Here is a 144,179-nt window from a genome sequence, read left to right as displayed (position 1 = left end):
CCTCGCCCTAGTTAGGTTTAGTCTCAGGGAAGCCCACTCGTTCTATAAAAACACAATTTTTTTTGGCTGGTTTAGGTAGCAGCCTATTGCTCCTAGTTAGGGAAGTAATCAAACATGTCCAAACAGACATTTAGTGCCGAAGAGGCATATTCATTTCTTGCCTCCGACACAGAGTCGTCGGATGGTGAGACTCTGTTTTATTTATCCACCTCCTAATCCAGTGATGAAGAAGAGGAACCCCCTAGGAGACGCTCCAGGACCACCACTACAGTTGAAGCCCCCGAGCGAGATTACCCCGCCGCAGTTAAAGCCCCCGAGCGAAGTGAGCCCATTTGGACCCCCACACCAGACATTTATGAGCCCCAAATCCCAGAGTACATGGGCAGCTCAGGGATGAAATTTAATACGGCTGGGCTCAGTGAAATGGACTTTTTCAAGTTCTTCTTCACTGATGACTTTATAGATCTTATGGTCTCCCAGACAAATTTATATGCCCAACAGTATATTACTAAGAACCCCACATCATTTTATGCCCAATCCCACAGGTGGACCCCTGTAGATGCAGCAGAGTTGGGCAAGTTCTGGGGACTTCACTTGAACATGGGGCTTCTGAAAAAGCCATCCATTAGGACCTACTGGAGCACGGACATCTTATACCACACCCCGATGTACCGTATGGCCATGTCCAGGATGCATTATGAGGCAATACTTCGCTTCTTACATTATACGGATAATGAGCAGTGCCTACCCCGAGATGACTCCAGTTTTGACCATTTGTACAAACTGAGACCTCTATTAGACCATTTCAGTGCCCGGTTTGCCCAAGCATACACCCCTGAGAAGTGTATTTCTATTGATGAGTCCCTGGTACATTTTAAAGGGAGGCTACAATTCCGCCAGTACCTGCCGAGTAAGAGGGCAAGGTATGGCGTGAAACTGCATAAGCTGTGCGAGAGTGCATCAGGGTATACCTACAAATTTAGGATATATGAAGGGAAGGACAGCAGTATTCAGCCCCCAGAATGCCCCCCCCCCCTTACTGGGAATTAATGCAAAAATTGTGTGGGATTTGGTGCACCCACTGCTGGACCAGGGCTACAACCACATGTAGGGTATTGCCGTACCCGGGAGAACCCACATTACAGCTTATGGGGTGTATATCTCCGGTGGCACATGCTGGGCACAATATATCGGACACTGACCTGGCATATATATATATATATATATATATATATATATATATATATATATATATATATATATATATATAGAATATTGCAAATCTCACTCTGCACCATCTGCTGTGCATTATATTTTACACAGTACCTGTGGGGTCAAAATGCTCACTACACCTCTAAATGAATGTCTTAAGGGGTGTAGTTTATAAAATGGGGTCACTTCTCTGGGGTTTCAACTGTACTGGTACCTCAGGGGCTTCTGCATACATGACTTAGCACCAGAAAAGCTTCAGTAGGCCAAATGGTGGTCCATTCCTTCTGAGTCCTGCCATGGGCCGAAACGGCAGTTTATCACCACAAATGGGGTATTGCCGCACTAAGGACAAATTGGGCAACAAAATGGGGTATTTTGTTCCCAGTGAAAATAAGAAGTTTTGATCAAAATTGGCATCTTATTGGAAAAAATGAAATGTTTTTAATTTCACAGCCCAATTCAAATAGGTGCTATGAAAAAACTGTGGGGTCAAAATGATAACAATAACCATAAATGATTTCCGTGAGGGGTGTAGTTTCCAAAATAGGGTCACTTCTGGTGGGTTTCCATTGCTTTGATACCTCTGGGGCTCTGCAAATGCAACATGGCACCCGAAAACCAATTCAGCAAAATCTGGACTTCAACAAACCCTACGTGCTCCTTTCCTTCTGAGCCCTCCGATGGGCCCAAACGGCAGTTTATCACCACAAATGGGGTATTGCTGCACTAAGGACAAATTGGGCAACAAAATGGGGTATTTTGTTCACTGTGAAAATAAGAAATTTTGATCAAAAATGACATCTTATTGGAAAAAATTTCATTTTTTTTATTTCACAGCCCAATTCAAATAGGTGCTGTGAAAAAACTGTTCCATGAGGGTTGTAGTTTCCAAAATGGCGTCACTATTGGGGGATTCCTACTGTTTTGGCACCACAACACCTCTTCAAACCTGGCATGCTGCCTAAAATATATTCTAATAAAAAAGAGGCCTCAAAATGCACTAGGTGCTTCTTTGCTTCTAGTGCTTGTGTTTTAGTCCACGAGAACACTAGAGCCACATGTGGGACGTTTCTAAAAACTGCAGAATCTGGACAATACATATTTAGTAGTATTTCTTTGGTAAAACTTTCTGTGTTACAGAAAAAAATTTAATAAAATTGAAATTCAGCAAGAAAAATTACATTTGCAAATTTCACTTCCACATTGCTTTAATTCCTGTGAAATGCCTGAAGGGTTAAAAAACTTTCTAAATGCTGTTTTGAATACTTTGAGGGGTCTAGTTTTTAAAATGGGGTGTTTTTTCAGGGTTTCTAATACATAGGCCCCTCAAAGCCACTTCAGAACTGAACAAGTACCTTAAAAAAAAGGCTTTTGACATTTTCTTAAAAATATGAGAAATTGCTGTTTATGTTCTAAGCCTTGTAACGTCCAAGAAAAATAAAAGAATGTTCGAAAAACTATACCAATCTAAAGTAGACATATAGGAAATGTGAACTAGTAACTATTTTTGGTGGTATAACCGTATGTTTTAAAAGCAGATGCATTTAAATTCTGAAAAATGCTATTTTTCCAAATTTTCTCAATTTTGCAATTTTTCACCAATATTGGTCACCAATCAGTGACCAATCAGCGTCAAACACTTCTCCCCATTCATTTACACAGCACATAGTAATCTTACTAGATCACTATGTGCAGCCACATACACACATATTAACGTTACTCAAGTGTCCTGAAAAATGAATAGGCATCACCTCAAGCCAGGACGTGTCTATTCAGAATCCTGACACTTCGCTAACGTTTGTGTGTGATTTACAGCACAGCACATCGAGATCACGCTGGGCTGTCATTTACAGCGTAATCTCCCGAGATTATGCTTGCTGTGCTGTAAATGACACACAAACGTTAGCGAAGTGTCAGGATTCTGAATAGACATCACGTCCTTGTTGGTAATGATGTCTATTAACTCTCAGGACACTTGAGTAACGTTAATGTGCGTGTATGTGGCTGCACATAGTGATCTAGTAAGATCACTATATGCCGTGTAAATGAATGGAGAGAAGTGTATGACGCTGATTGGTCACTAATTGGTCAGCGTCATACACTTCTCTTTACAATGCCCACTTGGTCAAAAAGCAAATCACGCCCAGTTGGGCATTAAGAAACTCATTAGCATAAAGCTAAAATAGGTATTAACTCCGTCAAAAATGATTGTTTTTCTAAATAAAAAAAACACTGCTGTTATCTACATTACAGTGCCAATCACATTATGTGGAAGATAGGGCATTTATAATGTGGTGACAGAGCCTCTTTAAGAGAAAGTCCTATAGCAAGAGGGGAACAGGGCTAGTTCTTGTCGCCATGCCGTCCCCATAACTGGACAGATTATTTATACCCCAATCCATCTCATGAAAAACAAAAGTGACATTTAGCACTTGGGCTACTTTCACTTTCCCTTGTTTGCTAATGTAGAAGTCCTAAGGCCCCATGCATATGACTGCGGAATTACGGACCCATTCACTTCTATTTTCCACGGACACCTTCCTGTTTATTTACGGGAAGGTGTCGGGGCCATAGAAAGCCGCTGAAAAAGTTAGGACATGTCCTATCTTTTGCTTTACATGGCCCGTGCTTCCATACTTTATATTGGAGCACAACCCGCAAATGCGGGTGGCTGTCCGCGGCCGGCCGTGATTAAGGGCACGACCGTGTGCATGGGGCCTTATAGAGAGGGAGCCTTGTGTCAATTTGCAGAATCCATGGTGAAAAAGTATGGGGCAACCTAATTTAGGCCTTCTTCATTCATTGGCACTATTAGGGTATGTTCACACGGCAGCGTCCGTTACGGCTGAAATTACGGTGCTGTTTTCAGGAGAAAACAGCACCGTAATTTCAGCCGTAATGGCATGTGCAGGCGTCTTTAGCTGCGTCCATTACGGACGTAATTGGAGCTGTTTTCCATGGAGTCCATGGAAAACTGCTCCATTTACGTCTGAAGAAGTGACAAGCACTTCTTTGATGCGGGCGTCTTTTTTATGCGCCGCCTTTTGACAGCGGCGCGTAAAAAAAATGACCGTCGGAACAGAACATCATAAGACCCATTCAAATGAATGGGCAGATTTTTGCCAACGCTTTTGAGCCGCATTTTCGGACGTAATTCGGGGCTAAAACGCCCAAATTACGTCCGTAAATAGTGTGTGTGAACCCAGCCTAACTCTAATCCCCACTGTTTAACCCCTCAGGTCAATATAAATCGCAGCATCTGAGCAGCTAGACTGAGGGAGGATGCTTCCTCTGTCCCCCGATAGCCTCCAGCATCTAAATTGCAGCATGCCAATCAGTTGCCATATCAGTCAGAGGCCTATTGAAGACCTCCAGGTCTGCCATCAGTGCCCTACAATGAAACCTTGCCAGAGCACAGATAAAGGCAATGTACTGCAATATATTAGTATTTCAATATAATTCATGAGCTATCTAATTATCGAATAGTAAATTTTTAAAAAATATATATTAAAATAATAACTAAGGGCTTGTTTACACGAACGTGTATTACGTCCGTGCAACGCGCGTGATTTTCACGCGTGTTGTACGGACCTATGTTAGTCTATGGGGCAGTGCAGACAGTCCGTGAGTTTTGCGCAGCGTGAGTCCGCTGCGAAAAACTCACGACATGTCCTACATTTGTGCGTTGTTCGCGCATCACGCACCCATTGAAGTCAATGGGTGCGTGAAAACCACGCATGTCACACGGAAGCAGCACTGAAAAGGATGAATGAAAACAGAAAAGCACCACGCGCTTTTCTGTTTACAAACATCCAAACGGAGTGTCATAATGATGGCGGCTGCGCGAAAATCACGCAGCCGCGCATCATATGGTGATGACACACGGAGCTGTTAAGTGCCTTTTGCGCGCGCTCGTGTAAGCCAGGCCTTAAAGTAATAAAAAACCCTTGTCTAATCTTTCCCCAAAAATATATAAGCAATAAAAAAATAAACATCATTGGTATCACCGCATCTGTAAAAGTCTAAGAGTATGTGCACACGATAGCTGCCTTTTACGTCTGAAATTACAGACTGTTTTCAGGAGAAAACAGCTCCGTCGTTTCAGACGTAATTTCTCCTCCTCGCATTATGCGAGGCGTCATTGACGCCCATAATCTTGAGCTGTTCTTCATTGAATTCAATGAAAAACGGCTCAAATTACGTCCAAAGAAGTGTCCTGCAATTCTTTGACGAGGCAGTCATTTTACGCGTCGTCGTTTGACAGCTGTCAAACGACGACGCGTAAATTACAGGTCGTCGGCACAGTACGTCGGCAAACCCATTCAAATGAATGGGCAGATGTTTGCCGACGTATTGGAGCCGTATTTTCAGGTGTAAATCGAGGCATAATACGCCTCGTTTACGCCTGAAAATAGGTTGTGTGAACCCAGCCTTAGACTAGTATAATACCACATTATTTAAACCCCCAGTTAAACTCCTGCTGGGCTAGTTCACACAGAGTATTTTGGCGCTGTCTTTGATGAGGAAATCGCGTCAGATACAGCATAAAAAAACGCCCAATATCGCCTCCCATTGATTTCTGCCTGCGGTGCTCAAGAGAAAAAGCATTCACAATGTAAGCATTGCTGTTATTTGGTCACCTAGCTTCCCAAATTAAGGAATAAAAAATGATAACAAAAAGTCATATGTACCCCAAAATGGTGCCAATAAAGAGCTTGTAATACAAAAAAAAGCCCTCACACCGCTCTATTGACCCAAAAAATGAAACAGTTAGGGTATGTTCACACGCCTCGAATTACGCCAAAAAAAAGGCCCCTAATACGCCTACAAACATCTGCCCATTGCTTGCAATGGGTTTTACGGTGTTCTGTTCCCACAAGGTGTAATTTTACGCGTCGCTGTCAAAGTACGGCGCATAAAAAGACGCCCGCGAAAAAGAAGTGCATGTCACTTCTTGGGACGTTTTTGGAGCCGTTTTTCATTGACTCCATTGAAAAACAGCTCCAATAACGTCCGTAAAATACGCTGTGAAAAACGCGAGTTGCTACAAAAAAGTCTGAAAATTAGGAGCTGTTTTCTCCTGAAAACAGCTCTGTATTTTCAGACGTATTTTGTTAAGCCGTGTGAACATACCCTTATGGTTCTCAGAAGATGGCGACAAAAAAACTATTTTTTTCCCAGCAAATTGTTTTTTCTTTGTAATAGTAGAACATCATTAAAAAAAACGATATAAATTTGGTATCACCGTAATTATATTGACGTGCCACTAACATGTCTTTTTTTACCACATAGTGAGCGCCACAAAAGAACGAAACTCAAAGAACAATGGAGGAATCGCTGTTTTTGTCTTATTCCACCCCACAAAGATTTTCAATTTCCCAGTACATTATATGGTACAAAAAATTATACCAGTGAAATTACAATTCACAATTAAATTACTAATCCTGCAAAAAACAAGCCCTAATACAGCTGTCGACGGAAAAAGTAAAGAGTTATGGCTCTTGAAATGTGACAATGAAAAAACGAAAATGAAAAAAGAAGAAAATTCGCTGTATCTCTAAGAGGTTAAAGTGTCTGATAGGAAATGCTATTAATGTCTTATAGGTGGGGGTAACATCCCTTAGATCCCATATGCCGTGAGAATGGGGGCCCTCTGTTTGGCACTCCAGGGAGGAGGGTGGTATGAAATCTTTGCGTGTTTCTGCAACACCCGGGGTCTCAAATGGGAAATCCCCTTTAACCCCCTAAAGACACAGCCTGTTTTCGCCTAATGGACCAGGCAATTTTTTTCAAATCTGACATGTGTCACTTTATATGATAATAACTTGCTTTTAATGCTTTTATTTTATCAAGCGATTCTGAGATTGTTTTCTCGTGACATATTGTACTTTAAGTTAGTGGTCAAATTTGGTCGATACATTCAGTGTTTATTTGTGGAAAATTAGCATTTTTCTAAATTTAAATGTATTTACTTGTAAAACAGATAGTAATGCCACACAAAATAGTTACTAGTTAACATTTCCCATATTTCTACTTTATGTTCCTTAACCCTTTTGGTGTTTCACGGGAATTAAAGCAAATTGGAGGTGACATTTACAAATAAAAATTTTGGGGGTTTCATAAACTGCTGTTTGGACACACGGCAGGGCGCAGAAAGGCAGGAGAGCTATTTTGCATGCAGATTTTGTTGGCTTTGTTTTTGGGCACCATGTTGGATTTGCAAAACCCTGAGGTACCAGAGTATAGTAGAAGCCCCCAAGAAGTGACCTCATTTTGGAAACTTCACACCTCAAGGCATTTATCATTTGCGTGGACATATGACAGGGCTCAGAAGTGAAGCGCACCTAGCGCATTTGAGGTCTATTTTGGTGATTTTCATGGCATTGGCCCACAATTGCAGAGGCTCTGAGGTCAAATATTAAACAAACCCCCAAGTAGTGACCCCTATTTTGGAAAATACACCCCTTAAGGCATTTTAAGGGGTGTAGTGAGCATTTTGACCCCACAGGTGTTTTTTCATTAGAACTTAACGTACAGCGGATGGTGCAAAGTGAAAATTGCCATTTTACACTGATATGCCAATTTAGTTCACAATATATTGTGCCCAGTTTGTGCCACCGAAGACAAATACCTCATTAAATGTTAAGCAGGTTCTCCCGTGTATGCCGATGCCATATATGTGGACGTAAACTGATCTTTGTGCACGCTGTAGGGCTCAGAAGGAAGAGCGCGCCATTTGGCATTTGGAGCGCAGATTTTGCTTGGTAGTTGTTCTGTTTGGGGTCTTGCTGATATTTCAGTTTATAATGTGGGGGCATATGTAAGCTGTGCAGAGTACATCAGGGTATATGTAAGCTGTGTGGAGTACATCAGGGCATAATAAGAGGGTATAATAATGCGGTAAATAAATATTAATCCGCAGATGTGAGGCCAGTGTCGCACTGATAAATGGTGCCAGATTTTATCCGCTTTTGGAACGATCTGCACATTTTGTGTTGGCTGTCATATTCTGAGAGCCAGAACATTTTTACTTTTTTTTCAACGGAACTGTGTGAGGGCTTATTTTTTGAGCCACAATCTGTAGTTTTCAGTGGTACCATTTTGGGGTACACACAATTTTTTGATCACTTTTTATTCTATTTTTTGGCAAGCAAGGTGACCAAAAACCATCAGTTCTGACAAAGATTTTTATTATTTTTGTTTTATTTATTTTTACAAAAATGTTTTTATTTCCTTTTTTGCCACCATATTCTGAAAGTCATAACTTTTAAAATTTTCTGTCAAAAAAGCTGTGTAAGGGCTTGTTTTTTGTGGGACCAGTTGTAGTTTTTATTTGTACTGTTTTGGGTAAGTGCAAGTTTTTGATCACTTTTTTCCATGGTTTGGGATAGGTGGTGATAAAAAAAATAGTGATTCTGGCATTGATTTATGTTATCTTTTTGCGGTGTTCCCCGTGCGGGAAAAATAATATTATCGTTTTATAGTTTGGGTCGTTACGGATGCGGCAAAACCAAATATGTTTACTTTTTTGAAAGGTTTCATTTAATAAAAGACTTATTATAGGAAAAAAGACATTGCTTGTTTTTATTAATTTGAAACTTTTATTTTTACACGTTTATTCAACTTTTTTATTAACTTTTTCCACTTTTTTTTGTCCCACTAGGGGACTTGAGGGCCTGCACCTCTGATCATTACTCTAATGCATTGCACTACCCACGTAGTGCAATGCATTAGAGCTGTCAGTCATTCACTGACAGCAAGCCTATTGGGTCCCGTCTCTGGACAGGGCCTAATAGGCCATTGTATGTGGCAGACCAGGAGGCTATTGTTAGGCCTCCTGTTGCCATAGTGACGATTGGTATCCTCACGATCACATCGTGTCGATGCCAATCGCTATAAACTACTAAGATGAGGCGATCGCTTTTGATCGGGGTATCTAAGGGGTTAATGGCAAGGATCCTGCAGTTACAGCACGGTGTCAGCTGTAACATACAGCTGACACCAGCGGCTGTTGTCACAGGCTCAACTCCTGAGCCTGTACCATCTTTCATTTGCGGCAGGAAGCCTTTTAGGCCCCGCCTTAGGGCGGGAATAACCAGGCTTCCGTACTTGGCTGGCAGGAGGCCATTGTTTGGCCTCCGGTCTGCCAGAACAGCCATCAGAACCCCGCGATTGGCATTGCAAGGTTTCCGATCTGCTAGGAAATACCATAGAGCGCTGCATTACAGGGTATGTTCACACAGCCTATTTTCGGCCGTTTTTCGGGCCGTGAACGCCCGAAAAATGGCAGAAAAATCGGAAGCAGAACGCCTCCAAACATCTGCCCATTGATTTCAATGGGGAAATGGCGTTCTCTTCCGACGGAGCATTTTTCGCTGCGTTTATTTACGCATAAAAAACGGCTGAGAAGAAGTGCAGGACACTTCTTGGGACGTTTTTGGAGCTGTTTTCCATAGACTCTAGTGAAAAAAGCTCCAAAAACGGCCGTGAAAAACGCAGAGAAAATCGCGAGTGGCACAAAAAACGTCTGAAAATCAGGAGCTATTTTCTCTTGAAAACAGCTCCGTACTTTGAGACGTTTTTGACTCTGCGTGTGAACATACCCTAAGGGGTTAATCGGCTGGATCGGAGACTAGCTCTGGTCCTGGCCTTGCCTCAGGGTGTCAGATGTAATATACACCTGACACCCGCTGGCGATGGTGCGGGCCCGGTTTCTGAGTCCGCTTCAGCAACACAAGGTATCAGTACGTTGTGTTGCGATAAGTTCTTAATGACAACAAAATTCTAGTACGTTGGATGTCGTTAAGGGGTTAAGTATTATTGCGGCACTTGGGAGTAGTGAGTTCTGACTATGTAGTTCTCATTCTGTCCATTGAAATGAAGCTCTTTGCAGCTACTATCTACGTTAACTGATGCCTGGAGACTGGATTGGGCTGAGTGGGCATACACACAGAAATACGCACATATTCATCTGTGAGATTTAGCAAGTAGATACAAAATGGTTCCTGAGGTTGCCCGCACCTATCAGACATTTATGGCATAATCTGTGGAAATGCTAAAATCGATGAAGTTGAGAATAACCTTCTACCTGGGTTGGAAGTACATATGTTATATTGCTAAATATCCTATCACTTAGATCTGCTCATAACTCATCTATTATATTGTTACAAACCCTTTTCTACTGCAAGAAAACAAGTAAGGATTTGTTCACATATCCGTTCGGGCTCTATTCCATTCCGTTGGAGGTTTCCGTCAGAATAGAGCCCTGACTGACATCAAATCGACGGAACCCTTGCACAACTGAGACAAACGGAAACCATGGGCACCGGATCCGTCACCATTAAAATCAATGGTGATGGAAACGGAAGCCTATGGTTTCCGCTTCCGTCAGTCAGGGCTCTATTCTGCCGGAAACCTCCGACGGAACGTCAGAATAGAGCCCGAACGGATATGTGAACGAATTCTAAGTGATATACTACTGTACGCTGCCCTCAGATAGGGCAGCATAAACCTGGAGACAGATTCCTTTAAGTCCTGTAGAAAATGTGGATGACAGTCTGCGTTGACACAGTAATTGTGGACATATTTGGTTGCTGTTAGAAGGATGCTAGTATGCATTTCTATTCACTTAGAATCGGCCTTGACATAAGTTTTTCTTTACTCCTAAAACTGACCCAATACATATTAGAAAGAGTAGAAAAATAATATGTTGTCTACTACATTACCAGAAAAACATATCCCAATAATTTTTACATTTTGTTATTACTTGAGGATTATACATGGACAAGACAGTAAAGCTTGCCTACATATAAAATATTTCCCTATGCTACAAAAATACATTTTGAAATATTGCTTATATAAGAACACCGGCTTCTCTCACTAAGGCAGGCAATCTGTCCTAAGACTGTGCGATTAATCCCCAGGTCTTATGCCTTGAAGGCAGTTTTGTAGATCCTTCCTTATCTCTATATAAAGGTTAATCTCACAGACTGAATCCATTTTCTTCCGGAGATAGCAGGTGCAATGGAGGAAGCGATAGGTTTGAACATTGAGGGTGTGAAGAAGAAAATTTATCATGGGGGTACTGGAGACCTGCCTAAATTTATCACTGGATCGAAGGTTTGTTTGGCTGTTCTGTAAATTTGCTAAGTACAGGAGTCATTGTAAAGCCAATAGAGTTATTGTTGTATGTGCTGTAAGTGGACAGTGAAAGATTACCATAGAATACAATTCACTAACCCTTTCTGTTCACCAAAAACTTGTAGCTGTACGGCTGTTTGATTTTTAAACATGTTACACGTGCAAAATAGTATATTGAAAAGCAATTGTGGCAACTGGCAAATATAAAATTATTCATCAGATAGATGGATAGATAATATAGCAAAATTGAAGAGATAGATAAATATAGAATGATTGTATAAACAGATTAAATGGATTAGATAGATAGATAGATAGATAGATAGATAGATAGATAGATAGATAGATAGATAGATAGATAGATAGATAGATAGATAGATAGATATTAGATAGATAGATAGATAGATAGATAGATAGATAGATAGATAGATATCTTGAAAAATGAAGGTAGCTTTCCACCTTTAGTATATTGGTACAGAAAAATATTTGTAGCAAAAATAAAGCCATTTAACAGATCAATAGCTAGATAGATAGATACACAAGAAAATTGCGACAGCACTCTGCGAACACCAATGCCACCTAAAACCCTATATATAAATAAATATGCATTGCTGCTGAATCTACTTACAATAGTGAGGGTCTTCGCGCACATTTTGATCAAATTGTGTGAGCCCACCTTTAGAATATACTTGGGGAAGGTAGGAACCAGCTTTAAACTAATTAAAATCACACTAGGGCAGAATGGGAGGAGTGCAAGATCAAAACTGGAGGCAAAAATGAAGGCTCATACCCAAAATAGGGTGTATGTTCAGTGTGGGGACCCACCATATAAGTGAGGTCGCCTAGTTGTGGCAGGTGGGCTCACACAATTTGATAAAAATGTCCGCGAAGATCCTCACTATTGTAAATATATTCAGCAGCAATGCATATTTATGTATAGTGTTTTAGGTGTCATTGGTGTTCACAGTGCTGTCGCCATTTTCTTGTGTATTGTTTAGCAGTCACAGGCGTACTTGCACTTGTTCACGTTTTTTTTTTTTCACTTTGCTGGAATGTGCTGATCAAACTTTCTTGTGTTAGATAGATAGATAGATAGATAGATAGATAGATAGATAGATAGATAGATAGATAGATAGATAGATAGATAGATAGATAGATAGATAGATAGATAGATAGATAGATGATAAATAGATACTGTACCAAGACAGACAAATATAGAAAAGATAGGTGCGATTCAGCCAGAGGCGTAACTTACATCTCCTGGGCCCATTGCAACATCTATAACAGGGCCCCCACCTACCATATATAATTTATAATACTGGTGTCTTCTTATGCGACTGAGGGGCTTTTGGGCCCCCTCAGGCCCCATGGCCCGAGTGCGACTGCTACCTATACACCCCCTATAGCTATGCCCCCTGGATCCAGCACTCCTCATGCCCAGAGTACAATATGTTTAAAAATAAGGATAACACTTTCTTCTTTTTTACATAAAGTGTGATCACTTTATGGGTGAATTAAATGATTGTACTTTTTCACAAAAAGTGTGGAGTGTTACCTTAATTTTTATAATAGATGAATAGACATAGGCAGAAATATAGTTGAAATGGATGGATATGAAATGTATGATTGTAATATATGGTCATAGTAATACATGATTAACAAAGTAAGTACTGCACCACACTGATTGATCTTTTGCTGCTGAGTATGTGTAACCTGGGATTTCACTGGCTTTATCACTTAGAACTGTAAGATTACATAACAGCAGATGGTGACACATTTAATGACAACTGTAATTAATACTTTTATTGATTGAATTTAAGTTGTAGGAGAATTCTAGTAATGAAGTATTGAAGTAGCAAAGAAACACAAAAACAATGCAAAATGAAAGGTTCTTAGCACAGAGAACGCTGCGCGGACAACACTAAATATGTTTATGTAGATCCGGGCTACTTGTGAGTCTGTGGTGCTGCAGAATGATTGGAAGGAAGGTCAGAAAGTACATAGTGTTATTAGTCAACGTATCCATGGCATATGAATGCCTCTAAATAAATATTCCATTTAAGCACATTCATTTTGGTAAGCAGTTCATTGTTTTTCACTGCTGTAACTGAAAAAACAGAAAGGGATTGGAAGAAAATGCTTCACAATTATCTAAGTGGTTATGTTACCTTTTACTTTCACAAAATTAAATTTGAGCTTGCTTTAGGTGTATTGCATTAAGTATTATAAAATATATGAATGTCTATTTTAGGCCTGGTCAGACAAATCTCTTAAAATCAAAACCATTTAGGCCCTGTTCACACTGAGGTTTTTTTTCCGCAGAAACTGCTGCAAAAACCGCGGCACAAAACGGCTGAAATTGCCTCCCATTGGTTTCAATGGGAGATGGAGGCGTTTTTTTTTCCGCGAGCGGAAAAAAAAACGCTAGTGGGGAAAAAGAAGCGACATGCCCTATCTTGAGGCGTTTTCGGCCTCAAAAACCACTATTGAAATCAATGGGAGACAAAAAAAAAATGCCGCTAACGGCCGCAGCGTTTTTTGACGCCTAGTATGTCAATAGAAATAAACAAACCAAAATGTATGCACTAGTTTGGCTGACAACTACTATGGTGGCCAGTATCCAGTGGCGTAACTACCGCCGTAGCAGCAGTAGCGGCTTCTACGGGGCCCGCGGCATGAGGGGGCCCGTGTCGCCCGCCGGCACGGGCCCCCACCATGGCCGGAGGCTCCGCTAGCAGCCGCTATGGCTGCTACAGCGCGACGCCACTTAACACTACGGCAGACCAGGGAGGTATCTCCCCGCTCTGCCATTAAACAAAAGACATGTATCCCCTATCCACAGGATAGGGGATACATGTGTGATCGCTGGCAGCGATAAGGAGAACGGGGGACTGAAAGTCCCCTGAAGTTCTCCATCACAAACCTCGGACTTCCGGGGTCTGTGTCGGCAGCTCCGGAGAAATGAATGGAGCGCCGGTCCCGCTTGTGCGCATGCGTGACCAGCGCTCCTTTCATTTTTAGTGAGCTGCGCAGACGCCGGAAGTCAGAGGTTAGTCATGGAGAACTTCAGAGGGACTTTCAGTCCCCCGTTCTCCCTATCGCTGCCAGCGATCACACATGTATTCCCTATCCTGTGGAGAGGGGATACATGTCTTTTATTAGGACGCCACTGTAGGTCGCATTTTTTGGGGAGGGGGGACGCTGTATGGCATTCCCTACAGGGGGGGCTGTATGGCGTTCCCTACAGGGGGGGGGCTGTATGGCGTTATCTACAGGGGGGGGCTGCTGTATGGCTTTCCCTACAGGGGGGACGCTGTATGGCATTCCCTACAGGAGGGGGACGCTGTATGGCGTTCCCTACAGGAGGGGGGCGCTGTATGGCGTTCCCTACAGGGGGGGACGCTGTATGGCGTTCCCTACAGGGGGGGCTGTATGCCGTTCCCTACGGGGGGGCTGTATGGTGTTCCCTACAGGGGGGGCTGTATGGCGTTCCCTACAGGGGGACGCTGTATGGCGTTCCCTACAGGGGACGCTGTATGGCGTTCCCAACAGGGGGACGCTGTATGGCGTTCCCTACAGGGGGACGCTGTATGCTGTTCCCTACAGGGGGGGCTGTATGGCGTTCCCTACAGGGGGGGCTGTATGGTGTTCCCCACAGGGGGGGCTGTATGGTGTTCCCTACGGCGGGGGGGGCTGTATGGCGTTCCCTACAGGGGGGGCTGTATGGCGTTCCCTACAGGGGGGGCTGTATGGCGTTCCATACAGGGGGGGGCTGTATGGCGTTCCCTACAGACCCCCCCTGTAGGGAACACCATACAGACTCCCTGTAGGTAACGCCCTACAGTCCCCCCTGTAGGGAACGCCATACACCCCCCCCCCTTTAGGGAACGCCATACAGTCCCCCCGTAGATAGCGCCATACAGCCCCCTCTGTACATAGCGCCATACAGCCCCCTCTGTAGATAGTTCCATACAGCCCCCTCTGTAGATATCTACAAAGGGGGCTGTATGGCGTTATCTACAGGGGGGCTGTATGGCATTATCAAAAGGGGGGGTTTGTAAAAAAGGCACTATCTACAAGGGGGGGGGTTGTGTGACACCCGGGGGAGGGGGGGGCCCCAGTCAAAAGTTTGCTATGGGGCCCAGTCTTTCCTAGTTACGCCCCTGCCAGTATCTCACTCTGGTTATCCAGTTGTTTACAGGAAGGTGATGTCTCGCTTTATCACTAGGGCTAGGTAATATGTGCTGACCAAAATAGGTAGCGTGAAAACCAGCTTAGATAGGGCCACACTCAGTTTCCCTCTTGTAAATGGTGCTCCACACTGCTCCCTGTAGATATTGCCACACTCTGCTCCCGGTAGATATTGCCACGCACTGCTTCCTGTAGATAATGCCACATGGCCCCACTGTACATAGTGCCATATGACCCCCCTTTAGATAGTGCCTCAGTGCCCTCTGTAAATAGTGCCACAGTGCCCTCTGTAGATGGTTCCAGATTGCCCCCCTGTAGCTCATGCCACACAACCCCCCTGTAGCTGGTGCCACACTGCCTCCTTTGCAGTTGGTGCCACACAGCCTCCTTTGCAGCTGGTGCCACACAGCCTCCTCTGTAGCTGGTGCCACACAGCCCCCTCAATAGCTGGTGTCGCACAGACCCCTCTGTAGCTGGTGCCACACAGCATGTCAATTGTATTTGCATAATCGCTGCTTTTTTGTTACAGGTTTTCCCCATTGAATTCAATGGGGAGTTAAAACCCACAACAAATAGCAGATGTTGCAATATTTGCATCAGAAAAGCTGCGATTCCACAGCGAAAATCAGGGGGAAAAAAAATCTTCCACTTACCCAGAATTCTGTGCTTCTTCGTCCAGGCTGGCCTACTGGGATGACGTTTCATCCCATGTGACCGCTGTACCCAATCACATGGGATGAAACGTCATCACAGGAGGCCAGGCTGTAGCACGGGTAAGTTTGCACATTTTCTTTTTTTCATTTTTACAATATACTTTCTGTGTCAATACCTCACATTTGTCAAGATCTCTGCTTGCCGTCATTTAATGGGAACCTTCCAGAGGATAAAATCTGTTCTTGTCATGCGATGTTCATAGTTACAGAATACTTATTAGAGCTCTGTATTGTAAAAAGCTATTTTTCCCATTAAATATGACTAAATCTGCGATGGAAGGTCTGTATAGGGCCTCTGACACAGATGTAAACATAGTTTACTCAGGTTGTAAACAGCCATATGTCCATCGTCTTCAACTGTTCCCAAATCAATTCTACATAAGTCATTGCGTAACCCCTTAGGGCATGCCCAGACGTGCCGGATTTCTTCCGCAACTGTCCGCATCAATGCCGCACAGAATCTGTGTTGCAGATTCTGTTGCGGATCTGCCCAAAATGGGCATTAAATTGATGCGGGCTAGCCGCTGCGTATTGAGGTGAAAGTACTTCACTTTTCTCTATCAGTGCAGGATAGGGAGAAGGGACAGCACTTTCCCTAGTGAAAGTAAAAAAATGTCATACTTACCGGCCGTTGTCTTGGTGACGCGTCCCTCTTTCGGCATCCAGCCTGACCTCCCTGGATGACGCGGCAGTCCATGTGACCGCTGCAGCCTGTGATTGGCTGCAGCCGTCACTTAGACTGAAACGTCATCCTGGGAAGCCGGACTGGAGGAAGAAGCAGGGAGTTCTCGGTAGGTATGAACTTCTATTTTTTTTACAGGTTGATGTATATTGTGATCGGTAGTCACTGTCCAGGGTGCAGAAACAGTTACTGCCGATTGCTTAACTCTTTCAGCACCCTGGACAGTGACTATTTACTGACGTCGCCTAGCAACGCTCCCGTAATTACGGGTGCACACACGTAGTCACCCGTAATTATGGGTGCACACACGTAGTCACCCGTAATTCCGGGAGCCCCATTGACTTCCTCAGTCTGGCTGTAGACCTAGAAATACATAGGTCCAGCCAGAATGAAGAAATGTCATGTTAAAAAACCAATATGCTCCGCAGCACACATAACATCTACATTACATCTGTGGACTTCATTGCGGAATTTTGAATCTCCATTGAAGTCAATGGAGAAATTCCGCAATGAGTCCGCAACCAGTCCACCACACGTCAACAACAACCATTGTATGCTGCCGACACCAAATTCCGCACTGCAGCCTATGCTCCGCAGCGGAATTGTCCGCAACGTGCACACGAACCCGCAGCGGAATTCCTGAGCAAATCCGCTACGTCTGGCCATGCCCTTACAGTGTAAGCGTTTTTTGTTTTTTTTTTGTTTTATAATCCCTACCTTCCATGAGCAATAACTGTTTTATTTTTCCATCAATGAAGTTGTGTGAAGGATTGTTTTTTGCTGGAACAGTTGGAGTTTCTACTGGAACCATTTAAAGGACCATATAATGTTCTGGGAAACTGAAAAAAAAAAATAGATGTCCGGTGGAATTGGATAAAACTGTGATTCCGCCATTCTCTTTTTGGTTTCGTTTTTACGTCTTTCACCGTGCAGTAAAACGACAAATGTACTTTATTCTGCTGGCCAATACGATTACAGCGATACCAAATTTATATTGTTTTTTTTTTATATTTTACACCTTTTACAATGAAAAACTATGTTACCATTTATTTTTTTCCATATTCTGAAAGCCATAACTTTTTATTTTTTCGTCGATTGAGCGGTGTGGGGGCTTAGGGGCTTATTTTTTCGTGGCATGAGCTGTGGTTTTTTATTGGTACAATTTTTTGCTTTTCGACACTTTTTGTTACATTTTTTTTCACCGCTAAGTTAACAAAAAAAACAGCGATTCTGGCGTTATATATTTTACTTTTTACGGTGTTCACCGTGCGCCATAAATAGTGCTAAATTGTAATAGCTGGGACTGCCACAGGCAGGGCTTAACAGAGGCAGAGTGAAGGCAGTCCTGGGGGGCCTTCATTAGGCTACTGGGCTGCCATGACAACCATTGGCATCCCACGATCACATTGTGGGGGCGCCGATAAAGTGTGTGAGCGCGTTCCATACTTCTCCCCCTGCACCATGACGTGCAATTACGTCATGGTGCGTGAAGGGGTTAATAAATTATAACCCTCAATTCCATTCATCATTAGATAAGCATCACGTCCTTTTTTGAATGCTGATATAGCATCTTCAATTACTACTACGTGGGGTAGGGCATTCCATAGTTTGACTACTCTAACTGTAAAGAACCCTTTGCTATATTGATGTCTGAATTTACTGAGTTTTTCCTCATGTAAAGAATATCCCCTGGTACTTTGTACAATTTTTGGAATTAATAAATCATGTGTCATTTGTATTGACCACACATACACTACCGTTCAAAAGTTTGGGGTCACCCAGACAATTTGGTGTTTTTCATGAAAACTCACACTTATATTTATCAAATGAGTTGCAAAATGACTAGAAAATATAGTCAAAACATTCACAAGGTTAGAAATAATGATTTTTATTTGAAATAATAATTTTCTCCTTTTCGTCAAAGAATGCTCTATTTGCAGCAATTACAGCATTGCAGAACTTTGGCATTCTAGCTGTTAATTTTCTGAGGTAATCGGGAGAAATTTCACCCCATGCTTCCAGAAGGCCCTCCCACAAGTTGTATTGGCTTGATGGGCACTTCTTGCGTACCATACGGTCAAGCTCCTTCCACAACAGCTCTATGGGGTTGAGATCTGGTGACTGCGCTGGCCACTCCATTACAGATAGAATGCCAGCTGCCTGCTTCTTCCCTAAATAGTTCTTGCATAATTCGGAGGTGTGCTTTGGGTCATTGTCCTTTTGTAGGATGAAATTGGCTCCAATCAAGCACTGTCCACAGGGTATGGCATGGCGTTGCAAAATGGAGTGATAGCCTTCCTTATTCAAAATCCCTTTTACCTTGTACAAATCTCCCACTTTACCAGCACCAAAGCAACCCCAGACCATCACATTACTTCCACCATGCTTGACAGATGGCGTCAGGCACTCTTCCAGCATCTTTTCAGCTGTTCTGCATCTCACAAATGTTCTTCTGTGTGATCCAAACACCTCAAACTTCGATTCGTCTGTCCATAACACTTTTTTCCAATCTTCCTCTGTCCAATGTCTGTGTGCTTTTGCCCATATTAATATTTTCCTTTTATTAACCAGTCTCAGATATGTCTTTTTCTTTGCCACTCTGCCCTGAAGGCCAGCATCCAGTAGTCACCTCTTCACTGTAGACGTTGACACTGGCGTTTTGTGGGTACTATTTAATGAAGCTGCCAGTTGAGGACCTGTGAGGCGTCTATTTCTCAAACTAGAGACTCTAATGTACTTGTCTTGTTGCTCAGTTGTGCAGCGCGGCCTCCCACTTCTCTTTCTACTCTGGTTAGAGCCTGTTGGTGATGTCCTCCGAAGGGAGTAGTACACACCGTCGTAGGAAATCTTCAGTTTCTTGGCAATTTCTCGCATGGAATAGCCTTAATTTCTAAGAACAAGAATAGACTGTCGAGTTTCACATGAAAGCTCTCTTTTTCTTGCCATTTTGAGAGTTTAATCGAACCCACAAATGTAATGCTCCAGATTCTCAACTAGCTCAAAGGAAGGTCAGTTTTATAGCTCCTCTAAACAGCAAAACTATTTACAGCGGTGCTAACATAATTGAACAAGGGTTTTCAAGTGTTTTCTAATCATCCATTAGCCTTCTAAGGGTATGTTCACACGAGGGCGTCCGTTACGGCTGAAATTACGGGGATGTTTCAGCCTGAAAACATCCCCGTAATTTCAGCCGTACCGGCATGTGCAGGCGCTTGAACGCCGCGTCAATTACGGCCGTAATTAGCGCTGCTTTTCATTGGAGTCAATGAATAGCGGCTCCAATTACGGCCAAAGAAGTGACAGGTCACTTCTTTGACGCGGGCGTCTATTTACGCGCTGTCATTTGACAGCGGCGCGTAAATATACGCCTCGTGTGAACAGACAAACGTCTGCCCATTGCTTTCAATGGGCAGATGTTTGTCAGCGCTATTGAGGCGCTATTTTCGGGCGTAATTCGGGGCAAAAACGCCCGATTTACGGCCGTAAATAGGCCGTGTGAACATACCCTAACACAGTTAGCAAACACAATGTACCATTAGAACACTGGAGTGATGGTTGCTGGAAATGGGCCTCTATACACCTATGTAGATATTGCTTTAAAAAACAGATGTTTGCAGCTAAAATAGTCATTTAGCACATTAACAATGTATAGAGTGTATTTCTGATTAATTTAATGTTATCTTGATTTAAAAAAACTGTGCTTTTCTTTCAAAAATAAGGAAATTTCTAAGTGACCCTAAACTTTTGAACGGTAGTGTATATTTTGACATGTCAATGATATCACCTCTAAGACTTCGTTCACATCTGCGTCAGGGCTCCGTTCAGGTGTTCCGTCTGAGCTTTCCATCAGGGGAACCCATGAACGGAACCCCGACTGAAACATACGGAAACCATAGGTTTCCATAGTCGACTACGGTATTACTTTCATCAAAACAACGGAACCTTTGCACAACGGAGACAAAAGGAAACCATTTGCACTGGATCCGTCACCATTTAAATCAATGGTGATGCAAACAGAAACCTATGTTTTCCGTTTGTTTAAGTCAGGGTTCCATTCATGGGTTCCCCTGACAGTAAGCTCAGACAGAACCCCTGAACGGAGCCCTGATCCAGATGTGAACGAAGCCTAAGGTGTCTTTATTCCATTATATGTCAGATCTCCCATCCCATTTAGGCCTTATGCACACGACCATAGCCATGTGCACGGCCGTGATTTCCGGGTCGGCCAGCCACGTATCGCGGGCTGTGCACATGGCCGCGGCCATTATTTTCAATGAGCCCGGACCGCAGAACATGGCCATAATAAGACTTGGCCGTTCTTTCTGCGGCCTGGGCTCCGGGGCCATGCATGGACTATGAAAACAACGCTAGTGTGCATGGCCCCATAGGAATGAATGGGGCCGCAATTCTCCCGTGAATTTTCGGGGGAATTTCGGCCGCAAAAGCACGATTGTGTGCATGGGGCCTTATTAATGTAGTTGCCCACATTTGAATCCTTTCCAGCTCTCCTTTATCCTTCTTACAATGTGAAGCCCAAAACTTAATCCCATATTTAAGATGTGGTTTTACAAAGGATTTGTAGAGCAGCAACGTTTACATGGGTATCACTAGTATTTATCTCTCTTTTTATACACCCTAAAATCTTATTTGCTCTTGTAGATCCTGCTTGACATTGAGTGCTGCTGCTTAGCTTACTTGTAACCAGAATACTCAAGTATTTTCTTGTTCTGTTATCCCCAAGTTTTATTCCATTTCATGTATATGAATTTATACTATTACTGCAGCTCAGGTATGTTACTTTACATTTAGAACAATAGATTTCATCTGCCACCTTCTTGCCCAGGCTGCCAGCTTATCTATGTCTTTCTGTAATACCTTACAGTCAAACTGAGTTTTAAGTATTTTACAAAGTTTGTTATCATCAGCCAAAACTGATGATTTACATTACTTTACTTTCTATCCCATCCAGAAGGTGATTATTAGGGTATGTTCACACTTCTTATTTTCAGCCGTTTTTCGGGCCATAAACGCCCCGAAAAATGGCTAAAAATATGGAGGCTAAACGCCTCCAAACATCTGCCCATTGATTTCAATGGGAAAAACGGCAGTTCGTTCCCACGGGGTGGGGCGTGTTTTTACGTGGCCGTTTTAAAAAACGTTTCATAAAAAAAGCCTTGTAAAAAGAAGTGCATGTCACCTCTTGAGCTGTTTTTGGGGCCGTTTTCTCATTAGGTCAATAGAAAAACAGCTCCAAAAATGTACATAAAAAACGCAGCAAAAAATGCCTGATGCATAAAAAACTGCTGAAAATCAGAGGCTGTTTCCCTTGAAAACAGCTCCGTATTTTACAGTCGTTTTTTGTTTGCCGTGTGAACATACCCTTAAGATTTCAAAGAAATGGGCCTAAGGGTATGTGCACACGGTAGCAGGCTTTTACGTCTGAAATGACACTGTTTTCATGAGAAAACAGCTGCCTCGTTTCAGACGTAAATGCCCCTCCTTGCATTTTGCGAGGCTTCTCTGACATCCGTAAATTTTGAGCTGCTCTTCATTGACTTCAATGAAGAACGGCTCAAATTACGTCTGAAAGAAGTGTCCTGCACTTCTTTTGACGAGGCTGTATTTTTATGCGTCGTCGTTTGACAGCTGTCAAACGACGACGCGTAAATGACAGGTTGTCTGCACAGTACGTCGGCAAACCCATTCAAATGAATGGGCAGATGTTTGCCGACGTATTGTAGCCCTATTTTCAGACGTAAAACGAGGCATAATACGCCTTGTTTACGTCTGAAAATAGGTCGTGTGAACCCAGCCTAAGACAGATCCTTGTGGTGCCCCACTGCTGACTTTGTGTGTACCATTTACAACTACCCTTTGTTTTTTCTACCGGAACCAATTCTTTACTGATGTACATAATTTCAGATTGTCACTCAGTCCCTTGATCTGTAGCTTCAGTACAATGCTGTTGTGAGGTGACTGCAAGCTGAGATATTGAAAACTGTGAGCAATTGATACAGAAAGTATTTTGAAGAGTTGTGTTATTTTTTTTTCTACAAAAAATAACATTGTTTGCTAAAACTGCAATACCTCTTTAACCCCTTCCCGACATTTGCCGTATGGGTACGCCATGGAAAGCCATGACTTCCCGCAAAGGGCCGTATCCATACGCCAAATGTTTGGCACTAGCTCAGAAGCTGAGCCGGTGCCATCATCGCCGGATATCAGCGGTATCTTACAGCTGACATCCGGCTGTAATGGCGGGGACCGAAATTAGCTTCGATCCCCGCCATTAACCCCTTAAGTGCAGCGCTCAAATGCGATCGATGCACTTAAGGTGTTTGCAGATCATCCGGTGACTGCGATGGCAACCGGAGGCCTAATATTGGCCTCCCGGTCTGCCTAGCACGGAAGCCGGTCAGACCCGCCCAGCGGCGGAGCCTGATCGGCTTCCGTAGCCGCCGGCAAGATGGAGCCGGCTCAGGAGCTGTTCCGGCGTCATCAGCGGTGGAAGTCAGCTGTATGTTACAGGTGACATCCACCTGTAACGGCAGGAACCGGAGCTAGCTCCGATCCCTGCCATCAACCCCTTTGATGCAGCAATCGAAAGCGATTGCTGCATCTTAGCGGTTGCTAGCAGATCGCCAGCCCTGACAGGCAATCAGGACTGGCGACTGCTGCTATGCCTAATCGGCTTGCTGTCAGTGAATAACTGCAGATCTAATACATTGTACTACGTAGGTAGTGCAATGTATTAGAAAAAAAACATCAGACAGTTGGACCTTCAAGTCCCCTAGTGGGACTTGAAAAAAAGTGTAAAAAAAAGTATAAAAAAGTGTAAGAAAAAGTGAAAAAAATAAAAGTTTGAAAACAATAAAAGTTTCAAGTAATAAAATAAAACACAATCCCCCTTTTTCTCTTATCAAGTTCTTTATTATTGAAAATAATAATAAACCATACGTATTTGGTATCGCCGCGACCGTAACGACCATTGATATCAAAATATTATATTATTTATTGCACGCGGTGAACAGCGTAAAAAAAAACGTAAAAAACGTTACCAGAGTTTCTGTTTTTTGGTCACTTTGCCCTACAAATATTAGAATAAAAAGTGATCAAAAAGTTGCACGTATCCAAAAATGGTACCTATAAAAACTATAGCTTGTCCCGCAAAAAACAAGCCCTCATACACCTCCGTCGACAAAAAAGTTAAAAAGTTATGGTTCTCACAACTTGGCGACAGAAAAAATACATTATTTTTACAAAAGCAATTTTATTGTGCAAAAAGTTGTAAAACATAAAAAAGTGCTATAAATTAGGTATCGCCGGAATCGTATGGACCCGCAGAATAAAGTTAACTTGCAATTTATAATGCGTGGTGAACGCTGTATAGAAAAAACTAAAAAAACTATGCCAGAATTGCATTTTTTTTGTTTACCTGGCCTCCCAAAAAATAGGACAAAAGGTGATCAAAAAGTCGCATGTACCCCAAAATGGTACCAATAATAACTACAGCTCGCCCCGCAAAAAAACAGCCCTTATGCCACTACGTCTATGAAAAAATGTAATTAATTATGGCTCCAATTCAGGAAATGAAAAATATGCAGTTGTGCCGGCCCGAGGGGAACATTTCTTCTGTTTCAAGAGGCGATTTATCAAGGACCTAAAATTAGGAAACCAGGAAGGGGAGGGCCCAAACATATCCGCTGGAAGCGACGGTGCCCGTATTATACCAGGACAACACTTTCCCAGCAAAATTCCCCAAACTGCAAAGGTGCGGAGTGTGGACCAAAAGGGGCATAAGAAAGGACGCCATATATCAGTGTGACACCGGCCTGTGCAGAAAGGATTGCTTCACAGCGTAACACACATCTATGGATCATTTTATTGTTTTTTTACCCCATTATTATACCACCTGACTATGCCCCTGATGTACTCTGCCCAGCTTACATGTACCCCCACATTATAAATGGAAACACCAGCAATATTCAAAAACAAATCTACTACCAAGAAAAATCTGCTCTCCAAAAGCAAAATGGTGCTCCCTCCGCTCTGAACCCTACAGTGTTCCCAAACAGCAGTTTCTTTCCACATATATGGCATTGTCATACCCTGGAGAACCCTTTTAACAATTTTTGGGGGTTGTCTCTCCAGTGGCATAAGCTGGGCATGACATATTTGCCACTGAACTGGCATATCTAGGGAAAAATATAAATGTTTAATTTGCACCATCCGCAGCACATTCATTTATGGAAAAGACCTGTGGGGTGAAAATTCTCACTACACCCCTTAATAAATGCCTTGAGGGGTGTAGTTTCCAAATGGGGTCACTTTCTTTTTATTATTTCACATCTGAGCCTCTGCAATTGTGAACCAATACTTTGTAAATCGCCAAATTAGGCCTCAATTTTACATGGTACGCTTTCAATCCTGAGCCTGGTCGAATGTCCAGGCAAAAGATTAGGGCCACATGTAGGGTGTTTCTAAAACTGGGAAACACTGCATAATAATTAGAGAGCTGTCTTGTTAAGGTGGCACAAGCTAGGCACCACATATTGGCATATCTATGGAAAAAAATCCCATTTTCACTCTGCAACATAGAGTGCACACTAATTTCTACAAAACACCTGCAGGGTTAACATGCTTACTACACCACTAGATAAATGCATTGAGGGGTGTAGTTTCCAAAATGGGGTCACTTCTGGGGGGTTTCCACTGTTTTGGTCCCACAAACCAATCCAGCAAAATCTGCACTCCAAATGGCTCTCCTTCCCTTCTGAGCCCTGCAGTGTGCCCAAACAGAAGTTTATGACCACATATTGCCGTACTTGAGAGAAGTTGCTTTACAAATGTTGGGTTCTTTTTTTCCTTTATTTGTTGAGAAAATGAAAAATTTTGCGCTAAAGCTACGTCTCATTGAAGAAAAAGGATTGTTTTTATTTTCACTGCCCAATTCTAATAAATTCTAATAAATTCTATGAAACATCTGAGGGGTCAAAATGCTTACTTCACCCCTAGATGAATTTCTCAAGGGGTGTAGTTTCCTAAATGGAGTAACTTTTTGGGCGTTTTCATTGTTTTGTCCCCTCAGGGGCTTTTTCAAATGTGACATGGCCTCCGCAAATTATTCCTGCTAAATGTGATCTCCAAAAGCCAAATAGCGCTTTTTCCCTTCTAAGCCCTGACGTGTGTCCAAACAGCCGTTTATTACCACATGTGGGGTATTGTTTTACTCAGGAGAAATTGCTTTACAAATTTGGTTGTGCTTTTTCTCCTTTAGTCCTTGTGGAAAAGAGAAAAAAATCGCTAAACCTACATTTTCTTTGAAAAAAATGTAGATTTTTATTTTCAGGGCCTACTTCCAATAATTTCTGCAAACAACCTGTGGGGTCTAAATGCTCACTATACCCCAAGATAATTTCCTCAATGGGTGTAATTTCCAAAATGGGGTCACTTGTGGGGAGTTTCCACTGTTTTGTCCCCTCAGGGGTTTTGTAAATGTGACATGGCCTCCGCAAACCATTCCTGCTAAATCTGAATTCCAAAAGCCAAATGGTGCTCCATCCCTTCTAAGCCCTGCCGTGTGTCCACATGTGGGGTATTGTTTTACTCGGGAGAAATTGCTTTACAAATTTGGTTGTGCTTTTTCTCCTTTAGTCCTTGTGGAAATGAGAAAAAAATCGCTAAACCTACATTTTCTTTGAAAAAATGTTGATTTTGATTTTCACGGCCTAATTCCAATAATTTATGTCAAAAACCTGTGCGGTCAAAATGCTCACTATACCCCTAGATAATTTCCTTGAGGTGTGTAGTTTCCCAAATGGGGTCACTTTTGGGAGATTTCCACTGTTTTGGCACCGCAAGAGCCCTTCAAACCTGACATGGTGCCTAAAATATATTGTAATAAAAATAAGGCCCCAAAATCCACTAGGTGCTCTTTTGCTTCTGAGGCCGGTACTTCAGTCCAGTAGCACGCTACGGCCACATGTGGGATATTTCCTAAAACTGCAGAACCTGGGCAATAAATATTGAGTTGCATTTCTGCGGTAAAACTTTCTGTGTTATAAAGAAAATTGAATTAAAAATTTATTTCTGCAAAAAAATATGAAATTTGTAAATTTCACCTTTACATGGCTTTAATTCCTGTGAAAAGTCTAAAGGGTTAAGAAATTTTCGAAATGCTGTTTTGAATACTAGGGGTGAAGTTTTTAAAATGGGATGACTTTTTGGGGGTTTCTAATATATAAGGCCCTCAAAGCCACTTCACAACTGAACTGGCCCTTGTAAAAATAGCCTTTTGAAATTTTCTTGAAAATGTGAGAAATTGCTGCTAAAGTTCAAAGCCTTGTAACCAGTGGCGTAACTACCACAGTAGCAGCCGTAGCAGCTGCTACGGGGCCCGCGGCATGGGGGGGGCCCGTGTCGCCCTGACAGGCACATTACATTATGTGCCAGGCCTGGAGGCACGGGCCCCCTCATGCCTAGTAGCAGCATCACTAACGTGACACTAGGCATCCAGGGGGGGGGGGTCCGGGAGCCCGGTGATAGCCGCTGCATGGCACACTGTGCAGTTGAATAGGACGGCGATATGTGGTAGGAGGAGAGGACAGGGGGCGGAGCTAAAGGGAACGAACGACTTCGGGCTAGTCTATGTCTTCTATGAGGGACGGACCAGAGCTCCCTCAGCCATTACACAACGCTGACACTAAGCTCCTCCCATCAGCCTCTGTGTCACACGGATCCAGGAAGTGTTCGGACTGACTGTGTCTTCAGCTACAGTGGTGGAGGGGGAGCCAGCTGCTCCGTGAGGGCGGTAAAGTACCAACACAACCAGCTCTGTGCCAGTGCATGCCGCCATGTTATATGTGCGCTTACAGTAAGCCCAGCGTAATGTAGGCGCAGCCGTAATGAAGGAAGCGCATGACTAGGTGTTTGGGATTTTTAGGCTGCTATGTTTTGGCTACTAAGTTTTAGACTATGTTATAGGGATTGGAGGGCTAAGGAAAAGGGGCATGGGGCAAAATGTATCTTTATGTGGTGGGTGGAGAGTAAAGTATATAAGTCCATGCGGGGAAGAGGCAGCCCTCTTTCCCGCTGGACAACAGGAGAAAAATTTGTCCTGTTATTACATTTAAAAAAATATATATATATATATCATATTTTTCACTTACCTGATGGACGCGGCGATGGAGACCACGATGCAGCACGGCGTGGGATGGCTGGATGCAGCACGGCGTGGGATGGCTGGATGCGCTGTTTGCCGGGGCTCTTCCTCCAGTTCCAGCGGCTGGAGAGGAGAGTGAGGGACGCAGCAGCAGGCGTTCCAGGCCTCAGGAGAGGCCTTCATCAGCAGAAACACCTCGGTCTGGTCGGCGCCGAGGGAGCCCCTCCAGGGACCCTCCTCCTCCTGCTGGTCCGGAGCTGCACCCTGGCGACGGGCCGCGGAGGTCTGGGAGGAATCCCATCAGGCGGGCAAGACCGGAGGTGACAGGAGGGGGGGGGCCGCGGCGGCCATCTTCCTCCCTCCTGTCTGCAACGACAAGACCGGAAGTGGAGGCGGGACCGGAAGTGCACGCTGAACCGGAAGTGCACTCTGAACCGGAAGTGCACTCTGAACCGGAAGTGCACTCTGAACCGGAAGTGACGGCTTTCTCCGGCGCCGATGTTCCTGGTGCCGGAGGAGCTCTTCAGAAGGACGTCCGGACATCAGACCCGATCCGGAGGAAGAGGCGGGCGGCCTCCAGATGGGGAGCGAGATCGCCTCCTGCTGGAGCAGGGAGGCGTGTGGCGGCGGCAGCGACCGGAAGGACCCGGGCAGCTTCGGTGAGCGACGCCGGGCCCCATCCGGACAAGGGGGGGCAGCGGTCTGCGAGACAAGTGACGAGCAGAAGATTTATTTTTGACAGCCCTGCAGAAGGACTGGATCGGCAGGGCTGTCAGTCTGAATATGTCGCGCCACCAGCGGGTGGCAGGATCGTGGACAAATATGTCGCGCCACCAGCGGGTGGCAGGACCGTGGACGGGCCGCGTTCCGCTGGGCCTAGAGCTTCACCGACCAGAAGTGCGCGGAGTTACGGGGAGCGTGGGGTGCAGGAGCACCACTCCCTAGGATCGTCACGACCGACGCCGGGCTCATCAGGAGTGGAGGACGCGTCCGCTGGGAGGTCACCTCAGGGACGGCCGGGTGAGTCTACCACGGATGTGGTGCCGGGGATGTGTGGGGGGGATGTGGGGGGGATGTTGTCAATGTCTCAAATGCATTTGATGTTTAGAGGGATGCAGGAAGATTTTATGAGAATTGTGCCAGGCGTAGAGCAGTCGCCAGCGAGGGTATGGGGCGCTGCTAGTGAGGCGTCTGCTAGTGCGGCGGGGAGTGCGGTTGCTAATGAGGCGATTTCTGGTGCAGCTGCGGCAGTGATTGCGGGTGTTAGTGAAGTGGCGCCGGTTGTGGGTGCCGTAGTGGCGGTGGAAAAAGCGGTTGACGCGGCGGCGAGTGCGGCTAAGAAAGTGGTGGAGGATGTGCGTTTGGCTGACGCGGCTAAAGGTGAGGTTTATGTGTGTTTTGAGGGCCCGCTGGGGGCACATTTGAAGGTGGAGATTAGGGAAAAGATCTGGAAAGATGAATATGTTGAGATTTTTTCTTTGCTGCCGTTAGAGAAGTTTAATTTGGACCGGTGGAAACCGGATGAAAGTAAGAAGGAGGAGGAGGAGCGGCGGCGGTATCGCTTGATTCCTCGGACTTTTGCGAATTGGCTGCAGGCCTTCGCTATCTTGGCTAGTGTGGTGGGTGAGAAGGCGCCGGAGAACTGTTCGGCGCTATTCTGTTATATGGATTCGGTAGGGGAGGCGTATCGTGTATACGGTGGTAATGCGTGGTTGCGGTATGACGAACAGTTTCGTCAGCGGAAGTCGGTGCGCCCGTCGTTGCGATGGAACCACAAAGATATCAGTTTGTGGATGCGTTTGATGTCTGCGCCAAAACAGGGGCAGCAGCCCTTTCGGGATGCGGCCGGCGGTCAGGGGTCAGCAGCGGGTCGGTCAGGATCCTCAGGAAAGGGGTGTTGCTGGCAGTATAATGAGGGGCATTGCAAGTTCGGCCCAGACTGCAGGTACAAGCACGAGTGCTCCGGTTGCGGAGGCGCCCATGGTTTGTCCAGATGCTTCAAGAAGCATAAGGGCAGGCAGGGAGATGCTGAGCAGAAGAGGGGCGACGCCGGTGAGGGTGGAAAGGATGCTCCCGTTTTTAGGGGGCTATCCAAATAGGAAAGTGGCGGAGTTGTTATGGTTAGGATTTTCAGAAGGTTTTCGGATTCCTTGTACGTCGGTTGGACGTGATGGGGTAGTCCGTAATTTGTCGTCTGCTTTGGCGCGGCCTGATCTGGTTACGGATAAGCTGCTGAAGGAGGTGGCTTTGGGCCGCATGGCGGGGCCGTTTTCCTCCCCGCCTGTTCAGAGTTTGCGAGTTTCCCCGTTAGGTTTGGTTCCAAAAAAGGAGGTGAATAAATTCCGCCTTATTCATCACTTGTCTTATCCGGAAGGCGAGTCGGTGAATGACGGCATTGATCCGGCCCTGTGCGCGGTCAGTTACACTAACTTTGATGCGGCGGTTGTTTGGGTTCGGAAATACGGGAAGGGCTCTCTGTTAGCGAAAACTGACATTGAGGCCGCTTTTCGTTTATTGCCGGTGCATCCGGATAGTTTTTGTTTGCTGGGATGTTATTGGCAGGAGGAATATTTTGTAGATTGTTGCCTCCCGATGGGCTGCTCCATTTCATGCGCTTATTTTGAGATGTTTAGCACGTTTTTGGAGTGGGTGGTCCGTCGGGAGGCGCAGGTGCCATCTGCGCTGCATTATCTGGATGATTTCCTGTTTATCGGGCCGCCGGGTAACTATGTGTGTGCAGGATTGCTACACACTATGGAGAGAGTGGCAAAGGATTTTGGGGTACCTCTGGCGCCTGAAAAAACTGAGGGACCCACGACGGTCATTAAGTTTTTGGGAATCATGATTGATTCAGATAACATGGAGTGTCGCTTGCCTGATGATAAGTTGCTGGAGATGAGAGAGTTGGTGGCGAGTGCGCTGCGCAGGAAGAAGATCCAGTTGCGGGACTTGCAATCCTTGTTGGGGCATTTGAATTTTGCTTGTAGGATTATGCCCATGGGGCGGGTGTTTTGCAGGCGATTGGCAAGTGCTACCGCAGGGGTGCATTCCCCTCATCATTTTATTAGGTTGTCGGCAGAGTTGAAAGCTGATTTGTTGGTGTGGAGGGAGTTTTTGCAGAGCTATAATGGGCGGTCGGTGCTCATGTATCAGCCGGTGTCTAGTGTGGACTTGGAGCTGTATACTGATGCATCAGGTGCTTGCGGATTTGGGGCTTATTTCCAGGGGCAGCGGTGTGCAGGAGTTTGGCCAAAGGCATGGCATGAATGTGGTTTTGTCCGTAACTTAGCTCTGCTGGAACTGTTCCCGATTGTGGTGGCTGCGGAGTTGTGGGGGGATTGTCTGCGGGACCGGAGAGTGCGTTTCGTATGTGACAATCTGGGTGTCGTTCAGGCTGTTAATGCGCAGACAGCTAATTCTCCGCCAGTCGTGCGACTATTGCGACATTTAGTTTTGAGAGGTCTGATGTTGAATGCGCATTTTATCGCAGTGCATATTCCTGGGGTGCTGAATTCTGTGGCTGATTCCCTTTCTCGTCAACAGTGGGACAGGTTTCGTCTGCTGGCGCCGGGGGCGGAGTCTCATGGCCTGCCTTGTCCAGAGCATCTGTGGAAGGTGGTGTAGCAATGGCGATGTCGCTCGTGGAAAGGTCGGTTAGTGCGGTTACGTGGCAGAGGTACAGTGCGGTATGGCAGGTATGGGAGGCTTTGTTAGAAAATGCGCAGGCAGGTATTGCAGATCGGCCGGCGTGTTTGCTGTATTTTATAGGAAAGGCGTACAGTGAAGGGGCGTCTGCAGCAACGGTCGCTCGGAGTTTGTCGGCCTTGGCTTTTTGGTTTAAGAAGAAAGGTGAGGAGGACGTGACTAAGTCCTTTCTGGTCAGGCAGGCAATGAAGGGTTTCAGGAGGGGTTCCGCAGTTAGGGACCGCAGGAAGCCGGTGTCATTTGAGCTGTTGGTAGCGATTTGTAATTTGTTGAGGGGTGTTTGTGTCTCGGGGTTTGAAGAGCGGCTATTTACACTGGCCTTTTCTTTGGCGTTCTTTGGGGCGTTCCGGATATCGGAGTTGGTGTCGGCCAGTAAGAGTGTGGCAGGGGGCTTATTGTTCGCGGATGTGGATTTGGATGGCTCCTGCCTTTCTTGTTTGCTTCGTAGATCTAAGACAGATCAGGAGGGAAGAGGTTTTGTGGTGCGTTTGTATGAGTTACCAGGGTCGCAGGTGTGCCCGGTCCACTGTTTTCGGGAGTTTGTTGCAGTGAGGCCTGAGGGGCCGGAGTCCTTGTTGGTTCATGCAGATGGGTTGTCCTTGTCAAAATTCCAGTTTTCACAGGTGTTCAAAAAATGTATCCTGTTGTCTGGCAGAGGGGGAGCAGGTTTTAGCTCTCACTCTTTTAGAATTGGCGCAGCTACGGAAGCAGCTCGGTGGGGTTTATCCCCGGCGATGGTTAAGAAGATCGGTAGGTGGGAGTCAGACCGATATAGGTTGTATGTGCGGCCTCACTTGCTTTGAGGTGGTGGTGATAAGATGTGCTGGAGGTGGATATGGAGTTGTTATATTGCTGATTTTGTGTTGTTTTAGGTGCAGGTCCCTGCTTGATTTGGATTGTTGGGCACTCCTACGTGCACTGGGGAGGTGTGCGTGCAGATGTTCGTCCGGCCGGACGGCAGTTGGGCCTGGATCACGCAGAGGTTCAGGTCAAATGGTTGGGTCTGCGGGGCATGCTGTGGTGTAGGTTGCTACCAGAGGTTCATTTTTATGCAGGTTTGGACAGGGCGCCGGATATTTTAGTGGTGCACCTTGGCGGCAATGATTTGGGCATTCGGTCGTCCAGGGATTTGGTGAGAGATGTCAAGATCGATCCTTTGCGGTTATGGTCGTCTTTTCCAGGAGTGGTGATCGTCTGGTCAGATATTGTGGCTCGCAAGGTGTGGCGGCAGGCACGTTCCATCCATAGTTTGAATAAAGCGCGAGCAAAGGTGAACAATGTGGTTGGCAGGTTTGTGGCTCGCAATGGCGGTGTTGTGGTGCGGCATAAGGAGTTGGAGGGCAGAGAGGTAGGTTTCCTCAGGGCGGATGGTGTTCATCTAAACGAGGTGGGTCTGGATATGTGGACCCTGGACATCAAGGAGGGCATGGAAAAAGCCCTGCAGTTGTGGAGGGACAATCATGTGTAAGGGGTCACACATGATTGTCGTGGCGGTAGGAGGAGGGGTCTTTGGAGGCACGTAATGGTAAGAAGGAGAAGCAACAATGGAGATTGTTGCAAGAGAACTCGGGGCGTTTAACCCTGGATAGTATTGGAGGGCTGGGGAGTGGTTACCCAGCTCATATATATTCCTGATGGGCAGGGTCCCCAGGAAGGGAGAGAGAGGTCTTGGACATGGTTGGTGCCCTCGGGTCAGGTGCAGAACGGCTGTAGGGTAAGAGGTCCAGACCTAATAAGGAAACGATGGAGTTTAATGATTGAAGTGCCTTCAAGGATCCTTTATCTGGAGTTGGGAAATAGAGCAGGATGTTATCATGGAGTTATGATGTGTTTTATGGTTATGCTCTTTTATCAGGAAAAGGTGTGTGTTTAATAAATGGCTGCTGTGGCCTTTACACCAAAATTCATGTGTGGTCTCTTATTGGGGTTTGGGGGGTGTAAGGTCGTAGACAGCGAAAGTCATCAAACATACCTTAAGTCATGCTGTGTGTAATAAATGCACTAGTTGCCTGTGTAACGCTTACAGGGGGTGTTTGTATTTAGCTTGGCATAGAGGACGATATTATACAGGGCAGACCAGAAGTTGGTGCAGGCTTTGCAGTGCCTGATGTTTCTATCCAGGCCAGGACCTGCGTTATGTGGATATTCTCTCTTATCCAAAGTGTGTATGGTGATGTCCCTGTGTCTGGGTTATAGAGGGTTAATAATCACCTGCTGCATGAAGTCCAGTGCGAATGTTCCTTTGCTGGACCTGTTACTGGAATGATTCCAGGGGTCATGCATGACTATGTAACTAAGGGCTGATTCAGACGACCGTGGCGTTTTTGCGCACGCAAAACACGCGGCGTTTTGCCTGCGCAAAAGCCACTTACCTGCTCCGTGAGGCAGCGTCATATGATGCGCGGCTGCGGGATTTTCGCGCAGCCGCCATCATTATGACACGCCATTTGGATGTTTGTAGCACGTGGTGCTTTTCTGTTTACATTCATGCTTTTGACAGCTGTTGCGCAAAAGAGGCAGTTCGCACGGAAGTGCTTCCGTGCAGCATGCGTGGTTTTCAAGCACCCATTGACTTCAATGGGTGCGTGATGCGCGAAATACGCAGAGATATTGAACGTACCGCGCTTTTTAAGCAGCGGACAAACGCTGCGCAAAAAGCACGGACTGTCTGTACTGCCCCATAAACTTCTATTTATTCACGGCCGTCTGAATCAGCCCTAACAGTCAGCGCCAGAATAATCGGGAATTCGTAAAAATGGAGTAGACGTCGAGCAGCAAATGTGTGTTTTTGATGCTTTTTGCGCCAACGTTGACAGTACGCAAAAGTGTAATGTGAGAGGGGTGTGGCTGAGTTGTCAAAATGCGCCAAATGTATTATAGACATGTACGTGAACCCCAGCCATGAGGTGGTGTAAGAATGACAAATCTGTCTAGCAAGTTGGGGAATATATCTAATTCTATGTTTGCTACTTTGGTCATGCCCCATGCACACGACTGTAAAAAAACTCCGTAATTGTGGACCGCAATACAGTCCGCAATTACGAACCCTCCCGGTTCTAGCGCTCCGAAAATGTGTCAGTGCCGTATAACCGTGCTGGGAATTGTGGAGTATGTCCTACTTTTCTAATTTTGCGGGCCGTGCTCCCGAAAAAGTGGCCCGCGGGTGTCGGCAGCCGGCCGTGTGCATGAGGCCTAAATTTGTGCACCCTACAGAACTATTTTCAAATCTCCCTTATTTGTCTCCTAATGTACATGATAAACTATATTAATATTTCCAGGGGGTAGCTAAAGGCTCATGGTGGTCAGAGCTGTAGCACTTGATGAGCATGTTAAGCCTGCTCCGCCGGCCCACCAGCTGCTGTTTGACACGTTTTTCCCTATTAAGTCGTTCTCCCATGGGTCGAATAAGTTGCGTAAAAATCATGCAGCGTATCTGACCTGGAACCCGCAGTACATTCCGTTCGAAAAATCACACTTTTTTTCTCTTTTTTCCGAACGTAATTTGCGCTGTGAAAAATAACGCTAATACTTACCCCCTCCGTCTTCTCTGCGCGTAGTCCGGCCTCCTGCGATGATGTTACAGGCTATGTGACAGGCTGCAGTGGTCATATGGGACGAAACGTCATCCCAGGAGGCCGGACTGCAGGAAGGAGAGCATTCTGGGTAAGTATGATTTATTTTTTGGACACACGATAGGGGATACATGTGTGATCGCTGGCATTGATAGGGAGAACGGGGGACTGAAAGTCCCCTGAAGTTCTCCATCACAAACCTCTGACTTCCTGGGTCTGTGTCGGCAGCTCCGTAGAAATGAATGGAGCGCCGGTCGTGCTTGTGCGCATGCGTGACCAGCGCTCCTTTCATTTTTATTGAGCTGCGCAGACGCCGGAAGTCAGAGGTTAGTCATGGAGAACTTCAGGGGACTTTCAGTCCCCCGTTCTCCCTATCAATGCCAGTGATCACACGTGTGGATAGGGGATACATGTCTTTTGTAGGACACTATAGGTAAGATTTTTTTGGGGGGTTGGGGCTGCATGGCGTTACCTACAGGGGGGGCTGTATGGCGTTACCTACAGGGGGGGGCTGTATGGCGTTACCTACAGGGGGGGCTGTATGGCGTTACCTACAGGGGGGGGGCTGTATGGCGTTACCTACAGGGGGGGGCTGTATGGCGTTACCTACAGGGGGGGCTGTATGGCGTTACCTACAGGGGGGGCTGTATGGCGTTACCTACAGGGGGGGGCTGTATGGCGTTACCTACAGGGGGGGGCTGTATGGCGTTACCTACAGGGGGGGCTGTATGGCGTTACCTACAGGGTTGGGCTGTATGGCGTTACCTACAGGGGGGCTGTATGGCGTTACCTACAGGGGGGGCTGTATGGCATTACCTACAGGGGGGGCTGTATGGCGTTACCTACAGGGGGGCTGTATGGCGTTACCTACAGGCGGGGGGCTGTATGGCGTTACCTACAGGGGGGCTGTATGGCGTTACCTACAGCGGGGGGGCTGTATGACGTTACCTACAGGGGGGGCTGTATGGCGTTACCTACAGGGGGGGGGGCTGTATGGGGTTACCTACAGGGGGGGGCTGTATGGCGTTACCTACAGGGGGGGCTGTATGGCGTTACCTACAGGGGGGGCTGTATGGCGTTACCTACAGGGGGGGGCTGTATGGCGTTACCTACAGGGGGGGCTGTATGGCGTTACCTACAGGGGGGGCTGTATGGCGTTACCTACAGGGGGGGGGGCTGTATGGCGTTACCTACAGGGGGGGCTGTATGGCGTTACCTACAGGGGGGGCTGTATGGCGTTACCTACAGGCGGGGGGCTGTATGGCGTTACCTACAGGGGGGGGCTGTATGGCGTTACCTACAGCGGGGGGGCTGTATGGCGTTACCTACAGGGGGGCTGTATGGCGTTACCTACAAGGGGGGGCTGTATGGCGTTACCTACAGGGGGGGCTGTATGGCGTTACCTACAGGGGGGGCTGTATGGCGTTACCTACAGGGGGGGGCTGTATGGCGTTACCTACAGGGGGGGCTGTATGGCGTTACCTACAGGGGGGGGCTGTATGGCGTTACCTACAGGCGGGGGGCTGTATGGCGTTACCTACAGGGGGGGGGCTGTATGGCGTTACCTACAGCGGGGGGGCTTTATGGCGTTACCTACAGGGGGGGCTGTATGGCGTTACCTACAGGGGGGGGGGCTGTATGGCGTTACCTACAGGTGGGGGCTGTATGGCGTTACCTACAGGGGGGGGCTGTATGGCGTTACCTACAGGGGGGCTGTATGGCGTTACCTACAGGGGGGGGGCTGTGTGGCGTTACCTACAGGGGGGGGCTGTATGGCGTTACCTACAGGGGGGCTGTATGGCATTACCTACAGGGGGGCTGTATCGCGTTATCTACAGGCGGGCTCTATGGCGTTAACTACAGAGGGGGGCTGTAAAAAAGGCACTATCTACAAGGGGGGGTTGTGTGACACCCAGGGGAGGGGGGCCCCAGTCAAAAGTTTGCTATGGGGCCCAGTCTTTCCTAGTTACGCCCCTGCTTGTAACGTCCTAGAAAAATAAAAGGATGTTCAAAAAAACTATGCCAATCTAAAGTAGACATATGGGGGATGTTAGTTAGAAACAATTTTGTGTGTTATAACTGCCTGTCTTACAAGCAGATACATTTAAGTTGATAAAAATGCTAATTTTTGCAATTTTTCGCTAAATTTTTGTGTTTTTCACAATTAAATACTGAACATATCAAGCAAATTTTGCCAGTAACATAAAGTCCAATGTGTCACAAGAAAACAATCTCAGAATCGCTTGGATAGGTAAAAGCATTCCGACGTTATTACCACATAAAGTGAAACATGTCAGATTTGAAAAATGAGGCTCTGTCAGGAGGGTCAAAAGTGGCCAAAGAGGAAAGGGGTCAAGGAACATTTGCAAACCTGTACCATCTACTGTGGTACTGCTCCATATGCATTTTTTTGTGAGACATTTAGGTTGAATTAGGGTGAATTGAGGGTTTGCGCATGGAATCCAATATATCTGTTTCGAAAAATAAGGGAATATAAATGATAACAAACTAATTTATTAGAAAGTTAATGGGGGTAGGGACTGTAATAAAATACCCAAGTTGCAGTAAATGAGAAAGAAATATCATTGTCATTCAGGTTGCGACAAAATTGTTTTATGCAAACACCCTCTGAGGATTTATCCTCAAATATGTTTTTCTTGATCTAAATAATTTCTAGAAGAACCAAGTCAGCGTATTTCCTCAGTTAATTAGGCTTCAACAGAAATTAAATAAGTCCCCTGATCCCTTCCATTTTTAATTGTATTTTATTGCCAGTGTTATATAGGCCCTGGGTGGCAGTACATTGCTACATGGTGTAATTAATCTTGCTGTGTTTATGAAAATGTATCACTTGTATTCAAATTTTTAAAGGGGAATTTGGTGAGACCTGGATTTATATTCTTTCCCCTCCTAGACCACTATTTCAGTCGCTACCCATGTGCTTACATTTCCTAGCTTCCAAAACTGTGCACACTCACAACGATGTATATTATATAAAAAGTTGGTCCAAATACAGGTCTAGTTGGACCGTTTTCCTGCCACAGCTACATGAGGCCAGGAACACTTGTTTTTGACCAGTAACATGTATTTTAAGGAGTTGTCAGGTTTAGAAAACTAATTTTAAAATAACCTGTTAGGCCATTCTGAGTTGCTAGAGAAGAGTCCCCATTCAGGACTTACATCAATAAGCCGAAGCAGAGGGTGGCTACAAAGTCTTTCTCTTTCTGAAGGACCTGGCCTGTCTGTGCATTACAAGCCCATTGATTTAACTGGTCGCCTGTAATGCTTAATTTACCCTGTGGGGGCTCTGCAGGGGAATAAAACAATTGCTGTCAGGTTCCTCTGCAGATTACAGCTGAATGAAGATGGTCTTCTCAGCAGAATTTACAGTGCTTATCTTATTTTTGGGGAACCCCTCTAATAAAAGGGTATAGCCCAAAGCGGATAACCCCTTTAATGTTCTCTAATGCACTCTTGTGAAAATCTGAATTGCAGATTTTTTCAGGTATTTTGATCACTACAAAATAACAATGGGGTGTCAACATAGCAGCATCGACATGACCTAACAGTTCCATGACAGAAACACTTAGAGATATCATTACTAAGACTTACTGTATTCATGAGAGGAAATGGATATAGTCAGAAGTGCCCCAATGATAGATTTTGATGTCTCTGATAGCAGTAAATCTGACGCTTGCCCTTTAATATACCCTCATGTGCTTTTATCCTTTTTACTTTTACTTTTCAATGTCTGTTGTAGACAAAATAAAAAAATTGCATTAAAGGTCAAACATTTTTGGGAATTTCAAGATAATCTTTTCCCAGGCATTGGCCATAAATTTATATGGCATTGAAGAAAAATCTTGATGAGTTTACTAATAATATTTAAGACCTTCTAAAATAATAGCCTTAGATTATCACAAAAGAACATCTGAAATAATAATCAGGGAGAATGTTCTTTACAAAACAGTGATAAGAACTATGAAATGATTCTTCGTTAGTTTAAGAGTAATAGCTTAGTGCAGTGTATACACGATACTGAGATTACAGTTTTGACATTGTGTAATAGCACCGATAGCACATGCACTTATGAGCTCAATAAATCACTGCAGGATCTAAATTAGTATCATACAGCAAATGTTGAGGGCCCACTAACAGCCCTTCATATCACAATACTTAAAATAGTCACGCAACTGCATTGCTTCTGTGCAATAACATTTATTTAGCAACTTTTTGTTATTTTGGAGTATAAAACAGCGCCCTTTTTTTTGGCAAAACTTTGTGTCAAGCACTCTTTGGGGCACATTGTGGTTAGCAGTATTTGAAGGAACTATGGTTATAGTAGTATTTGCTGTGGTCCATTGTCCCTCGCACTGTTGGAGACAGTGTAGCAGACACTATTTAGGATGATTTGTACATTGTGGCTAGCACTTTTTAGGGGGCATTATGGTTGGCGCTGCAAGGTGAGCATAGGGACTGGCACTGTATGAGGGTACTGTGGCTCACACCATTCTGAGGCTCCAATCGTTGTTGATGACAGTACTCACGTCCGATATGATATAGAAAAATATTTATTGATACAATCTAAATATTTTTCTATATCATATCGGACGTGAGTGCTTTCGCCAACAATTATTGCAGAATTTTAGGACCAGCAAGGATTTGTACGGAGGGGATGATGTGTGATTAGCCCACATACGTGGCATTAGTCCTGCTCCACCAGCATCCTTTTCCTACTATTCTAAGGCTGTTACTGTTTGGCGGGGGGCACATTGACTGGCACTGTTTAAAGCCATTGTTTTGGGATCAATGTAGCAGGCATTATTAAAGGGGATATTGTGGCTGGCATTGTATATGGGGCATTTGGGCTTGCTCTTTAATAGGACATTGTTACATAGTTACATAGTTAGTACAGTTGAAAAAAGACACATGTACATCAAGTTCAACCAGAGGATGGGAAAAGGGAAGAGAAACATTTCTACATCTTGAGATAGGAGCTAATATTTTTTCGTTCTAGGAAATTATCTAAGCCTTTTTTAAAGCCGTCCACTGTCCCAGCTGTGACCAGCTCCTGCGGTAGGCTATTCCATAGATTTACAGTTCTCAAAGTAAAGAAGGTTTGTCGCCTCTGCAGATTGAACCTTTTTTTCTCCAGTGCCCCCTTGCTTTTTGAGGGGGTTTTACATGGGACAGAGGATTTCACTATATTTTTTTGTATGTGCCATTCATATATTTATATAAGTTAATCATGTCCCCCCTTAGTCGTCTTTTTTTAAGGCTAAATAGGTTTAATTATTTTAATCTTTCCTCATAACTTAGATTCTCCATGCCCGTTATTAGCTTCGTTGCTCTTCTTTCTATTTTTTCCAACTCCAGGGCATCCTTTCTATGAACTGGAGCCCAGAACTGAACTGCATATTATAGAGAAGGCTGCACTAATGCTTAGTAAAGTGGTTATATTATATCCCTGTCCCGCGAGTCCATGCCTCTTTTAATACACGACAATATCTTGTTGGCCTTTGAAGCAGCTGATTGACATTGCATGCTGTTATTTAGTTTATGATCTACAAGTACACCCAGATCCTTCTCAAGAAGTGACTCCCCAAGTATAGCTCCCTATATGATGCATGCAGATTGTTGGTACCCAAATGCATAACTTTACATTTATCTACATTAAACCTCATTTGCCAAGTGGATGCCCAAACACCCAGTGTTTTCAAATCAGCTTGCAATTTCTGAACATCTTCCATAGACTGAACAATACTACATAGCTTGGTGTCAGCTGCAAAAATAGAAAAAGTGTTATTAATTCCATCCTGTATATCATTAATAAATAAGTTGAATAATAGTGGTCCCAGCATGGAACCCTGGGACCATTGTGGCTGGCAGTGGCGGATTAAGTAGACCATGGGCCCTGGGCTGTTACCCATAGTTGGGCCCCCCTTCTCCACCGCCGCCCTGTAACTATTGTTAACACTTCCTTTTTGTCCAGATATTAACAAATGGGTGTTACTACTCCCCTTGTCAAAAGGCTGTGTCCCCACATACTGACAGTCTCCAACCATCGCTGACAGTATCGCACCGTGTAGGGACACATTCTCCTGACAAGGGGAATAGTAACACTTATTTGTCTATCAGTCCTGGACTGCACAAAGACTTTGTGAAATACAAGGATTTCATATAATAAACATGTCAGTAGAGGTGACAGATTGTCTATAAATCTAGTGACTCACAGGTGACGACGTACTTTTTTTCCTCTTCTCCATCCAGTCCAGACTTCATGACGACTTTTCCCGGCCATGACCCATTTCTGCAGAATTTGCCACTCAGATGTCTTTGGCTCCTCACTTTTCCAACATTTCCACACCTATAAACAAAGATAATATTATCATGGTGCCACACACTGTGCCCCTAAATATAATAGCACCAAACATTGCGCCCCTGAATAAAATAGTACAAACACTGTGCCCCTAAATATTATAGCACCATAGACTGCACCCCTGAATATAATTGTGTCAAACACTGTAGATAGCACCACACACAGCCCCCTGTAAATAGCGCTACACAGTCCTCCCCCTCTGTAAATAGCATCACATAGCCCTCCCCCTCTTGTATATAGTGCTACACAGCAATCCCCCTTATATATAGTGATACACAGCGCTCCCTTCTATATAGTGCTATACAACAATCCCCCCTTGTATATAGTGCTACACAGCGTCTCCCCCCTTGGACCTGCAGCTCTTGTAATTGCTCAGTATAATGTCCCCCGTAGCTGCCCCCACAGTATAATGCCCTTCATAGCTGCCTCTACACAGTATAATGCCCTTCATAACTGCCTCTACACAGTATAATGCCCCCATAGCTGCGACACAGTATAATGCCCCCATAGCTGCGACACAGTATAATGCCCCCATAGCTGCGACACAGTATAATGCCTCCATAGCTGTGACACAGTATAATGCCTCCATAGCTGCGACACAGTATAATGCCTCCATAGCTGCGACACAGTATAATGCCTCCATAGCTGCGACACAGTATAATGCCTCCATAGCTGCGACACAGTATAATGCCTCCATAGCTGCGACACAGTATAATGCCTCCATAGCTGCGACACAGTATAATGCCTCCATAGCTGCGACACAGTATAATGCCTCCATAGCTGCGACACAGTATAATGCTCCCATAGCTGTGACACAGTAAAATGCCTCCATAGCTGTGACACAGTATAATGCCTCCATAGCTGCGACACAGTATAATGCCTCCATAGCTGCGACACAGTATAATGCCTCCATAGCTGCTACACAGTATAATGCCTCCATAGCTGTGACACAGTATAATGCCTCCATAGCTGCGACACAGTATAATGCCTCCATAGCTGCGACACAGTATAATGCCTCCATAGCTGCGACACAGTATAATGCTCCCATAGCTGTGACACAGTATAATGCCTCCATAGCTGTGACACAGTATAATGCCTCCATAGCTGTGACACAGTATAATGCCTCCATAGCTGCGACACAGTATAATGCCTACATAGCCGCAACACAGTATAATGCCCCCATAGCTGCAACACAGTATAATGCCTCCATAGCTGTGACACAGTATAATGTCTCCATAGCTGTGACACAGTATAATGCCCCATAGCTGCAACACAGTATAATGCCCCCATAGCTGCAACACAGTATAATGCCCCCATAGCTGCAACACAGTATAATGCTCCATAGATGTGACACAGTATAATGCCCCATAGCTGCTACACAGTATAATACCCCCATAGATGTGACACAGTATAATGCCCCATAGCTGCTACACAGTATAATGCCTCCATAGCTGCTACACAGTATAATACCCCCATAGATGTGACACAGTATAATGCCCCATAGATGTGACACAGTATAATGCCCCATAGATGTGACACAGTATAATGCCCCATAGATGTGAGTGACACAGTATAATGCCCCATAGATGTGAGTGACACAGTATAATGCCCCATAGATGTGAGTGACACAGTATAATGCCCCTGTAACGACGGGGGTAGGGAAACGAACAAGTGAGTCCTAATATACCCACCACTCTGTCCCTGCCTACTTGCAACGACCCGCCCTAGGCGACGGGGTACAACTGGGCAGCGGTCCCTACGCTCAGTAAGTGCACGAGACAAACATACAAGGGAATACACAGCAAAGGGAAAGGGACAGTTGCCCACGGCAACACCGTGAGCAACCAGAGTGGTGAACGAGCCAAGTCAAACCAGGAGAGCACGAGGTACCAAACGCAGAGAAGAAGAGTAGTCAGTAAGCTAGGGTCAGTATGGAGCAGGATCAAATGGTAGGAGCTGTAGCTGGGCCAGGAAACCACACGGAAAGAATCACAAGCAAGGAGGAACAGGAAAGGCAGGTATAAATAGACAGAGGGCGGGAGCTAGCTGAGTCTGGCCAGGCTGCGATAGGCTCTCCCACTCCTAAGCCTGCCAACCTGAGTGGTGGAAGCTGGAGTCAGTCTCAGAGACATAGACTCAGTTGAAGACTGATTATCTATGGGCGTTAACCCCGAAGTTGTGCCTGGCCGATCCTTTACAGCCCCAAAGATGTGAGTGACACAGTATAATGCCCCATAGATGTGAGTGACACAGTATAATGCCCCATAGATGTGAGTGACACAGTATAATGCCCCATAGATGTGAGTGACACAGTATAATGCCCCATAGATGAGAGTGACACAGTATAATGCCCTATCGATGTGAGTGACACAGTATAATGCCCCATAGATGTGAGTGACACAGTATAATGCCCCATAGATGTGAGTGACACAGTATAATGCCCCATAGATGTGAGTGACACAGTATAATGCCCCATAGATGTGAGTGACACAGTATAATGCCCCATATGTACGTACCTAATAAATAAAAAAAAACATAATTACTTACCTATCCCAGTTCCCACGACGGTGGGGGATGCTTCTCCTCCTCTGCACTGTCCCGTGAGTGACTCCGTGCAGACAGGTGCGATGACGTCACTACATCGCGCCTGCCTGCACCGAGCCGCTCACGGCAGAGTGAATGCTGGAGCGAGGCTCCAGCATTCAACCCAACTGAATCTGCGTCCTGCGGACACAGATTCAGTTGGAAGCGGGCAGCGCTGCATAGTTTTTTAAGATAGTGTGCGGTTCGGACTGCGATGGGCCCCCTGGCAGCCTCGGGCCCCGGTCGGCCGCCCGAAACGCTCATATTATAATCCGCCATTGGTGGCTGGCCGTTTTTTGAGAGCACTGTTTCTATGTCTTTTTGGGGAGTTGTGGGTCTTGTTGACCCCTGTGTCATCCTTCGGCAAAAAGAACATCATATTATATAAAACAGCATGCTGCAGAACCTCATTTTAAAAAGTCCTGTTAAACTACTTTCTCTTCAAATCAAGGTTCTCACCACAGCAGCTGTGGTAAGTATTGTAAGAAATAATGTGCCTCCTGTTATATTAACAAGAATAATAGAAATCACCTCAGAGTTTTGTTATGTGTATAAAGGATATTTGATCACATAACTCATTGGTAACTACTAATATTCTTAGAATTTTTTAATAGGAGGGTCCATTATCTCATATATATTTTATTTATTCTATTTATGGCTTACAGGCCATCATGGTATTTTACGTGTCATAACTGCCAAAAATGGACAGATGGAGAATTGTACCCTACTAGCTTTTAGTAAGGATTTTGGACAAATCATAATACTAAGTTGTTGACTACTGATAGATGAATGCACAATACTATATTTATATTCTTGTTTTTTCACATCTCATTTTTATTAAAATTTTCACGTTTTATAACACAAATAATGAGATGCCAAGTATAGCAACAGGCCATCCATAGCATAATTTATGATAAAGTCTATACAAATAAAATAGGTAGGGGAAAAGGTACTAGGAGTTGTCAAGAGAGTCCCAATCATAGTTGATTGACTCCAATAGGCAAGACTTAGTCCCGTGGCTGCTAGGGAACAGAAATTGGTATACAATATAGTATTGTCATAAAGTTATTAAGACGTTGTCATAGTATATTACTGAAAACCTATGGAATATAATAGATCAAAGAGACATAATCGTGGTAATAGCAATAATATATCAACTATATGTCATAGCATATGAGGACTGGGCTTGGACGGGGAAGAGGTGTTTCTTGACATATAAACTGTCCAGCTGGTCCATTGAGTTATAAACTTGGAGCCTTGAGTGCCTCTTGAGGCCAGCATTCATTTGATATAGTAGTCTAATTGGACTTGGTTACTGTATTTACATTCTGTGTAACTCCAGTTCTCTTGTACAGCTGTGCCCTGGTTCACTATTAAACTGCTATTTCTTTATTTTTATCTTTTTTAAACTGAATGTCTTACCATGTTAATATTGTTGTTTTTTTGTCAGGCTGTGCACTCTATTAAATAATTTAAATTAATGGAAAGCAAAAAATATATAAAATCGGCATTCATATCTCAGTATAAGAGTGTGTTCTACTTGTGTACTAGTCTAAAGAGGCACAAAAGTAGGTATATGAGTGAGACTATGAAAGTGACAAACACAGCATGGAGAGAAGAGAGGAGAGCAGGTAGGTGATTGTGTAAACAGACTGTGACTGCGTGACCAGAATACTAAGCTCCAATACCTCCAAAATGTCTGCCAATAACTGCAACTTCTTCACTTACTGTAGGAAGAGTGGTTCTGGAGCTCAAGTAGTCAATGACAAGTGAAATTCTGTGCGGTAAGGCCTTATTCACACGACAGGGTCCCGATAGGGTCCGAGTGTCGGCCGATAAAATCTGCAGTTTTTCCCCGGCCGGTTTGCATCCATTTTGCATCCGTTCCGATTCCGCTCCAGCCTGGGCATATCTGGACAGTGACATCAGGGGCAACTCCTGAAGTGGAATCCCCATGTGGCCGGTGATTCCACTTCAGGAAAAGCCCCTGTCGTCTGTGTCCATTTATGGACACTGAACGTTTTACTGGCTTCTCCTGGTGTGGAATCCCTAGTCACAAAGTGGTTGAGGATTCCGCTTCAGGAGTTGCCCCTGATGTCAATGGCCATATATAGACAGAGACATCAAGCACTCTGTCCAGGAGCGGAATGCCCGAACACACGGGGATTCTGCTCCTTCATGGAGCTAAAGTGGCGCTAGCACATAGCAGAGCAGGGAGATACCTCCCTGCTCTGCTATAGTGGCATCGCTACAACAGTAGCAGCCGCAGCAGCTGCTAGCGGCGAAATCGGCCATGGGAGGTGTCGCCGCTAGCAGCCACTATGGCTTCTATAGCAGTAGCGATGCCTGAAGAAGCGCCCGGACGGAAAAATGGCTGCTGATTCACCGGACCAGGGCGATTTAAAACAAGCAGGGCAAGGCAGCCAGCGCAGCGCCCCCTTCCACCTGCTGTACACCCCGGCCCTGCCACAAGAAACTTACCTGAAGCATTCAGCGCTTCGTCCGAATGAATGGCATAAAATCCTCCTCCTCACATGCACTCTGCGCTGTGAGGAGGAGAGAGCGAGTGACGGTAGACACGGCCGTCACTCGGGACATATTCCAGTGATGGTCGTGTATTACCCGGCCCCATAGACTTCTATGGGAGCCGGGCGGCCGGGTGAAAGGCCGAAAATAGGGCATGTCCCACTTTTTGACGGCCAGGTTTATCGGCCCGTCAAAAAATCGGTCATGTGAATAGCCCCATTAGGGGTCTCTTGTTCTTACTGTTTCCATGTGACGGCCGTTTTATGAACGGCTTTCCCCCGGCTGGGAAAACCTGTCGTGTGAATAAGGGCTAAGAGAACAGGAACATTCATGACCATATGGAGTACATGTAAATATTATTATTTGGCGGAGGGCAATAAGGGCTTGTTTCTTGCGGGATGAGTTGTATTTTTCAATTGCACCATTTTTGGATGCATATAATAGATCGATTAACTTTAATTAACTTTATTTTAAGAGATAATTGAAAATAAACAGCTATCGCAGCATTGATTTTCACGTTATAAGTTTACGCCGTTTAATATGCAGTGTAAATAACATGTTACCTTTATTCTATGGGTCGGCACGATTACGGGGATACCAATAATATAAAAGTTTTATATGTTTTCCTACGTTTGCACAATAAAAACCCTTTTAGAAAAAATTTACTTATTTTTGCATCGCCGCAGTCCAAGAGCCGTAACTTTTTTTTATTTTTCCGTCAATGTAGCTGTATGTGTTAGTTTTAGTTAGTACTATTTTTGGGTACATGGGACTTATTGATTAACTTTTATTTTATTTTTTATGGGAGGAATGTGAGGAAAAAAAAGAAGTTTGCCATTGTGTTTTAGCGTTTTTTTTGGATGCCGTTCATCCGGCAGTTTAATTAATTTGTTAATTTTATTGTTCGAGTTGTTATGATCGCGGCGATACCTTGTACCTTATATGGGTATGTGTTATTTGTTTTGACACTTTTACTAAATGAAACACTTTTTGGGGGAAAAAAAGTGGTTTGGATCGCAGATATAATGCTTTGGTATACTTAGTATACCAAAGTATACCAAAGCAACAATTGCCTGTCAGTGTAAATCTAACAGGCAATATATTAGGCCATACCTCTGGCATGGCCTAATAGGCAATTGCTAAAGGCAGACCTAGGGGCGTTTGTTAGGCCCCCGACTGCCATGGAAAGCTCCCTCCCTCTGTCAAGCACATTAGATGCCGCTGTCGCTTTTGACAGTGGAATGTAATGGGTTAAACTGCCGGAATCGGAGAGCACATCGATTCCGGCAGTTGGGACAGGGGCCAGGCTGTGTATAACAGCTGGGCTCCTGCTGCTGATTGCGTGGATACACTGGCAGTACCCACGCGATCAGAGGACGGATATATCCGTCGCTGTGCAGGAACTAGAACCTGCATAGGAAGGATATACACGTCCTTCATCGTAAAGGGGTTAAATGACTATTAATCCACTTATTCAACCCATATTACAAATTACTTATTTGTCAAGAGGCTGACAATACTGCTTTACACTAAACAGATGCAGAATGGAGTAGACATGTAAGGCTTTGTCTTTTACTACTACTCTACTGTGTATAGAATCAGTCTATATTAACAAAGTTGTCCTCTTGTTTTATTAGGTGACTTTTCATTTTCGGACATTAAAATGTGATAGTGATAGAACGGTTATTGATGACAGCAAGAAAGTTGGAGTTCCAATGGAAATCATTATTGGTAACATGTTCAAGCTGGAGGTTTGGGAGATGCTGCTCACTTCAATGAGGATTGGAGAGGTGGCTGAATTCTGGTGTGACGTCACAGTGAGTATATTAAATCCCTGTTCCTTCACCTTTGTTACTTACAAAATAAGAAATAGTTGAATTCTGATTTTATTAATGCTCTGTTTACATCGACATCCTGTTTCCTTTTATAACGGATACCACTGCCACCGGACCAGCCTATTGACTTACAGTGAAGGAAATAAGTATTTGATCCCTAGCTGATTTTGTAAGTTTTCCCACTGTCAAAGTCATGAACAAACTAGAATTTTTAGGCTAGGTTAATTTTACCAGTGAGAGATAGATTATATTTAAAAAAAAGCAGAAAATCACATAGTCAAAATTATATATATTTATTTGCATTGTGCACAGAGAAATAAGTATTTGATCCCTTTGGCAAACAAGACTTAATACTTGGTGGCAAAACCCTTGTTGGCAAGCACAGCAGTCAGACGTCTTTTGTAGTTGATGATGAGGTTTGCACGCATGTTAGATGGAATTTTGGCCCACTCCTCTTTGCAGATCATCTGTAAAATCATTAAGATTTTGAGGCTGTCGCTTGGCAGCTCGGATCTTCAGCTCCCTCCATAAGTTTTCAATGGGATTAAGGTCTGGAGATTGGCTAGGGTCTGTCGTGTTGTCCGTCGTTTTTATAATAAAAATAGTACAGCTCTAAGTTCTCTATTTCTTGTCACGTTTGAAAGAATCTGTGATTTTTTTTAAAATGTATTTATTGTTAATACAGACTAGCATAAGCTATGTAATGTACATGTCTGAAACCAACATAACAGAAAGTTTGGCCTCACAGAAACACTGTAGATTCCAATTTAATGTTACATTTTTGAATGCTGCCTAAGGACATAGCTGGAAGATCTAGTTTATTGAGACTCTCCAGACCTTTTTACTCCACCTCATTTACCCATTTACCTGAAAACTGTATTTTATTTATGATGATGATGATTGATTATTATTTTCTTATAAAAATATACACTTACAATAGCTGTAGCCTGTAGCCCATGTGAGCAAGCAAGGTGACATCTAGTTCTGTGCTTAAGTTTTAATAGTGGTCACCTTGCTAAAGGAAGCAGTATATCCTTTTGCCTATTAAATGATTAGCCCCTTGGCTACATGTGACACAACTGTACGTCCCTGCCGCCAAGGGGAGTATGAAGCAGGCTCAGGGGCTGTTACAGTCAACATATCACTGCAACGGCCTTGATCTAATATAACTCTGATCCTGGGCCATTTAAGCACTTAGCTGCCATCGTCAATAGCGACTAAGGCATCTAAGCCATTAGAAAGAGGGGGGTCCCCATATGTCAGCCCATCGGTTCCCGTGTGAAGACCCCCACTTCTGCCGTTTTTCTGCTCCAATTAAAGCCTGGAGGAGGCAGGGCTTAATAGGGACCGGTAAGTAGCACAATATAATTCTAAACGTAGGTATTACAGTGTATTGTACCAGCGATCAAATGACTAAAGAAAACTGTAAAAAACAGTTAAATAAAGGATTTTTTTTAATACACAAAAAATATATTAAAGTAAAAAATACTCATCCTATTTTTTCCCCAAAGTAATGTAAAAAAATAAAAATAACAACATAATAATTGATATCACCCTGTTCATAAATGTCCAAACTATTCTAATATAATGTTATTTAACCTTCATGGTGAACGGCGTAAAAGAAAAAAAAAGACAAAATTGTTTTTTGGTAAATTTAGCTTAAAAAAAATGTAATAAAAAATTATCAAATTGTCGCATGTATGTATAATAGTACCTATAAAAACTATAGCTTGCTTTGCAAAAAACAATCCCTCACATTGCTCAATTGATGGAAAAATAAAGTTATGGCTCTTAGAATATGGCAACTCAAAACTATTTTTTTTTTACTAATAGTTTTTTCTTTGTAAAAGTGGCAAAACATAAAAAGAACTGTGTAAATGTGTTATCACCATAATCGTATCGACCGACAGAATAAGTTAACATGTTGTTTTTACCGCACGGTGAACAACGTTAAAAATAAAACCCTAAAAACAATGTAGGAATCTAAGGTTTTTTCCCATTCTACCCCACAAAGATTTTTTTTCATTTTGCCAGTACATTATATGGTACATTAAATAGTGGCATCAAAAACTACAACTCATCCTGAAAAAACAAGCTCTCACACGGCTATGTCGACAGAAAAATAAAAAAGATAATAAAGACAATTTGAAAAATGTAAAATGCCTGCGGCGCCAAGAGGTTAAAGGCTCATTGACTTTTCGGTATACATAGAATGCATATTAATTCCATTTTTTTATGTCATTGAAAAAAACAGTGCCAATAAATTGCCATGGTTTTCTCACATTTCCATTTTTTTTTATAAGCGTGTTTTTTTATGCGCATGCCATTTCTTTCAATTGGCAACATGTTCCAATGGATTCGTATTGATACAGTTTTTAGCGCCTAGAATTCAATAGGTTGAATTTAAAACTGCACGTTCTGTTTTTGCATAATTCACATGTGCATATTTTTTACATCCGTATTTTTAGCAACATTACAAAATAATTTAATAAAATACAGAACAAATACGGATGTAAAATAGACAACTCATAGCAAGATTCCAAAGAAAAGCTAAAACATTTATGGGCGAGCAGTATTTTTTTTAAATTCAGCATGCTCTAGGTATGGCATGTTTTTAATGCACTATTCCAATATGCTTCTCTATAGTAACATGTAACATAGTAACAAAGTTTGTAAGGCCGAAAAAATACATTAGTCCGTCTAGTTCAGCCTAATATTCTGCAATGTTAATCCAGTGGAAGGCAACACTCCCATAAGGAAAAAGAAGATTTTCCTCATTTTAGGTAATAATCCTTCCCGACTCAATACGGCAATCAGAATAAATCCCTGGATCAATGACCCATCTCCAGTAATTTAGTAACCATAACATTGTTACACTCAAGAAATGCATCCAGGCATCTTTTGAACTTTTTTAGTTAATTGACAATGACAACTTCCTTTAGCAGAGAGTTCCATAGTCTCACTACTCTTACAGTAAAGAATCCCCTCTATGTTTTTATAGCCGTAGAGGATGCCCCCTTTGTAATAGTCATTTTCCCTATATGATTCTGAAATATTAGAAATAATTGTATGTCTATTGCTGGACTTATTTCCTTTGGAACACGGGGGGTTTAAGTCATCAGGATCCGGTGATTTGTCTATTTTAATCTTCTTACGGATGCTATGCACTTCTTTTTGGCTTAGACAGGTGACATTTAATGGAGAATTTTCCTTATTCCTTTGCATTTCCCCTGACATTTTATTTTCCTCTGTGAACACAGTAGAGACATTTTTTTTTTACAAGCAAATAAGAAACTCTGAGAAAAGTTGTGTTGTCTGTTTTCAGACAAACCCTTTAAGTAATCATAGCGAAGAATAGGCAGAGTTAGGACTTCAATCAGTGCACAGTAAACTTATACGAAAACATAAAAAACATCAGAAGCAATTATCTATTTACACGGTGCCACCAAATCGCCCTAATCCCCAATATGACTACTCTGTGTGAATATACTCTGAGAGAACAAAACTTGATGATCAGGCTCCATCTTATTAGCAGAATAGACATCACATGGTGTGCCTTATTAAGGACAGGTAACAGCAAGTGCCTGTTTTCGGTGATCTTGACTAAACTTCGTTGCATAACAGAAACAGAGCACCTTAAAGGTGTTGTCCACTACTGGACAACTGATAACCTATCCACCGGATAGGTCATCAGTACATGACCTGTGGGGGTCTGACACCCGGACCCCACACCGTTAAGCCGCTCCGGCTGCCTCCAGGCACCGGACGTACATGCCAGAAGCAGTAGGCTCCGGCCACTGAATAGCGTCCCAGCTGCCTTACTGCAGCTTTGCTCCTATTCAAGTGAAGAGGAGCAGAGCTGCAGTTCGGCAGCACGGCTGTTAGGGTATGTTCACACGGCAGCGTCCGTAACGGCTGAAATTGCGGGGCTGTTTTCAGGAGGAAACAGCTCCGTAATTTCAGCCGTAATGGCATGTTGAGGCGCTATTTCGCTGCGTCCATTACGGACGTAATTGGAGCTGCTTTTCCATCGAGTCAATGGAAAACGGCTCCAATTACGTCTGAAGAAGTGACAGGCACTTCTTTGACGCGGGCATCTTTTTTACGCGCTGCCTTTTGACAGAGGCGCGTTAAAAAAATGACCGTGTGCACAGAACATCGTAAGACCCATTCTAATGAATGGGCAGATGTTTGCCAACGCTATCGAGCCGTATTTTCGGACGTAAATCGAGGTGTAAAATGCCCGAATTACGTCCGTAAATAAGCCGTGTGAACATACCCTCATACTATGTACGGAGTCAACTTCTTCCTGCTCCATACATAACATTATGTGCCGTAACATCTGGTGCCCGGAGATAGCTGGAGCGGCGTAGCGGTGCGGGGTCCGGGTGTCGGATCCGCACCAATGATATACAGTAGTGGACAACACCTTTAAGGCCAGGATCACACACTTTTGGTGTCGTTTTTGTGCCAGTATTTGCCTCTGTTTTTTGAGCCAAATACAGAAGTGGATCCCAAAAGGAAGGAAAGTTATAAAGTAAAGACTGATGAATCTCCTTTCTTTTGTGTTCACTTCTGTGTTTGACTCAAAAAAAACAGCCAAAAACTGCATAAAAACTGTGTGTGTGACTCTGGCTTAAGTGGGATCTTTTTTTTCAACACTATCTACAAAAAATATCTGTATGCTCAAGATTATGAGACTTGATTTAGAATGATTTGAATGTGGAATATGTGCCATTAATATTAGACTTTGATGTGGTTAGAATATTTGTCCAAAACTAGTGGTCTCCCACCTGTGACTCTCTAGCTGAGAGTCGTAGGTGGCATATCTCTGTTCTAAACAAGTGTAAAATCAAGGTGGTTATATCTTAAACCTGTTTCTTGGTGCACTTGGTAAAGGGAAATAATTATTGGTTAGCTAACTTACATTATCTGATAAACCATCTGAATTCAGATGTGACACGTTTGCTGCCGTTTTTCCAAGCTGTTCCAAAGTAATTTTTGAAGTGTTTCCTTTTTTATGATCTTTTAAAAAAATAATATAAAATGAATTCTAAAAAAAAATGTCAAACTAACATATGTTTTAAAAAATAAAATTTGATTATTCTCAGTAAGTGTTGTGGATACATTCTATGGGGGACTTCTGGAATACCTCCTAATAGCCATCATTATATTAATTATGTCACCTCTATGAGTAGTGTGTGAAGTATTTCTGAGCTTAGTTGTTAATTTCCTGTCGTTTGAATTGCTACAAATACATCTAAATAGTTATTTTTAACATTGCTTTACCCCTATTGTTATTTCTACTCTATTGTTATTTCTAAGTGCATGAAAGTTCAGCACCAGCCAGCAATACATATAAGTGCAAATCCTATTATGTGAAATGGACAGTTTTTAAAGGTCGCCAATCAAAAAATGTTTCTAGCCATTTTTTGTCTGTCATACTGTACGTAAATATAAAGAAGATTACTTTCTTTTAGACAAAATGCCAGAAGTGCACAGTAAGTGGTATCATAAAGAGTTGGAAAGCTTTTTACTGGAGCTGTTTCCCCCTTTAAGTAAAATACAAACATAATATAAAAATACAGGATAAATGTACACAAAAAGCTTCTTCAAACAAGACATAATAAAATGCTGATATCACTGAAGATGAAAAATGCTTTGAAATAAGATACGTCTCTTTGAAAGGATGTACTTCCAGAAAAAGTTTTTCGCTATTTATATGAGCAATTGTATTTTTGTAGGCAGCATTATAACTTAGAGGTAAGCTTGTCGAAGTCACTTTTGGGTAAAACAAAAGTCAGCAAAATTATTTTAAAAGTATAATACGATGAAGATCACATTTATCCTCTATGTATACTGTCATTTTGTAAAAATAACATAATTAGGATCAATATTTGTTACATTATGAAGCTTTTATCTTTTGGGTCAAGCTTAAGATTAGTAATAAAGTGGCAATAACAATCTATACCGACTGTACCTACATCAAGGCAGGCCATTTAGAGCATTCCTTCAGCCTAATATAAAAACGACTGTGTTCCTGAAGCATTCAGTGCAGGGCCTATGTGCAGGGACTCTGTGCAGGCTTTCTTTTGTAAGCTCAGCTGTTTCTGCTCTGGACTTTACCTACCTCACTTTCTGCCACATAAAGATATTTCCTGTCAGCCATATTAGCTCTCCCTGGATTAATGTATTGGCCTCCAAGTCACAGAAAGCCTGCAAGTCTGTTTCTGTATGTAAGGTTTCTTCTCCTCCCTTCCTTTGTCAGCTCCCTGGCAACCAATGACAAGCCTTCCCCTTCCATTCCTCTCACTCTACAGAGACGTTACTGACTGTCAGATTGTCTCCTGACTGCATGAACGTAATTTCAGAACTCAGAGCTGTTTGATGAATGCCAGGAGCTCCTCTAGGACAGGGGTCAGCAACCCGTGGTAATGATGCCACAGCCGGCACATGGGGCATGGTTTGCTGGCACATTTCCTTCTCCAGGTGTCTAGTGCCGTTGTATGCTTGGCGGTGGTGAAAACAGAGAGAGAGAGTGAGCGGAACTTTATTATGCACTTGGCGGCGCTGGTCACCAGAGAGAGAGAGAAGTGCCTCATTGTGTTTGTCGCTGGTGAACACATAAGCACACAATGCAGCACCGCTCTCTCTTTCCTGGTGTTCAGTAGCCGCGGTCTCTCCTATGTGCACACCCCATGCTGGTCTTCAGTAGTTGCTCTGTGTGCAGCGCCCCCAAGCTAGCCACAGTGTCACCTATGTGCACCCCCCAGCTGGTGTTCAGTAGCCATGGTCACTAATATGTGCACCCCCCAAAGCTGGTATTCAGTAGCCGAGGTCCTTTTTTTTTTTTAATGTAAATTTTATTGAGAACGTGAGAATAATGACCGAGGTACTACAAAAAAGAAAAGTATAGTGGATGCATAAATATATATTTTCGGTGTACAACATAAAACAAACATAAACATGTAACAAACAGCTTTCCATTGGTTTACAGAAGAAAAATAATATTGCTTAGCGAAATGCAATGTACAAAAGGTGGCTAGTGGAGGAGAAGGCAAATCACAGGAGACTTCTCATAAATGCTAATACAATTAGCAAGTATGAAGATTAGCTATCCAGGGCTGCCAGATTTTCATACATTTATCCGGGCATCCACGGGCTTCAGAAGAAGGAGATTAGATTTAATTAGTGCAATCCACGCTTGCAATGTAGGGACTTTAGGGTGCTTCCAGTTCAGAATGATAACTTTTTTTTGCATAGAACAATTAGAGCATCATAAGGGATCTGGTAGCTACAAGCTACATTATTAATAAGATTAACAACAAAAATGTCTCTCAGGTATAGTAGTTGGTTAGGTGTCGCCAAAACAGTTGTATTACAACACCTCCAGAATGATTTTACAAAACAGCAAACTCCATTTAATCATGAAAAAACACTTGAGAACAGGGAGTCTTTACGCCATAGTCATAGAAAAATATCTTTATTCTTTATTACATACAATAATATACAATATATAAAAAAACTCAACAAGATTCTAAAAAATTAAGGTCTATTTGTGGATCAGTCACAAACAACCATAACAAAAAATGGGTAAGGTAACACTCTTTATCAGTACAATTTTCACTGTTATTCAACCCAGGATAGTTTTGACAACCACAGTATATGTAAGATAGTAATGAGTAACAAACCATCATATACTGAAACCATCAAACCTTATGATGTTAAGTACATATTCAATCTTTTTTAGTCCTCTGCATAATCACGGACATAGATCAAGAGAAAAGGCAGTAACCTGAGGTAATAAAAAATTATGTCCACCTGGTAACACCAAGGTAACCAGTAAAGTCAGTCTTACCCATGAAGTTTGGGAATGAGAGTGGTCCACACGGTAGTATAGGCACCTAAACTACCGTGTGGACCACTCTCATTCCCAAACTTCATGGGTAAGACTGACTTTACTGGTTACCTTGGTGTTACCAGGTGGACATAATTTTTTATTACCTCAGGTTACTGCCTTTTCTCTTGATCTATGTCCGTGATTATGCAGAGGACTAAAAAAGATTGAATATGTACTTAACATCATGAGGCTTGATGGTTTCAGTATATGATGGTTTGTTACTCATTACTATCTTACATATACTGTGGTTGTCAAAACTATCCTGGGTTGAATAACAGTGAAAATTGTACTGATAAAGAGTGTTACCTTACACATTTTTTGTTATGGTTGTTTGTGACTGATCCACAAATAGACCTTAATTTTTTAGAATCTTGTTGAGTTTTTTTATATATTGTATATTATTGTATGTAATAAAGAATAAAGATGGATATTTTTCTATGACTATGGCGTAAAGACTCCCTGTTCTCAAGTGTTTTTTCATTATTAATAAGATCTTCAGTAAGCCGTCCTTGGGATCCAATATACGGGGAAGTCAGATTTGAGACTCAATAAATTCCAACACTTATGACCAAAAATCAAAGATAATTGGGCACTCCCAAAACAAGTAGTCGAGTTCTATACTTTGTGCAGTGTCCCCTAGCTGGTATTCGGTAGCTACTGTCTCTCCTATGTGCACCACCCGGCTGGTGTTCAATAACCTCGCGTGCACCACAGATGGATCATCTTTGCAAAGAAAGTCAGGGACAAGGCTCACACTGAAATGTAAATTTAATTACCTGGTATACGTGGTAACAGTTTGTCTTCTATGACTTTCATTTTTGCATGTCACACTGAGCACTTAATCGTTGATTTTTTTTTTTATTGGCACAACATACAGAAAACGTTGCCTATCCCTGATTTAGGATCTCATGTCCATCCCCCTCATTCAATGTTGAAATAAAGGATTTTCACTTTGCCTCCTCTATCAGATTTGTGGTAGCAGTATTAGATTTTAAAAAATGGATATAGAGGACAATATAAGACCCCTAGCTCCTTGGGATTACCTATCTTGTGGGGTGCATTATTCTATATGAATGGAGTGACTTAGTGCTTATTCACATATAAGGTGAATACGTCCATGTAACGACCGTTAAAACAACGGCCGTTACATGGTTGCATGTATTTAAGTGCGGTCGTTCACATAGCCGTTTAAACGGACCGTGTGAAGGGTCCGTTGAAAAATAGAACATGTCCTATTTTCTTACGTTTTCACGGATCCCTCGATAGACTGAAGTCTAGGGGATCCGTGAAAACGGGACCCGCACGGGTGTAACTCCGATGTCAAATACGTCTGTTTATCATTTCCAAGTTTCTCCACATTTGTGTGAATAAGCCCTTAATGTTTAATTCCCCAATCTATTAGCGTTTTTACTTTAATATTTTCATAAAGGTTATTATATATATCATATTTAGTCATTTGCTTCCCTATTTCCCAGAGTCTAAACTACTGCCGGCCCACAAATTGTTTCCTAACTCTTTTAGAGTTCGAGAGCATGTTGTTTATTAGAAGATTTTGACAAAGGTTTATTTTGGGGCCATTTTCAAAATCCTTTTAACTGCAAGCTCATCTTTTCTTAAGAAGATTACAGCAGTCCTTGAGTGATTGTGGAGATCAGATGCATAACATATGGCGATGATTCCTCTCCCCTCTGATGGCAAGCTGCAGGCGGCACTGTGTACGGGTGCAGTAAGCTCAGTGGAGCCTTCGAGCATACAGAGCTACCAAGAGCTGCAATACCTACAGCCTTACAAGCTGCCATGAATAATGTATTGGTATTCACATATAATGAGTTTATGTTTCCCCTGAGCTTTTCAAATAGTCATGCCTTTGATGGTATTTTATCCCTGACATGTTCATATCACGCATTACAACCTTATTTTACCTCTTCTAATGTATCAGCTACAACATGATTACAAATGAGACTGGCCCTCATAGACATGATGCATGGTAAGAAACAAAGCCATGCCCAGAATTGTACAGCACAGTCTATTTAAAACTACAAATAGGTTATTTGTATCTAGTTTGTTGAAAAGCTATGACTATTTCACTCATCTCTTTCTTATTCAACAATACAATACTGAACTGTGATAGAGATGACAAAATGTAACGGTGCACAAAAGATGTGAATAGATCCATTTTACTAGATTATCATGATCTTATTTCATATCAAATCCAACATTTTTCTTCACACACATTTTACCATGTCTTCACTATACTTAGGCCTTATTGACATATTTCTCGTTAAGAGTCCTGTCCGTTATAATGGATAGCACTCTAACTCATTCAGTTCAATAGGGGCTATTTACACATCCATTTCTTTTCACGGAGCGTGTGTCCATTGCAAGAAACTCATAGCATGCCCTATTCTGGTTCGTTTTTGCAGACCAGATTGGCCCATTAAAGTCTATGGTTTTGTAAAAAAAAAAATGGACAGCGCACGGACAATATCCGGGTGTTGATAATTTTTCACGGATCAGTTGCTAAAGAGATGCAAAACCAGGAAGTTATTGAAGAGGAGAAAAGCGGACCACACACGGAAATCACACAGACGCATAAAAGACATTTATATGAATGAAAAACATTCCTTTTTTTGCTGACCCAAATCGGGCTCGTGTAAATAATTCTTTAAAAGGACACTAACTTTTCAAACAACTTATGCTAATCTAATTAATTTACTTACTGTTAAAATTTGTAGTTGTATCCATGCAAATTATGTGTGAAGTTACTGCCACTAGGTGTCTCCCTTCCTGTAATCTGCTGTTCACCCCCTGTTGTCAAGCAATGTTCGACCCTGGTTACCGAGCAGAATTGATGGGCTGCAGAATGTGGGGGGGGGGTGTCACTTCACTGCCACTCCATACAAGTCTTTGGCGAGGAGGGGCGAGGAGGGAGCAGAAAGAGAGAGTGAGTCAGCAACATACACTGCATGCACGTCTATGGGAGGGGGAGCAGGAGGAGGGAGCATAGAGAGAGTGAGTCAGACACAGACAAAGGACAGTTTTCTTTTTTTCTAAATGCCTTTTAGGGCCTACCATTAGTATGCCGTGACAATCCCCATTGCAAATTTCTGTGCACCAGTAAAAATTTTGGAGTGTAAAAGCGCATGGAAAATTTTAATATCTTATTGACAGGAAGGGATATGATCCGGGGGAGAGAACCTGGGTTCCTAAAGAGGATGTTCATGCTCCATAGCTAGTCTAAGGGTATGTTCACACGGCCTATTTACGGACGTAATTCGGGCGTTTTAACCCCCGAATTACGTCCGAAATTACGGCTTGAAAGCGTTGATAAACATCTGCCCATTGAAAGCAATGGGCTGACGTTTGTCTGTTCACACGATGCGTATATTTACACGTCGCTGTCAAAAGACGGCGCGTAAATAGACGGCCGCGCCAAAGAAGTGTCATGTCACTTCTTCAGACGTAAATGGAGCCGTTTTCCATGGACTCCATGGAAAACCAGCTCCAGTTACGTCCGTAATGGACGCGGCGTTCAAGTGCCTGCACATGCCGTTACAGCTGAAATGACGGGGCTGTTTTCTCCTGGAAAGCTTCAATGGTGTCGTATAGCTCATATTTTACATATAGAAGACTCTGTTGCTGTACATCTCTGCTGAGAGTTCTAGCCCTGTTGATAAACACTATAAAGAGAACATGGTAATATAGCTTCCTAGGTGCAAACAAACCTTACTAAAATGTACACATAAGAAGCCATTACAGGAGATCTCTATAAGGCCTGATTCACACAAGCGTATTTTACATCTGTGTTACGGACGTTAAAACAACGGCTGTCACACGGACCAATGTAATTCAATGGGGCTATTCAGACATGCGTTCTTTTTCACGCAACGTGTGTCCGCTGCGTGAAACTTACCGCAGGTCCTATTTTTGTGCGTTTTTGTACGCCACGCTTTAAGTCAATGGGTGCATGAAAACAACGGACAGCACACGGGCATAATCCGTATGTTGTCCGTGATTCACGCGCCAGTTGCTAAAGAAATTATGAAAAAAACAATCTCCTCCAGTTTTTTTTCAGACATAAAAAGCGCATACGGATGACATACACGCGTAAAAAGCGCAGACGCGCACAATACACGGATGCCACACGGAACTGCGACACAAAAAAAACGCTGTCTTTTTTTACACATGCAAAATGGACACTTTCATGTGAATTTAGCCTTAGACTGCAACAAAATTGCTTTAATTTACATCACTGTATTAAAATATTGCTTTAAATACGGGCAAAAATACAGATTCGTTCAGTCAATTTATACTGAGTTGAAGAAATCATGTAGTGTCATTATTTGGTTGGTACAGACAAGTCAACTCTCCCAGTTTTACCGGGAGTCACCTATTTTTAGCCTCCCTCACCTGGTCACCTGGTGATATATAGTTTTCACTCGCTTGCCACGGAGGGGGCACAGCATCTCCCAAAAATGTTTATTGAATTAATTTAATAGATAGTGGCACCGCAAAAGTCGCAACACATGGCTTTCTGTTGTGGGTTTTGTATCCCCATTGCATTCAATGGGGAAACCCTGAAACAGAAAAGCAACGAAAACGCAGCATAAATTTACAAGTAGCGTATTTAAATTCCGCACCGCAGGTCAATTTATGTACATTTTTTTCTGCATTTATTTCCACAGCGTGGGCATGACATTTTCTAAATGTCATCCATTTTGCTGCTACTGTAAATGCTGTGGAATTTCCACACCGAATTCCGTTGCAGAAATTCCGCAGCATTTACACTACGTGGGAACTCGGCCTAAGGCCACACATAAACACTGCCGAATTTAAGACCAGATTATCTGTGTGGAAATTCCACAGCATTTTTGCAACATGAATTGACATGCTGCGAATTAAAAATCCATACAGCAAGTCAATTCTTCACACGTCTCTTGTGAGACGTTTTTTTTCTTCCTGCTGCATGTGGATGAGATTTGTTGATGTCTCAACCACTTTACTGCTACTGTAATAGCTGCGGAATTTCCGCACAAATAATCCAGACGGAAATTCTGCTGTGTTTACGCTAAGGGCCTGTTCACATCAGCGTCGGCTTTCCGTTCCAGGGTTCCGTCGGAGGTTTCCATGGGTAAACCCCGCAACGGAAAGTCAAACTGAAACCACAGCTTCCGTTACAGTCACCATCCGACGGAATCAATAGCGGAGTCGACTGCGCTATTGATTCCATCACAAAAACGGAAACCTGCCGGAATGGTGATGAACGGAAACCATTAGCAATGTTTCCGTCACCATTGATATCAATGGTGACTGAAACGGAAGCTGTAGTTTCAGTTTGACTTTCCGTTGCGGAAACCTCCGACGGAACCCCGGAACGGAAAGCCAACGCTGATGTGAACAGGCCCTAAGTGTGCCTCACCCTAAAAAATTTTACCAGAAGCTCTAAACCTCAGATCTCTAAAGCTCCTTGTTTCTCAAAGAGCAACAACACTTTGATCCTCATCTATCAAAAGTGATTTGATAAATAAGTAATTTTAGCGAATGTCTAAGTTAAAGCCAGACTACTTTACAGACATATGTTGAGACTATTTTATGACTGCATGTACCCTCTTTAAAAAACATATATCACTGTCAGGGTGACAGATTAAGGGTGACAGACTAAGATTACTCCACTTTTCTTACGCCAGGGTGTGTGGAGTAGAGATGCAACTGTTTTAAAAAGTCACATTCCATAAATGTGTCTTAGGCTGGGTTCACACGACCTATTTTCAGACGTGAACGGGGCGTATTATGCCTCGTTTTACGTCTCAAAATAGGGCTACAATACGTCGGCAAACATCTGTCCATTCATTTGAATGGGTTTGACGACGTACTGTGCAGACAACCTGTCATTTACGCGTCGTCGTTTGACAGCTGTCAAACGACGACGCGTAAAATGACTGCCTCGGCAAAGAAGTGCATGACACTTCTTTGCAACGTAATTTGAGCCGTTCTTCATTGAAGTCAATGAAGAGCAGCTCAAGATTTACCAGCGTCAGAGACGCCTCGCATAATGCGAGGAGGAGCTTTTACGTCTCAAACGAGGCAGCTGTTTTATCTGAAAACAGTCTGTCTTTTCAGACGTAAAAGGCACTTCTCGTGTGCACATACCCTAAATCTTGACCATGCAGTAAACAGTGCCCACTATCCACTCTACTTTTAGAAATGGACATGCATGGTGCTAATTGCTCTGAATTCTGGTGCAAATGGTTAATAAACATGTCACACAGTAGATAAGACACTTTTTTGGCGTCTTTACTTTCAGAATTTATTAACTATTTCTTTAGAATATGGAATAGAATACTGGAAAAAAGTGACACAAAAAGGAAAACCTAGTTTTGGTTTTGCACAGGAAAAACTACTTTGAAAAACATCTGCTTCAAGCTTCAAGGCACTATTTAGAGGAAAATAAATATTATTAACAAGCATTTTAAGCAGCAAGTGAAAAGAACTAATAAAATTGTAACAAACTGATACATTTATTTACAACGGAGTATAAAATGTATATAGCAAAAATAAAACAACTTGCCTTTAATTTACCAGAATGTAAAGGATCTGCCAGGCACAGCTTCGGCGTTAACTCCCATAGGTAATCAGTCTACACCTGAATCTATGTCTCTGAGATTGACTCCATCTTCCACCACTCAGGATGGCAGGCTTAGGAGTGGGAGAGCCTATCACAGCCTGGCCAGACGGAGCTAGCCCCCTCCCTCTGTCTATTTATACCTGCCTTTCCTGTTCCTCCTTGCTTGTGATTCTTTCCGTGTGGTTTCCTGGCCCAGCTACAGCTCCTATCTATTTGATCCTGCTCCATACTGACCCTGGCTTACTGACTACTCTCCTGCTCTGCGTTTTGTACCTCGTGCTCTCCTGGTTTGACTTGGCTCGTTCACCACTCTAGTTGCTCACGGTGTTGCCGTGGGCAACTGCCCCTTTCCCTTTGCTTTGTATTCCCTTGTATGTTTGTCTCGTGCACTTACTGAGCGTAGGGACTGCCGCCCAGTTGTACCCCGTCGCCTAGGGCGGGTCGTTGCAAGTAGGCAGGGACAGAGTGGCGGGTAGATTAGGGCTCACTTGTTCGTTTCCCTACCCCCGTCGTTACATAATCACAAGCCCATACCTAGTCTACCCTGGTCCCTGACACCACTATGGACCCCCTTGAGACCCTGGCTCAGCAAATGCAGGGTCTCTCCCTACAGGTCCAGGACTTGGCTCAGAGGGTCAACCAGCCTGATGCTACCTTGGTAGTTTCCCTCACCTCACCTCTTGAACCCCACCTCAAGTTGCCCGACCGGTTCTCAGGGGACTGGAGGGCTTTTCTCTCCTTTCGGGAGAGTTGTAGGCTTTAATTTTGCTTAAAGCCTCATTCCTCAGGTTCTGAGAACCAGCGGGTGGGTATAATTATGTCCCGGCTCCAGGAAGGGCCCCAAGAGTGGGCCTTCTCCTTGGCTCCTGACGCCCCTGAACTTTCCTCCGTTGATCGTTTCTTTTCTGCTCTCGGACTCATTTATGATGAGACTGACAGGACTGCCTTTGCCGAGAGTCAGCTAGTGACCTTACGTCAGGGTAAGAGACCTATTGAGGAGTATTGCTCTGACTTTAGGAAGTGGTGCGTAGCTTCTCGGTGGAATGACCCTGCCTTAAGGTGCCAGTTTAGGTTGGGGCTGTCGAATGCCCTGAAAGACCTGCTAGTTAGCTATCCCTCTTCTGACTCCCTAGACCAGGTTATGGCTTTAGCGGTACGACTTGACCGACGTCTCAGGGAACGACAACGTGAACGTTTATGTGTTTTCTCCTCCGACTCCCCCATGATGCCTCCCGAGGTCCCGTTGCTTCGTTCCTCCCCGGAAGACTCAGACGTACCTATGCAACTCGGGGCCTTCGTGTCTCCCCAACAACGTAGAGATTTCCGCAGGAAGAATGGTCTCTGCTTCTACTGTGGGGATGACAAGCATCAAGTGAACAACTGTCCTAAGCGTAAGAATGCAGCCGGAGAACTTCCGCGCCTAAGTGATCATCGGGGAGGTCACTTGGGCACACAGGTATTTCCCGTAAATATGAAACGTAATAAGATCTTGCTTCCCTTTCAGGTCTCTTTTGGTGGTAGGTCTGCTACCGGCAGTGCCTTCGTGGATTCAGGGTCCTCTGCTAATATCATGTCTCTGGAATTTGCTATGTCTCTTGCTATGCCTTTAATTGATCTGCCTAAACCTGTCCCGGTAGTGGGTATCGACTCCACTCCTCTTGCTAATGGTTATTTTACACAGCATACCCCTGTTTTTGAACTCCTTGTTGGCTCCATGCATTTGGAGCAGTGCTCTGTACTGTTGATGCAAGGATTATCGTCCAATTTGGTTTTAGGCCTTCCCTGGTTGCAGTTGCATAATCACACGTTTGACTGGAATACTGGGGAGCTTACCAAATGGGGTAATGAATTTTTGACGTCATGTTTTTCTGTTAATTCTATTTCTCCCCCTGAGGAGGTGAACACGCTACCTGAGTTTGTTCAGGACTTCGCTATTGTTTTCTCTAAGGAGGCCTCCGAAGTGTTACCTCCTCATAGAGAATACGATTGCGCTATCGAATTGGTACCAGGAGCTAAGCTTCCTAAGGGTAGGATATTTAATCTTTCTTGTCCCGAACGTGAAGCCATGAGAGAGTATATCCAGGAATGCCTGGCCAAGGGTTACATTCGCCCCTCTACTTCTCCGGTAGGTGCTGGCTTCTTCTTTGTAGGGAAGAAGGATGGTGGTCTTAGGCTATGCATTGACTACCGTAACCTGAATAAGGTCACTGTAAGGAACCAGTATCCCCTTCCTTTGATTCCTGATCTCTTTAATCAGGTTTAGGGGGCCCAATGGTTCTCTAAGTTTGATCTACGTGGGGCGTATAACCTTATCCGCATCAAAGAGGGGGATGAGTGGAAGACTGCGTTTAACACGCCCGAAGGTCATTTCGAATACCTCGTCATGCCTTTGGGTTGTGTAATGCTCCGGCGGTCTTCCAGAATTTCATAAATGAGATTTTGAGAGATTACCTGGGGATATTTCTTGTAGTGTACCTTGATGACATACTGGTGTTTTCCAAGGACTGGTCCTCCCACATTGAGCATGTCAGGAAGGTGCTCCAGGTCCTTCGGGAAAACAAACTGTTTGCAAAAACCGAAAAATGTGTGTTTGGGGTACAGGAGATACCATTTTTGGGTCAAATCCTCACTCCTCATGAATTCCGCATGGACCCCGCCAAGGTTCAGGCTGTGGCGGAATGGGTCCAACCTGCCTCCCTGAAGGTGTTAGTGTTTTTTGGGGTTCGCTAATTATTACAGGAGATTTATTGCTAACTTCTCGGTCATCGCTAAGCCTCTTACGGACCTCACTCGCAAAGGTGCTGATCTCCTCCACTGGCCTCCTGAGGCTGTCCAGGCTTTTGAGGTCCTTAAGAAGTGCTTTATCTCGGCCCCAGTCCTGATTCAGCCCAACCAAATGGAGCCATTTATCGTGGAAGTTGACGCATCTGAGGTGGGAGTGGGGGCTGTCTTGTCCCAGGGTACCAGGTCCCTCACCCATCTCCGCCCCTGTGCCTACTTCTCCAGGAAGTTTTCGCCCACTGAGAGTAACTATGATATTGGCAACCGCGAACTCTTAGCCATTAAATGGGCATTTGAAGAGTGGCGCCACTTCCTGGAGGGGGCTAGGCACCAGGTAACGGTCCTTACCGACCACAAGAATCTGGTTTTCTTAGAATCTGCCCGGAGGCTAAACCCGAGACAAGCTCGATGGGCGTTATTTTTTACCAGATTCCACTTTTTGGTTACCTATAGGGCTGGGTCTAAAAATATTAAGGCCGATGCACTGTCGCGTAGCTTCATGGCCAGCCCTCCTTCGGAGGAAGATCCTGCTTGTATTTTGCCTCCCGGTATAATCATTTCTTCTATTGATTCTGATTTAGTCTCTGAAATTGCGGCTGATCAAGGTTCAGCTCCCGGGAACCTTCCTGAGGACAAGCTGTTTGTCTCCCTGCAATACCGGCTAAGGGTACTTAGGGAAAATCATGACTCCGCACTATCTGGTCATCCAGGCATCCTGGGTACCAAACACCTCATTGCCAGAAACTATTGGTGGCCTGGGTTGCCTAAAGACGTTAAGGCCTACGTCGCCGCTTGTGAGGTTTGTGCTAGGTCCAAGACTCCCAGGTCCCGATCAGCGGGCTTACTACGTTCTTTGCCCATTCCCCAGAGACCTTGGACCCATATCTCCATGGATTTTATCACCGATTTGCCTCCATCCCAAGGCAAGTCGGTGGTAGTAGACCGCTTCAGTAAGATGTGCCACTTTGTGCCCCTCAAACTACCCAACGCCAAGACGTTAGCTACCTTGTTTGTTAAACACATCCTGCGTCTCCATGGGGTCCCTGTCAATATTGTTTCGGACAGAGGGGTACAATTTGTTTCTTTGTTTTGGAGAGCCTTCTGTAAGAAGTTGGAGATTGATCTGTCCTTCTCCTCTGCCTTCCATCCTGAAACCAATGGCCAAACTGAGAGGACTAATCAATCTCTAGAACAATATTTAAGGTGTTTTATCTCTGACTGTCAATATGATTGGGTCTCATTCATTCCCCTCGCTGAATTTTCCCTTAATAACCGAGTCAGTAACTCGTCAGGGGTCTCCCCCTTTTTCTGTAATTTTGGGTTTAATCCACGGTTCTCCTCCGTTTCACCTGGTAGTTCCAACAATCCCGAGGTAGAGGTCATTCATCGGGAACTGTGCACAGTCTGGGCCCAGGTTCAGAAGAACCTAGAGGCGTCCCAGAGCGTACAAAAAACTCAGGCTGATAGAAAACGTTCTGCTAACCCCTTGTTTATGGTCGGGGATCTGGTGTGGTTATCGTCTAGGAACTTGCGTCTTAAGGTCCCGTCCAAGAAATTTGCTCCACGGTTTATTGGGCCGTATAAGGTAATTGAAGTCCTCAATCCTGTCTCCTTTCGGCTGGAGTTACCCCCATCTTTTCGTATACACGACGTGTTTCATGCCTCCCTCCTTAAACGCTGCTCCCCGTCCTTGGCTCCCTCGAGGAAACCTCCTGTTCCCGTTCTCACCCCTGAGGGGGTGGAATTCGAGGTGGCCAAGATTGTGGACAGCAAGATGGTCCAAGGCTCCCTCCAGTACCTGGTCCATTGGAGAGGATACGGGCCTGAGGAGAGGACTTGGGTACCCGCCCGGGATGTTCACGCTAGGGTATTGGTCAGGAAGTTCCACCTTCGTTTCCCCAGTAAACCAGGTCCACTTAGAAAGGGTCCGGTGGCCCCTCATAAAGGGAGGGGGGGGTACTGTAAAGGATCTGCCAGGCACAGCTTCGGGGTTAACTCCCATAGGTAATCAGTCTACACCTGAATCTATGTCTCTGAGACTGACTCCATCTTCCACCACTCAGGATGGCAGGCTTAGGAGTGGGAGAGCCTATCACAGCCTGGCCAGACGGAGCTAGCCCCCTCCCTCTGTCTATTTATACCTGCCTTTCCTGTTCCTCCTTGCTTGTGATTTCTTTCCGTGTGGTTTCCTGGCCCAGCTACAGCTCCTATCTATTTGATCCTGCTCCATACTGACCCTGGCTTACTGACTACTCTCCTGCTCTGCGTTTTGTAACTCGTGCTCTCCTGGTTTGACTTGGCTCGTTCACCACTCTGGTTGCTCACGGTGTTTCCGTGGGCAACTGCCCCTTTCCCTTTGCTTTGTATTCCCTTGTATGTTTGTCTCGTGCACTTACTGAGCGTAGGGACCGCCGCCCAGTTGTACCCCGTCGCCTAGGGCGGGTCGTTGCAAGTAGGCAGGGACAGAGTGGCGGGTAGATTAGGGCTCACTTGTTCGTTTCCCTACCCCCGTCGTTACACAGAATATATATTTTACCACCTCAAACACATGAACTGATAGTATTTTAATTACAGCACAGAGGAACACTACAGAGGCTAAAGAGTGTAAAGTAACACGTCATGCCATACCGATACACTGTGTTATTCCTAGTGCAGGGTATGTGGGGGTGGGCAGTGCATGACACGGAATTAAAGAACACCAAAAGGAGAATCCTTGTGTCATGTACCATCTCCTCAAGCCCTGCACTACGCATGACACAGTGCATCTGTTCTTCATGATGTGTTCATTAAGAGGAACCTGTCAGCAGTTTTTATGCCTCAAAACTGCTGACAGAGTGATATAGGGGAGGGGGGAGGACATTTTAAACATACTATTTGTCTCGGTCATTCAAGTTGCATGACTGAAATACCGACCTTGGATTCCCCCCCGCGCGGTGGTTGCAAATGCCACTCCCAATCATGAGACCGCTAGAGCCGTTACTCAAAGCAGAGCGGCGGGACTTGCAGTGTGCAGTGCCGAAGCACTTGCACATCATGTCCCATCTTAGTGGCACTTGCAATTGGCACGCTGGGGGAATTAAACATTGTTTTCTCGGTCATGAAACTTGCATGACCGAGACAAAGGTATGTTTAAAATTCCCTTCCTCTCGCCCTGTCAGCAGTTTTGAGTCGTCAAAACTTCTGGCAGGTTTCCTTCAGAGGGGTATTCCAGCCTCTAGCATTTTCCACCTATCCATTGTATTGTTCAAAATTCTAGATTAGTGGTGGTCCGATGACTGAGACCGCCACTGATAGCCAGAGTGGAGGACCCCAGTCCCCTGTTTCCTCCAGTTGCAAGACAGAAACTAGGAGGAGTTTGAATGGAGCGGAGGGTGGGCATGCGCAGTGCCAATCCATTCAAAGTCTATGGGCTGACGGAAACAGCAGAGTACAGCCAGAGCCTACCAATCTAGCATATCACCTATCAAGTTAATAGGTAAAAAAGGCTTTAAGCTGGAATACCCCTTCAGGACCAAGCCATTTTTTGGCTTCAGGACTGCAACATTTTAGATTTCGGCATTCCAAAACATATATATTTTTTATTTTAGCATTCATACAGTAATATGTTGTACCTTCTTTTGTAGGACATGTTTTAGTTTCTTCATGTACTATTTTGAGATATGAATAAATTAACATTTCATTTTTAAATCTAAAATAAGCGTATATATTTAAAGTAAATGTTTTTATGGGTATGGGGAGATCAAATATGTGGTGGTCAATTTACTATAAATGGGTTCTATTAAATAAAATACATTTTATTTAAAAAAAAATTGTCATGCTTTTTAAAACAACATTTCTACCATATTTATTTTTTTCTTTACTTTTTTTGGTCCTATAAAGGGGATTTTGAATTCACTTCTGCCTGTCAAATTAATAATGAAGAAACCAAGGAAACAAAATTCACATCTGTGCATAAGTAACCTCTTTATTCCATCACAGCTAACAGAAATATACAGCAGCATGTGCTTGGCAACGTTTTGGCTAACAAAGGTCCTTTTTTTTTTGGGCAATTTGTTGCCTGAAACGTTGCCATGTATGTACTGCTGTATATTGCTGTGATAGAATCAGGGCCAGCGTTAGCACCCGGTGAACCCGGGCAAGTGCAAGGGCCCACTACCCTTGGGGGGCCAACTCAGCCGCCAAGTGCTGTCGTCATCATGGCATCACTGTCCATACATGGACGGTAATGTCAGGACGAGAGAAGGAGTCCCAGGCAGAGCGCTAGCGGCTCTGCTTCAGGACTCAGTCTCTGGGGAAGCTCCTGACATCACTGTCCATATATGGACAGTGTTGTCAGGAGCAGAGCAGTGTCCCAGGCACTGTGCTAGTAGTGCTTTGCCTGGGACTATGGCTCTGGGGTTGCCACTGACAACACTGTCCATATGTGAACAGTGATGTCAGGGGTTTCTCCTGAAGCGGAAACCCCAGCCAGAATATCGGCAATGCTCTGGCTGGGGATTCCACTACTAGAGGGAACCCCAAAGTCGCTACCCACAGGGAGGAAGGATGTGTGGTACTACCAGGGAGGGTGGCTATGTGGCACTACCAGGGAGGGGGCCTCTGCGGCACTACCTGGGAGGGGGCTGTTTGGCACTACCCGGGAGGCGGTGTTGTGTGGCACTACCTGGGAGGGTGGGGCTGTGTGGCACTACCTGGAAGGGGGGCTATTTGGCACTATCTACAGAGGTAACTAAATTTATAGGGATACAAACTAGGGGCCTAACTTCTATATGGGGGCATAAACAGGGCCTAACGTCTATATGGGGGAACAGACTGACGTTTTCTGCCATTTTACTGCCGCCGTGAGTTCCCCCGCAAAGGGGCCTACTAAGTCTGTGTCGCCCATGGGCCCACATAAACCTAGAGCTGGCCCTGGATAGAATAAAGATAAGGATTCTAATGCCCTGCTTTCTCCATTCTAATATACATTACCGGGTTTGGTGGAGCCCAATTCCAAGTTGTAGATACTGACAGCAGTTGCAGACATATCTGATCTTCTTTTTACTGCTTCATATAAATATGCAATGGGAATTGTCACAGCATACTACAGCTATGCCTGGCAGCTGCTGTGGGAGGGGGGCTGTGTGTTATAGCCATCATCCCGACAGTAATCATTTGTGCTTTGCCCATGCGATGACCTTGATTTAATAGAATGTCTAGGTTCCGAATTACAGCAGACCCTTGATGTACTATTATGTCAAGCTGCGGGAAGGGGTTAATGACCTGTAAACAAAACAAACTCAGAAGCAGTGAAATTAAATCAATTAACATTTTTTGAATTTATATTTACATTTAGGACTTATTCTGGGCAATGTCTTAATCCAGTTCTACAAGTAGCCGCAGTCTTTAAGTCGGAAGTCCCAATCCCACAACAAAAACAAAAATACTAGTATAAAATCCCACGCTCAACTTGCATTTACTGAAGAAGTAGAAGCTGCATAGGTTTTTCCTATAAGATTCTCCTCTCAGGCAGCAATATATTGATGTCCAGTACCCTGTGGTTGTTTTTAGATATGCAGTTTATGTCTGCACTTTTGTATGTATGAAAAAAAAAATTTTTGGGCTTACAGAAAAAGTTTTTGCACTACGTGGAGATGTGTATGCCTGTAGATTGAGCTGACGTTTCTTTTCTAACAGAAGAAGTGAATCCTTTAAGCTTTAATTGGTTTGGCGCTGGCTAGGCTGGGTGGGAAGTATTAAGAATCTCCCATCTCATCACCTTTAACCTCACAAGGAAGTATGGCCTCTACCGTTGGACTTTTTGCTATGACTATAACATGTAACGGGTATCGCTAGAGAAGTAGCAGATTTTACACTAAAGATCGAGTACGGAGAAAATAGAATTTTATTAACGTGTGTGTGTGGTGCGATTGCTTAGTTAGACTTATTTGATGCCGTGATATGGGTGCTGGTAAGCGTCTGGGTCTTAGAGCCAATATACACAACCTAACTAGGTGCAGAGGGGTGATTAAATGAGCTGCTGCTCATCTTCTCACTCCTTTTCTGAAAAAATTGTTCCCCCAAAAAGTGACATTTAGAGAGTATGCCCTCTGATTGATAAGGAGGCGTGATAACATGAACAAAAGTTCCCCCTGGGGTGTTCTACAGCCATACAGGGACAGGAGGTAGATTGCATACTCTCCTCCTATCCTAGCACGCTGCCTACACGTCGTCCACTGCCCTTTCTTCTCCCTTACGTCCTGTAGAGATTCTTATGTGATACCCTATGATGCTTCTACTTCAGTAAATGCAAATTTAGTTGGGGATTTTATACTAGTATTTATGTGTAATACACAGCACAGGGTTTGGAGGGACGGAGCATGGCATAAAGGATTTAGCCTGCCTAAGTACCAGAGCTACCGAGCCAGGCTTGTTTCATGCTGCCTAGCTTGTCATCTAAAAATAATAGAAGTAGAAGGGCGCATATATTTTGGGCAGAATTATTTTTTTTTACATTTGTCTGGAAAAAAATAACCTCTTAAAGATAAGATTAGGAAATGAAATAGGGAATTTGTGGTGTCATTACTCACTATTTAAAAGCATTACCAATGCTTATTATATAGCTGCTCTTTTTATTTCTATATGACAGATCTCGGTGGTGGATGCTAATTTGTAATATAGAGTATATAAACTGTAAGTTTATTTACAATTTCCACTAAAACACAATAAATATTCAGTCCCGACTTATGTATCCGGCACTTGACCGCTTTTGCTCTGCAGAGAATAAAGGCATTTGCTATTAACGTTAGATGAGAAACAGTAATTCAGTGAAAATTGAGTTTCCTCACAAATGATTCTTGGGAAAAGCAGAGCTTAGTACATAGCTGACATCTCTTTGGCAGGGAAATAAGTGGTTGACAACATGCCTGTTTCCATAGATGGCCCAAGGGTTTAAAAATCAAACAAAAGTCCTTAGTGTTCATTGGTGACCAAGTTTAAAAAACTTATATATTAAATGTTAAGATTCTGTCTTAAAGCACAGACAATATACAGAACATGTGTCATAGGTATAAAAGCAGTATTTTATGTTCATCTGACATTTCACCATTTTGTGACATTTTGAAGTACAAATAAGTTAGTTAACGTCTTTAGGATAGGCCATCAATTTTTGATTGGTAGGGCTTGAGTTGCGGTGTCTGGGAAAACAGCAAGTTCTGTTGCCCCTTTATTTTGATGATTAGTAAGGTCCCAAGGGTTGGGTTCCCACTTATCATACATTCATGGTCTAGCCTAACGATAGGCCATCATTATTTTAGTTCTAGTGAACCCCTTTAAAAAGTCTTAACAAGGAAACCCTTTTTAAAACAAAGCCAGCGTGGCAGGTCCAGCTTCTCTAGCCCCTATCAATCTGCTATTATCACCTAGAGAAATCTGCATTAAATTAATGGTTGACCATCTAATGCAAGGATGTGCCAGGTCTGTAAGAGGGGCTTTCCATTCTTGCTCATAGAGGAGGGGTCCAAGCTGGGGTACCCTCCTCTATAACGTTCATATGCCGTAATTGGTGCAGGTGTTTTATGAGAGGTTGTCTTTAGTATGACAGCCAATGGCTTATGTGAGACTGATTCCTCATACTTGGTTTGTCCTCCTTGGGAAACAGAGATAGCAGTAACACCAACACCTAAAACACCCTCTGCCACATCAAAAGAAACCAGTATTACAAGTGACGCGCGATGGTTGAGGAGCCTTGATACAGATTTGGCCCTGGGGCCCCTGATGCTTTGTTACACTTTTACTTATGTTCATTTCATATAGAAAAACGTTGTGAATGGTCTACTTTATAGTCAGCGGTACAAACTTTTGCTGTAGAAAGCATTGTTTGGAGTTTCCCAGAAGTCTATGGATGGAAGACAATACATGCCTCCGTATTTGGTGTATTGTGTTATATCTCAAACACAGAGATATGTACAGGGTTCTTCATTAGAAAGTCTGTCACTTGTCTTGTGACATGTAACTGTGACAGCATTGGCAGAATCCTGTAATTTAGAAATAATGTAATGTAATGTAGTGATCTGAGACACTGGCTGCAGTCAAAGGAGGCCGTCTTAGTTGAAGACAGATATTTACCATTGACTTGTAATATATAAAGCTCTACCCAGTAATGAAAATCCCTGTTACTATAACTGGGTGTATATAGCTGATATATTTCTCTGAATTTCATTTCACCAATACATGCACTTTACATCCATAGCATTTGAGATCATTTCTCTTTTGTTATTTAGCAGTGACTGGCATTTACGTGTGGTCAGCACCTTCTAATTATTTCCTCTATGTTTGCTAGAGAATAAGCAAAATGATCTGCCTGTGACTTTGATGGGAGCTTTAATTATGCCGTCTAACCCTCAGACTTTGCAATATCTCTCCCTTCAGAGACACGCTGACATTTAATGATGTGGATATCTGCATTTCGCTTAATTCAATATATTGCTTTGAGAGCAAGGACTTGTATGAAAAATGTAAAGGCAGCAACATTTTCTAAATGAAGGTACATGGAAGGAACATCATTAATATCAGTCTTGTTAAAATAAAATCAATAAAATTCATAAAGAAATAAACATCACTTTTGTTATAGCAAGACCAATCTGCATCGGTAAATGGTATCAACCTAATACTTTACAATGTTGACTAGGTTTGAGATGAGAACTTTTTATTATTAATAATGTATGTATTCATTTCATGTCTCAATGCACGGCTAATAATAAAAGGGACTGGCTCGTTTGTACTGACCTGTTAGTCCACTCAACTCTACATGAATGCTGGATATAGTGTTTGCCTTAGTAAACATAGTGGCTATCTGGTTCACATTAACAATAAAATTTATTTTCTGTTTTAATGCGATAACATTTTTCCATGTGTGTCTTTCTCTGGCAGCACACTGGTTTGTACCCACTTGTCTCTAAGAGCTTGCGGCGCATTGCAGAAGGAAAGGACCCTACAGACTGGCATATGCATACTTGTGGGCTGGCAAATATGTTTGCTTACCATACATTGGGCTATGAAGATCTGGATGAACTGCAGAAAGAACCACAACCTCTGATATTTGTTATTGAACTATTAAAGGTAAATAAATTATTGAAATATACGTAATTGTTTTTTTTTTCTGGATTTAACAATGTTGATCTATACTGATAAGGTGACCCCAGAGGACCAGGTGCTTGGAAAGTGCAATAGATCGGAGGGGTGGGGGCTATGCAAGTCTGCACTATATTTTATATATGAGATTTCCACTGCGCACTAGATGTACTACTAGTCATTAATCTGACTGCACCTTTGGTTGATTCGAATTAAAAAAAATGCCAGTTTCACCAGTTATAAAGATGTAGAAAATCTAGCGAATTATAGGTCATAATGAACTACCAGCAGAAAAAATTCAGCACAAACATGTTGATAGTTTGGTTATTCTGTTGGTTAGCAATGGTTTGCATGAGAGAAGGGGGCCAATTTATGTCTCACAACCGGGAAAACAGGACATTTTATCAAGTCTATGGCCAGCTATAGAGTGTTAGTGGTAGGAATTACAGGTTGAGTCTCCCAGTCAGCACTTTGTAGGGGCATTTAGTAAATGCAAACAGCACCCATTCGTTTTTATGTTTCCTCTCTCTTATAGGCAGATCTCTCTATATGTTATGTTTGTATAAGTGTTTGTTTCATAATGTACTATTCCCTTTTTTTCTGTATGCCTGCCCAATCACTTTACTGTTCTCACTTACAGGTGGAATCCCCCAGTATGTATAAGCGAGAGACCTGGGCGCTGAACAATGATGAAAAACTCAAAGCTGTACCAGTGCTACATGGAGAAGGGAACAGACTGTTCAAGCTGGGCCGCTATGAGGATGCAACCAGCAAGTACAGGGAAGCTCTCATCTGCCTAAAAAATATACAGACCAAGGTAGCATATACAGAAATAAAACCATTCATATTTCCTGTACTGTATTTCTCCATGCATAGAGTAATGCATGCATTGAATGATTGGAAGGATGGGGGCGGGGGGGGCTGCTCTTGTTTTATTATAGTCGTGCTATTAAGACCACTCCTCCTTTTACTTAACCAGGCATTTAGGACAAGGAATAAAATTAAAACATTTGAGTTATTGCAAAAAAACAAATAAGATCCAAGTCTGCAGATGTTAGGTATTTTTTAGACTGCATATATTGTTCTTTAATAGGATAGACAGAAGCCGGTAGACTTCCAAGCAGTTGCAGTGATATTGATTTAACTCTTCTGATCTTAAAAGGCCTCAGGAGGTCACAAAAGCTTACAAAACACTTTCCAAGTTATCACTAGATGCCAAGAAGATTACATTTATAGTCAAGCAGACATAGTTCTGACCGGCCCTGATTTATAATCATTACAGTGCCCCTGACATACTGATTTCTGCTTTCAGGAAAAGCCCTGGGAGGTGCCTTGGATGAAGCTTGAAAAGATGATTAACACCTTGATTCTGAATTACTGCCAGTGCCTGCTCCGCATGGAGGAGTATTATGAAGTTCTGGAACACACAAATGACCTAATCCAGCACCACCCAGGTAATGAGATTTACATGGACCTATACAGGGCCAGTCTGGATGTTAGCCTGAGCGGTAATTTTTTTTGGCATCCCCTTTACCACATGGTGTTTTGTCATACAGCATAGAAATAACTATACCAGTGACCTTTTACAGTGAAGGAAATAAGTATTTGATCCCTTGCTGATTTTGTAAGTTTGCCCACTGTCAAAGTCATGAACAGTCTAGAATTTTTAGGGTAGGTTAATTTTACCAGTGAGAGATAGATTATATTTAAAAAAAAAACAGAAAATCACATAGTCAAAATTATATATATTTATTTGCATTGTGCACAGAGAAATAAGTATTTGATCCCCTACCAACCATTAAGAGATCAGCCTCCTCCAGACCAGTTACACGCTCCAAATCAACTTGGTGCCTGCATTAAAGACAGCTGTCTTACATGGTCACCTGTATAAAAGACTCCTGTCCACAGACTCAATTAATCAGTCTGACTCTAACCTCTACAACATGGGCAAGAACAAAGAGCTTTCTAAGGATGTCAGGGACAAGATTATAGACCTTCACAAGGCTGGAATGGGCTACAAAACCATAAGTAAGACGCTGGGTGAGAAGGAGACAACTGTTGGTGCAATAGTAAGAAAATGGAAGACATACAAAATGACTGTCAATCGACATCGATCTGGGGCTCCATGCAAAATCTCACCTCGTGGGGTATCCTTGATCCTGAGGAAGGTGAGAGCTCAGTCGAAAACTACACGGGGGGAACTTGTTAATGATCTCAAGGCAGCTGGGACCACAGTCACCAAGAAAACCATTGGTAAAACATTACACCGTAATGGATTAAAATCCTGCAGTGCCCGCAAGGTCCCCCTGCTCAAGAAGGCACATGTACAGGCCCGTCTGAAGTTTGAAAATGAACATCTGGATAATTCTGAGAGTGATTGGGAGAAGGTGCTGTGGTCAGATGAGACTAAAATTGAGCTCTTTGGCATTAACTCAACTCGCTGTGTTTGGAGGAAGAGAAATGCTGCCTATGACCCAAAGAACACCGTCCCCACTGTCAAGCATGGAGGTGGAAACATTATGTTTTGGGGGTGTTTCTCTGCTAAGGGCACAGGACTACTTCACTGCATCAATGGGAGAATGGATGGAGCCATGTACCGTCAAATCCTGAGTGACAACCTCCTTCCCTCCACCAGGACATTAAAAATGGCTCGTGGCTGGGTCTTCCAGCACGACAATGACCCGAAACATACAGCCAAGGCAACAAAGGAGTGGCTCAAAAAGAAGCACATTAAGGTCATGGAGTGGCCTAGCCAGTCTCCAGACCTTAGTCCCATCGAAAACTTATGGAGGGAGCTGAAGATCCGAGTTGCCAAGCGACAGCCTCGAAATTTTAATGATTTACAGATGATCTGCAAAGAGGAGTGGGCCAAAATTCTATCTAACATGTGTGCAAACCTCATCATCAACTACTAAAAACGTCTGACTGCTGTGCTTGCCAACAAGGGTTTTGCCACCAAGTATTAAGTCTTGTTTGCCAAAGGGATCAAATACTTATTTCTATGTGCACAATGCAAATAAATATATATAATTTTGACAATGTGATTTTCAGTTTTTTTTTTATTTTATATAATCTATCTCTCACTGGTAAAATTAACCTAGCCTAAAAATTCTAGACTGTTCATGTCTTTGACAGTGGGCAAACTTACTAAATCAGCAAGGGATCAAATACTTATTTCCTTCACTGTATATGCACCTAGCAGTGCTGTACGCTGCCCAAATAACACTTCTATACAGGTGCCTAAATAACAATGCTAAACAGTGCCACTAGTGCCACAAGATGGCGGCTAGAAGTTGTTTGAATGGAGTGGTGGCCATGACAGTCTGACAGTCGAACGCCGTTGGACTCCACCGATCTAGAATCCATCACCTATCCAGTGGATAGGTGAAAACGGTATTATGCTTAAATACCCCTTTAAGGGCGGCCATGGACTTATAGATCTTAATTCTCTACAACTGACAACAGACACATGCATTGCTACCATACGTATTTATTGCTGCCACTAAGCTTATCAGAAATTGCAGCTTTAAGGAGCAAGTATTATTGAAATGCTGTTTTGTATATTTTGGATGAAATCATCTTAGAATTATTTAATACATATATTTGCATTATTTGTAAGATATTAAAATTAGCATTGTGAGCATCTTGATTTTCATCTGTGGTTCTTAATCAGAATGACTGCTCATGAATACACATGAAGGTTTTGCCCCTGTCCAACCATCTTATTTTACTTCATTTAGCTGCTTCTTCTTCTAAATGCTGACATCTCATTGTCCTGTCATGTGATCTTGAAATCTAAGAGACCCTATTTAACAAAGAATATATTATAACTTACTATTGGGTATAATTCTAAAAATGGTGACAAATCCCTTTTAATCAGATATTTATCAATATATATTATTGGTGAGATATTTTTGCAGATGTCAGAAAATCTGTTAGTTTTGGACACTGTTGGAAGCCAACATGGGCAGCATTCATAATAATATCAGAAATTAAATATGTAACTCAATTGCTGGAATATCAATGGGATGGATATCTGCCTGCTGATAATCAGATACCATTTACAACAGGATGATCTTGCTTGCCTTTGATGTGTAGCCTGAGATAGGCCATAGAATAAACCGCGGCGGTGCTGGAGATTAGGGCCCTTTTACACTGGACAATTATCGGGCCAACAAGCGTTCACAGTAACTGGATGCTAATTGGAGAGAAATCATTAAGTAGGCCAGAAGACACCTAAGTTTGGGTGGAGTTGTGGGTGTGATTATCAGGGCCGGCTCCAGGTTTAAGTGGACCCTTGGGCGACACAGACTTAGTGGGACCTTTGCGAGGTAACTCACGGCAGCAGTAAAATGGCAGAAAACGTCACTTTGTGCCCCCTATATAGAAGTTAGGCCCTGATTATGCCCCCATAAGGAAGTTAGGCCCCCAGTTTGTACCGCCATAAATTTAGTACCCACTGTAGATAGTGCCACACCCCCCATAGAGCACCACCCCCTGTAGAAATCACCCCCCTGTAGAAATCACCCCCCTTGTAGAAAGCACCCCCCCTTGTAGAAAGCACTGCCCCTTGTAGATAGCACCCCCCATGTAGATAGCAATGTCCACTAAGATAGCACGCCCTCCCCTGTACATAGCACCACTGTAGGAGCAGAATACCTCTGGCTGGGGATTCCACTCATAGATGGAACCCCTAACATCTCTGTCCATATATGGAGAGTGACGTCAGGAGAGCGAAATCCCCTGCCAGAGCGGGCCGGGAATTCCACTCCAGGAGTAACCCTTTGATGTCACTGTCCATATATGGATAGTGACGCCGGGGGATTCTTCAGGAGCAGAATCCCCTGCCAGAGCGGGGTCTGGCCGCTGGGAATTTCGCTCCTACAGGGAGCTACAGTACAGTGGCACTATCTATGGGAGATAGGGGGGTTGCTATCTTCAGCCAGGGGGGTCCCATCTATATTGGGGTGGTGCTATCTACAAGTCTGGAGTTCCCAGCCAGAGATCTTGCGATGCTCTGGCCGGGGATTCCATTGTTGAAAGCCCTGACTTCACTATCCATATATGGACAGTAATGTCAAGGGCTTCCCCGGCTCAGCGCTCAAAGTAAAGCTGTGTGCGGTGAGTCCTCGGTCAGAATCAGTTTTTACCGGCCGTTACAAGAATTGTTTCCTGAAAAACGTCCGATAAAAACGAATCCATTGACTACTATGGGAGTCATCTGGCCGTGAAAACGGCCAGAAATAGGACATGTCCTATTTTTTGACAGCCAATATTCACAGGCCTTTAAAAAACGGCCATGTGAATACACCCATAGAACTTCATTGTTCTGAAAACAGCCGTAAACAAATGGAGCGGGCTGCACAGGCTGGTACTGTAGTAATAATGGGAGATTTTAATTACCGGGATATTAATTGGTGTCATGGTTCGGCTTCAACTGCAAAGCGAAGAAATTTCCTCAACCTGTTGCAGGAAACTTTTATGGGCCAGTTTGTGGAAGACCAGACTATAGGTGAAGCTCTGTTGGATCTGGTAATTTCTAATAATGCAGAGCTTGTTGGGAATGTCAATGTTCGTGAAACCCTCGGTAACAGTGATCACAATATAGTTACATTTTACCTATACGTAAAAAACAAACGCAGGCTGGGAGGGCAAAAACACTTAATTTTAAGAAGACCAATTTCTCCAGGATGAGGGCTGCAATTCAGTAAATAGACTGAAAATAACTAATGTCAAATAATGGTACAAATGATAAATGGGAGACTTTAAAATCTACTTTGGGTAATTATAGTGCAAAATTTATTCCTATAGGTATAAACGACTAAAATTAAACCCCACATGGCTTACACCGTCTGTAAAAGGGCAATACATTACAAAAAAAGGGCATTTGAAAAATACAAATCTGAGGGTACAGCTGAAGCCTTTGTAAATTATAAAGAGCTTAATAAAATCTGTAAAAAGATAATAAAATTAGCAAAAATACAAAATGAAAGGCAGGTGACAGGGATAATAAAAAAATCCCCCAAAAAATTTCAATTATATAAATGCAAAAAAGCCAAGGTCTGAACATGTAGGACCCCTTGATAGTGGTAATGGGGAGTTGGTCACAGGTGATCAAGGGAAGGCAGAGTTACTAAATGAGTTCTTTAGCTCTGTATATACAACAGAAGAAAGAGCAGCTGATATAGCTGGTGCCAATGCTGTTAATATATCAGTTGATATACTGAATTGGATGAATGTAGATATGGTCCAAGCTAAATAAAATAAAATAAATGTACACAAGGCCCCGGGAACAGATGGGTTACACCCTAGAGTTCTTAAAGAGCTTAGTTCAGTTATTTCAGTCCCCCTCTTCATAATATTTAGAGATTCTCTAGTGACTGGTACAGTGCCAAGGGACTGGCGCAGGGCAAATGTGGTGCCTATTTTCAAAAAGGGCTCTAGGTCTTCCCCGGGTAATTATAGACCAGTAAGCTTAACATCCATTGTGGGGAAAATGTTTGAGGGTCTATTGAGGGACTATATATAGGATTATGTTACAAAAAATAGTATTACAAGTGACAGCCAGCACGGTTTTACTAAGGACAGAAGTTGTCAAAATAACCTGATTTGTTTTTATAAAGAGGTGACCAGAAGCCTAGACAGAGGGGCGGCTGTGGATATAGTGTTTTTGGACTTTGCAAAGGCATTTGACACTGTCCCTCATAGAGGTCTAATGGGTAAATTAAGGACTATAGGTTTAGAAAGTATAGTTTGTAATTGGATTGAGAATTGGCTCAAGGACCGTAACCAGAGAGTTGTGGTAAATTATTCCTACTCTGAATGGTCCCCGGTTATAAGTGGTGTACCCCAGGGTTCAGTGCTGGGACCACTATTATTCAACGTATTTATTAATGATATAGAGGATGGGATTAATAGCACTATTTCTATTTTTGCAGATGACACCAAGCTATGTAATAATGTTCAGTCTATGGAAGATGTTCGTGAATTGCAAGCGGATTTAAACAAACTAATGGTTTGGGCGTCCAGTTGGCAAATGAAGTTTAATGTAGATAGATGTAAAGTTATGCATCTGGGTACCAACAATCTGCATGCATCATATGTCCTAGGGGGAGCTACACTGGGGGAGTCACTTGTTGAGAAGGATCTGGGTGTACTTGTAGACCATAAACTAAATAACAGCATGCAGTGTCAATCAGCTGCTTCAAAGGCCAGCAAGATATTGTCGTGTATTAAAAGAGGCATGGACTCGCGGGACAGGGATGTAATATTACCACTTTACAAAGCATTAGTGAGGCCTCATCTAGAATATGCAGTTCAGTTCTGGGCTCAAGTTTATAGAAAGGATGCCCTGGAGTTGGAAAAATACAAATAAGAGCAACAAAGCTAATAAGGGGCATGGAGAATCTAAGTTATGAGGAAAGTTTAAAAGAACTAAACCTATTTAGCCTTGAAAAAAGACGACTAAGGGGGGACATGATTAACTTATATAAATATATTAATGGCACATACAAAAAATATGGTGAAATCCTGTTCCATGTAAAACCCCCTCAAAAAACAAGGGGGCACTCCCTCCGTCTGGAGAACAAAAGGTTCAACCTGCAGAGGCAACAAGCCTTCTTTACTGTGAGAACTGTGAATCTATGGAATAGTCTACCATAGGAGCCGTCACAGCAGGGACAGTAGATGGCTTTAAAAAAGGCTTAGATCATTTCCTAGAACAAGAAAATATTAGCTCCTATGTGTAGAAATTTTTCCCTTCCCTTTTCCCATCCCTTGGTTGAACTTGATGGACATGTGTCTTTTTTCAACTGTACTAACTAAGTAACTATGTAACTATGTATAATGGCCGTTAAAAAAACGTCCGTCACACGGCCGTTTGTTTACTGTCGTGTGAATGTAGCCTAACTTTCAAATCTTTATCAGATTTTGATGTCAATCTATTCTTATCAAGAAGTGTTTTCCTTGCAAAACGTCTGACCAGCTCTATGGCTGCAATCTCATGCATTCTCTGATTTGTTATTGGGACCTAATACGTTGTTTGTACTGTATTTGCCAAATCTATTATCTACGTATTGTATTATGGTTGCTACTCCTTCTGCACATCGCCAATCCAAATCTTTTATGACACTGATATAAAATCACTTTAAAACAGTACTGAACATCTGCTTGATTCTCACATTGTATTATGTTGTGTAACTTTTAAAATTATTTACCTTGCTTACCTTAAACTGATTTGAGTTATGTCATGTTATATACCTTATTGACATCTAGCTGCATTTCTAAGGGATCATTCAGAAGAGCGTGTTCCCCGTCCGTGTGCTGTCCGTTGAAATAACTGCCAGCACACGGACCTATGCAAGTCAATAGGGCTATTCAGACATGCGTGATTTTTCACGGTGTGTCCGTTGCATGAAACTCACTGCATGTCCTATATTGGTCCATTTTTGTAGACGTTGTCGCCCATTGAAGTCTATGGGTGCGTGAAAAACACGGACAGCACACGGATGAACAGCTAAACAAATGCAGAGACATTTTTTTTAAAAAAGGAAGCATAATGGCGGATGTCAAAAACTGATGCCACACGCAAAGCACACTGGACATGAAGTGGAGGAAATAGTCCGTTTTTGAGTACCCAAATTGGACACGCTCGTGTGAATGTAGCCTTAGGGCATGACCAGACGTGGCATATTTCTTCCGCCACTGTCCGCTTCAATGCCGCACATAATCTGCATTGCAGATTCTGTTACGGCTCTGCCTAAAATGGGCATTAAATTGATGCGGACTAGCCATTGTGTATTCAGGTGAAGAGTGCTTCCCTTCTCTCTATCAGTGCAGGATAGAGAGAAGGGACAGCCCTTTCCCTAGTAAAAGTAAATGAACTTCATACTTACCCGGCCGTTGTCTTGGTGACGCGTCCCTCTTTCAACATCCAGCCCGAAACTCCTTGGATGACGCGGCAGTCCATGTGACCGCTGCAGCCTGTGATTGACTGCAGCCGTCACTTGGACTGAAACGTCATCCCGGGAGGCCGGACTGGAGGAAGAAGCAGGGTGTTCTCGGTAAGTAGGAACTTCTATTTTTTTTACAGCTTGATGTATATTGTGATCGGAAGTCACTGTCCAGGGTGCTGAAACAGTTACTGCCGATCGTTTAACTCTTTCAGCACCCTGGACAGTGACTATCTCCTGACGTTGCCTAGCAACTCGCCTGTAATTACTGGTGCACACACGTAGTCACCCGTAATTACGGGAGCCCCATTGACTTCTATGGGCCTGCCCGTGCCGTAATAACGGCCCGTGATTACGGGCGTTTTTACGTGTGCATGCGGCCTCAGTCTGGCTATAGACCTAGAAATACATAGGTCCAGCCAGAATGAAGAAATGTAATTTTCTAAAAACAAATATGCTACGCAACACACATAACATCTGCGTACTTCATTGCAGAATTTTGACTCTCCATTGAAGTCAATGGAGAAATTCCGCAATGAGTCCGCAACATCCAGTGTATGCTGCGAACACTAAATTCCGCACCGCAGCGTATGGTCTGCAGCGGAGTTTTCCGCAACGTGTAAACGAACCTAACTAAAAAGCTGTGGAAAGCAATGGAGAAACGTGTACGCTGCGGATTTCCAGAGCAATTCCGCCACGTCTGGTCATGCCCTTAGTGTGAGAATGTGTTATGCAACTGGTGGCTACAATGTAGAAACCATACTACAACAGTGAACACAAGAAGCACAAAGCTTGTACAATTGGAAAACACATACCGAAACTTTGTGATAGCTGATTTTTGATTTTTTATTAAAAATACCTTGGCATCCTAATAAAGAGAATCGTGTACTGTGACTTTATGTAGACTAATCTATCTATCAGCAAAAAGCAACCTACCAAACTGTAAACATCTAAAAATAAAGACAGAGAAAACATCCATTTCTTTAAACATTATTATTACTTTGTGCCATATGTAGCAATAGAAAATAACATGTGTTAGCTGGAAAACAGTGTGTGAACCGTCATCGCTGTCTGTTAGTTGTCTCTGTTCTTGGATTGCAGCCAGTGTAAGGATATACGATTATAAAGAAAAGGGGGCTGCAATATGACTGCAGATGAGAGAAGAGCTGTCAGTTTTTCTCTTTCATTTCCTTTCGCAGTCACAGGGTGGCACTGTTTGTATTTCCACTGGCCATGGTTTTAGATGATGATCATTTAATGCTTTCATTTATCCATTCTGAATCTTTGTAAGTGCCTATATGTTGTGTATATCTTCATACTCCGGCACCCATCCGCCCTCCTAAGTTACTTCATCTTCATACAGTTTCCTGTATATGGCGTTTCATATTCTTCAATCTCTCTGGGCAATTTGATCCCGGACACCCTAATACAATGTGACGTAGCAAAACAAGCTAGCAGTGACACTACAGCTGCTGTGAAGGGCTCCTTGACCTCTCAAGCCTCCCTTAAGACGGCAAAGCTATGATTTATTTTCCTCTATGTCAGAGTTGGTTTGATGGTGAGATCTGTGTCTTACCTCTCAGTAGCATCGAATGTTGAAGGTACAATAAGGGGAAGCCACAAACTAAATACACTTTATAGGGAAAAACTATCTTCATTTTTCCCAGGTATTTGTTTTACATACATATACTGGAGTGGGTAATATGTTTAATAATGGGATTGTATGAGATTAGAAAAACATGTCTGCTTTCCTCCAGAAACAGCACCACTCTTGTAGAAGTGCTGTGTCTATTATTGCAGCTCGGCCCCATTCAGACACACCTAGGTGATAAATGCAAGTTTGGTGCGGGTCCAACCAGTGGGACTCCTACCGATCGCCAGAACGGGGGACCGTGATCCCCTGTTCTCCTAGCCCTTTTGCTAGGTTTCCCGTTCTGGCGATCTATGGTAGTCCCAGCAGTCGGATGGAATTAGGGTTAAACACTGAAATTATAGCTTTTGCCTTGCTATTGTCCAAGGAAAATATATTTGGTACAATGCAAATGCAAAATGTTTCCCATGAGAAAAAAACGTGCTTACTGTAAGAAATATCTTCTCCTGAATGTCTCTTTCCCAATGGTCAACTTTAACCCATTCCCGACATATGTTGTATATATATGGCGCACGTTGGGTGGGGGAGTATGGAGCGGGCTCAGGGGCTGAGCCCGCTCCATAAGACGATCGGACACTTCAGTGTAATAAGCGAGATCCCGCTCATTTAACCACTTAGATGCCGCGGTCAATAGCCGTGCCATCTAAGTTGTTAGAAACGGGGGCAGCCCCTGTCATTTTGCAACGGCCCCCCTGCGACACCACTGTGGGATGTCAATGGTTGACATGGCAGCCTTGTGGCCTGATCAAGGCCCCCAGGTCTGCCATCTTTGTACTCCTATGAAGCCCTGCAATACATTAGTGGTGTAGTACTATATAGTGCAAGTGATTCAACGATCGGTGGTTCAAGTCCCCTGCGAAGACTAGTAAAAAAAAGTTTGTTTAATATAGAAAATTTTTTCATTATTACAATTTCAAAAACCCTCCTTTTTCCCATTTTACCCCAAGCACAATGTAAAAAAAATAAATGATTAACATAACTAGTAGTGCCGCATCCGTATAGTCCAAACTATTACAATATCTAATCATTTAAACCGCACGGTGAACGCACGGTGAACGCAGTAAAAAAAATAAATTAAAAAGCCAGAATCGCTGTTGAGTGGTCACTTCCTCTCCCACAAAAAAATGGAAGAAAAAGTGATCAAAAAGTCTCATGTACCCCAAAATAGCACCAGTAGAAACTACAGCTTGCCCCGCAAAAAATAAGCCCTCATATCGCTCAATTGACGGAAAAATTATGGCTCTCAGAATATGGCGACTAAACTCAAATTCTATTTTTAACAATCAGTTTTTTCCTTGTAAAAGTAGTAAAAAAAACAAACTATATAAATTTGGTATCGCCGTAATTGTATTAACCCGCAGAATAAAGTTAACATGCCATTTTTACCGCACGGTGACCACAATAAAAACGAAACCCCCAAAAGATTGAGGAATTACAGTTTTTTTCCAATTCCAGCTCATTTTGGAATTTGGGTTTTTATACCCACAATTTCCTGTTATGGCGTGTTTTTATAGCCTGCCCAAAATCCACAAAGGTTATCCTCCTTTACGTGGTAGACCTATTGTTTCAGGCATAAATAATTTAACTCAAAATGTGAGCACGTATGTTGACCAAGTGTTGCGTCCCTTTGTTTTGAGTCTCACATCATATGTGCGTGACACAATGGATGTCCTAAAACAGATTGATGGCATTTCCCTGGAGAAAGATACAATTTTGGCGAGTCTGGATGTCGAGGCGTTGTATTCATCCATACCGCACAAATGTGGCTATAAAGCGGTCGAGTACTATTTGGGATCTAGAGGTACCCAGTTTGTAGCTCATAACCAGTTTGTCATGCAGTTATTACAGTTTGTTCTTGAAAGAAATATATTTATTTTTGAAGACAAAATTTTCCATCAGAAATGTGGTACTGCAATGGGGAGTCCTGCTGCTCCCACCTATGCAAATTTATTTCTTGGCTGGTGGGAGGAGACAATTGTCTTTGGGGACAAATTTGTCAATTGGACTTCATCTGTTGGATTATGGATTAGATATATTGATGACGTGTTGATCCTCTGGAACTCTACAGCGGATGAGTTCCATAATTTTGTAGCAGCCCTCAACAAGAATGATGTAGGACTTAAATTCACATGTGAGATCAGTGAGAAAGAATTGTCCTTTTTAGATTTGAAAATCACAAAAACATCAGATGGCACAATCCACACTAAGGTACATAGGAAAGAAACAGCAACAAATAGTTTCCTGCAATGGAATAGCTGTCATCCCCATTCCCTCAAAAGTGGCATACCAAAAGGCCAATTTATGAGAGTACGTAGGAATTGTAGTTCTATGGGTGATTTTGAGTTCCAGGCCAAGGAGCTCAAAACTAGATTGAAGGACAGAGGTTTCCCCGAGAGGGTTATCAGGAAGGCCTATGAGGGAGCAAGGGATGCTGATAGGCAATGTCTCCTGGTCCCTAAAAAACGGAAAGAAGAACAGGTCACAAGACTCATAGGTACCTATGATTCCAAACAAAATGATATTATGCAGATACTGAATAGGTATTGGCGTATTCTCAGTTCTGATACAGATCTGGTAGATCAAATCACACAGAGGCCGTCTGTCACCTATCGGAGAGGGAAAAATATAAGGGACAGAGTCATGCACAGCTGTTTTGACCCCATTTCACCTAGGGGCACGTGGCTGGACAGACAAATACCAGGCACCTTTAGGTGTGGTAGCTGTAAAGCCTGTGATTTCATTTTTAAAGGTAATAGCTTCACTAGCGTCACCACACAGAAACAATACACTATTCGGGATTATGTCAATTGCAAGACTGCGGGAGTGGTCTACCTAATCACATGTCCATGCCCCCTTAACTATGTGGGAAAAACAGCACGACAATTTCGTCGCCGTATTAGGGAGCATGTTGGAGACATTGTCCATGATAGGGACACCCCAATATCTAAGCATGTGCATGCCAAACACCAAGGCCAGGCAGCATGTTTAAAGTTTCAAGCTATTGAACTTGTTAGACCCCCCAAAAGAGGAGGTGATTGGGATAACCTGATTTTACGCAAAGAAGCACAATGGATCCACAGACTGGAATGCATACATCCAGCAGGTTTAAATGAGCAGACTAATTATACATGTTTTATTTAACACTCCCTATGGACAACCTATCTCCCTTGGGTTGCCCAGGAGGTGGGTGAGTTCATTTTTGCCCAACACATGTAGGTTTGAGATGGCCCTATTGGTCTGCCGTTTTTTAACGGCGATCGTCTCTCGGTCCCCCATGTCATGAGGGATCGTATTTCCTTCCACCCTACATATGTTTAATTACATTTTTAGTTGCTTTGTGAGGTAGCCTACTTGCGGTGTTTAACTGTCCCGCGAGATTTACTTACAATCCATTATCGTGTAGCGCTTACCTTCTCCTATTTTGGCAGTCTGGGCGAATTGTCCCTGACTTCTACTGCGCCTGCGCGTGCGGTTTGATGCGGCCGATGATGACCCCTGGTTGTCAGCTGACGGCGGGGGGTCACATGGGCAGGTGTCACTAATCGTGAGGGTGTGGGGATTGGTCAGTTCATGTTTGCCGCTAGAATACGAGGGGTGGAGTTTAGCGTTTATAGTAACATAGCGCCTGCAATGAAGTATGCCGTTGACATCAATACGTGCATCTTTGCCGTGACGCACAGCAGAATATCTGCTGTTAAAGGATTCTATCGCTGGTGTGAAGGCCAGAGTTACCATTATACGGACCCCTGAGGATGAGTACCTGAAACGCGTAGGGTCGTTGTTTTGTTTATGGAATGTTTGCATTGGGGATAGTCATATCGTGTTACACCCAGCACTAGGAGACCCGATCTATTCGGACGCCTGTGCTTTATTTTGGGATTGTACTACTGATGTGCCCTGGATATATGCTGTTTCCAGACATAATATTGTTATAAACACCGAGTTAGATGTATCACAATGACTCAGTGTTTTTTTGTTTAATACGTTTTTTAACAATCACGGTGGGGCTTATGTCACAGTGGTGTATTTACCCCTGTTTTTAACTAGTTACTAATTAAAAGGTATTTTTTACTTTATTGTTACTTCAGTGAACTATATAATTTACTCATATTGTGGGAGCACAATTAGATTTCTATCAAACTAGACAGTGAAATTACAATTCCAGCTCACAAAGAATCTTTTTCCAGCTTCCGACTACGCTATATGTTACAATAAATGGTGCCGTAAAAATCTACAACTTGTCCCACAAAAAAACTAGCCCTCGTATGGCTATATAGATGGAAAAATAAAAAAGTTATGGCTATTAGAATATGGGGGGTGATGATGACGAAAGTGAAGCTCCGAAAAATGGCTGCGACGGGAAGGGGTTAATCTAGATCCAGAATCTTATTCAACAGACGTAGAGAAGTATTCGGCACACAGACAAATATGATTCAAAACTTCTTCCGTTTTATTTGTATTGTATTCAAATGCCATGGGCGGAGTGCAACGTTTCGGTCCAAAAAGACCTTCGTCAGGCACTAAAGGTGTACAAAAAATTTTTTACACATAAATATCTAGGCATCATTTTGGTACAATATATGTATCATCTCTTATAACACAAAATAATAATGCTACATTGGAAAGAGAAAAATAGTAAATAGAAAAATAAAGATAAAATAAAGATAAATTTAAGACAAGAACAGAATATGCACAACACATACATGATTCATACTTCATCAATATCTATGCATATTAGGATTACATTTGATGTAAAAAAAGATATAAACAATCAAAAGTATGTGCATGTGTATGCCAGACGGAAGACATCATATCCGTGGCACCATATCCAAGGCTCGAAATATAGTACAAGCAAAAATCGTATAAAGAAATACATCTGGGTATATTTGTAGTGTAACAGCAATAATCCAAACGATGTCCGCAACTACTGTGGCTGGAAACAGAGTTGTGGAGTACATAGTGCACGAATATAGTGCAAAGATGCAAGTTTTCCTGTAGATGCTCCCTCAATCTGGTACCCATGCTCAGAAAAATAACTTAAAAAATCATTGCGTGAGAGATAATCAGTATAAACATGATGCACCACATAATATAAAGTAAATAATTATGCTTGTTAATGTACTGGCCGTATTAACATACTATAGAGAGCCTGTACGGCTCGAGGAGACTGTCCCATTGATGCTATCTAGTCAGATGTTGTTTAACATAAACATTTCTTGTCCTAATTGCATAATGGCTGTCCTGTTCAGTGTGCACGTTGTATCTGATGCATGATGGTGGCAGGAGGCAGGTAGTAAAACATTGCAATGACCTTACCTGGAACCCTGTTGGCGTGGATGTATCCTGTTGATGAGCACTGCTGTTCGTATCGCGGCTTACCGCTCGTTTTTGGCGCTAACTGCAATGATTATTCTTGCAGTTTAAATGTCCTGTGTCTGGGGCGGGTCATGGGAGGTTCCCTATGCACGTGATTGGCCGCTCGTAACTTAGTGGGCGTGTCTGAGTGTGTGATTGGCTGCACACTACTCAGAGGGAGTTGCCATGACACATGGGAGGTTCCCTATGCACGTGATTGGCCGCTCGTAACTAAGTGGGCGTGTCTGAGTGTGTGTTCGGCTGCACACTACTCAGAGGGAATTGCCATGACACAGGGGTGTGTCGTGTGACGCCGTTGTAAGGGGCGGTGTTTTCATTCCCATGTTAGATATTTATCGCCGATCAGATGTAGTTAGGGCTATTGGATTTAGCAGTAATAGCATATGTTTGGGCGATATACAGTCTCTTGATCCTGAATGAGCACCAATTACTGCTTCTGTTATTAAGAATATGTTACTGGTAGCTGACCATATTTACTGTAGGTTATTAACACTACATATAGCGCCGTTGTGGGAGTCTGCCTAACTACAGGCAATGTGCTCCCTTAGATCAGGCTCTCAGGTTGAATAACGCCAATTCACATGGACTAAGAGGGACAGATAGAGTAACATGAAGGCGGATACGACTGGTCTGTATATGGGTAGTGGTACTGGATATAATAATGTAGATGCAGCTGGGGTATACTGTATGATATTATAAATCTGTATAAACAATATATTGCTGAAAAAAATGTGTTACCACTACGTATTATATAGTTGACTAGAATACTCAATCCTAAACTCAGTATTTTCAAGGATACCGTAGTCGGGAAGGACCGGATGAAGATGTGTGGTATACCATATGTCAAATCAGCGTGTCTGTTATGGAATAAAAAAAGGCATTTATTATTATGGATATCATATTCAGATCAACGGAACATTGGATACTATAGGAAACTACTAACTTCGTATTCCCTATTTAAACCTCGAGGTTCTAATGTCTGCAATCTGTGGATCCAATAGGCCTCCCTGCGTTTTAGTGTCCTAATCCTATCCCCGCCTCTCCTAGGTGCCGGTATGTGTTCTATCACCTGGAATTGTAATTGCGAAACGTTATGTGATCTCAATAAAAAATGTGCGGGGATCGGTAGTAAGGTTTTATTGCAGCGTATAGTACTCTTATGCTGACCGATTCTGTCTCGTATGCGCTGTGTCGTTTCGCCAACATATGCTAGCCCACATGGGCATTTTATCATGTAAATGACAAAATTAGTGTTACAGGTGAAAAATTCCTTCACCGGTATACGTTCACCTGTCTGGGGGTGTTGTAGCGTATTACCCTTGATCACATTGGAGCATTGCATGCAAGATCGGCATGGGAAGGTCCCTTGTTTAGGGGTGTTCAGAAAGGTTTGCCTTAAGGGTCTTTTGGCTGAGCCAACATCTGCTTTGACTAACTTGTCCCTTAGGTTATGTGGTCTCTTTGAACATGGGAGAAATGGAGTTTTGAACTCTGTGACCTTAGGGTATGCTTCTTTGAGTAATGGCCAGTGCTTCCTAATTATATGGTGAACCCTATATGCACAAGGGTGGTATGTATGTACGAATGGTATACATTTGGGTCTGGTATTACTCCTAGTAGTGTCCATGTTTTGTTGTGCCTCCAATAATGTACACATGGGATAGCCTCTCTCCCTGAATTTTTGTGTCATATTGGTTGTTCTTATGGTTCTATTTTCGGTGTCGTCAACTATCCTCGCAACCCTTTTAAACTGGGATCTCGGTAGAGATTTTTTGGTCGCTATCGGGTGACAGCTGTCATAATGTAGTAGCCCATTCCTGTCTGTTTCCTTCGTAAATAGGTCTGTACTGAGGTGGCCCCTATTGTCCATAATGACCATGGTGTCCAGGAAGCTGATCCTAGACACATGATGGTTAAGTGTGAATTTAAGTTCTGGCCAGATGCTGTTGAGATACTCCACAAATTCTATAAGTGACTCCTGTGTACCTTTCCATATGCAAAATATATCGTCGATATATCTTTTCCAAAGTAATATCCCTTCCCTGAATGTAGTAGTGGGATAAACATAATTCTCCTCAAAGTGGGCCATAAAACAATTGGCATATGGTGGTGCCACGTTAGACCCCATTGCCGTGCCCCTCTGTTGAATATAGTATATATCCTCAAAGAGGAAGTAGTTATCGGTTAAAATGATAGTAAGGAGATCCAGACAAAGGTCTATAATTCTACCATCTTTACCCTCTTTGGTGAGTATTTCTTCTACTGCTCTAAGTCCTTTTTCGTGTTTGATGGAGGTGTAAAGGCTACATACATCCAGGGTCACTAGAATCACATTCTGAGGTAGCTCATCCAGAGTACGGATGGTTTCTAGGAAGTTAGATGTGTCTAATAAGAAAGATCTCGTGTTTTTGACCAAGGGGGTGAGTACTTTCTCCACAAACTTGGACAATGGTGTAAAGATGGAGTCTGTGGAGGCCACTATGGGACGGCCTGGGGGGTTATCAAGCCCCTTATGTATCTTGGGCAGTGTGTAAAAAACGGGTGTGACTGGATATCTATTAGTCAGATAGGATACTGTATCCTGGTCAATTGTACCTAGGGTCATATGCTTTTTAAGGACCTCCTGGATCTTTATTGCAATCCTATTGGTGGGGTCCTGGTCAATAGGTAGATAGACAGAGGTGTCACTCAGTTGCCTGTGTATTTCCCTAAAGTAAGTGGACCTATCCATAATCACTATTGCTCCCCCCTTATCTGCTGGTTTGATAATCAAGTCTTTATCCCCAGTGAGTGAAGACAAGGCTTGTCTGTCCAGACTACTTAGATTGGCCTGGCATTTAAATTGGCCCAATCTGAAGTCATGGTTAAATCTGTCCACATCTCTGTGGACCAGATTAATGAATGTCTCCAAGGCTGGTGAGTTTTTTGGAGGGTTGAAGAAACTCTTGTTTCTAAGTCCAAAGTCTCGGGAGGTCACAGTAGGACTCTCACTAGAATTAATTGTTGTCCCTTCGTTCCTTTGGGACTCCTCCATATTGGAGAAGTATACCCGAAGGCGTAGGGATCTAAAGAAACGATTGAGGTCCATATCGAGCTGGAACAAATCGTATCTATACGAGGGGCAGAAGGACAGGCCTTTTTGGAGGAGAAGTAACTGAGCTGGGCTCAGAGTCTTGGAGGAAATGTTAACTACTAGTGACTGTGTTGTTGAAGTCATACCTGCGATCTCGTCTCCATCGCCTGGTTGAAGTCTTCTTGGCTGTTTTCTGCCTCTCCTCGTCCTCTTCTTGGGCGTCTGCCCCGTCGTTGGCCTAAAAAACGACCCCCATATGGTCTTCTTTGTTGGTAGTCGTTCCCTTCGCCTCCTGATCCCGAATAGGAAGAACCTGAGGAGTTGTACGCTCTTCTACGCGCCGGTCTACCACCTGTATATCCCTCGTGCCACTTGTAGACCCTTTGATTATTATAGTCGTCCAGGTCCCTCTGGAATTTCTTCCTCTTCTGCTGTTCTATCTCAATTCTGTGAGCATTGAGAGTTGTTTTCAACTTGTCATCAAAGGTATTATATTCCGCCACGGACATGGTACTTTTCATCTGTTGTTCAGCCGTCATGGTTTGTTTCTTCAACTCTGTCACACTTTTCTGTAGGTGTGATATAGTCAGAGTCATCAGATCCAATGAGCATTTGTTCAATATCTGCTCGAACTGCGTGCAATATTCCTGGTCTTCATTGAACATGGTAGGTCTAATGGGCACTCTGAGGCCCCTTGGTATTCGTTGTACTCTTACATACTCAGCTAGCGTCGCGCTATGTAGTTCCTGATTTATCAGGCGTCTGGAGGTTCTTTCTAGATCACGAGTGCGGACCTCTGCTGGAGGTGTTTGTAGAAAATCCCTTGAGATGGTAACACGGGATAGGATGTCTTCCGTCTGTTCTTGATTGTAGGAGAAAATCGAGGTGGTCATTTTTCTCGTCTGTGCAAATCTGAATGGGAAACTGGTCGGTATTGGTTCAGAGTGCACAAGACCTATAGGAGGTGCACGAATAGGGTCCCAACCCAATCGTATGTAGAGAAGTATTCGGCACACAGACAAATATGATTCAAAACTTCTTCCGTTTTATTTGTATTGTATTCAAATGCCATGGGCGGAGTGCAACGTTTCGGTCCAAAAAGACCTTCGTCAGGCACTAAAGGTGTACAAAAAATTTTTTACACATAAATATCTAGGCATCATTTTGGTACAATATATGTATCATCTCTTATAACACAAAATAATAATGCTACATTGGAAAGAGAAAAATAGTAAATAGAAAAATAAAGATAAAATAAAGATAAATTTAAGACAAGAACAGAATATGCACAACACATACATGATTCATACTTCATCAATATCTATGCATATTAGGATTACATTTGATGTAAAAAAAGATATAAACAATCAAAAGTATGTGTATGCCAGACGGAAGACATCATATCCGTGGCACCATATCCAAGGCTCGAAATATAGTACAAGCAAAAATCGTATAAAGAAATACATCTGGGTATATTTGTAGTGTAACAGCAATAATCCAAACGATGTCCGCAACTACTGTGGCTGGAAACAGAGTTGTGGAGTACATAGTGCACGAATATAGTGCAAAGATGCAAGTTTTCCTGTAGATGCTCCCTCAATCTGGTACCCATGCTCAGAAAAATAACTTAAAAAATCATTGCGTGAGAGATAATCAGTATAAACATGATGCACCACATAATATAAAGTAAATAATTATGCTTGTTAATGTACTGGCCGTATTAACATACTATAGAGAGCCTGTACGGCTCGAGGAGACTGTCCCATTGATGCTATCTAGTCAGATGTTGTTTAACATAAACATTTCTTGTCCTAATTGCATAATGGCTGTCCTGTTCAGTGTGCACGTTGTATCTGATGCATGATGGTGGCAGGAGGCAGGTAGTAAAACATTGCAATGACCTTACCTGGAACCCTGTTGGCGTGGATGTATCCTGTTGATGAGCACTGCTGTTCGTATCGCGGCTTACCGCTCGTTTTTGGCGCTAACTGCAATGATTATTCTTGCAGTTTAAATGTCCTGTGTCTGGGGCGGGTCATGGGAGGTTCCCTATGCACGTGATTGGCCGCTCGTAACTTAGTGGGCGTGTCTGAGTGTGTATATGTAGTGTTAATAACCTACAGTAAATATGGTCAGCTACCAGTAACATATTCTTAATAACAGAAGCAGTAATTGGTGCTCATTCAGGATCAAGAGACTGTATATCGCCCAAACATATGCTATTACTGCTAAATCCAATAGCCCTAACTACATCTGATCGGCGATAAATATCTAACATGGGAATGAAAACACCGCCCCTTACAACGGCGTCACACGACACACCCCTGTGTCATGGCAATTCCCTCTGAGTAGTGTGCAGCCGAACACACACTCAGACACGCCCACTTAGTTACGAGCGGCCAATCACGTGCATAGGGAACCTCCCATGTGTCATGGCAACTCCCTCTGAGTAGTGTGCAGCCAATCACACACTCAGACACGCCCACTAAGTTACGAGCGGCCAATCACGTGCATAGGGAACCTCCCATGACCCGCCCCAGACACAGGACATTTAAACTGCAAGAATAATCATTGCAGTTAGCGCCAAAAACGAGCGGTAAGCCGCGATACGAACAGCAGTGCTCATCAACAGGATACATCCACGCCAACAGGGTTCCAGGTAAGGTCATTGCAATGTTTTACTACCTGCCTCCTGCCACCATCATGCATCAGATACAACGTGCACACTGAACAGGACAGCCATTATGCAATTAGGACAAGAAATGTTTATGTTAAACAACATCTGACTAGATAGCATCAATGGGACAGTCTCCTCGAGCCGTACAGGCTCTCTATAGTATGTTAATACGGCCAGTACATTAACAAGCATAATTATTTACTTTATATTATGTGGTGCATCATGTTTATACTGATTATCTCTCACGCAATGATTTTTTAAGTTATTTTTCTGAGCATGGGTACCAGATTGAGGGAGCATCTACAGGAAAACTTGCATCTTTGCACTATATTCGTGCACTATGTACTCCACAACTCTGTTTCCAGCCACAGTAGTTGCGGACATCGTTTGGATTATTGCTGTTACACTACAAATATACCCAGATGTATTTCTTTATACGATTTTTGCTTGTACTATATTTCGAGCCTTGGATATGGTGCCACGGATATGATGTCTTCCGTCTGGCATACACATGCACATACTTTTGATTGTTTATATCTTTTTTTACATCAAATGTAATCCTAATATGCATAGATATTGATGAAGTATGAATCATGTATGTGTTGTGCATATTCTGTTCTTGTCTTAAATTTATCTTTATTTTATCTTTATTTTTCTATTTACTATTTTTCTCTTTCCAATGTAGCATTATTATTTTGTGTTATAAGAGATGATACATATATTGTACCAAAATGATGCCTAGATATTTATGTGTAAAAAATTTTTTGTACACCTTTAGTGCCTGACGAAGGTCTTTTTGGACCGAAACGTTGCACTCCGCCCATGGCATTTGAATACAATACAAATAAAACGGAAGAAGTTTTGAATCATATTTGTCTGTGTGCCGAATACTTCTCTACATACGATTGGGTTGGGACCCTATTCGTGCACCTCCTATAGGTCTTGTGCACTCTGAACCAATACCGACCAGTTTCCCATTCAGATTTGCACAGACGAGAAAAATGACCACCTCGATTTTCTCCTACAATCAAGAACAGACGGAAGACATCCTATCCCGTGTTACCATCTCAAGGGATTTTCTACAAACACCTCCAGCAGAGGTCCGCACTCGTGATCTAGAAAGAACCTCCAGACGCCTGATAAATCAGGAACTACATAGCGCGACGCTAGCTGAGTATGTAAGAGTACAACGAATACCAAGGGGCCTCAGAGTGCCCATTAGACCTACCATGTTCAATGAAGACCAGGAATATTGCACGCAGTTCGAGCAGATATTGAACAAATGCTCATTGGATCTGATGACTCTGACTATATCACACCTACAGAAAAGTGTGACAGAGTTGAAGAAACAAACCATGACGGCTGAACAACAGATGAAAAGTACCATGTCCGTGGCGGAATATAATACCTTTGATGACAAGTTGAAAACAACTCTCAATGCTCACAGAATTGAGATAGAACAGCAGAAGAGGAAGAAATTCCAGAGGGACCTGGACGACTATAATAATCAAAGGGTCTACAAGTGGCACGAGGGATATACAGGTGGTAGACCGGCGCGTAGAGGAGCGTACAACTCCTCAGGTTCTTCCTATTCGGGATCAGGAGGCGAAGGGAACGACTACCAACAAAGAAGACCATATGGGGGTCGTTTTTTAGGCCAACGACGGGGCAGACGCCCAAGAAGAGGACGAGGAGAGGCAGAAAACAGCCAAGAAGACTTCAACCAGGCGATGGAGACGAGATCGCAGGTATGACTTCAACAACACAGTCACTAGTAGTTAACATTTCCTCCAAGACTCTGAGCCCAGCTCAGTTACTTCTCCTCCAAAAAGGCCTGTCCTTCTGCCCCTCGTATAGATACGATTTGTTCCAGCTCGATATGGACCTCAATCGTTTCTTTAGATCCCTACGCCTTCGGGTATACTTCTCCAATATGGAGGAGTCCCAAAGGAACGAAGGGACAACAATTAATTCTAGTGAGAGTCCTACTGTGACCTCCCGAGACTTTGGACTTAGAAACAAGAGTTTCTTCAACCCTCCAAAAAACTCACCAGCCTTGGAGACATTCATTAATCTGGTCCACAGAGATGTGGACAGATTTAACCATGACTTCAGATTGGGCCAATTTAAATGCCAGGCCAATCTAAGTAGTCTGGACAGACAAGCCTTGTCTTCACTCACTGGGGATAAAGACTTGATTATCAAACCAGCAGATAAGGGGGGAGCAATAGTGATTATGGATAGGTCCACTTACTTTAGGGAAATACACAGGCAACTGAGTGACACCTCTGTCTATCTACCTATTGACCAGGACCCCACCAATAGGATTGCAATAAAGATCCAGGAGGTCCTTAAAAAGCATATGACCCTAGGTACAATTGACCAGGATACAGTATCCTATCTGACTAATAGATATCCAGTCACACCCGTTTTTTACACACTGCCCAAGATACATAAGGGGCTTGATAACCCCCCAGGCCGTCCCATAGTGGCCTCCACAGACTCCATCTTTACACCATTGTCCAAGTTTGTGGAGAAAGTACTCACCCCCTTGGTCAAAAACACGAGATCTTTCTTATTAGACACATCTAACTTCCTAGAAACCATCCGTACTCTGGATGAGCTACCTCAGAATGTGATTCTAGTGACCCTGGATGTATGTAGCCTTTACACCTCCATCAAACACGAAAAAGGACTTAGAGCAGTAGAAGAAATACTCACCAAAGAGGGTAAAGATGGTAGAATTATAGACCTTTGTCTGGATCTCCTTACTATCATTTTAACCGATAACTACTTCCTCTTTGAGGATATATACTATATTCAACAGAGGGGCACGGCAATGGGGTCTAACGTGGCACCACCATATGCCAATTGTTTTATGGCCCACTTTGAGGAGAATTATGTTTATCCCACTACTACATTCAGGGAAGGGATATTACTTTGGAAAAGATATATCGACGATATATTTTGCATATGGAAAGGTACACAGGAGTCACTTATAGAATTTGTGGAGTATCTCAACAGCATCTGGCCAGAACTTAAATTCACACTTAACCATCATGTGTCTAGGATCAGCTTCCTGGACACCATGGTCATTATGGACAATAGGGGCCACCTCAGTACAGACCTATTTACGAAGGAAACAGACAGGAATGGGCTACTACATTATGACAGCTGTCACCCGATAGCGACCAAAAAATCTCTACCGAGATCCCAGTTTAAAAGGGTTGCGAGGATAGTTGACGACACCGAAAATAGAACCATAAGAACAACCAATATGACACAAAAATTCAGGGAGAGAGGCTATCCCATGTGTACATTATTGGAGGCACAACAAAACATGGACACTACTAGGAGTAATACCAGACCCAAATGTATACCATTCGTACATACATACCACCCTTGTGCATATAGGGTTCACCATATAATTAGGAAGCACTGGCCATTACTCAAAGAAGCATACCCTAAGGTCACAGAGTTCAAAACTCCATTTCTCCCATGTTCAAAGAGACCACATAACCTAAGGGACAAGTTAGTCAAAGCAGATGTTGGCTCAGCCAAAAGACCCTTAAGGCAAACCTTTCTGAACACCCCTAAACAAGGGACCTTCCCATGCCGATCTTGCATGCAATGCTCCAATGTGATCAAGGGTAATACGCTACAACACCCCCAGACAGGTGAACGTATACCGGTGAAGGAATTTTTCACCTGTAACACTAATTTTGTCATTTACATGATAAAATGCCCATGTGGGCTAGCATATGTTGGCGAAACGACACAGCGCATACGAGACAGAATCGGTCAGCATAAGAGTACTATACGCTGCAATAAAACCTTACTACCGATCCCCGCACATTTTTTATTGAGATCACATAACGTTTCGCAATTACAATTCCAGGTGATAGAACACATACCGGCACCTAGGAGAGGCGGGGATAGGATTAGGACACTAAAACGCAGGGAGGCCTATTGGATCCACAGATTGCAGACATTAGAACCTCGAGGTTTAAATAGGGAATACGAAGTTAGTAGTTTCCTATAGTATCCAATGTTCCGTTGATCTGAATATGATATCCATAATAATAAATGCCTTTTTTTATTCCATAACAGACACGCTGATTTGACATATGGTATACCACACATCTTCATCCGGTCCTTCCCGACTACGGTATCCTTGAAAATACTGAGTTTAGGATTGAGTATTCTAGTCAACTATATAATACGTAGTGGTAACACATTTTTTTCAGCAATATATTGTTTATACAGATTTATAATATCATACAGTATACCCCAGCTGCATCTACATTATTATATCCAGTACCACTACCCATATACAGACCAGTCGTATCCGCCTTCATGTTACTCTATCTGTCCCTCTTAGTCCATGTGAATTGGCGTTATTCAACCTGAGAGCCTGATCTAAGGGAGCACATTGCCTGTAGTTAGGCAGACTCCCACAACGGCGCTATATGTAGTGTTAATAACCTACAGTAAATATGGTCAGCTACCAGTAACATATTCTTAATAACAGAAGCAGTAATTGGTGCTCATTCAGGATCAAGAGACTGTATATCGCCCAAACATATGCTATTACTGCTAAATCCAATAGCCCTAACTACATCTGATCGGCGATAAATATCTAACATGGGAATGAAAACACCGCCCCTTACAACGGCATCACACGACACACCCCTGTGTCATGGCAATTCCCTCTGAGTAGTGTGCAGCCGAACACACACTCAGACACGCCCACTTAGTTACGAGCGGCCAATCACGTGCATAGGGAACCTCCCATGTGTCATGGCAACTCCCTCTGAGTAGTGTGCAGCCAATCACACACTCAGACACGCCCACTAAGTTACGAGCGGCCAATCACGTGCATAGGGAACCTCCCATGACCCGCCCCAGACACAGGACATTTAAACTGCAAGAATAATCATTGCAGTTAGCGCCAAAAACGAGCGGTAAGCCGCGATACGAACAGCAGTGCTCATCAACAGGATACATCCACGCCAACAGGGTTCCAGGTAAGGTCATTGCAATGTTTTACTACCTGCCTCCTGCCACCATCATGCATCAGATACAACGTGCACACTGAACAGGACAGCCATTATGCAATTAGGACAAGAAATGTTTATGTTAAACAACATCTGACTAGATAGCATCAATGGGACAGTCTCCTCGAGCCGTACAGGCTCTCTATAGTATGTTAATACGGCCAGTACATTAACAAGCATAATTATTTACTTTATATTATGTGGTGCATCATGTTTATACTGATTATCTCTCACGCAATGATTTTTTAAGTTATTTTTCTGAGCATGGGTACCAGATTGAGGGAGCATCTACAGGAAAACTTGCATCTTTGCACTATATTCGTGCACTATGTACTCCACAACTCTGTTTCCAGCCACAGTAGTTGCGGACATCGTTTGGATTATTGCTGTTACACTACAAATATACCCAGATGTATTTCTTTATACGATTTTTGCTTGTACTATATTTCGAGCCTTGGATATGGTGCCACGGATATGATGTCTTCCGTCTGGCATACACATGCACATACTTTTGATTGTTTATATCTTTTTTTACATCAAATGTAATCCTAATATGCATAGATATTGATGAAGTATGAATCATGTATGTGTTGTGCATATTCTGTTCTTGTCTTAAATTTATCTTTATTTTATCTTTATTTTTCTATTTACTATTTTTCTCTTTCCAATGTAGCATTATTATTTTGTGTTATAAGAGATGATACATATATTGTACCAAAATGATGCCTAGATATTTATGTGTAAAAAATTTTTTGTACACCTTTAGTGCCTGACGAAGGTCTTTTTGGACCGAAACGTTGCACTCCGCCCATGGCATTTGAATACAATACAAATAAAACGGAAGAAGTTTTGAATCATATTTGTCTGTGTGCCGAATACTTCTCTACATACGATTGGGTTGGGACCCTATTCGTGCACCTCCTATAGGTCTTGTGCACTCTGAACCAATACCGTCTTATTCAACAGACATCCAGTGCATCCAGTTTTGACATTTTGGGATTTCTACACTTTATAAAATCTACGGTACCTTTTACACCTAGAGTATTTTTTGCCAGGGTATGTTAACACAGGGCGGATACGCTGCATAAAAGCACACAGCATACCTGCCCTGGACGCCTCAGGCAATTCCGGCACTTTTTCGGCTGGAATGTACGTTGTGGAAAACTGCAGGTAAAAAAAAAAGTTTCATGCATACCAGTAGCCATGGCGACGCATCCCCCTGCCGTCCTGCAGGCCAGCCTCCTGCGATGACGTTTCATCCCATGTATTCTCAGAACCCTGTGATTGGCTGCAGAGGTCAGATGGGATGAAACTTCATCCGAGGAGGCCGACCTGGATGAAGAAGCACAGAATTCTGGGTAAGTATAAGATATTTTTTTCTGAGAACGATTTTTGCAGCGGAATCGCAGCTATTTGTTGCAGGTTTTACCTCCAACATTGAATTCACCGGGGAAAACCCGCAAAAAAAAAGCAGCGATTACGCAAATACAATTGACATGCTGCGGAATAAAAAAACGAACCGCAGGTCAATTTCTGAGCAGTTTTTTTCTGCTCATAATTTATGCAGTGTGTGGATGAGATTTATTCAAAGCTCATCCACTCTGCTGCCACTGTGTTACGGATTTTCCGCAACTAAATCCATTGAGGAAAATCTGTAGTATTTACACTATGTGCGAACTCGGCCCCACTTAAATGATATACCCATGGTTCTCCTCATAGTGTCATGTCTCTTTATCTTCTGATTTGGTGGTCTGTTTACATAGCAGCATAAATAATATGTTAACTATTTTACCGGTCGTTACGATTGTGGCGATACCAAATATATATAGTTTGTTTTATGTTTTAATACTTTTGCCCAATAAAAGCATTATTTATGGAATAAAATATCATTTTTGTGTTGATGTAGCCATATGAAGGCTACATCAACTATTGATTCTGCCAAAAAAACGGAAACCTTACGGAGCGGAGACAAACGGAATCCATTAGCAACAGAAGCATTACCATTGAAATCAATGGTAATGCAAACGGAAAGCTATGGTTTCCGTTCATGAGTTCTCCTGATGGATAGGTCTGACGGAACCCATGAACAGAACCCCGGCACAGATGTGAACGAAGCCTAAAGGAGTTCCACAGACCCTACAGGAGAAAAATGTCAGCATTTTTTTAAGACTATTTAGAAAGCTGCTTAATATTGCATTTAGGAAGAAAAATAACAATACAAAAATTCAGTGCAAGGGTGTGCATGGCCTTTTAGGATAAATAATTAAAATTAATTTTAATTTCTGAAGAAAAAAGCACAATACCATTTATTTTTATTTTCTCTATTGGTTTTCCCAAGTTCTCCGTGCAAGGACACCATTGCGTAATGTACATAAATAATAGTCAAATATTCTGCTGTTTCAGTACGTGTTTTTTTTTTATATACCAAATAAAGCAAAGTTCTCACAAAGCTTCTCTGTGCCTTCTTGTTCCACTGGCAATTGTAAAACTGTAAACGTCTTACATCTAAAGATTATCTTCTGAGCTGGGAGATTAACACTACTTCAAAGTAGAAGGTTTTGAAGGACACAAATTCAAAGAAAATTGCTCAATTTACAGATCCAATATTTCGTATATCAAATCATGAAATCATGGAGTGTACATAACAGCCTATGAGAAGCGCTCTCTAAATCTCGTAGTGTGATTAATTTGATGTACTGCAGCTCTTTATAGTGAAACAAATGGTTCTCTCAATGACTCAAAGGTTTATTCTCCCTTTCTTCAGGTAGAAATAATAATTGCTACTCAGGAGGGATAAATGTTAAATCTGCTCCACAAATACATTTCGTATAACATGCTGAATTATACATATAGAATATCAAAGTAAATATTATTTTAAAGGAAGCACGTAGATATACTGTAGTGTTGATGCTATTACCCATCTGGTTTAATACTACTAGAATATTTCCCTAGTAGCAATGGAATTTCATTGCAGCTGACAGTAAAAGCAATGGAGAAATGCCTAATCTTTATCAAATTAATCTTCTTATTTGAACATATGTTGAATTGATTTGACACAATTGTAGCCCTTATTCTGATGAGCAATAATTGGTCATGTATATACACTCCTCAACATTGAAATTCCAACACTAAGAAGGGGTGAGGTTATGCAAATCGAGTCGCTAAGATCTGCAAATTATCAAATATTCAAGTACCTAGCTCCAATCTGTGACACGTGGAGGGGCATAACAGACAGATTTTTAGCCACATGAAACCTCAAAAATCGGATCAACTGATGTGGGATGATTGTGCGATGCCTCCTGTTCTTCGACGTAACAGTTATCGCCACTTGTCGTAAACTGAGAGGAACAGGATCCTTAAACTGAGAGACCTTGTTTTATCACTCTGGCAGGTCGCTACGCACCGTGGCCGAGATATCAGCCCTGTTCAACGTTGCTTGTCCCAGAGGTTGGTAGAACAACAACGAACGGGGATGACCGCAAGAGGTGCATGGAGGCGAACCTCTGCAATTTTGCATAGGGATCTATTCTGTACCGCAAGTAAAATTGAAAATCACATCCCAAGCCTAGGGCGGAAACCAGTGTCGACGCAAACCATCAGAAGGCCTTTGCACGACATTGGTCTATGAGCCAGAGGTCCGGCTACAGGTGTTCCATTGACCACACGCCATCGCTCTAAAAGGGGCACAGCCAGATGGCAAATGAGGCTGGAATGGAGGTCTGAACTCTTCAGCGATGAGTCCCGCTTTTGGGACTCATCGCTGCAATAATAGCTGAAGATTGGAATGAAGATTACATGGGTAATGCCTTGAAGAGGTCTTTCAAGGGAAAGTCACAATGGTCCTACTCCTGGGATTATGGTGTGGGGTGGCATAATGTGTGGTAGCTGGATCCATCTAGTCTTCATTTCAGGTACACCAACTGCTCGATGCTACATTGATTTGGTCGTGGACACAGTGGTCCAAAGTGTCCCAGAAGCCGTTTTTCAACATGACAATGCCAGGCCGCATTTTGCTCGTGCTACTGTGAGCAGAAAAGTCTTCATGGCCTGAACATTCTACCATGGCCTGCAGTGTCCCCGTACTTGTCTCCCATCGAGCATATCTGGGACATCATTGGTCGGCAGTTACAAAGAGAACTGACAGCAGTCAATCTTGATGATTTGTATGCCCAAGTGCAGTCCGCATTGCATAATATTCTTCAAACATTAATAGCCTCATTGATAACATGCCAAGGCATGTAAGTGCGTGTATTTCTGCGTGTGGCGCTCATACTCGATATTGAATAAATCAAGATGTTTGGAATATTTTGTTTCCATTTTTTTTTATCATTTGCATATCATTAACATGTCTATTGATCCTGTGATTTCTACAATTCCAAAACTTTTCCTTCTTGGTGTTGCAATTTCAATGTTTAGGAGTGTATAAACTTTGATGAAAGCATATTTATAATGTATGATGTGTAAGAGGAAAGCAATCTTGCAGAATTGAGGTGAGACTAGGGGTAAGGCCACACGGTGCGTCGTTGAAGGTTTTTTTTTGCGCTTTTGTTGCGTTTGAAAACCGCATGCGGTCAACTGAATGAATTTTTTGTCTCTGTAATGCTGCAGTTCTGTTGCGTTTTTAAAGAAAATAATTGATAGACATAGTTTTCACCCGTGTTGAAGTTTGTTAGGTGCTTCCTGTATATAGTTCATTACAAGGCATTGCAGAACTGTTAGCAAAAACACAGGCAGTTCAGCAACAACTTTGCAGCGCGGTCATTGACTGCATGCGGTCGTACATTATGAAGATGCATTCAACCGCACAAAAAACACATTGTAATATAATAGCAGCAGTCTGTCCATAACAAACATTTCACCATTGACTCCTATTGAAAAATAACTTGCTACAGTTTAAAACCACCATTACCCTTAAGGTAATTTTACACGGGCCAATTAACAGGCAAACGATCGTTCATAGAACGCTTGTTGCCGATAATTGCCCTGTGTAAATAGGGCAGCGATCAACAAATGAACGAGCAAACGCTCGTTCATCGGCTGATCGTATAGTTTTAATAAACTTAAATATTATCGTTATCGGCAGCACATCTCCCTGTGTAAACACCTTAATGGTTAGGTGTCCTCTGAGAACCACTAGACATTATAAGTAGACCAGTGGCGGACACAGACTGCAAAAGGCCCCTGTGCAGATAATGTGCCAGGGCCCCCCCCCCCCCCACCCCGCAAACTTCTCATGGCCGACGGTCCGCTTTCAGCTGCATCGCTGGGTCTCCTAAGTGACCCAACAATGCAGCACTAGCAGCCGGGGCGTCACTAAGGCTGGGTTCACACACACACTATTTACGGACGTAATTTGGGCGTTTTAGCATTGAATTACATCCGAAAATGCGGCTCAAAAGCGTCGGAAAACATCTGCCCATTCATTTGAATGGGTCTTACGATGTTCTGTGCCGATGGTCATTTTTTTTTACGCGCCGCTGTCGAAAGGCGGCGCGTAAAAAACTGCCTGTCACTTCTTCAGATGTAAATGGAGCCGTTTTCCATGGACTCCATGGAAAACCAGCTTCAATTACTTCCGTAGTGGACGCAGCAAAAGACGCCTGCACATGCCATTACGGCTGAAATTACGGTGCTGTTTTCTCCTGAAAACAGCACAGTAATTTCAGCCGTAACAGACGCTGCCGTGTGAACACACCCTCAGGGCTTAAAATGTCCGGGAAATAGCCCCAATACATATGTGTCCGCCCCAAAAAAAAGTGTGTGTATAGGAGACAGCATAGCATATCTATAGCACTACGACCCTATAAACTATGGATAGGATTAGATACAGTGGCTGAGCAGACAGTATCACACATGATAGGATTAGATACAGTGGCTCAGAAGGCAGTATCACACATGATAGGATTAGATACACAGCTCAGCAGACAGTATCACACATGATAGGATTAGATACAGTGGCCCAGCAGACAGTATCACACATGATAGGATTAGATACAGTGGCTCAGCAGACAGTACCACACATGATAGGATTAGATACAGTGGCTCAGCAGACAGTACCACACATGATAGGATTAGATACAGTGGCTCAGCAGACAGTATCACACATGATAGGATTAGATACAGTGGCTCAGCAGACAGTACCACACATTATAGGATTAGATACAGTGGCTCAGCAGACAGTATCACACATGATAGGATTAGATACAGTGGCTCAGCAGACAGTATCACACATGATCGGATTAGATATAGGGCCCAGCACAGTATCATACATGATTGGATTAGATACACAGCTCAGCAGACTGTATCACACATGATAGGATTAGATACAGGGCCCAGCTCGCTGACATTGCGGCTCCAGCGCTGGACCCAGGAAAGGTAAGAATAATAATTTTGCTTCTTTATGTGTTACTGATTATTTTTGTGTGTTTGTGTTTTTTTTACAGGTTCGGTTGTTGGACTTCGGATACGAGGACTTCAATGACGGCGTTTTTTTTATTCTCAATAAAATGGTTAATGAGGGTTGTGTTTTTATTTCAATAAAAAAAATTTCTATGTGCTTGTATCTTTTTAAACTTTATTATCACCGCCTTAGTAATGGCCGCTGGCTGATTGACAACCTCCATTACTAAGGCGAGGCTTAATGTTAGCCGGTGCAGAGGCTACACTAACCCCCATTATTACCCCGGTACCCACCGCCACCAGGGGTACTGGGAAGAGCCGGGTACAAACCAGTACCCGACCAGCTGTAGTGACGGGCAGGCACCGGGGTGGCCGCAGGCTGGTAGTATTAGGCTGGGGAAGGCCAAAAACAGTGGCCCTTCCCACCCTTGTAATGCTGCCTGCTGCTGCTGTGTTGTATCTGGCTGGTTATGAAAATTGGGGGGGACCCGACATCGTTCTTTCCAATTATTTTTTAAATGACGTGGCGTCCCCCCCATTTTCATAACCAGCCAGATACAATAAAGCAGCAGCAGCCTAGCATCACCAGGGTAGGAAGGGCCACTGTATCTGGCCTTTCCCCTCCTGATAATACCAGCCTGCGGCCACCCCAGTGGCCGACCATCACTACAGATGGTCAGGTACTGGATCGTACCCGGCTCTTCCCAGCACCCCTGGTGGCGGTGGGTACCGGGGTAATAAAGGGGGTTAGTGTTAGCCTCTGCACCGGCTAACACTAAGCCATGCCTTAGCAATGGATGCTGTCAATCAGCCGGCGGCCATTACTAAGGCGGTAGTAATATAGTTTAAAAAAAACCACAAAGACATAGAAAAAATATTTTATTGAAATAAAAAAAAAAAACACAACCCTCATTAACCATTTTATTAATAAAAAAAAAAGCTGTCATCGAAGTAGTCCTGGAATCCGCCGTAGTCCAACGACCGAACCTGTAAGAAAACACACAAAAAATGATTAGTAACACATGTGTTAGGGTATGTGCACACACACTAATTACGTCCGGAATTGACGGACGTATTTCGGCCGCAAGTACCGGACCGAACACACTGCAGGGAGCCGGGCTCCTAGCATCATAGTTATGTACGACGCTAGGAGTCCCTGCCTCGCTGCAGGACAACTGTCCGGTACTGAAAACATGATTACAGTACAGGACAGTTGTCCCACAGCGAGGCAGGGACTCCTAGCGTCGTACATAAGTACGACGCTAGGAGCCCGGCTCCCTGCAGTGTGTTCGGTCCGGTACTTGCGGCCGAAATACATCCGTCACTTACGGACGTAATTAGTGTCTGTGCACATACCCTAAGGCTTAGATACAGGGCCCATGTGTGATACTGTCTGTGGGACCCTGTATCTAAGCCTACCACAAGGTAGGCTTAGATACAGGGTCCAGCAGACAGTAATCTTACAGTATAAGATTACTGTGTGCTGGGGCCCTGTATCTAAACCTACAGTGTGGTAGGCTTAGATACAGGGCCCAGCAGACAGGATCACGCATGGGCCATGTATCTAAGCCTACCATGTGATTGGCTTAGATACAGGGCCCAGCAGACAGCATCACACAATCTGTGATCCTGTCTCATGGGCCCCCTAAGCCTGCTACATCGTAGGCTTAGGGGTTGTGCAGTCCCTAAACATTGATGGCCTATCCTCAGGATAGGCCATCAATAGCTGATGTGTCGCCCGGGACCCGCAAATCAGCTGTTTTGAAGGGGCCGCAGCACTCGTACGAGAGCTGCTTCCCCTTCATTTCACTACTCGCCCACACTGTGAATCGCCGAAACCGATTCACAGTGTGACCGGAATGAAGTGACAGGAATGAAGGGGAGCAGCTCTCGTACGAGTGCTGCGGCCCCTTCAAAACAGCTGATTGGCGGGTCCCAGGAGTCGGACCCCGCCAGTCAGGGCTATCTTACCTTCCTCTTCGGCCGCGGCGGGAGTTCTGTCGTCTCGATGCTGTGCGCGGCGCATAGCGCTGTGACGTCATGTGCTGCGCACAGCGCCTGACGTCAGGACCTCCGCTGCGATCCGGAACCAGGAAGGTAAGTAAAGTATGTTACTATAGTAACAGGGGCCCGCGGCCCGAGTTACTATAGTAACTTTTTATTGATGTGGTGCGGGGGGCCGTGGGCCCCCCTGGCTTCGGGGCCCGGTCGCAATTGCGACCGCTGCGACCCCTATAGCTACGCCAGTGGTCCACGGGCCTCTGTCTCAGTCCTCAGCATCGCGCAGCTGAGAACTGAGTCGGCCAGCAGAGGAACGGGCCCCCTTCCCACGCGGGGCCCTTGTGCAGCTGCACCGGCTGCACATGCGGTATGTCCGCCCCTGAAGTAGACAGGGAACTGTTAAAGGTAATCTCTTGGAAGCCATAGCTGATAAGTAAAATAATAAAGTTAACCATAAGTGCCTCAGTTATGAAGATGGGTTCTAGGGAAAAAAAGTTCCTGGGTTAATTTGCTTATAAATGTTATCTTAATGCAGCAGATAACACTGCAACGTGTGCAGGCTCAAGACCCTTTTACATGGGCCAATTATTGGGCAAAAGAGCGTTCATGTGAACAGGGCAACGATCAGCCGATGAATGAGAAAATGCTCGTTCATCGGCTGATTGTATTGTTTTTGCTGCAAGAAATATTATCGTTGTTGGCAGCACATCTCCCTGTGTAAAGAGGAAGATGTGCTGCGAAAGTAATAGAAATGTGTGAGGACAAGCAATTGTAGTAACGATCACTCATTCCCAAACATAGCTCCTTGTGAAAGGAACAAACGAGTGCCGATCAACGAGCTGTCTCATTGATCTGCGCTCGTTTACACGGCCCATGTCAGTCTGTGTAAGAGGACCCTTAGTGTCCTTTTATACCAGCCAATATGGTCCGTATAACAAGCACCGATCAACGAGACAGCTTATTGATCGATACTCGTTTGCTCCTTTCACAAGGGGCTATAAATGGTTATGTATGATGACGAGCGATTATTACTACGATCGATCGTCTCCATAAATTTCCATGATGTCAGCAGCCACCTCCCTGTTTACACAGGGAGATTTGCTGCCGACAACGATAATATTTTGTGCTGCATAAACAATACGATCAGCTGATGAGCGAGCATTTGCTCATTCATCGGCTGATCGTTGCCCTTTTTACCCCTTTTTAATGATCGGGAATGAGCGTTCAAATGGCCGATCATTGGTCCATCTAAAAGGGCCTTTAATAAAATAATTCCCTTTACTACATAGTCATATGCTAGGATGATCTGGGCAAGTTAGAAAACCAATAATAGACTATGGAAGTAGCAATCTTCCAACTGCACTAAAGGGATGAAGTTGAGCCTGCTGTAATTTAATCATGTGGCATGGATAATTCATTGGCAGTATTTTTTCCAGTGTTACTTTTTGGTGTTTATGTAATTGGCAATATTAGATGCTAATTGTTTTAATCTTCAAACACAATTACATAGCCAATGGGGTGGTCAGTAGCATAATGGGATTTTCTGCAGACAGAGAAGAAGTAGCTAAATGAGCAATTGACATGGATTGCCCAATTGGATTTTAAAGGCGTTTTCAAAACACCCTAACCGTGCCCATAATAAAATTAAACTTAGCATATGTTTACAGTATTATGTATAGTCCACTGACATCACCAGCCTCCAATGATCTCTTTTCATTAAAGTGGAATGATGTGACGTCCACGGTGCAGTCACATGAAATGCCTTGATCATGTGACATAGCATTACTCCAATCTAATGACCGGCAATAATGACAGGAAGGCTGTGGGAGTTATGTGGACCACATTTAATAATGTAAGCTTACTTGAAAGGTGCTTATTTTCTGTTATGCGCATGATTATGGTGAGAACCCCCTTATCAGACCCTAATAATATCAGCTGAACAAAAGATGCAATTTGTTTCTTGTCTGGTTTTACTCGGATGATAAATACATCCATGAGTTTTTCTTCTGTGATCCCTTGTGCCCATCTAATCTTATATTTCCTGATATCATCATCCTCTTTAAGCTGAGACCTGTTAATAAATTCAAGCACTGCATTGTACTGGTCCACTGATCTGGCTTGCTTTATTTATCCTAGGTTTGGTGAAAGCTTATTTCCTTCGAGCTAAAGCTAATTCTGAAGTGTGGAATGAAGCAGAAGCAAAGAAGGATTTTGAGAAAGTCATAGATCTGGATCCAACTATGAACCGTCAGGTAAAGAAAGAAATAAGGATGCTGGAGACAAGAATGCAGGAGAAGGAAGAAGAGGAAAAACTAAAGTATAAAAACCTATTCTCATAGGAGATCAGAAATCACATCTACATTGTTTGGTAAACTGGAATCCATAACAGGTGAACTCATGCCAACCTCAATTGGAATCACTACAAGCAATACTTACTGATTATATTAAATATTTCCAACTTCATCCAATTTACTAATACCTTCCTTTATTTATCCCTCAAATGATCACTGTTATTTCAACAGATATCTGATAACCAAGTGAAATAAACGATCTAAAAACATTAGGGAAACATTATAGTAAGACATAGGGGAGAGGTATTAAAACTGGGAAAGCGATAGGGAAGATGTATTAAGACTGGTGCACCATGTGAGAAGTACGTCAGTCTCTCCCCAGGGTAGCGTGCGCCAGACTCATCAGAGGGATGTACTTGGTGTGACTATGAAGCCATGCCCACTTTCCTGCACCAATGTGCATGTCTCAGAGTGGTGCAGGTGCTTCATAAGTATGGCGATTGGCCAGAAAACGGCTCCATAATCTCCATGTACAGTTATTATGATACATATATAAAATCTATATACAATCAGCTCAGATGACTGCATCTTCCCCTGTTCCATCATCATGCTTCTATTTTGTCTAAGGAGACATACAGTACTTGTGGTGTTGGGCATCATGAGGGCTGTATAGTGGCAGGAAGTTCAGGCTGAAGGATTTTAAGTAGAAACTTTAATGTCTCGCACCAGTAATTACACGATGCTTGCCAGGTACACTTTTAAGATCAGAGGATTTCAGCTTCAGTATCAACACATTGGTGCAATAAAATAAAATCGGAAAGAGTTATGTTCAATTCATGCAGTGTCAAAAGGACAACTACTCAAACATTGTGCAAAGAAGCCAGTGTATAATGTAAAATTGTAATCCATTAAAAAATAAAAACACTTGTATAAATTATCCAACCTTACATATTCTTTATGGCTGATGTCAATGTGGTTTGTAAGTGACTGAGGTGACGTATTGCAATAAAAGCTTATTTAGTGGTATTTAACCTAAGTACTTTGTTTCTTCTCACTGAATGTATAAATGTCTTTATTTAAAGTGGTTATCTCATCAATCATTTTCCTATCAAAATCCATAAATGCTGTAAATTGCAGGTTTTTCTTTGCTTCCCTGTTCCCCCCTTGGTGCTGCTGCTAATCTGTGATGCTGGTGCAGGGGCTCTGAGCAAAATCAGTCTACTTCCCGATCTGGCGGCAGACAATATAGTCCCTTACTTTCCCTTCAGTTAGATAACATGGAATCCAGAGTATTGAAGATATTTACTGTATGACATTCACTGTATGCACTAAACCAGGTCAGAAAGCTATTTCTATTGACTGCTTTGCAGTGAACAGAGGATCTCTATGCAAAGACCTGACTATGTAGAGAGGGACTGAGCATGTGTTTCCACCAGCACTCATCTCATTAGGTGGACATGCATATTGCTAGACTATATAACTAAATGTAAGAATTTCACTGGATCGTTTTTTAAAAATGCATTAAAATGTCAAACATTGTTTCTTTTGGGACAGCTCTTTTAAGTGAGCTATGTAACTATCTATCTATTATTAAAGGGTTTGTCTCACAAAGGACATTTATCACCTCTCCACAGGTTCAGTGATAAATATGTGATCGTGGGGGGCCCCACCACTGGGACTCCCGCTGAGCCCTAGAACAGGGGCCCTGAGTACCCCTTGTAATGTCCGTGGTTGCTGACCACGAACTCCATCCATCAAGTCGACGCCCTTCTCTCCAGAGATGTCCGCACATATGGCCGTCTTGTTCCACAGTGACCACCAGGGTGCGCTCGTGAGCTCAGTCCAGACTTAAGAAGCCAGAGCGCACACATGTGGTAGATTTAGCTGATTGCTCCCAGAACATCATGGGCTATAAGAAGGTCTCAGCCCCTTCCTCCCACGCCTGAGCGTTGTTGTCGTATCCTAAGTTTGTCTTGCAAATGATCCCCTAGTGTTTCCTGCTCCGAGTGTTCCCTGTTCCTGTATCCTGTAACCTGTATCCTGATCTAGGGCCGTGTTGAGCTGTTGACGTGCTGTATACCACGCCTGTCCTGCTACTCCATGCCTGACGTCTACCTGCTGCCTAGCCCAAGCCAAGCCTGCCTTGCTACTGTCCGAGCTGCCACAGGTACACTATATGAACTATAGACTCTGACCTGCGCCATGTTGGCCAGCTGCCATACCGCCAAGGCGGTACAGTCAAGTGGGTCCACGAACCCCGCGTGACGCCCCTTCTTCCTTCTTGCACGACCGCAGTGGGGAGGAGTTTAAAGGAGTGGTGGCCGTGCCCTACAGAAGTAGAACTTTACTTCACACCAGAAACTCTTCTCTCTGTCAATTTATAATTAATTAGAAGATTTCTTTCTTACCATACATCTTATTTTTTGTTATAATATAAGATTTGGATAATTGGATGATCTTCCTAATTATTGAAGATGATTCATTCAAGCATGATTAAAGTTCACAATTCCACTTCTGAAACAAATGAAAGTAATAACTCTTCTATTAAAACTATTTGATGAAAGACAAATTTGGTAACATTTGAAAACTAAATACCTGAGACATAAGTGATTGTAGCACAGGAGAAGTGCATAAGTGGTGTAATAATCATAGGTAAGGGCAAACTGGTCAAGCTGCAAATTAAACCCTTCTCACTTCGAAGTGTAAATGAGCAGACAATAATTGTCTATTATGAAGAAAGTTTTTAGACACAAAATGAAGAGGTGCAGAAATACATTACCATGGATCACAGTATGAGTCATAGCTGAATATAAAGAACAAGGAGAAATCTTTTTGTACTCAATGGTTCGAAAAGATTAAGGATTTTTTAAAGACCCACGAAACATAAAACTTAAGTTGTCCTACATAAAGTAGCTATTAATAAAACCCATGGATATACGGTATACCTAAAAGCTCTTACATTGACAGACGCATATATCAAGCATTTTACATTATTCTAACCTTTGATATGTAGAGCAAGACATTTCTAGCAAGATGCTGGAATCAATGTCTGCAGTAATTTTGGTTTTAGCTTTTTTTGGGGGCTTTGCTAGACATTAAAATCAGCCATTTGAGCATTCTTCTATTGCTTTGTCTTTATAGAAATTGACCATTAGTGCTGAATTTAAAGGGGATTTGCCAGCATCTCTCTCTCTTTCTCCCTCTCTCTCTATTCATCTGCTCCAATCAAAGTTCCAACCAATAATTCTGCATTTTTCAGCCTCCCTGATTAGGTGTCACGCAAGCAGCGCTGTGATGACTTCATAGTTTCAATTTGCGTACTCCCGATGCTAATCAGCAGTCACATGCCATGTGCAGAAGTATAGGACAGTTCCAGGGCTACTGTGCATGCCTGGGATTCGTTCTTCAGTATACACTTGTATAGAGCTGCTGAAAGGTGGCCGGGTATACTCAATGTAAAAGGTTTAGTAGGAACTGCGCAAGCGTGGTCATCGCTGCAGTCATCGTAATCGATAGAGACGGACCATTAACACACATTGGGTGGAGTGGATGGAAGATCTATGGAGCAGTTTGAGAAAAGGAAGGTAATTGCAAAATACATTATATTTACATTCCCTAACAGGTTAACTAGAATTACTGAAGGTATATCCCTTTAAATATGTATGCCATTTGGTCAACAAAAAAAGGAACATAAAAATGGAACAGAGAAACACCTAATCACATAGTCAGGGACAAGTTTACGCTAGCTCTTTAAGTCAAGGACAAGTGTATGCTACTATTATAGAAATACCAATATAAATAATAATACCGCCATACAGTGACCAGTTCTACACAGGTATCTGACCACAGGTGGTCTGCAGGGTATCATCACACTGAAGACTATACAATACTGACTAGATGCAGTTGCCTCTCTGGCCAAAAGGATGAGGGTTCAGAACATCGGACCCCTCTGTAAATGTAGAATTTTCTAAACCAGACAACCCCGTTTAATCATGCTGTAAGTGGTCGATGTGTACTTTGCATATTAGTCATTTCTGGAAACAATAGAGTGGAGTTTCAAAACCCTTACTTGTGTCAGAAGTAAGAAAGTGAATATTTTCAAATATGCTTGTATTACCTATAGTTCCCCAATGCCACCTCCGTGGCTCTCCTGTGTGATGCGTTAAGTGCCACAGATGGAAATTGGTGAGAACTATTGGTAATTCAAGTATATTTGAAAATGTTTATTCTTAATTTTTTTCAGTGGCCAGACAAGTAAAGGCTTTTCAATTCTCAGAAAACTTTGTTATATGTTTTACTAATAGGAGGAAGAATAATAATATAACAGGGAACTTACAAAATAACTGCAGTCAGAACACTATATTCGGAAGACATTGATTTTGCTGAATACACATTGCCTACATCGAATTCCTGAGCATATTGGTGATTTTGTCGCATCTACGCAGTATGTTGTACCAACGGCTTGAATGATTTCAGAAGACCACTGAGTCATGTAAACAACACAATGTTAATCAATATTTTTTAAAAGGTAAATTGATTTACAGCATGACACGATACCTCCTGAACTGCACAGAGTGGCTGTGTACCTTACTGTGCAGCACTAGCTGGATACTAAAAAGCGCAGAAATAAAATATAAACAATATATAACAAAAAACAAATACAAATAAATACTATCATTATATTGTAGCTATTAAAGCCCATATAACAATCTTAGGTCCTATCATTTTCATGCAGTATCTCCAAAGTTAGGTGAAAAAAAATCTTATTTTTCAAAAAATATAAAACAAAAACATTAAATGTATGTACTTGTGATATTTTATTTGGATGTTTAATGTACATGGCCACTAGAGGCTGCTCACAATCATTTATCTCTTGAGAACTTTTATAATAATAATATCAGCACCATGGACAGAGACTTACTCATTTAAAATTGCTATTCACTTGTACTAAACTCTGTCAGTACAGGCTAATAACCCCCTCCCCTTAAGTATTTCCTCATACCCTCATGAGAATAATTGTACTTAAAGAAGCACTCCCATGAAAATTTTTGCTTTGCCCGTTTGTGATGGGCATTTTGTGCTTGTATATGTTATTTATTTGCTCACCGAGCGTCTAGTTTTCAAAACACAGGCTCCGTTCGGCTCCCCCGATTAACACAGCGTCTTATGTGTGGACCGGAAGCCAGTTTCCCTATATAAGTCTATGACACGCTGAATGTGAGTCTCATAGCCTTACATAGAGAAACTGGCTTCTGGTCCACACATAAGACGCTGTGTGAATCGGCTAGCCGGATTAGATTTCACGTGACCACACGGGGGAGCCGAACGGAGCCTGGGTTTTAAAAACTAGACGCTCGGTGAGCAAATAAATAGCATATACATGTACAAGATGCCAATTACAATCGGGCAAAGCGGTAAAAAGGGCTTCTTTAATGTATGAATTAATAAATGAATGAACGAACAAACTAACAAATATTGTGGAGTCTTGCATCCTACACTGAAGAATTGGTGACCATGAGAACTGAGACTTTTCTGGTGCCAGGTCCCCTTTAAATTATAAAAAAAGAGAAGAATATGGAACAGAATGTGACTAAGAAGAATTAATTACTTCTTTTTATAATAACATATATAATACACACACATAAATGTGATACAACAGAGTTATGTGTTCACCATGGCATGCTGTCAATTTCTAGTATTTATGTATTATGATAACTTCTGGATGAAGGAATATATAGTACATGAGGCTACGGGATGTTATCTCGGTTGTGAAAAAGATAATTAGATTACGCAACGTACTCTATTGATTTTCCTCGGCATTCAGTGATCCTTTAAATCAGGTAGGTTAATGCGATTTTAGGCCGCGTTATTTATAAAGTCACAAGGTACAGGTACAAGTTAATGTTATTACATTATTGTTTTTTTTTCCCCGTATTGAAAATGTAAGAGCTCGGTCTGCAGCCAACAAATCTCAGTGTTGACTTAAGAATCCATACAAACTTCACCTTTATTCTCACTGACTTGCACATCAGTTTGAACTTGTCACTTTTTAAATATTAATGGGGGAAATCTATTGTAAAACAACAACATTGTAAATTGTACTTACAAACACAAATGCCATCAAATGTTCTCCGATGTTTCATTGACCAGCAGAAAAGCCTAGTTTCTTATATTGAAGTCTATCAGCCAATAGCATAATGTCTGTCCCAAAGCATATACCATATATTATTATATGATATATTATTGGGTTGAAGCTTATAATCAAATCCTACAACTGCCATGTATTACTGGCGCATGCTGGAGGCACAGAGGTGAGAAGTTTCACGTCTTTCTGAAAACAACTTTTCAGTTCTTGGAGTATTTTTATGATCTGACAGTTCATTTAACAGACATTAAAGCTGCAGCGCTGCCGGGGAGCCTGATCTAACGTGGTTTGCTATGGTGAATCCTTTCACTTGATCACTTTGTACACTTCCAACAGGAGCTTCAGTCATTGTTCAAATAGCTGTTCTAGTAGTTTGGCTGCTCACAGCCCTTCTTCTCACGATTAATATAAGAAGCTGCACGTTCATTAAGTTCAACCTGTCAATAAATGTAAATGGGGAATGTTCATCAAGATGAAGACTAAACAAAACATCCACTCAGTCATCTGCTAATGTAATCTAGCTATAGACGTAAAATCAGAACCATACCATGGCCTATGCTTATATCTAAATACATCAGTCAAGACAGAGTGGTTTGTTGGTGACCCCCACAAAAAAAAATACTGCCACCTGGGACACCCCCTAGCTACACTCTTGTGTAAGACTGTATATCCATCTGTTAACAGTGGGTTCTCCTGGCATCTTTATTTTTAGTAGTTACTAGGAGACATATTCCGCAGCTCTGTAGACATGGTCGTCATTCACATAAATACCCATCCAAATTGGGCTCACAATCTAATTTCTCTTTCTTAGGCACACTCACTAGGATTAATTTTATAGGAAGTCAGATAACCTACCAATTAACCAATGTATTTGGAGTGTGGGAGGAAACCGGAGAACCCAAAAAAAAAACGTTGCAAACATAGGAGAACATGCAAATTCCATGCAGATGTGGTTCTTGGGTGGATTTAAACCCAGGACTCCAGTGCGGCAAAGTAATAGTGCTGACCGCGGAGCCACCGTGCTGCCCAGTATACGAGAGATAAGTTCCAGTAGAGGCATCCAGCAGCCTCTCATTAGTTCGATAAATGAGGACTTGATGAGTCCTACAGACCGGGCTTATAGAGGTGATCTAGAGCAGGGGACTTCCTATATGACATCCATACACTCTAATAGAGCATATGGATAGCCACATTCAGCCAAGCCAAACATGTCTTATTAGGACATTAGTTAATTCATTTGTACTATTTGTTTGCCAAAGAGCTTTTGGATGATGTATGTATAGGCATCTTTAGACTCAAAAAGGAAGAAAAAAAATCTTCTAGGCACAAATGTTAGACTAGTTTATCTTCGGAATATCCCCTCTATTAGTGTAACTTGAGTATTGGCTATTCTTAACATGTCTTGTTATAAGTATTTTTACATTAATCATGTGATTTTATTAACTTAAAGGCTATGTAAACCTTTGAACTCTTTTTTTTTTTAAATAAAACAATGTATCATGGAGTTTATGCAACTTTTTGATTGTTTTTATTTTTTGAAAAAGGTTTTTCTTTTTGAGATACAGCTTTTATGTATCTTGCAAACATAGAAGCTGTATCTTGCGCTGAAACCCAAATCCGTCAGCAGGACTGACGGCTTAGTGGACAGCGAGTCAGGATCCAGCTTTTATCGATCACATCTAAGTTCATGCTTTAGATCTGATTAATAACAAGTGGATCCTACATGTCAGAGACACGCAGGACCCACTCTGTCACCGAAGCCGTCAGTCCCACCGACCTGACGGATTCGGGTTTCAGCGCAAGATACAGTTTCTATATTTGCAGGATACATAGAAGCTGTATCTCAAAAGGTAAATATTTTTTAAATTATTATATATATATATATATATATATATATATATATTAACAAAAAAGTGTGTAAAGGTTTACATAGTCTTTAAAGGGGTTGTCCCACATAACAATTTATTATGGTGGGATAACCTCTTTAAACCAAGGAGCATATCTCAGAGAAGTATTATTATTTACTGGGGACCCACGATCTCGTGATAGGTGCGGTTCCCAGAGAGGGGCCCTGCATTTATCAGATACTTATTTCATATCCTGTGGCTTTGCCATAAATGTCTGAGATTGGGATACTCCTTTAATTCTAAGCTTCCTATGTCTTGAATATTCATATATATATATATCTGTGTGTGTATATCTATCTATCTATCTATCTATCTATCTATCTATCTATCTATCTATCTATCTATCTATCTATCTATCTATCTATCTATCTATCTATCTATCTATCTATCTATCTATCTATCATCTATTTATCTATCATGACATGGATTACAATACATTGATTCTTCTATGTAATACCTTATTATTTTTATAGATCTGGTTTAACAACTTGAAATGACACAAGGGTCAATTACATAGGAAGGGAATTAGCCAAAGCATGTTCTGGAGTATGACAAGAAACAGAACACTTGTCGAAAATGTGACTACAAGAAGGACATATAAATACATACATACAACACATACTTTAATGATATCTTGCACTGGTCAGATTAAAGCTGATGGCTTCTGAAGGGCAGTAATTCCAAATAGAGATGAATGAATCTTTGAAATCGCTTTGCCATTACAACAGCCGAATCTCCTGTTATGGAGCCATATTTCCACCATATAATGTAAGACAATAGAGGCTGAAATGCTTTAATGCAGATCCCTATTTCAGCCTCCATTGTCTTATATTTATTACAGGTTTTCTATGCTCTCCAAGCTGAAGAAAATATGCCTAATTTTTATTGGACAGCTATTATAATCAAACACTACTGTGTATGTTATAATCTTGGCCTTAATAATGTTTAAACACTTTTCACTCACTAAAAAGAAAGTAGCCAGCAGAGGGCAGTAAGACCAAAGTTGTATAGAAAACAAAGCGGAAGTATTTTTTGCTTACATTTTGCAGGCTTTTGTAGTGTTTACGATCATATTTTTTTTCAATATGTTACAAAAAGTATTGATTAGCAAACACAATATTGAAATTATTTGAAGTGTTTTTGAACATTGAAGCCAGTTTGGTGCTTTACTAACCTTCAATGGGATAAATAACAAGATTTCACTTATAACGTAAAAAATGATTTATAGTCTGTATTGTAGTTTAGAGCTGTATTCACAATTCTGCCTGCTTTAGAGCTGTTATATCCCAGCATCCCAACATATGTGTGTCTTTTGGTAATTAGCCTGAAATTATATGGTTAAATTAAAGACATAGGTCCATAAAGTTTAACCAAAGGAGAGGATGTGGATGAAAGAAGATTCTAATAACTTATTTTCACCCCATTGATCCAAAGGGATGTGTAGTTTTGACATCAGCACTATTTGATAATCTGATGTAGGAAAAAACAAACTTCTTCTCTGCATTATACACAATCCAGCCATAACTTTACAACCACTGAAAGGTGAAATGCATAACATTTATTATCTGGTTACAATGACACCTGTCAAGGGGTTGGATATATTAGGCAGGAAGTGAATAGTCAGTTCTTGAAGTTTTGGAGTTGATGTTTTGGAATTAGGAAATATGAGCAACTGTAAGAATCTGGGCAGCTTTGACAAGGGCCAAATTGTGAGGCTAAAAAACTGGGTCAGAATATGTCTAAAATGGCACATCTTGTGGGGTGTTCCTGGTATGCAGTGGTTAGTACCTACCAAAAGAGGTCTGATCCCATAGAAAATCATCTGTAGCACAAATTACTGGAAATGTTTATGCTGGCCCAGATAGATAGTCGTCAGACTACACAGTTCATCGCAGCTTGCTGTGTTTGGGGTCCATGCTGACCCGTGTACAGGGGGCACTGTGTTTGACTATCAGAAGGGGGCACTGTGTGTGTGGCATTATCTACAGCGGGCACTGTGTGTGACACTAGCTATAGGGTTCTGGTGCTATCTTTAAGTACTGAGCTTGGCACTGGTGTTGTATGTATGTACTGAGCTCAGTTCTGGTGCTGTATATATGTATGTAGCTGCGTTCCGGTGCTGTATTTTTGTTTTGAGCTAGGTTCTGGTACTGTGTTTATGTACTGAACTTAGTTGTTTTTAGGTAGGATATATATTTAAAGAGGCTCTGTCACCAGATTTTCAAACCCCTATCTCCTATTGCAGCAGATCGGCGCTGCAATGTAGATAACAGTAACGTTTTGTTTTTTCAAAAACGACCATTTTTGGCCAAGTTATGACCATTTTTATATTTATGCAAATGAGCCTTTCTTAAGTACAACTGGGCGTGTTTAAAGTTATGTCCAAGTGGGCGTATATTGTGTTCGTTACATCTGGGCGTTTTTACTTGTTTTACTAGCTGTAATTGTATGATGCTGACGAATCAGCATCATCCACTTCTCTTCGTTACCACCCAGCTTCTGGCAGTTCACAGACACACAGCGTGTCCTCGCTCATCCGACGCGATTAAGTTCCTGTGGGAGGAAGTGAGTGACGTCACAGCGTGATCTCGCGAGGACACGCTGTGTGTCTGTGCACTGCCAGAAGCTGGGTGGTAACGAAGAGAAGGGAACCTGTAACACATGACCTGACAATGTTTCCAAACATGCCCCTGTATGTTTTTTCAGATACAGCAAAATCTCTAAAATCAACATTTAAAACATTACGCGAGTCATGCGGTTGGGGCCCCTATCCTTATGTGTTACGCAGTATGGTCTCCACTTTTCATTATATGCCACTATGAGTCACCTCCAACTCTTACGAATGTGCCATAGCCTTGTTTTCCTTAGTCTGTACAGTGCAACGAGGTGTACACTGCGTGGCTTCATCCCTGCACCCACATGCCCAGGTACCACATCTTGCTGCACTGTACAAGCTCGGGGAGTACATGGCAACGGAACATCCACGAGAGTTGGGGGAGGCTGGTGGTGACGTAGGACAGTTAGGGGGATGTCAATCAAGATCTTGCGGGTGGTACCATCTCAATATTAGCCTCAGACGGCAGAATCAGCGGTGTGCACAGAGCACCATTGGTGACATCTACTGACATCTCTCAGTGACATTTTAGAAGATGTTTAAAGATTAACTTTCCCTTTAAACATAATTTTACAGATAACACATAGAATTGATCTTAATAAAAGTGGATCAGTTTTGCAATTATTTTACCTATGTTGTACCGCTCCTGAGTTATAGCCGGCATTATAGTCCACAGCTGCATTCATATTTTTGCAGGCTACAAAATTGAAGTGTCTGCATAGAACTTGCTTTGTTAATTTGCCTTCTAAGAGATATGTAACGTCCGCGGAAGCGGCCCGTCGTTCCTACTCACCCCCCGACCGCAGACTCTCTGGTGCCGACCCGCATCTCCTTCCTAGGAGACATCAGCTCTCAATTCCGCTCCGCTCTGCAGTGGCCTCTAGGTTGTGCACGCTCCTGCCTGGCTTTAAGGGGCCAACGCGCTCACATTAAAAATGTTACTAATTAGCCCTAATCACTCTGGACTATAAAAGGGGCTCTGCCCTTTCATTCCTTACCTGAGCATTGTTTGTATTCCTATGTTAGACTTGCAAATGGTCCCTTAGTCATATCCTGTTCCCAGTGTTCCCGTGCCCTGTTACCTGTATCCCGTGCTGTATTTGTTCCTGTGCCCTCTCTAGTGTTGCAGTTGTGTTGTGCCATCTGCTATGCCTGCTGTCATACACCACGTCTGGTGTCATCTGCCACGCCTGGTACCTCCTGCCATGTTTTGTATCACCTGCCGTCAAAGTATAATCTGTGCCTAAGCCTCTGCTACTGTCTGGACTATTGCAGGTACACGTGTGCTTGGACTTTGTATAGACTTGGTACAGTTTTAATTGGCCAGCTGCTACTCCGCATCGGCGGTGTGGCCTAGTGGGTCCACATACCCACAGATCGTGAAAAGATGTATCTTTTATACAAGTAATCTGCTGTATCAAAAATCAATTCTCCCATTGCATTAGAGGAGCTCTGTTAGGGATGTGTCTGAAGAAAAGCTGGTCGACTGTTTCCAATGACAACCTGCAAAATTGTGAATATAGGTCTATATGTTACATGTGGGCAAATTTTATGAGTGGACCCTACACCAATCACACAGAGATATTCCAAAATGGGTGTTGCTAAACTTATTCCCCAGTAATATCCCCCATTATATCATGAGACAGAGAAAGGTCAGTCTGTTGTATTTTGCCTGTATGATCCTATAACCAGTGTCAGAGGTGTCTGTCAGCTATTCATCACCTCAAACCCTATTGATCTAAGGTGCATGTTCTGCTAAGCTGAATGTAATTCTTATTGGGGTTATTGAGCCAATAAGAATGTTAGTCTGGGGCTAGACCTAGCGTTTTAGTTGTAGAGAGCGATAAATCGCTGTCCATAAGAATGCATTGGGCTAGGACTACTTATCTCCACAAAAAAATCATTGTGATATCACTGTCTATAGGAATATATTGAGCAATATATTGAGGAATATATTGAGTAGCTTAAAAATATCTTCAAAATCGCTCCAGACAAGTGTGTAGCCTGAACATGTAGCGATTAAAAAAAATAAAAAAACGCTCGCAAATCACTTGACTGGAGTGATTAATTAAGCAATTAATGCATTCCTATGAAGAGTAATTTATCGCTCACCACAAAAAAATTTTGATGTCTTGCTTCAGCCTTACAATATGGATATACAGTATATTGTTGCAGGAGCAGACCACAAATGTATAATAGTAATCAATCTTAAAAAAGAGCATTTATCGAATGCACGGTGGTAGAAAATGTTAAAGTGGGCTAGGTCGCACAACATCAAATAGCATGGACATCATGTGGAAAAAAAAAGTATGCGATTTGTATGCGAATGTACATGTAGTTTTGCCGGACAGCAGTTTTTTCCCTGTAAAATATAAAAAAAACAATATAAATTTAGTATCGCTGTAATCGTATTGATCCGCAGAATAACGTAAACATGTCGTTTTGCCGCACTGAAGTTTTTTCCTTGCAAAAGTAGTCAAATATAAAAAAAAATCTATAAATTTAGTATCACTGTAATCTCATTGATCCGCAGAATATAGTAAATGCCACACGGCAGTTTTTTCCTTGTAAAATATAAATAATACTTTATCAATATAGTATCGCTGTAGTCATACTGATCTGCAGAATAAAGTATTCATGTAGTTTTTGCCGCACGGTGAACGTAAAAACAATACTCCCCAAAAAATGGAGGATCCTGTGTTTTTTCCTATTCCACCTCGCAAAGATTTTTTTCCTGTTTCCCACTAGATTATATGGTACAATAAATGGTACTGTGAAAATCTACAACTCGTCCCACAAAAAAAAAAACCTTGTATGGCTATATCGACAGAAAGATAAAAAAAGGTTTGGCTTTTGGAATGTGGGGAGAAAAAAACAAAAGTGAAATTCGAAAAATGTCTGCGGTGGAAAGTAGTTAAATTTATAACCAAACAGTCACTTTTTAACTATATTAGATACATAACAATCTGATTCCACTGCGATAGGTCAACATTTTCCTATTATCATAGATGTCCTTGACAGTAGTGATGCTGCACACTGAAAAGAAGAGGTGACATACTACTCAGCTCTTCATTGCCATTCCTTTCTTTTGTAATGGAGATATTGTATGAAATTACTATATGATTCCCATAACCTGTCAGTTATATCTGCCCACTCATGCTCTACAGATTTATACGTATCCAGGTCATTGTTTCATAAGGTGAGAGATACAGTGGAAAGTCATAGACAATAAATTATTTGTACGTAATACATTTCATCTGAAAGGTTAGCTGTCTTATAGGATGAATGGAGACTATCAGAGAAATAACAACCACCCAAGGGAAGCATTTGCACCTGCTGTAAAATATTTTTTGACAGGTGTACATATTTTTACAGTACTTTAATGCTTCTATAGGTGTGGAAAAACAATGCAACTGATCTGCACCAGGGTCAGTAAACTGAGACTTTCATCATAATCGTGTTTGAAAATTTAGTTGACGTAGATAGTCGGTTGTCCGGAAGATTATCTTCTTGTCATAAGGCTGAGCCGAGAGATACAGTTAGGTCCAGAATTATTTGGACAGTGACACAAGTTTTGTCATTTTAGCTGTTTATCAAAACATATTGAAGATGCAGTTATATAATCAATATGGTCTTAAAGTGCAGACTCTCATCTTTAATTTGAGGGTATTTACATCCTAATTTGAGGGAGGGATTAAGAATTACAGCTCTTGAATATGTAGCTGCCTCTTTCAGCTTTAATTTGAGGGTATTTACATCCTAATTTGAGGGAGGGATTAGGAATTACAGCTCTTTAATATGTAGCTGCCTCTTTTTCAAGGGACCAAAGGTAATTGGACAAATATCTCAAAAGCTATTTAATGGGCTGCAGGGGTTAATCCCTCGTTAATCCATCATCAATTAAGCAGGTAAAAGGTCTGGAGTTGATTCCAGGTGGGGCATTTGCATTTGGAAGCTGTTGCTGTGAACCCACAACATGAGGTCAAAGGAGGTCTCAATGCAAGTGACACAGACCATCGTTAGGCTGAAAAAAATGAAGAAATCCATTCGAGAGATAGCACAAATTTTAGGAGTGGCCAAATCAACAGTTTGGTACATTCTTGAATAAAAAAGAGCGCACTGGTGATCTCGTGAACTCCAAAAGGCCTGGATATCCACGGAAGACAACAGTGGTGGATGATCGCTGAATCCTTTCCATGGTGAAGAAAAATACCATCACAACATCTACCCAAGTGAAGAACACTCTCCTGGAAGTAACTGTATCAGTATCTAAGTCTACCATAAAGAGAAGACTTCATGAGAGCAAATACAGAGGGTTCACCACAAGGTGCAAACCATTAATTAGCCTCAAAAATAGAAAGAACGGATTAGACTTTGCCAAACAACATGTAAAGAAGCCAGCCCCGTTCTGGAACAGCATCTTTGGACAGATTAAACTAAGATCAACCTGTGCCATAATAATGTCAGGAAGAAAGTATGGAGAAGGCTTGGAACAGCTCATGATTCAAAGCACACCACATCCTCTGTAAAACATGGTGGAGGCAGTGTGATGGCATGGGCATGCATGGCTGCCAAAGGCACTGGGTCACTAGTGTTTTTTGATGATGTGACTGAAGACAGAATCAGCCGGATGAATTCTGAAGTTTTCAGGTATATACTTTCTACTCAGATTCAACCACATGCAGCAAGGTTGATTGGACGTCGCTTCACAGTACAGATGGACAATGACTCAAAACATACTGTGAAAGCAACCCAGGAAGTTTTTAAGGCAAATAAGTGGAATATTCTGCAATGGCCAAGTCAATCACCAGATCTCAACCCAATCGAGCTGCCTTTTACTTGCTTAAGACAAAACTTAAGGCAGAAAGACCCACAAACCAGCAACAACTGAAGACGCTGCAGTAAAGGCCGGGCAAAGCATCACAAAGGGGGAAACCCAGCGTTTGGTGATGTCCATGGGTTCCAGACTTCAGGCAGTCATTGCCTGCAAGGGATTCTCTACAAAATATTAAAAAAAAAACATTTTATTTATGGTAATGTTAATTTGTCCAGTTACTTTTGAGCCCCTGAAATGAGGAGGCTGTGTAGAAAAATGGTTGCAATTGCTAAATGTTTCACAGGATATTTTTGTTCAACCCCTTGTAATAAACCTGAAAGTCTACACTTCAATTGCATCTCAGTCGTTTCATTTCAAATCCAATGTGGTGGCAGCAGAGCCCAAATCATGAAGATTGTGTCACTGTCCAAATAATTCCGGACCTAACTGTATGTATGAACATCGAGTGTTGTCTGGTCTAGAAGGGAAATATGAACGACATCAACACTCTACACCTGAAAATAGATGACACCTTCAATTACACCACACTTAGTCTACTAGGGAACAAATTGTAGCATGTAATAATGAATATGTGAAGAGTAAAACAAGTGTTCACAAATGCCATAAATACGCTCAAGCTGCATAGCGTATCCGCCCTGAATGCCGTCCAAAAATCCGCAATGTGGTGGAATTCTGTGAAATTTCCGCTGCGGAAAGCAGTGCCGGAAATTAAAAACAAACTTTCATACTTACCGCATCCCTCTCTTCTGTGCGTGGTCCATTGCAGGTCATGTGGCCACTGCAGCCTGTAATCCCAGGAGGCCGGACTGGAGAAGAAACAGAGAACTCTGGGTAAGTATAACTTTACACCGTGTGAGTTCCTACCCTCAAAATGATGTGTGTGAATTCATCCTAAAGAAGTACTCTGGTTTAACCCTTTCCTGTCACTAATATGCCTATTTACGTTGGGAAAGGGTTCTTAAAAATGGTGCCCGCTCAGAAGCCGAGCAGGCGCCATAGCCGCCGGGTTTCTGCTGTGTTGCAGAGCAGGGACACAGCAGCAATGCTTGCAATCAGAAAAATGTCTGATCGCAAGCATTTAACCCCTCAGATGCTGGTGTCATATGTGACCACCGGCATCTGAGAGGTTTTTACTGCCCCTTTCACTTCGGGGCCGGTCATCGTCTCCCGCGCAGCGAGATAGCGGGTGCTGGTGTATTCCTATAGCAGCTGGGAGCTTTGTGAACACTCTCAGCCCTGCTATAGGAAGATTGCCATAGACTGCAATATTGTGATATTTACTACTTTCACACAATAAAAATACTCTTTTCTAAAAAAAACATGTTTTAGTGTCGCCATATTCTGACAGCCATAACTTTTTTATTTTTCAGTTCATATCGATGTGGGTGGGCTTATATTTGTGTAACAAATTGTAGTTTTTGTGGGTACCATTTTGGGGTACATGCGACTTTTTGATCACTTTTTATTAATAAATTTTTGAGACAAGATGACCAAAAAAAGTAATGCGGTCATTGTTTTTTTATTTAATTTTTTTGATATTTTTATAGTTCAGACCATTCCAAATGCGGCGATACCTATTATGTATAGTTTTTTTTTGTTTTTTTTTCAGTTATAAAGGACTTGATCAGGGAAACTGGGCGATTACTGTTTTTATTAATAAAACTTTTTATTTATTTAATTTTCTTAAACATTTTTTGTATTTTTTTTTTTCACTTTTTTTTTACTCTTACTTGGGGACTTGAAGATCTGATCTTCTGATCCCATGTTCAATACACTCCACTAGTTATGTAGTGCAGTGTATTGTAACTGTCATGCAGGACCTAATAGGCTTCTGTACCTGGCTGACCAGGAAGTCGTTGCTAGGTTCCTAGTTGCCATAGCTGGTTACCATCGGCACCCACAATCGATCACGAGGGGGGTACAGAGGGAGCCCCCTCCCTCTGTCAACCACTTAAATGTCGCAGACGCTATTGTCTGCCGCATTTAAGGGGTTAAATGGCGTCATTCGGCAGTAACTGCGATCGCCGCCATTGCAGCGCGATGTCAGCTGTGTATTACAGCTGACACCCGCTGAAAATGAAGCGAGCACAGCTCCTTTGCCTGCTTCATCTTCAGGACGTACAGTCACGTGCATCTGCGGGAAGGGGTTAATGAGTTCAGTGTTGTGAGAAGAATCTACTTCTAGTGCACTGATTCTGATTGGCTGGCTTGCAAAAGAGCAGGATCACTGCACTGCTCATGTACAAGAGGATCCGGCCAGTGAGACTGGGCTACTGGCCATGTGTGTCCACCAGCACTGGACACATTAGGCCTCTGTCAATGTCTGTAGCAGATTTGTCAGTGGCTGAAGTGATCAGGCAAAAGGGTGCTAATAGCAAGAGTAGTCAAGTAACATTTCAGGTAAGGTACACAGATAAGCGGCAAAAGGTTGAAGCGTGAGGCCGAGAAGTGGTCGGGAAACAGTCTAAGTTTAGTGCACAAATAAGCAGCAACAGGTTGCGGCATGAGGCGGAGACCTTGTCAGAAATGGTCCAAGTTCGGTAGACAAATGAGCAGCAATAGTTGTAGCGTGAGGCAGAGATGTGGTCATGAAACTATGCAAATGCTGTACACAAATGAGCAGCAACAGTTTAAAGAGAGGCAGCAAGGAGCTATACTACAGGCAGGAAGCTCAAAAGTCTGGTAATCAGGAAGTGCAAGGGCAAGACTTTTATAGCAAGTTAAGAGGGTGAAACCAATCAAGGCAAGGAATTCAGAGAGGCAGGATTCAAGAGAACCTGTACAACAGATTTACTATTGGAGCTGTCCAACATTTCAGATGGCTCAATGAGAAAAGCCACTGCCTGGTGCACAGGAGTCCCTGGGTTTAAATCCTGACAGTACTCCCCTTCTTCCAGGATGTCGTCTGAATGTCCTAGAGGCTGCCTTGTTATGATATCTCCGATGAAATTATTTTATCAGCCTAAGAGTATGTACATTTTCTTCTGGTTCTCAGGAATTCTCCTCAGAGCCATACTACCTTCACTGGAGCAAGTACTGTAGTTTATTCTGATTTTGAAGTTGAAGATATTTTTAAACTCTATATTCTTCTTCACCTTGCACATCCACTGGTGTTGGAGGAGGCAAATTGCGGGCCGAATAAGAATTTTTCTGAAATGGCTTAAAAAGAGAGCAATGCAAAATGTGATGCACCTTCATTCTCTCAGGACATTTTAAACGTGACTTCATTAATTTGAGCAGAAATTTGAAATAGTCCAATATATTTCTGTCCCAATTTTGGAGAAGATATTTTCAGCTTTACATTTTTTGCGGAATGCCACACTTTGTCCTCTATATGAAAAGCAGGAGTAGCTTTGTGTTTATCAGCAGCCTTTTCAAATTGTTTTTGAGCATCAGGCAAACACTTTACAATCTTTTTTTTGAACATTTGGAATGTCAAGTGTTCAATCACAGCTGAAAGAAAGGTAGAAATTGGGAAATCAGGAATGAAGACGGGTTGAAGGCCTGTATTTCCATTGAAAACATTTGTGATGTTAAACTATGCTCAGAGTTATTATAGGCAAACACAGCTGTCGGTAAGTAATTAAAAAAAGTAATCCTGAAGATAGCTAATGAATCATCAAAGGTACAGTTTAAAAGTTGCTTAGTTCTCACAGTTTGTCCATTTGATTGAGGATGAAAGGCAGAAGACAAATTTACTCTTATCCTAAGCCTTGCCAGAATTTGGAAATGTACTGTGCCCCTCAATCAGAGACCACATTATCTGGCATGCCATGTAATTTAAATACATCCCAAGTCATTAGTTCAGCACTTTGTCCCACAGTGGGTACAACCTTGATTGGAATAAAATGGACCAAATACAACAACCAGGATGGTGTTAAACCCTTTGGAAAGAGGTAGGGCAACCACAAACTCCATAGAAACCGAGGCATACGGGTGAGATGGAATAGGGAGTGGCTGTAGCAAACCTAAAGGATAAGACCATGGATTTCATTTTGAGCAAAAAACACACATGAAGACACATGTTTTTGGATATTCTTCTTAAAGCTTGGCCAACAAAAGGAACAGGAAAGAAGTTTTTAAGTCTTTTAATGGCTTAATTTCCAGCCCGCTTTGAATCATGAACTAATTTTAGAACATTAAGTTGCACTTTTTCTGGTACATTGAGAAAGTGCAAGGACCAGACTTTTATGGCAGGCCAAAAGAATAAAACTAATCAAGGCAATCAAGACAAGGACTCCATAGAGGCAGGAATCAAGAGAACCTGGACAATAGATTTAGCAGTGAGCTGCCCAAAAGCACTAGGAGCTCAATAGAAAGAGCTGCTGCCTGGGATACAGGAGTTTCTGGGCATGAATCCTGACTACCCTCTTAATACCATTGTGCCATATAGCAGTTGATGACTTGTGAATCATTTAGTTTACAAATACAAATACATGTCAACTTAAATTATTCTTTGCAGGTTAGAGGAGATTGTCCATGCAACTATTTAACATGGAAATTCAACATATTGTAAATGTGTTCTTACCTCCCTGATATTGTAAATATGTCCATTGTTTATTCTAATTTTTATATTTTCTTGTTAGTACAAATTTTTTTTTAGATAATGCTGTCCTTCCATGAAGAATTTGATCATTTAGAAGAAGACCATGAATAGTTCAATCCACTCACAATTTAGGTAATATCACTTTGGATTGCCCATATTTTATGCTTGCTAACCTTCATGATTTTAAATTTGAATATTGTAAATTTAAAGATTTGAAGCAAAATAAACTTTATTCAGATACATCTCGGTTGAGCTGCTTTCCATTTATAAAAATTAATGGAGTATTCATCAAAATCTTTAGAGGAATTCAACACACTCAGGGCTTGTCTCCCCTAATTTTATTGCTACTTTTACCGAAAATATATTAGTCAGAGCTATTCAATATATATTTTAATGTGCAGTTTGCTATTGCACCACTTGGATGGCACAGCAGTACTGTAATTGCAGAAATAAAGCTTGAAAGAGATTAAATGGTGTGAAAACACATTTTATATGCTATATATATCTCTACATTTCTTTTTAAATCTGTATATCTGTCCTTTCAATATTTTAAACCTCATAAAGGCACCCCACAGGCCTTTATATTGCTTTTCCTTGAACATACAGTATTGATTTTCTGTGATTGTCATCACAAATTAGTTTTTCTAGTGTCTAGAGTAAAAAGTGAACAGGAAGTGCAGGGATTGACGCTGATCCTTATTGCCTTCCAGACCTGCAGTTCTTAAAGGTTATTTAATATGTTCATTATATTTTTCACCATTATATTGTTAATTTAGCCCGTTACAGTGTGTTCCTCTATTTCAATACTTTTGACTTTAATTAACCTACAAATGAATGAAATAACTGCACATAGCAATTTCAAAGTATATATCAATTATTGGTATTGCCTCTTTTATAAATGGCAGTGATCTGATAATAGCCCTTTCAGTCCATCTGAATGATGTAGGTTACTATTTATGGTTGCTTTCACAGCATACGCAGGATGTTGCTTCTCTGCTCTTATAGGAAATATCCTCCCCATAAAGGTAGTGATTCCAGTGAATACCTTTGTAAGCAACAGGGGCAAACATACCATTGGTGCAACCTGTGCAGCTGCACAGGGGTTCAGTAGGTAAGGGGGCCACTGTTCACCTTAAGGCCCTATTCACACTGAGTTTTTTTGCAGGTAGAAAAATCTGCCTCCAAATTCATGCAGATTTTGACCTGCCTGTACGCTGTTTGCTGCGTTTTTCGTCTGTGGCCATTGAGCACCGGGGGCAAAAAACGCTACAAGAAAACACTTTCTCTGCCTTCCATTGTCAATGGGACGTCAGAGACGGAAACGCCTGAAGGAAGGGCATGTCGCTTCCTGCTAGCGGTTTTGTCCGCTCTTGGGGAAAAACCGCCTCCGTCTCCCATTGAAATCAATGGGAGGCGATTTTGGCCGTTTTTTGCTGCAGTTTCCGATGTGGTTTCTGCGGCAAAAAACGCAGGAAAATACTGTGTGAACATACCCTAAAGCAGCTTTCTTCTGTCTAATAGATTAAATGTAAATGCCTGAGCTAATGCCTCCCTCAGTACAGCGTTTGTTATCATGGGGACCTAACGCGCATCCCCAGCTGTCTTTTCTGCAGCAGTACATTCTACCCTCTACTAAATGGCTTAGGTAATACTAAGAGGTTCATTGCCTTGTGTTCTAGAGTTAGATATATGGAGTCCCCATAATCACCTCGTGTTCTAGGATTCGACCTAAATGCCCTTCCATATCTCAGGCATCAGTGTCCTCATAGGGCAGTTCTCAAAACGGACTATTGGTGTGAAAGAAGCATGCATTAAATAACTACAATAGTGCTAACTAATCACCTCTGATCAGCTACATATTTCTAACATACCCACTACTGTTGGAATTGAATACGAGCATATCCCACGGACTTGGGACCTGATTCATTGGTATGTGGACTAGTTTAAGTCACAATTTTTGTTTATTTTAAAGCATATCAAATAAAAGTTATTTGTTAGTATTAGTGGATACCCTATTCCAGTGAAACCAACAACTTTACTAGGACGGTACGACGGTGTCCACGGCACACCTGGCCACAGCAGGAAAACAACAAAACTTCTCAATATGAGAGGCGCAGTTCTTAAACACGGCTCGGGCATACGGATAATAGCTGGCTGGCTCACACTCTGTCGCAGAAAGAGCCAGGGCACTACCCACTGATGTAGGGCTGGTCCGGTAAGTTCAGGACTACGGGGCAGCACTGTACTTGTTGCATGCTGTACACGTAAGAAGACTCCTGCCCTTATCCACCACTGCTCACATGATGCTTGCGCACCTCAGGGAGGCTCCTACTCATCACTCGCACCTAGCTTCAGGACCACAGACTCAGACCCAACTACTCGTGCCTGTCGCCTCTTCAGCAGCTCTCCACAACATATCTCTCTCTCTCACAGCGAGGTTCTTCCTCTACCACCCGAACACTGAATGCTCTACTGGCGGGAACAGCAACAGTTTATACCTTAGATACTGCCTCCAGTGTCAGGACGCTGCGTATCCACGCTGAGACATCCTGGTGTTGTTATGCATGAACTCTATCAAAGATACTCTATGCAAAAAGCTCCGGGCCTTACACTCTTACACTGGCATTCCATTTTGCACACTTTTTGCAATTTTTATTGTAACATTTACATGATAATACACTGTCACACCATTCTGGGGAAAAAAATAAAACTGCCAAGTTCTGAATCACACTACATATATATACTTTGACTTTTTAATAAGATATCACATCCTGTCTAGTGCTATAGCCAAGGTATTATTGTATTGCATCCGTCAACTAATTTTGCACCTCATTATGAACACTGGGAAGACAACCTGAAGCAGCGGGTAGACTGTTTGTATGTTATTACTTTGTTAATAACTATATTTTTGTTACATTTGTCAAAATCTGTTTGTTATTTTTTTACATTTTTGTGCCGTGAGAAAGCAATATAAAATGTAACAGCAGGCAAAGTTACGTTTAACTATACAACATGTTCTTCATGTCCTACCTTCACCAACACACAGATATAACAGCACACAGACAAAGATGGAGAATTATCCCTAAAAGCTCATTTATGTGAATGATATGATGCAGTAAATATTCTTGCTCAGCATGGCCAAATTACTAAACATATTGTGAAAGACATATTTTCTGTTCTCTAAGTTTCCAATGTTCTTCGGAATGAGAAAACATCTGCGTGTATAATACTTTCTCACATAATATTGCTTGTGAAGAAATCAGCGTTCTAGATTTAAAGGGACCAATACACTGAAGTCTCAGAAATGGGTAGAGAAAATAGGGCATTGCTCAAGTGTCAATCAGAATATTTTTTTCCTCTTATTTCTAGTTTTGATTATCATTTTACAGTTTACATAAAGAATTAATCTGCATAAAAAGCTGAGTAACTTTGTTGATGCAAGTAACAAGATATATTACAGCCCTAGGATGCATTTACATCTCTGCAGGTTTTAGAGGCTCAATGTCTGTATACAACTTTTTAAATTTACATTCTGTGTATTTTTTGTAGTCTTCACACCAAGTAGTTTACAGTAGTAATCTGGTGTAGGCATCACTAAGTCTGTCACTGCTTTATATAGTAGGAGCTCAGTCATAGGCTACATTCAGACGAGCGTGTCCGATTTGCACGCGCAAAAAATGCAGCCTTTTTCCTACATTTCTTATCCATGTGAGTTGCGTATTGACATCAGTGTGCTTTGCGTGTGGCATGCGTTTTTCACGTCCGTGCAAGCACTTCATTTTTTTTACATTTATTTCTCTGCTTTTCAATGTATTTGATGCGTGAAATACATGGATGTCGTTCGTGTGCTGTCCGTGGTTTTCACGCATATACCCAAAAAACATACATAATCAATATAAAGAGAAAAAGTACATAATATGTATTCATACATACGTATTAACCTGCTCATAAAACTTCCTCCATCAGAGGAATAGAGGATCGAAAGATTAAACGGAAAGCAACGGTTCCGTTAGAATTACCATTGATTTAAATAATTTCAATAATTTGAATAAAGCAGCGCCGCCGGGAGCAGTTAAAACTCCCTGTTCTCAGCTACCAGAGGTATCTGAGAACTTGGGGCAACACTGCTCGAGTGAGCGGATCGAAATCGACCCGTTTAACCCCTTAGATCTCAACCATCTAAGTGGTTTTGGAGGGAGGGGGCTCCATCTCTAACCCCAACGGCACCCTGCAATGTGATCGCAGGGTGTCGGTGGCTTCTATTGCAGCCGGGGGCCTAATAAAGGCCCCCAGGTCTATCTGTAGTGGATGCCTGCTAGGTGCCTGCCAGTTTTACACTCACAGGCAGTAATACACTGCAGTACAGAAGTATTTCAGTGTATTATAAAAGCGATCAAATAATCGCACAGTAAAATCCCCTAGTGGGAATACATTTTTATTTTTAAAAAGTTTAATAATAAATAAATACAAATCCCAAAATAAAAAGAATGAAAACCCCACTTTTTCCATTTAAAAAATGCTTTATTATGAAAAATCGGTAAAAAGTTAAACATATTTGATATGGCCGCGTCTGTAACGACCCCCAACTATAAAGCTGTTATGTTATTTAACCTGCATGGCAAACAGCGTAAAAAATAAAATAAAAAACAATGCCAGAATTGCTGTTTTCTGTTCATACTGCCTTACATAAAATGTGATAAAAAGTGATCAAGAAGTCACATGTACTCAAAAATTATACAAATAAAAACTACAAGTTGTCCCGCAAAAGAAAAGCCCTCATACAGCTACATAGGCGAAAAATAAAAAATATATGACTCTTCAAATATGGAGACACAAAAACAAATAAGTTTTAAAAAAAGTTTTTACTGTGTAAAAGTAGTAAAACATAAAAAAATATATACATTTGGTATCGTCACAATTATAACGATCCACTGAATAAAGTTATTATATTATTTTTACAACACGGTAAACTGCAGAAATTTAGGACGCAAAAAAGAGGGACAAAATGTTTTCTATTCACCCTCAAAAAATGAATAAAAGTTAATCAATAAATTATATGTACCCCAAAATGGTGTTATACAAAAATACAACTTATCCCGCAAAAAAAAAAGTCCTTATACAGCTATGTCGATGCAAAAAAAAAAAAGGAACAGTTATAGCTCTTTTAATGCGACGATGGAAAGACATAAAAAATAGCTTGGTCATTATTGCCTGAAATAGGCTGGTCACTAAGGGGTTAAAGGGGAATATACCCTTCAAACATTGTGGCAGACACATGAAAGTAGGTTTTTCTGTGTGTAGATTTGTTAAATGAAATATTCAGAAAAATAAACTTAAAACTGACTACCATGTTGCCTAGCAGCTAATATGCACTACCAGGGGGTTCCTGCCTATAACTCAGCAATATTATTAGAGCTCAATGATTTGAGATATTTTTGTGTCTAAAATTTGGTGCTAAGAAACGTTGACATGTTAGGAGCATGCAATAGTAAAGGGACAGCACTCCAGCTTTGTTTAGGTGGACTCCAAAAAAAACACACAATGAACCTATATACTAGGAATATTCTATTATTTCTTAAACATTTTTAACCCCTTCCTGCTGGTCATTTTTAATTTTTACGTTTTTGTTTTTTTCCCCTGCCTTTCAAAAGCCATAAGTTTTGTATATTTCCATTGAAATAGCTGTATGATGCCATTTTTTTGGTGATATTTACAGATGTGGAAAGGCATATTATGTTTATTTTTTAATTGATAACATTCACTTAAAAAAAAAATAATTATTCCTAAAAACTTTATTTTGCTTAGTCTCACTAGGGGACTGGAACATGCAATTGTTAGATAGCTTGCACAATATATTGCAATACTTATGCATTGCACCGCATTGTGCTTGTTGCCACCTCGTGGGCCAATGGGGTGACACCTCTGTCTAACGGCTTAGATACATGGTTGCTATTGACTGCGCCATCTGAGCTGGTAAACGGCTGGAATTGGAGTTATCTAAAATCCCAGCCATTAAAGCCAGGTGTCAGCTGTAGTATACAGCTGACACCAGCAGCTTATGGACCGGACTCAGCTCGTGAGCCTGCTTCATACCCCCCCCCCCAACTATGACGTACATGTAATTTCAACATCGGGTTAAGTCATCAATCCTTAAAAGTGAGCCTTCATGTTCTTCTGAGGTAATTATAGTCTAAAAGTAGACCAACAATCCAGTGGTACTTTTATTGGCATTCCTTGTTGCTAAGATAATAACATAAACTACACTGTTTATGCATCTACATTCACAAATTAGATGAGTATTTATTTATCCAAAGTGCACGAAGTGATGAGAATCAGCTCAGAAGAGTAGATGTGAAGGGCATGAACGTGCGCCTCCTACAAGTGGTTAATGACCCCAGTGATTTAGAGCTCCCTCTTAGCACCACCCTGGGCGAACTTCTGCACCTTAGACTTTCAAACAACCTGGCCTGTGGCTTACATCCGGTGGATGCTGGTCACCTACACTAAAAACCTACTACCATGTGTAGAACCATTCCATACAATGGTCCTTCAAGAACAGATAAGAACAGATCCTCAACTTGATCCAAGCCCTTAGGAGTGTTTGGTAACTATTACATTCCATTATGTGGAGGTAATGAGGAGGGTTCTATAGGTTCACACGTGTCACCGTACGAGTAGAATTATTCTATGTGATTTTTGTTTATATCTTGTCTGAAATGTTACGTTTGATTTTACGTAGAGGACACCATTTTCAGTAGCTTTTTATTTTACATGAATTTTATGGTGCCCAATTGAAAATGGAAGAAATAAATTAATGAACAGGAAAATAATTTCTATAAATTTACCTAGAACATAAAGTTTAGTGCTGTTCACTTGAAAAGTGATGTTTTGCTTTGTCTTTATTAGAGATGAGCGAACTTATCAAAAGTTCGGTTCGGCTAGTTCGCCGAATTTCACAAAAAAGTTCGATTCGGACCGAACTAGTTTGGACCGAACCTGTCACTTCCGTGCGCCGAGCATGCTACTGTCCAGGGTGCTGATAGAGTTAATGAGCTGCACTAACTCTTTCAGCAACCTTGACAGTACATGCTCGGCGCGCGGAAAATACAATTTGAATGTAATAAAAAAAATAAAAATAATATGTTCGTACTTACTTTCCTCCTGTCCGGCCTCCAGCGATGACGTTTCATCACTTTCGCCGCTGCAGCCAATCACAGGCTGTAGTGGCGGTCACGCACGTCAGGATGACGCTTCATCCCACGTGACCGCCTCTGCAGCCAATCACAGGCTGCAGCGGCGACATGGATGAAACGTCATCGCTGGAGGCTGGACAGGAGGAAAGTAAGTATGAACGTATTATTATTTTTTTTTGGCATGTATGTTGGCATGTATGTATGTATGTATGTTGGCATGTATGTATGTATGTATGTATGTATGTTGTCATGTATGTATGTATGCATGTATATATGTTTGCATGTATGTTGGCATGTATGTATATATGTGCATGTTTGTATGTATATTTGCATGTATGTTTGCATGTGTGTATGTTTGCATGTATGTTTGCATGTATGTATGTTTGCATGTATGTATGTTTGCATGTATGGATGTTTGCATGTATATATGTTGTCATGTATGTATGTATATATGTGCATGTATGTTTGCATGTATGTTGGCATGTATGTATATATGTGCATGTGTGTATGTATATTTGCATGTATATATTTGTATGTATGTATGTTTGTATGTATGTTTGCATGTATATATGTATGTTTGCATGTATGTTGGCATGCATGTATATATGTGCATGTGTGTATGTATATTTGCATGTATATATTTGCATGTATGTATGTATGTTTGTATGTATGTTTGCATGTATGTATGTATGTTTGCATGTATGTATGCATGTATGTATGTATGTTGTCATGTATGTATGTATATATGTGCATGTATGTATGTATGTATGTATGTTGGCATGTATGTATATATGTGCATGTTTGTATGTATATTTGCATGTATATATGTGTGTATGTATGTTTGCATGTGTGTATGTTTGCATGTATGTATGTTTGCATTTATGTATGTTTGTATGTATGTTTTCATGTATGTATATATGTTTGCATGTATGTATGTTGTCATGTATGTATGAATGTATGTTGTCATGTATGTATGTATGTATATATGTGCATGTATGTTTGCATGTATGTTGGCATGTATGTATATATGTGCATGTGTGTATGTATATTTGCATGTATATATTTGCATGTATGTATGTTTGCATGTATGTATGTTTGCATGAATGTATGTTTGTATGTATGTTTGCATGTATGTATGTATGTATGTTGTCATGTATGTATGTATGTATGTATGTATGTTGTCATGCATGTATGTATGTATATATGTGCATGTATGTTTGCATGTGTGTATGTTTGCATGTATGTATGTTTGCATGTATGTATGTTTGCATGTATGGATGTTTGCATGTATATATGTTGTCATCTATGTATGTATGTATATATATGCATGTATGTTTGCATGTATGTTAGCATGTATGTATATATGTGCATGTGTGTATGTATATTTGCATGTATATATTTGCATGTATGTATGTATGTTTGTATGTATGTTTGCATGTATATATGTATGTTTGCATGTATGTTGGCATGCATGTATATATGTGCATGTGTGTATGTATATTTGCATGTATATATTTGCATGTATGTATGTATGTATGTTTGCATGTATGTATGTATGTTTGCATGTATGTATGCATGTATGTATGTGCACTAAGAACCTCCCTATTTGTAAGTAGATTTAGCTTTAGTGCATATTTATTTATATTTAGTGGTTTAGGTGGCATTAGTGTCGCAGGGTGCTGTCGCCATTTTTTGTCTGCTGTATATCTGCAGTCATAGGTGTTCTTGCACCTGCATACATTTTGTATCATTTAGTTGGAATGTGCTGTTCAAATTTTTGTTGTGTTTATGGTATCCATATATGTGGGGTTAGTGACTGCCTCCACTTGTTGTTCTTGCACTCCTCCCATTGTGCCCTGGGTGATTTTAATCAGTTCAATGCTGGATCCTACCATCCCCAGGTATATATGTAGGCTTAGTCCCAGTTCTGGGTGTATGTGCAGCGTAGGTTCCCACCTTACAGAGGTCGCCTTGTCGTGGCAGGTGGGCTAACACTTTTTGATCAAAATGTGCACTAAGAACCTCCCTATTTGTAAGTAGATTTAGCTTTAGTGCATATTTATTTATATTTAGTGGTTTAGGTGGCATTAGTGTCGCAGGGTGCTGTCGCCATTTTTTGTCTGCTGTATATCTGCAGTCATAGGTGTTCTTGCACCTGCATACATTTTGTATCATTTAGTTGGAATGTGCTGTTCAAATTTTTGTTGTGTTTATGGTATCCATATATGTGGGGTTAGTGACTGCCTCCACTTGTTGTTCTTGCACTCCTCCCATTGTGCCCTGGGTGATTTTAATCAGTTCAATGCTGGATCCTACCATCCCCAGGTATATATGTAGGCTTAGTCCCAGTTCTGGGTGTATGTGCAGCGTAGGTTCCCACCTTACAGAGGTCGCCTTGTCGTGGCAGGTGGGCTAACACTTTTTGATCAAAATGTGCACTAAGAACCTCCCTATTTGTAAGTAGATTTAGCTTTAGTGCATATTTATTTATATTTAGTGGTTTAGGTGGCATTAGTGTCGCAGGGTGCTGTCGCCATTTTTTGTCTGCTGTATATCTGCAGTCATAGGTGTTCTTGCACCTGCATACATTTTGTATCATTTAGTTGGAATGTGCTGTTCAAATTTTTGTTGTGTTTATGGTATCCATATATGTGGGGTTAGTGACTGCCTCCACTTGTTGTTCTTGCACTCCTCCCATTGTGCCCTGGGTGATTTTAATCAGTTCAATGCTGGATCCTACCATCCCCAGGTATATATGTAGGCTTAGTCCCAGTTCTGGGTGTATGTGCAGCGTAGGTTCCCACCTTACAGAGGTCGCCTTGTCGTGGCAGGTGGGCTAACACTTTTTGATCAAAATGTGCACTAAGAACCTCCCTATTTGTAAGTAGATTTAGCTTTAGTGCATATTTATTTATATTTAGTGGTTTAGGTGGCATTAGTGTCGCAGGGTGCTGTCGCCATTTTTTGTCTGCTGTATGTATGTATGTATGTTGTCATGTATGTATGTATATATGTGCATGTATGTATGTATGTATGTATGTTGGCATGCATGTATATATGTGCATGTTTGTATGTATATTTGCATGTATATATGTATGTATGTTTGTATGTATGTTTTCATGTATGTATATATGTTTGCATGTATGTATGTTGTCATGTATGTATGTATGTATATATGTGCATGTATGTTTGCATGTATGTATATATGTGCATGTGTGTATGTATATTTGCATGTATATATTTGCATGTATGTATGTTTGCATGAATGTATGTTGTCATGTATGTATGTATGTATGTTGTCATGTATGTATGTTGGCATGTATGTGCATGTATGTTTGCATGTATGTTGGCATGTATGTATATATGTGCATGTTTGTATGTATATTTGCATGTATGTATGTTTGCATGTGTGTATGTTTGTATGTATGTTTGCATGTATGTATGTTTGCATGTATGTATGTTTGCAAGTATGTATGTTGTCATGTATGTATGTTTTTATTTTTGCATGTATGTTTGCATGTATGTTTATATATATGTGCATGTATGTAATTATGTTTGCATGTATTTATGTTTGCATGTATATTTGTGCATGCTTGTATATATGTATGTATGTATGTATCTTTGCATGTTTGTTTGTATGTATGTATGTTTTCATGTGTGTGTGTATGCATGTATGTATGTATGTATGATAGTTTGCATGTATGTATGTATATATGTGTGTATGTTTGCATGTATGCATATTTGCATGTATATATGTGCATGCTTGTATATATGTATGTATGTATGTTTGCATGTATGTTTGTTTGTATATATGTCTGTATGGCCATGTATGATACTGTCTGCTGGCGCCCTGTATCTAAGTCAACTTCGCGGCAGGCTTCTATACATGGTATAACAGTCAGTATCACACATTAAACTGAATCTAAGCCTACGAGTCGTAATTACGAGCACGGCCCGTAAAATAAAAAATAGAACATGTTCTATCTTTTTAACGGCACGGGCACCTTCCCGTGAGAAAACGGGAAGGTACCCGTGGCTAATAGAAGTCTATGGGCCCGCTATTTCGGGTCGTAATTACGACCCGTAATAACGGGTGTTTTTACAGTCGTGTGCATGAGGCCCCGTAATGACGGGTGGCTACATGTGTGCACCCGTCATTACGGCAGCGTTGCTAGGCGACGTCAGTAAATAGTCACTGTCCAGGGTGCTGAAAGAGTTAACTGATCGGCAGTAACTGTTTCAGCACCCTGGAGAGTGACTACCGATCACAATATATAGTAACCTGTAAAAAAAAAAGACGTTCATACTTAACGGGAACTCCCTGCTTCCTCCAGTCCGGTCTCCTGGC

General features: G+C 42.3%; 1 protein-coding gene across 2 annotated transcripts; it reads left to right on the top strand.

The window, feature by feature from the left end:
- Window positions 1–48,517: 48,517 nt before the first annotated feature.
- Window positions 48,518–113,577, top strand: AIPL1 (AIP like 1 HSP90 co-chaperone). Of its 2 annotated transcripts, none has more exons than XM_075854244.1 (5): window positions 48,518–48,678; window positions 74,913–75,101; window positions 75,754–75,930; window positions 76,426–76,567; window positions 112,435–113,577. In XM_075854244.1, exons 1-5 carry the CDS (start codon window positions 48,577–48,579, stop codon window positions 112,635–112,637), a joined length of 813 nt encoding a protein of 270 aa, XP_075710359.1. In that variant the 5' UTR covers window positions 48,518–48,576; the 3' UTR covers window positions 112,638–113,577. The 2 variants fall into 2 exon arrangements, with proteins under 2 accessions (XP_075710359.1, XP_075710358.1); XM_075854243.1 differs by lacking the exon at window positions 48,518–48,678 and adding an exon at window positions 59,458–59,540.
- Window positions 113,578–144,179: the final 30,602 nt, after the last annotated feature.

This window comes from Rhinoderma darwinii, chromosome 2 (assembly GCF_050947455.1).
Source record: "Rhinoderma darwinii isolate aRhiDar2 chromosome 2, aRhiDar2.hap1, whole genome shotgun sequence".
NCBI lineage: Eukaryota > Metazoa > Chordata > Amphibia > Anura > Rhinodermatidae > Rhinoderma > Rhinoderma darwinii.
This window is presented reverse-complemented; position numbering and strand designations above follow the sequence as displayed.

Excerpts from the sequence above, each read along its gene's own strand:
- AIPL1 (XM_075854244.1), top strand. The coding sequence starts at position 48,577 with ATGGAAATCATTATTGGTAACATGTTCAAGCTGGAGGTTTGGGAGATG. Across the intron at positions 75,102-75,753 it reads TTGTTATTGAACTATTAAAG|GTGGAATCCCCCAGTATGTA; the intron begins GTAAATAAATTA and ends TCTCACTTACAG. Across the intron at positions 75,931-76,425 it reads TAAAAAATATACAGACCAAG|GAAAAGCCCTGGGAGGTGCC; the intron begins GTAGCATATACA and ends TTCTGCTTTCAG.